Raw genomic sequence first — 144,179 nt, forward strand, 5'->3', positions numbered from 1 at the left:
ATAGGGGATCGACACACAACAAAGACCAGGACCAGGAGTCGAACGTGCCAGTTACTTAGTTTACAGTAGCTGGTGCTTAAGTGTGTAGTATCCCATCTCGGTTGATCAGTGACACATTCATTCAAAAACTTTTTTTGTTCAATTGGCCTTGTTCCTGTTTGTTAAGCTTTAATTAGTAGGGTTTGGTTCAAGCAGTACTTGTGTTAAAGCTCTAGTAAATAATTCTTAATTTTTTTATATATATAATAACAGCCTTGTAGAAGGGCAGAGATTTTTCCATCCAAGGTTTTTCTGAGTGAAGCTCGTACTTCTAAACTATCAGAGAACTAAAATCTTTGCTCGACTTGGTAAGTTATTTATTGTAAGTTCACTACTAAAACCTAAAGGGTTTTGCGAAGCATGGGTAACATAGTAGAGCAGGTAGAGGGAGGAGAAGTTGATTGATTTCGAGTTTCGTGCTACATCTAGCTTGATACCAGTAAGTTGCATATTGTAGCTTTAACAAAGTTCAGTTAAAGTACATTAGTTAGCAAGCCAGTGTCCTATCCTGATGTTAGTTACTCAGTGAGGCTGTGTAAGCTAACAAGCAGCAGAATTGTTGTGGGTGAGCATTGTAATAAAGGTAAAAAAGCACTAATTGTATCAATGTTAATGTTCCATTCAGGATTTGTTTCATCACTATAATGCCACGGGCAGAGGTAAAGCAAGATGCAAACCTAAAAAAAAGCAAAAAAAAAAAAAAAAAAAAGCACACTTGTCCAATTCGGGTTGAAAAAAAAAATAGAAACTCCAGAGGCTAGTGTGCACAAAAGTTGTTCTGTTGCCTGTGAGTTTGGTGTCAGCCAGTCCCAGTCCCTGTGGCCCTCACCGTGCACTGTGGAAGCGTGACGGGAAACTGACTGCAGCTCAGGACATGGCCTCGTTTGTTCACGGTCCCCCCACCACCCTCTCTGAAAAGAGTTATGCTGTCTGTTTTGAATGGACAGCGTTTTTCTTTGTGTGCCCGATCAAAACAGAGGGCAAAGTTAGTCAGCAAGTTGCATAGCTTCTGCATTCTGATTCTTCAAGCCTCTTTTGTATGAAGTTTGGCACAATGTTTTACACTGTGTTCGACCTGAATGGCATGCTGGAGGTAGGAACATTTTCCAAATTACAAAAATAGAAAGGAGTGAAATGTCATTTGGCTATTAGATATTATTCATTTATGTTTCGGTGCTAGAAAAGAAAAAAAAGAAAAAACAAGCAAAATGGTCATATGGGGCTAAAATCTCGTCTATAATACACAAAATGACAGAGCAGTGTTGCTGAAATATTCATACGCTTTTATCTGATCTATTTCCTAACCACAAGGTATTTGCCTGTGAATCCCTGGCACTTTTGATATTACCTGAAGGCAAATGGTATATAGATTTAAACAAGTTATTTACAACAACAGCCAAGCTATTCCTCTGGAAACTAGGCTGCAGATCAAAGGATTGTTTTGATCTCTACTTAGCATATTTGTTTAACCTAGCCAGTGATTCTGAAAAGTGCACAAGCTTTTCGGTGATATGCAGAGCACCCTTTATCCGTCTTTTTCTTCTGTTAGCTCTGGATTTAAGTACTTTCTGTATTTAGGAGACAACTGGATTTGCCAGCTTTTGAAATTTAGTTGCCCACTGCTAGCAGTCTTGGCACTCAGAAATAGATAACTAGGTATGTACCACTGCTAATCCTGATCGGCCTTGTAATAGTATTTGCGGACTGTACAGCACTCAATTAGGGCATAATGTGCTATTTTTATTTCCTTTAAGTTGGATTAAATGTTAAAACGTGTGCGTGTGTGTTTAAATTCCTATCTGCGGTTCACTGTGTGGGTACTTTGCAAAGTATTGTTTTAAACTGTTTCAATCAGTAGCACTCTCTCCACACAGGATTGTGAAATGAACAACAATGTCCAAACACTCTCTAAAAAAAGATGCCAGGGCAATCAGGAAATTTTCTGGAATGCTTAAGAGAATGCATATGCACACAATGCCCTAATTCTCTCTTACTTTGGGTTTAGGAAAGATGAGCCCAGGTTTATTGAGAGCCAAAAAAGGGGGCAGATGGCTCACAAGAGGGATAAACCTGGGAAGTCATGCTGTAAATGTGTTTTACAGAAAACAATGAAAGGAGCAGACAAAGCGATTGTGGCAAAGTCCTTTGGAAAATGGCAAAGCGGCTCTCTAAGGCCCAGGACCATGGAGAAGCCGGATGAGCTGTCCGAGGAGAGTAAGGAGGAGAGCCTTTCCAACTGCCCCTGTGAAGCCCCCCAACCCGCCAAGAAACCAGTTGGTAAAAGTACCTTATTTTCTTATTTCAAGTCCATCTAGACGGCTGTTTCTCTCAGCGGCAATTTTAATTATTACTGCGGTGACTTGGTTTCTTTTTTTTTTTTATTTTTTATTTTTTCCATTTGACTCTCTGGCCCGCCATATCCAGCGAACAAACAAACCACATTGTTGGGCAGGAGAATTCCTTTTGAGGGAAAGTGTGTCTCCGATGATACAGTGTTGCCAGAAAAAGACAAAGCAAAAAAATAGCAAACACAAAAACAGTCACAGGTGCATGGGAAAAAGAGAGAACCGAGTGAATGGTCACTGCGGTCCCCAGGAGGTCTTTCAGTGTTAGCCAGTGCGGTGGGTGGACTTCTGACAAGGATGCTGGTTAGCAGCCAGGTGGAGTGTGTTACTGAGAATGCTCCTGTTTATTCTTTTCACATGCTAATGTGGCTCCTATGTGACTTTAATGCGGCAAAACTTTTTCTTCAAGTTAACATTTTTGTTGTTTCAATACCTGCTCTTGTATCACAGTAGTGGTGCCGATTCAAAGGCTCTGCACGCTTTTATATACACTTGGGATTGTGCCAGGAATAGAGATATATTAGCTATACTGAACATGAAGGCAGAAGTCACACCGGTGGAATATTTCAAGTGCTAACAGGTAAACTGCACATGCTGTTTCAATTCAGGAACTAGATGCACACGAAGAAAAATTGTCGATCACATTGTCTAAAGTTAAAGCAGATAAATAACATGACTATAAATACTTACAGAATAAAAGTCTGGTGGTTCAAAGCTTGTGTGGACGCAATAAAAAAGTTTCCAACTAAAGGGATGTATCCACACTATATGGCATCTGGCTCTAATTTTGTCTAGCGTATTATGTTGCGTGTTTTGTGGAATAGTTCCTCAAAATACATTTTCATCTTGACAGAAAATTAGCCTACTGATACACTGCAAAGCAAGACTACTTGTAGATTACATCCCAAGCTCTGAGCAAATGCACCCCTATGTGGACAAAGTAAGAACAGGGAGTTTTATGTGAAACAGTCCATGCAGTCCTTATCAGGCAGCTGTCTCGATTTGGTTCTCTGCTATATTACTTGCTAGTTTATTAATATTACAGAAAATGTCCTCGAAAGTACACGTCAAGCTTAATGTCTAATTCAGGACTACAAAAGACCAACGTTGGTCTGTACATACCTTGTAGTGTAAAATCTGTAAATAGCTTCAAAGGCATTGCATCTGCCATCTGCACTTCTAGGAACTCTTCTGCATAACCATTAAAACAAGCTGTCTCAGAGGACATCATTCGTATTTCAGCTTCAACCCTGAATTACTGTGTGTTCATTATAATTATAAGGGAGGAGTGTTGCCAGGCTAGCCTGCAGAATGCCAGGTGCACACTTCCATAATCTACCATTTTAAACAACTCAGAGCATTAACAACAGTATCTACATGCTATTCAGCTATTAGTTCACTTTGGCTTTCATGCTCCAACTCGTATCAGTCATTCGGGCATTTTGCATGCTACAACAGACATACAGGAAGCAAGTGCAATACTTTGTAGTGTTCCATTTTCCTAAGCCTGCTTAGGTTATGTGACTGAGCCATGCCGCTGTGTGAAATTTTATCCCGATACTGGCACTGTATCCTTGTGAGGGAGTCTTGTAAAATAGGTTTACTTAGCGCCTTTGCTGGCGTTTTCTGAAGATAGCAAATGCACAAACACTGTCCATGATCGGATTAAGCGTTCAACAAAATGATGTAACTCTTTGTCTTTCTTGTGTGGCATAGGTTTCTCCGCTTAAGTTCAGTGGTCATCCACAAGAGAATGGAAACATTTGAAAGCCAGTCACATCAGTATAATCCATATATTACAAATATAATAGATGACAGCCTTGGTTAATCAGTCTTTGTCACACAAATGGGACACGTGACTGCTTCGAGTGAATCACGCAACTACAAATTCTCGAGATTTCTTTCAGATACCGCCTCAAACCGCACCACAACAATTCCTAATTAACACGAGTCCTTATTTGTAAGGCATTTAATTTTTAATTTTTCCCTGATGTTCCTCTTTGGTGTTGTAGCACTGGATTTAAATTGCATGTGATAAGTGTGAAAGATTTTTTAAGCATCCATATAGAGTATAAAGTACGCTATGCCAAGTACAAAGCGAACATGAATATGCACCTGAGGACATATAGCTATACATCCAGAGTCACAAGGTGTGTCAAGACAAAATGTTAATTACACAATTTATGACAGAAATGTGTTGAAATATCTCCATGGATCTTGCTTATTTACATTTTAATTACTACTATTACTTATTCTTATTTTTTGGATGTGACCATTGCAAGCCCAATTCCTCCCCTACACTAGAAAGAAGCAAAATGACTGTTTTCCACTGGAGGTTTAGATGCTTGTTTATCACTTTTAAATACCATCATCTTTGCTGAAATCCCCTCTCAAAAGAACCTTTCACTTGCTGGAATAAATTCAAATTAAAATTTAAATCCCTCTTTGCATTTCTTCAGCCTTTTTTAAAATAGCTGCCTCCTTTTAGAAAGCTGTTTATGTAGTGATCTGTTCATAATCCAGTTTGTTTCTCAACAGCAAAAAACACAGAAATCGTATTATCACTATCTTGGAGAGATGATGCGAGAAATCAGGAAGTATAAATGTCTGGATCTATGAAAGTTTTCAAACTTGTAAAGCTGAAGCATATGGCAAAAGCCTTTCAATAAAGTAATCTGTAACAGTGCAATTTGACTTGCAAATGTGCAGAAATATAAAGTACATTGTGGCACAATAATTCAAAAACCTTTAACTAACCTTTAGCAAAGCTTATGTTGAGACATGCAAAACCGACACAACTTTTTGGCTTGTTTCAGATGACTTGTAGACGGCATTTTCCACATGCTGTGTAGATAGTTCGGCAGAAATAATATCATATGTTTTGCCATACAACAGGAAGATCAGCTCTTGACACCATAGCTGACAAGACATGCACATCTCTGCAAACAGCTCTTTTCTAATCTTAGGAGGTGCTTACCTTTGAATGTACTGAGAAAAAGCAACATCTAATCAGAAATGGAACAAATATAAACAAAAACGGCAGACATTAACATGCGGTGCCTTTTGATAACAGCCCATTTCAGATGTAAAATGACGCAGAAGAGGCCATAGGGAAATTTAATTTGCTCAAGCTAGATTGGATTTATTGTTTGGAAACAAATTATAATTGTGTCTCCAGAAAGTTAACCAAGATCTAAACAAAAGGAAATCAATGACCCACCCCCATTAATCACTCAAAGCCAGCTACTTGTGCTGAAGAAACTTACTTCATAATCAATTTCTTTGTTTTGCTCAAAGGGCATTTGCATTTTAGTTCATGTCAGCAAGCTTCCTGTATCTGGCGCAATCAAAAAATGCAAGCCATCCACATTAATGGAGTTTTTTTTCTCCTATTTATTCAAGTGCATATCTATGAATACTCAAGATGATTTTAGCTTGTTATGCAAACTGCCTTACAAATATTTTATAGACAGAGAAAAATTACCGCTGAGTGTCAAACTTAACTTTTCTGATGCTTCTCATACTGGCACTTTCGTGGTAGAAATATTTTTTAAGAATAATACACCATTTAGGATTTTGCTATTGACCACCCACAGGACTTCTGAGGCCCAGACAAAAATGCCTCCTGTTAGTTGTGTCTAGACATACTATTACGGCTACCAAGGTCATTATCAAAGCTTGCATTATACACACCTGTTACCATTGTTTAGGTGCTCGTTTTTGGCTGAAAACCCAAGCTCCTATCTGGACCTTTAGAGGCGTGTCTGCTCCATTGTGTGTCCGCTTGAGGAGAAAAGATGGGCAGGGACCTCCAGAGACACCCCAAATCTGGCCCTAACCTCTCAATGACACCACACAATGAGTCCACGACCCACTGACTATAAAAAAGCAAGGGATTGACTGACCAGTCAAGCATCGATTTCTTAGATGTAAACAATCGGATGCTCTCTTGTGAGGCCATGAAATGTTGTGACCACTAATGACTGATGTTTATCACGTGGATAATTTAGACCCACAGTCATACAGATGACGATCACATTTACCCTTGTTGATCGACCTTTTATCTAGATCCCCGTACATTATCGCGCACTGCACAAATCTTTAGGTGGGATTTTTAACATCCTCATTTGGTCGTATTGGTTACAATATGTTACTTTTAGACGACAAACTCAAATATAACCCAATATATATTTTAGCATTAGCATTAGTTTGAGGCAGAGATACAAAGCATCCTGTGTTTGCCCATAGAACATTTCTATTGTCATTGAAGTGTCTTCAAAGGACACTAATTAAACATATTGTGAGGTTGCCCACGGTCACTCACAGATTGGCCCAAAGGGGGATTGCTGGGAAGTAATCTAATAATTTCTTTAACGGAGACACAGTGACATGCAATGTAAATAATGATCCCCGTGAAAAATGTAGTGTATTTTCAATAGAATAAATCCTGTTTTCTGACATGAACATAAAGATAGTTCCTCATCCTGGAGCCATACCAACAACATGTACTTATGTTTGGTTTCTTGTATTTGCATATGCAAATATGTTTAAAAAAAAAAAAATAGAATTCAGTTCTTTTATGTGACTTTCTGTAATGAACAGGCAACATCAAATGGCTCCACAATGAGAGTTGAGTACCACCAAGAAGAAGTGTTTGTGTCATTTTAGACCAAGCTTAAAGCATTTATGGCTTTAAATTAACCACAGTTTAATATAGATTTTTACACATCCACCATATTCAATAGCACAGAGTGAATATGTATTGTTGTTTTGGTTTACAGGCTGCCATGCGTAATTAGTCGCGTCGCTTTGTTGAAATCATGGGGCGGGGTGTTGAGTGAGGGGGTTTGTTGAAGTTATACTGCTGACATTTTGATCCTGCAGTGCATTAGAAGAATTCAGTTAAACGTATTTGTGTAGGTTTCACAGGAGGAAGGTATAGTGCTCAAAACAACAGGGTGCTGTGACACTTCACTTTGCTTACATAATTTGCAGCAGAATGCAAAAAGCTTTTAGACACAGATGTGACCCATTGTAATACCTTTCTAAATGCAATCAAACACTTTCTACAAATATGAGCAGGACTTTTTAAATGTGAACCCTTGTTTGACATGTAATTTTGTCCAACCCACTCCTCTTTCATTTCTCCATCAGCTCTCTCCAGTTATGCCCACATTTTCAGTTGATGAAATAGCTTGACAAAACACTAGTTTATGTTCTGTGTCGGCTCTGAATGAGGTCCCTTTTTTTAGAGATTTGAACAGATGTTAGGGCCAAAAGAAAATGTTATGTTTTATAAGGGTGGTGTGGTGTAGTCTTCAATATGTTGCTCTCTCACAATTTGTCAAGATTGCTTTACGAGTTGATTCTTTTTATGTTTTTTATTTATTTATTTTTTCTAGCAATACTGATGTCTCATTCAGTACATGAAATAATCTTCCCTAGAACAAGCTTGTTGTGGCCTCCCAGCAACATTGTCTACATGAGCAAACAAAGAACATGTTATTTGATAAGATGCTTAGAAAGATTATTGTTTACTTTCATATGTTTGTATGATTATCAGGCACAAATAGTGAAAAGAGGGGAAAACAGAGTGAGTTTGATTTCTTTGTACGTCTCTTTCACCGTGTATCATGAATTGGCTCTTGAAGACAGTTAGAAATTATACTTTCAAATGAGGCATTAAACAAGGTGATGATCAACTGCCAAACCTTAAGTAATGATATTCTCCATCCTCAAGTCCCCAGCCTTGCATAACCAAGTGCACAAATCACAGGAAAAAAGGACTGAAAATACATTATTATTACATATTGTGTTCACACGTCGGTCCCTGGGGACCAGGGGAGGCATCACCGAGAGATGAGCGTGTTTGGGTGGCCCCTACCATCAGCTGGGGAAGGGCTTTGCTTGGATCTTAAGGGGGGGGCGTCCTCGTGGATATCACCTATTTTAAATCCTGAGCCACACCATCCTACCCCCCCCCCCCCCGTTTTGCCCCCCTCGCCCCAGGCTCCACCCAGAAGTGTGGTTGCCTTTGTCATTGTAATCTGGCCCTGTTTGCTAAACGCTTCCACTGTTTACTCTCTGCTGTGGGGGCTTGTATGAACAGGAGTCAGCAGGACGCAGGGTGACATCACTTTGGCTCAAGGGGGGGTGTTTGAAAAGCTGCATTTGTGATTTCTCGGGGCCCTTTTCTTTCTTTTCTTCTTCCCTGTCTCTATCCTGGCCTGTCGAATGCTTGAGCTAACTCAGGAGACTAACATGGCCTACAGGGAGGAATTACACCTAATTACTTGAATAACTGCTAGGCAGCAGCCTTCCGTAGTCACCAAAAATAATTTCCAGGTCTCTGCCTTTTACTGATAGCCAGACTTCTTGTGACAGAAAACCCTCAGACAAAGCTTTTACGTTTAAATGGTCCAGGAGAAATGACACGGACTGACAGGTACAAACATTAAAAAGAGGGGAAATGAAATTAACGGACGAGGATTTCATATCATCTATTTTTGTTGTTGCCGTAGCGATAAAGTCGCAGACATTGAAACTGGTCTGTTGAGCCATTGTTATCATCCCTGGCCATCTGCTGCTGAGGAGTGACATTCCCTCTCATTTGCATGATGAGTGATGTATGAGGAGCTTGGGAGGGCATATGCCCTGGTCTTATGAGAAAGCGAGTGAAAGTTTTTTAAACCACTGAATAAGGATCGATAAAAAAAAACCAAAGGCTGGATGGAGGAGTTTAAATATAAGGAACACATACCTGGGAGCGTATACAAATGTACATGTGTGTGTTCGCCCGCATGTATGTTGCATCTTCACTAAGCACACGCAAATCTGTGGCGCCTGTGCATGAGTCTATGTGTACGCGCGCATGAGTAGAGGCTAGTGCGTGTATCTGCTTCTTCTTGTGTGCCTGTTTGTGTGTTTTGCGGATGTGGGAGTTGAACGAGGAGGGGGGTTGGTGGCTGTTGATGTGCAAATGTGCATCATGTTGAAGGGCTGTGAATGGGGAGGTGTGACGTAAAAAGGGACCCGAACGCAGGTGCTTATCTCGAGGCTGTCAAAGGCACAGTATGTCATATTCCTGGGGACTACCTTTCAAAGCCACAGCACCAGCTCAGCTATCGAGAGACTGGGAGAAAATCAAACTTTTTGGATCACAGCACTAGGTTGGTGTCAAAGTTCTTTTCCTTTAATACTGTCAGTTTGGTCGGCGTTTATCATCGCTGATACTATGCATTGCATATGTGAACGACAAGCCTCTTAGCTCATGCGGTCAGAGGCTTGGATGTGAAATTCCAAATAGCAGCTAAAATGTTCACGTGTTCGAAACTTGCACTTGAGATGTTAGTCAGCTGTTAAAACTTGTGGTCTGTGGATTTTACATAATTACATGAAATAGATGTTCCCCTAGAAATAGTTTGGAGCGTGGATGTGGAAATATTGCTGAGATTGGTGGTGAATATTGTTTGCCTGATACAAATCAGTGTCCTTAAAATTTGTGCTGGGAAATGAGCGCAGCTTCTGTCCAGGTTTCAGACAGTTTCACAGGAGATTAAATGGCTCAAACTGTTTTTTAGATGCGTGACCTATTTTTGATCATCCAGATAGCATGAGATACTGTCTACCTAGATTAAACTCACCGCATTTGTGTGGAATATAAGCTTGTCTTAGAAGAACACATGTTCGTATTGTGTGCTGAGACAAAGCATTGTCAGGTTGCCTGTGGCTTTGACAGTGACAGCTGTACATACAAGACCACTGAGCCTAATGCACTTAAACATTGACTCTGTGTTCCAGTAACATATTTGAACAGATCAGTGATGTATTTTATTGCATCCTGTTGTGGCTTCTCTGTAATTTGCATTTTAAGTCTAGTAAAGTTTGAAAACTACATGCTAATGTTGATTCTGGTGTGACAGCAAAATCTGCAAATCAGCTTTTGGGTTCTTCTCTGTGAGCAAACTCCTAAATTTGTACATATTCAGCAAGGCCAAACATAAAACCCTGTGCTCAGTTTATGTAGTTATTTGCATTGTAACTGTAATAAAGTTTGAAAACTCTATGCTAATGTTAAATGCAGTGCGATACCAATACTTTCTGCTACGAACTTTTGTATTATACGTGGGCAAGTCTCAGCTTTGAACAAATTCTCAGGGGCAAAGCACTCAACTATCTCCAGAGAAACTATTGATTTAGGAGTATGGATGCCGGTTAGGAAAGTTTATCATTTACTAGCAGACTAAGGGCTCAAAATCTACTTCTGTGACCCAGCTTAATGTTGATCATTGTGAAACAAAAGTGTTCCTTTATTTTTTTTTTATATGTGAGCAGAGTTTAGGCCTAAATTAGTCAATGAACTCCTCCTGATATCGTCGCATCATTTCTGTCGTTTAAAATTTTGAACCTAATTCTTTAGATAGCTGGCAAATGAAAATCTAGCCTGAGGTCAAACCTATTTACACAAACATATACTACATTTTTCTTTTAGGGACATTATATTCTGATTGAGGTGTTAAATCATTTTTATTGAATTTTAGTTCAGTGGAATTGTGTAAAATTTTCAGTGGAAAAAATAAATTGAAACGCGGGTTGTCATTTGCCTATATCAACATCCATTTAATGTTAACTCCATCAGCGTAGTTTAGTCCGCCTGCATCTTTACTCAAATATGAAACAACAAAAACCTTCAGCAACATAGCATAAGGTAACGGTGCCGCAATGGGACCAAAATGCTTTGAAAAGTTTGGCAAGTTAAATAGACACAGTAACAGATGAGGACAAGAGACATTTGGGAGGTTACAAAAGTTGTATCTCTGCACCTCGTAATTATTAGAACAGTACAAGCTGAGGCAGGGAGTGTGTGGCAAAGTAAGAGGCATTATTCCTCTCTCTGCTCCACACCCTCCTCTTCAAAGCTCAGGGATGGTAGTTGCTACACAACACACTAATGTCACCTCTGTTCGCCTCAAGGAACTGTCCATGGTACCTGCTGCCCAGCAAGACTGGATTCACAAACTTATTTACTCAAATGTCATATACACTAAACACCTGTAATAGAGAATTTCATTTGTACCTATTTCTGTACACATTGAAACACCAATGAATCGAGTTTTGCGATCGTTAAATACGATTCTAATAACTCGTTTTATTTATGAGTCAACTGCCGTCGGATGCACAGAATGTAAAAACAAAATAGCACAAAGTATTATATAGTCTTATATAGTCAGTATAATACACACAGTTAGCTGTTTATGTGCTAATCAAACTTCAGTCAGTTAATCAAGGAAAATGCATTATGTGGATTTAATACAACAAGGTCTCAGAAATTATCCATTTGCTTTTAAACTTTTGAACAGTATTTAAAAAAAAACATGTTGTTTGTGTGTCCTACTGCAAAAAATAAAAAATAAATAAAGCAATAGTAGTAGCGATACCTTTCTAATTTATTTTTTGATTTCTCTCATCTTTTCTATTTTCAACAGTAATTCAGTTTCGCCCATAATTGTTGGTCTTGTGTAAATGTATAATCCATATAGTGTCAGGAGTTTATGAGAAAATTCTGTTGGAAATTACCCCTAAATTTACATGTGGTTCATAATAGATAAAATATCATAATAGATGATTAAATATTTAGAATTGTGGTTAACAGTGATTTTCATTCGAACAATTATGTAGGCTTCCATTTTTTTTAGGATCTATCATTATCAGTGGACACTTTTGTTTTCTCTTGTTTTCTTTTGTTTTTCATAAGTTTAATCGTGATTATAACATTTTGAAAGCCTTAATAATGTATTATATCATCTAGTGTGGTACTATTAAAAAAAAAAAATGCAAAAGTGTTCACAAGTTAAATCAGGTGGGATTTTCCAAAAAAAAGATAATAAAACACAATGGAAAATCCCTTTTAATGAATAGTTACATTAGCCTTGACAGGGCAAGATGATGAAATGTTTCCAATTAATATTACATGGGATTTTTTTCAGCCTTTCTTTTTCTAAATATATTTCCGAATTTACCTTGATTGTAATATACCTCATTGGCTGTGGTTTTGTTTGTTGGCCTAACTATAAAGGATCTGCTTATACCCTTGTGGGTTGGGAAGAATTAGGATTTATGAATTTATTTCCTCTGTTGTATTGTTTAAACAGCTTTGGTTTAGTTTTGATCCCTTCCTCTTGCCTTTGAGGCTGTTCCACGGTGTCAGCTGTTGACTGATAGTAAGAGAACTGCCTCACAGTGTGAATGAAAGAAAACTAGCGGTTGGTAAACACTGATAAGGGATAAATAGAAAGCGGTCAGGCAGAGATAGTTCTGTGGGAGCCCAGATTGTGTGCGGTCTGTTAAAATGAGATTCTGAGCCTGTCCTTTTTATTCTTCCTCCCCTCCCCTCCCCTCCCCTGTGCGGCGTTTGTCTGGAAAATCTCCAGTGACCCGGCTCGGCAGTCCCAGGCTGCAGTATTCTCTTTTTGTATTTGTTTTGTTTTCTAACAAGGGTCAAGTTGGCCAATAGACATGTCCCTGATGCTTATAGACAGCTGTCATGACTTCAAGTACTTACAATAGTTACATTTTACATCGATTCATGATTCTGCACAAACAAGCACTACAGTTGTTAAAAAAAAACTAAATCTTTTTTTGTTTTACGTGTACTTGCCATTTTATATTTACCTTTCCAGTCAGATTTTTTTATTTTTTATTTTTTATTTGAGTGGGAGCACTTCTGCACATCTATCCATCCATCCTTTTTTAATTTTACTCACTACATATATGCTTAACTTATGTACATGTCACAATGTTATATTAATTACAGTCACATAATCGCACAATTATACTCTCTTCAGTTTAGACCTTGAGGAATATAAATCTCATTTTAATTTCAATTCTTTTTAGGAGCAGCCTGTTCTTCCTATAACCATTGATTTCTTTCTGGGGGTGAATCTATCTTTTATGTGATTAAAAAGACCTTCAGAGGTCTTACCTTGAGGATCACCATGTGGTGTATTTACACAGAAAATAATTCAGCCCATTGTAGCCCAGCAGCTAATGAGATTGGTTGTTAAGTGAATGACACAAAGGCTACAGGGGGAAAAAAAGCTCAGCGTTTCGGGTGAATATCACAGTGTCCCTGCACACACACACACACACACACACACACACACACACACACACACACACACACACACACACACACACACACACACAGACACACCAACCAAATACACTCTCTCAGCAACGAGACTCTGGACTACTCTGTACCCCACCTCGATATCCTTCTGCTCCGTCTCCTCCCCGATGTCACTATGAGATGCACAACAAAGGCTAACGGGGGCATGGTAAGTCGAGCTTGCGATTCTGCCCTGACGGACATGTTAACGTGAGTGCATTTAGATGTATGAGACAAGTGATTCTGTTTGCCTGTTTAAGGATGTGCTGTGCTGTGTAAGCCTCATGCTCAGATAAGCAGATTTATGGAAGGATCAATAGCAGTGATACTGTTTTATGTGACTCAGAATAAGCTCACTGCATTTCACGTGGCCATTCTTAACTTCTGAATTGCTGCTTCAACTTTTCTTTCTCTAAGCCACGTTTCTTACCTTGTACTCGAACTTCGTGTCAGCTTGTGTCAGAGATGGGAGTTTGATTCACAAAATTGTAAAGCCTTATTATTTCTCGTGTCTGTTCCTGTGTTTAATAATGGTGCACGTTACTCAGGAAGAGTTTATTGTTTATCCTTGAGTAAAGGCTTTTTTTTTTTTTTTTTAAAGAACTAAAATGCACAACAGCAGGATCTTGTTAAACACTCATACTCAGTTTGTATTGATTGCTGCACTGTCTGGTTCCTCGTGCAAAAGTAAATGAATGTCGTTTCGACGCAAGAGTGCACATTTTAAGAATTGTGTGGATCCCTTGTACCTTTCTTCTCCTGTTTTTGATCTCTGAATAGTAGCACTGGGGCATCACCAGTGAATTGCCATAATACAGAAATTTAAGGTCATTAGCTTATCACGCTCTACTGTCAGGCTAGAAAGTAGGTTAAAGTCCATTGCGTATATTAAACCCTGGACTTAAGTCAAATTTACATTTTGTTAAAGATTACTCTTTTTATTGATGCATATAATCATATTCATGGACCATCTGCTGATTTGGCAAGCATGGATCAAACTCACAAAACAGCCCTGCTAACCTTTTAAGTACAAAATAGTCTGGCTTAACTCTGCTAGCACAGAAGTGTATGCGTATGTGTGTGAGTGCGAGAGATTGTATGGATATTGGATAATACTCTAATTTAGATCCTCCAGGCTGTTCATGCCATATTTTATTTTATCATGATCACTTTGGTAGGGGACCAAGGCTTGTGTTTGAACAACTGAGCAAATAGTGTTTGTCTCACAATAAGCAAAGTAAAATCTTTGTATATGGAATCTGATTAAACTCTTGACCATAGTACACAGCTCTCAGTTTATATCTGTCACCATGGTTACATGGATTCCACAGTGCAGCGTTACACACTTCCACCTGGTTGGGGACCACTGTATGGGCCTCATCTTGTGTGCGTAATAAAACACACTTTCAGGCTCTTCTAATTGTTCTGATATCTGATTTAGTCCTGAACTGTCTCCCAGTGTGTGTTTCACAGAAACGGGAATTCACCATTGGGCATCCTTACTGCATGAAATACTTATGTTCAACTCATTCCAAACAAAGCTTACGCAGATTGAGAATTCATATGCCAGAGGTAAATCCGAGTTAACACGGATTTATACTGGCATGAGTTAAAGGACTAGAGTTTGTAATCCAGGTGGCCAAGGGATTTTACCATACAGTGGCAAAAATCACTTAAAACTCCCCCAACATCCTGAGCCACTGAGCTCAGTGAGCAGACAGATTGTTCAGAATTGATGACAGCACAACTATATTAGAGCTGGAATGCATGTATGTGTATCTGCATGTTTGTGTGCATGCACGTATGCTTGTGTTTGTGTGCGCATATGCGAACATGTTTGCTTCCTATATATACTCAATTAGTACTAAAGGGGCTATTTACAATAAGACCTTGGCAGATTGGCATTATTTTCCTCTAACAGGGCCGGGGAGGTGTGTTGGGAATACTGCCTTCTATCTGAATCGACATTTGTCGTATAAAAAAGACAGGGAGCTGCGGTTTAGTAGCCACTAACCTACAAGTGAAGTCATAAGTGTCGTTATAATATCCCAATAATTCATTATTTAGTAGATCTTAGCTTGATCGCCGTACCCAGTACACACTGGGTAAAACAAAGTGTGTCTCTGTATTTATGTGTGTGTGTGTGTGTGTGAACGTGCACACCCTTGTGTACATGTGTGTGGAGGACAGAGGAGCATAGATAGAGTGGAGTTGTTTAATGACAGGAACAGCTGACTCATTTAGAGAGAGCAGTGAAAGGTAATTAACCCTGGGAAAACTACAGCTGCCATGCGAGCTGTTCACTTCAGCGCAATCTGATTAGGAATCAGTGCTCGAGTCCCTGACTCCTTTCAGACACTGTGTATTCGAGGTAAACTTTTGCCTTTGCCCTGGAGAGCCTCAGAGCACTGGAGACCTGCCTTTTGTGAGGGGGGGCGGTGGGGGGATTAACTGGAACGGTTACTACGTTTCTCCAAATTGCAGACCACCTGGTAGCATTCATGAGACCTCCTCCATGAAGGGGCCCCCTTGGGCAGGAACAATGAACAGGATTACTCTACTCATTGTTACACTGGGGCTGGAACTTCTTTTCCCCAAAACACCTGTCCCTAAATTAGACAGGTTTGAAAAAAAAAAAAACGTGTTCATGACAGGATTCAAAGATTCAAACTAACCTGCGAGTGGTTCGGCCGACTGGAGACTTGCCAGTGGATGAATTGTCTGCCGCTCCATTTATTATGCTATTGATGCATAGTGTAGTGCAAGAAGATACAAATTTTATTTGTCTGAATGTTTTGGTGTTCTTAATTGGATTGAAATGCTCAAATAAAATAGCATATCATCGAGGCCCCTTTCATACGATAAGGGAACTAAAAGCACCAGAAATTTGGTCAAAAACAGAAATTGGCTCTTTGATGTCAGAAGAAACAATCTGGACTTGGTGCCTTTGTGTGGTCCAGCTCCAGATGAACTCAATTTAGAGGGAAGGCTTTGGAATGACTTTGGATAGCGATTACAAGATTCACAAATCACCTCGGCAAAGGTGTCACCATCTGACTCTTTTATGGGACTCTTGCTAACTCAGTCCAATAACAAGTTTCCCCTGTAGTTATGCCATCATAACAAATCATTGAAGCGATAGTGGCTAGCCAGGCTCCTAATTGTCTGTTAAGAATTCTGTGAGCTGTGTTCTTTTTTTTTTATTTATTTTTATTGAAGCATCTCTGTCTTGGAGAAGTGATAAGATGCCAATACGCTCCTCTATAAAAGTACTCTTTGGCAAAAGGCACAAACACTTTGCTTGGCCGTCAGGGTAGCTGTGAGGCTGTTATATCTGAAATCGCAGTTGACTTCAAGATTTTCGACTGTGTCTGCATGAATCCAGAAGCTTCTATCAGACGAAGGAATGCTCACAAATTGCTGGCAGAATATTTTCTTCCAGAGACAGTATATTTTTTTTTTCTTTTATTAGAAAGGGCACATTCATACACAGCACCCAGAGAAGGCCTGTACTTTACGTTGTGCAAAATAAACTCATATTGACACTTAAAGCTGTCAAATGAGTTAATTTATAAAAGACTGTCTCATGTCTCTGGATTTTAATTGTGACAAATAATATATTACACATACACATTTTCCAGTGGTGCTTCCTGCCATTTTTAGTATGAATGTAACCATTAACTGAACATTGTAAAATTAAAAAAAATGTAAAACATTTAGCAATAAGGTTGGTGTCCTTCACATCGCATCCTTAAATATATGCAAGCTATTATTCTATTGTCCAGCTCATGTCTCCCTGTCCAACTCACAGAAAAGTTGTTTTTTTTTTATTTAAATACCGTAGAAAAAGGAGTTGATTTAAATCTCTAAACACGGCTTTATTTACTCACCATGGATCCATTTGCATCTCAGAGCAAATGGCCAAAGCAGTCATCTGATTTCTATGTGCAATTGAACCTGCTTTCCACAGAGTAGGTGTGAGCAGCACTTCCCAAGCAGGTATATAATTGCTGGCTCACCTTTTGCTTCAGCAGATTTTCTGACAAACCTCAAACACCCTATGGTGTAAATATACATTTTGATCAGTTCGGTTTTCCTCTGACATTCTTTACAAGGAAGTACGAAAGTAACAGGGGCTATCTCTTGCCGCTTGCTCTTTATTATACATAAACAGAAAACACTTAGCATGTAAAATTAATGTGAAAATTATTCCCGGGGTAAACTATAAACACAGAAGTTACCCTGCACATTTACCCTTTTTTTCTCCTTCCCCTAGATCAGAGTGTAATTGCCAGTAATCAGGTCTGTTTGCTGCTGATAAAACCACTCTGAATGCGAGGAACCCTCTTTGTGTGATGACTCAATTATGCCAAAAGTGGCTCATCAAACCTGGCCCATCAGCTGCTTTAATAAATAAGGAGGAAAACTTGCTGCAGGCGCATTATAATTCCATTCATTCCATAATTAAATCCATTCCAGTTTTAACCCTTCACTCAGTGTGCTTCTGGAAGAGGAAACAAAAACAAGGAGAGAGGGGAGGGGGGGGGGGGGGGGGTTGAGCACACACCAGACAGTGACCTTGCACAGAGCACCCATCCGTTCCCTATAATTCAAAATGATACTGTTGAAGAAAGGTTAAGAGAAAGAGGCTTGTAAAGAAAAGGATGGGAATCAGTTAAGACACAGCTCCTGGTTTTTATTTTTTATTTTTTACGTATGCATTGTTTCCACACACGGCCTCAGACAGTAATTATATTAAGAGTAATCTAATCATAACAGTTGGTTGGTTGAGTGTGTGGCACTGACATTTTGAAATCTTATTTTGTGTAATCTCATTTGCCTCTGTAATCTCGCCTGTACCCCCATCTAAAGGAAACGTAAATAATGTAATTAATTTTATGGTCTCCAGAATCTTACTTTGCTACTTTGGCCTGCTTTATTGGTTTCAAGATGAGGTATCAGAGAGAGTTTTTTACTCTATCACAATGATGTCTGTGTTAATTATACCAGAGCGTCCCAAGTGCACGGATAAGCTGAGAACAAGGGGACACAAAGACTCAAGGTCAGTGATGAATATCCACAGCAGCTGCACGGTATTAATAAGGCATTATATGAAAATAATAATAATAATAGCATCACTTACAACCAAATACAAGAGTGTGGTTAGAGTAATGTCAGGAGAGATTTTCTCTCCACCATCTCAGCCTGGATCCAGCCTTTCTGATAATGGTGCGGGGCAATGGTTATTCATGACCGCTGGACTGGGATGGTCTCTCTCTTTTTCTACACCCAGTCACAGCCCATTCTCTCTTCTGTGGTGGGAATGCTGGCAGATGGGGTTAGGGGGGAATGGGCTGGGCTCAAGGACAGCTAGCAGCCAGATTAACACATAGAAAATCTCATAGACCCTCAGCATCAGGCTGCCTCCTTTCCCCCCTGAGAAATCTGCCCCAGACACAGGGAAAGAGTCCTCAGAGAAGCATTATTTGTGTTGGACTTGGGGTGTGCGTATGTGTGTTCGGGTGGGGGGGAGGGGAGGGGAGGGGGTGCATAAATATGATTCAGCAGATGACGAACCAGCTCAAATAGTAATGATTCTTTTTTCATATGCTAATGAACTTGAGTGAATAACCCTCCGCCCCCCTCCCTCCCTCCCTCCCTCCCTCCCTCCCCTCTTCCTTTTTCCCCCAGTTTTGTTTTTCCGGGGAAATGCTCTGTGAGCTATAATTAAGAAGATGTTGTTTTTTTTGTTTTTGTTTTTTTTTCCCCAAAGCTAACAGAAATAAATAATTCCATAATAAGATCTGTGAAGTGAAGAGGCTTAATGTACTCATTGTGTTCATCCTTGTTTTCCCTCTTGGATGTTTTGTATTAATTAGAAGCAAGCAATTTGATCTCTGTCAAGCAATCAATTTGCATCGTGTTCCTTCTTCTATGTGAGGTATTTAAATGCTCTTTCCACCTTTTTTTTTTGACAGCATGTTTACAACCATCTCCCAAGAATATAAAATGCAGTCATAAAAAACTAAACGCACAAAACGAATTTATCGCACACTAAAAATAACAGATCATGAGCTAAACTTTTTTTTTTTTTTTTTTGTCTGTGTTTTTTCCTAAAGATAATGAATTACCTGATCAACTCCTGAGAGATAAGAAGTGTGAGAGCATCAACCAGGGTGGAGAGTGTGGATCTGGCATCTTATCCCATAGAGCATTCGGAAAACTACACTCAAAGGTAAATATTGTTATGCAGACCAGCTGAAATAGTTTTTAACTCGTGTCAGGGACAAAATGGTCTCTGGGGATGTGTGATTGCGTAACGCTGTTTCGGATAAGCAGCGTGCTAAGTGGCGGCGTGTCACTGCGCCTTTGACCACAGTGATCACAGACCCAGCTTGGTTTTACTTATGGAGAGCTGTGGGTGGTTGGCAGACAATCAACTCTTTCAAAGTTTGTTGCTGAGTTAGCTTTATCTAAAGTGGTGGTGGCGTTCAGGTGTCAGGTTGTCTCAGCTGGATTTGTACCTGAGAGAACTTTCTTTTATCCCTCTAAACAGAAAGTTTAGAGAGATATTTTTTCCGTACTTCATTGCAAGGCTGTTAGACCTAATGGTCTATTACAGCACTTAAACAAATACTAAAAACAGGAAACCATTTACTGTGATTGTTTACTTAAGTTCATTTTAAGTCAAAGTGAGTTGGGTTTCAAACTCCATTGAAATGAAATCTAAAACCGACGGCAGTGATGTAATGGGAACCTTTAAATATCATACTTCTTTTCATTGGTTTGATGTTTTCAAACATGAGCTGCTAGGATGCTACATTAATGTCTTTACAACATCCAGTGGAAATATTTTATGCAGGCTCCACAATAGCTGCGAATTTTTATAAATGGAAATAAAGTGTTTTGTTTTTCATGGATATACAAACACTGAGACACTGTATTATATATATGGAAGAAACTGGAAAAAGGAAAGTGGATCATTCCAGCCTTCTAGCACATTAGTCTTTTATAAAATTATATTTAATTGAGTAAATTATTATATAGACTAATATCATGGAATAGGGACATTAAGTTAAATAATTTTTGTAATGCTGTCGGTATTTCTAAGCTTTCTGTGCAAATAATTAATACATTGTTAATAACACACTGTAATGTAGCAGAATCAAGACATTTTGTAAGACAGTATTTGTCAACAATTATAATTAGATTTAAAATATTTTATCTTATTACAACTGATTTACGAAATTATTAATTAATTTGCTGAATTTAAAGCAGCCCACACATGTGGGCGTAAACGGGAGGACTTTTAGTCCCTGTCAAATGCATTTTTTTGGACAATATAGCATCTATATAATAATGATAACTGAAGCAAAAGACTCGCCATGAATGAATAATAAAACGGTGAAGTATATAAAGTTTTCAGCCTCTGTGATGAAAGCTCCCATCTGACCCTGAATGTTTGTTCTGCTTTTGTAAACAGTCAGCGTCACATATTTGTCCATGTTGTTGCTATGCCAGTGCTACCTGTTAGTGCACCGCAGCATCTTCCGTGTGTCTCTCTGTTAGAATAAGTATAGAGAAATTCTGCTCTGTCCAAATCTCTTTCGCCTGTTTTGTCATTATTATGTCAGACATAGACATGTGACACCCTTTAAAGGCTGCACAGATAAGAGGATTCAGTTTGCTTGTCGCACATATAATATATGAAACTGCATCCTATATACAGTGTACTGTAAAAAACTGCCGATTAACCGAGGAACTGCATCCATTTCACTTTAAAGTTCCTTTCTATTTTTTTTAACACCTCCAATTACACACATTCTTAATGGTTAACTGTAAATATGTGAATGCTATAAGAAAATGTGACAGGTGTAAGGATAACATACATTTTTTAAACATTTACACAAGATGTCTAAAATGTCAGAGAAAAAAAAACACCCAGGTAATATTCAGTGTGTGTGAGTCAGTGATGATATTTCACTACAGTGATAACATCAATTGAACTTTGATTAATGTCCACGTTACCATCCCAGTTTGCCGCGTGTAAGAGCCACATTTTGCCTTCAGAACAACAAATTCATACAAAATGTTGGAGCATGTCTGTATGGAAAAGTGTTACAAACTAATGAGGTACATTAGTTTTTACAGAATGTAATCTATAGTGTTTGGGAGTTGTTTGTCTCAATAGGCTGTAGTAATCAAAAGTAATGAACCTATTATGAGCAGGACCTCTGAGGGCCCGGCGTGGCATTAAGAGTGTGGCACATAAAAGGTTTATTAAAGGAAATTAAGGTCCATCACTGCCACACCTGCTCCCCTATTATAAATGTATGACAGGTCAGTGCCTTCAATCACAACAGCAAACGAGAGAGAGGAGTCATGTTTCCCATTACCAGGGAAAAGTAACAGCATATCCTATGACTCACAGATTTCACTGGCCTGTGACCACTATACGCCACCATCAGCCTGGAATAATTATGTTTAATAGGTTTTATTTGGGACTCACAAGCAACAGCCACCGAGAGTGGATGGATTTTAGCAACTATTTTTGTCTAAACACTAACAGTGAGGCCCAGTCCGTACTGTAATGTCATTATTTAATGTCATTACATTTACTCACCTTTGAAACTTTTTTTCTGCCAAACACTTCACGTGTTTGCATATTACTGGTGTTTCAGGAGATGTTTGCGATGTTGCTGTGTACACAAACTGGCTGTGGGTGACTGGGAACAATCGACAATAACCTCTAAAATGTTAAAGTCTTTCGTCTTTTTCGAACCAATGAAGTGAATACAAACGAATAAACTGTCATTCGAATCCGCTGTTTTCTTTATAGATGGATTCTGAAGGTGAGGAGCGAACCCTGAAAACATGCCACAGTAGCACAGGTGAGTACAGCTTTCAGCTTCAGTGTTGCTCTTAACAACGCGCACGGGCGCGCACGCGTATTCCACTTATCGCCATTGGTTCGGGGTATCAGTTCAACAATCCAACTTTATAACTGTCAATTTTATGTATTATCTTACTGGTCTGAAGAGCACTGCACTGCCATTTCATTATTCAGAGGGGAATAACTTCATTAAATTGGAACACTGGCTCAAATTAGTTAAGGACTGTGTATATATTGTGTGATTGAAAACCTCTAGACTGGATATGTCATTATGCAAGTGTTCAGGGCCTCTGAGGCCTGCCTGCTCACGCTGGAGCTATTACTACATCTGGGGAAATTCATGAAAAGTGTTATTATTGGTTGTGCTTCATAGGAGTAGGGGTATAACTTGTGAATGAGATTTACGCAGGCCTCTGGGAAAATTGATTTACCCTTTGAGATCATGTTGTCAATGCTGTCAAAGGATGAGCTACTGTTGGTCTCACGGAGAATGAGGAGACTGAATGAAAGGCTTTTCAGATCAATGAAAAGAGCACTTCTCCATCCTTATGCTGATTATCTGAAATGGCATTGTAAAAGAGGACAAAAAAAAAAAAACCTATGGTAAAAGGCTGGATGTGTGTCAGTGTTAATCCAAGGTGATATCCTCCTTAAAAGACTATCTACAAAACAAATATTTAACACCGCGTTGTAAAACTTCATCAGCAATGTCCCAAAAGTAGTATGTCGACCTTGAACCTTTGATGAAGAATACGTCAACAGATGCTGTGATACTTAGCGGACATGGAAACATGAGTTTTTTATCTGCTCTTTCTTGGCCTTTATTTCGCAGGACTCGCCGACTGCATCACCGAGACTCACAGGTAAAAATTCACGATGCCAAACAGCAAGATTTTCATTCCCAGGCAACAAATGGGGATTCATTGAGGGTTTTGACTTTATGTCATGCGAAGTCTCAAATTTTTATATTTGGAGTTTTCTAGGAGCAAACTGAGGCCTCTGTCGACCCTTTAGTGATTTTTATCTCCTCTTCCCTTCAGCCCATATGGGTCCGTGACGAGGAAGAGGAGCGCTCAGGACGGGGTGCAGGGCGCCCCTGTCAACAAGAGAAAGTCCCTGCTGATGAAACCCCGCCACTACAGCCCCAGCGAGGCATGTGAAGAGGAGAGCGAGGATCTGGCACCGTCACAGGACAAAGAAGAGCTGAGGAACATTGACACTCCAGCAGGTAAACAGATGTCCTGTTGTTTTGTCTGTTTTGATGAACAATTGACGCTGAATTTTAAAATCCCATCTGTTGCATTCATATTTCCCATCCTCTGCCATCAGCCAGCAGCCGCAGTCATTGTGCAGTGGAAGTGAAAGACTACACTGCTGGGTCCATATTAGTTGTGTCTCACGTCTACAAATTGAAGTTTTGACGGCTGATCTGCCATGATATTTTTGGCTTGTCTTTACCCTCTTTTGATAAGGCCAGATTTGCAGACCCCTCATCTGTCCTTTTTCAATAGCCAGTCCAATCCCATTGAATCCATAGAATAAAAACTGAATGGGGGAGTGCACCAGTTCCCTTTGATTTCAATAAAGTCCGCTCTTTTTCTCCTTGCATTTTTGTTGAAGTCGCCCATTGTTTAAAGCAAATGACAAAGTCGCCGTAACTTGGCGGATGGCTCCGGGGTTTGACTGTTTTAATTTTCCAAATATTTGACTCGACCACAGGAACATTTCCTTAACAACAGTTAAAAATTGTTTATTTTCACTTAAGCCAGTGTCCTTTTCAGGAATGAAAATGTTTCCTTTTTTTTTGTTCCTAATGAATTGAATTTTGTGCATTTTGGCAACAATGCTCGTGGTGTACATGTGCATTCTCGCCCACTATAATCTGCACTGATTTGGTATATTTTTAACGATGTAACTAAGCAACAAACGTAATTGTCCCTTTCAAAAGCTTTTGTTAGGCCCTCTAACACAGTCTAATACATAATTAGGCATAATGTCTACAGCTCATTATAGTACACATGTGTGTAGTTAAATGGACCAGGAGAGTAGCTCACTGAATTGTGTGGATTCATTGGAAATGGAATTTATTTGTTTCCTGGGTTCATATTACATTACAATTATCTAAGTAATTCACAGTGCATCATCATTTTTCCTTTTGTTATTGTGTATTCTAGATACTTTTTCAACATCTGATGTTGATCGACTGCCTGATATATTTTTTCGTTATTCGAACCTGATATTCAGTGGAGTTTTAAAACAAATCCAAATCCAGCCAGAATTTTAAAAAACTCTAAAATGAAAGACGGATATTGATAAACATATTCAGGGCATATTTTGCTGTTATGGTCCGATTTGGGGTTTTTTTTATTTTGTTTTTTTTTCCTGTGGAAAAAACAAAAATTGGAAAAGTGGACTGGAGGCAGTAAGAATTTTTTGCAGTGGGAAGCTGGTCATATCTGCATTTTAACAAAAAAGGGAGAAAAATAAGCCTCTCGTTTGGTCGAGCCACACTGCGTTCAACTCCAGCCAACTGCAGCCCTGCTGCAGAGTGCTGGTAATGGCTATTCTGGAGTACAAACTGTTCACCTGTTCCAACACACAAACCACCGGAGGGATCCAAGTTTTTTTCCTCCATCTCTTTCCTTTTTTTTTTTCACTGCACTTCTCTGTGTGTGTCTGTGTGCTTGTCTGACTGTATGCGGCTGTGTCAGGCCTGGGAGTCCATCTGGATGAAAAACAAAACCCTTGTTGCTCGCCTCATAAATGTAAACTGGCTTTAATTTTTCATTCAACAGGGTTCGTCTTTAGACACCTCTTTTCAAATATTTTTCACAGCAGGGAACAGTTAGTAACATGTTGTAATGTTGCCCGAGCAAAAATGCACATGAAAGCAGACGTGTCAAATTCCAGTGCAGACAATAAAGTACAAACTCACTCATTTACCTTTTGTGTATTAGTGCTTCATAATTTCTCTCATATATTAAAGCTCTTTTGATAAGGATTATGTGTTTGTGCTGCTCCCATTAATAAGTGGTAGCTGTGTGATAATGCCTGTATAGGATCTAATTCTCGCAATCCATCTCTATCTGTCTTATCAAGCCACTGAATCCTACTTTTGGTCCAGTCTCAGATGTCTAGCCACTAAAAAGGATATAAAGCTACAGTTCAGCCTACTCAAAGTAATAACCCCTGGCAGTCCAAAGAGCCTTAATCGAGCATAAGTTTTACTGGTTTTGCGGGATGAAGAGAGATTGTGTTGAATCCATCCAGATGATAGTGCTCCATTCTTAATCACTGACCTGACTTAAAATAATCAGTGGCGTTAATAAAGTGTTTCAGATGCATTTTGAGGGATAACCCTAACCCTCTTTGTCTCCTGTGCTGATCAGAGGCTCAGTGCCCGAGGCTACACACAGTCTTGTGGCTTTCTATACATGTGATCAGATTTTCTGAATGTCTTCTAAAAGATGGTGGGTCAGAGGTCGATGCAAATTACAAACTGAGAGCACTCTGCAAAATAAGCTGAAGATTACACCAAATAAGTGTACAAATTATGAGGAAACACTTCATTCTCAGGAAATACTCTAAATCGTGGTTATTGGTAAAATGGAACATATAAGTTATCACAACCACAACTGTTTAAAAAAAGCCAAATTGGTTCAGTTTGGGAGAAACATCATTGTCATATTGAATGTGCTATGCAAAATGTTTTTCTTTATAATAAATCATTTTATATTAAATCCTTTTCTGGTTCAGTGTTTTACACTGAAATAATAGGTGTGGTTAACGTGGCTGACTTGAACACTTTGAATGAAATATGTAAATTAAAAATGAAAATTATTCTCAGCTATTTTATCTCATGCTTACTAAGTAAATCGCTCACTTACAGTACATGGTAACTGTTGACTGCTGTGCATCGGTTTTAGTTTGCTTTTATCTAATACAAATTATTGTCATAATTTACATTGAGGTGTGTGGCCGGCTTCTCCAAAAACCACATTCTGCCACGTAGACAGCAGCAGCTCGCAGACATTTTCCTCTTTCGTGTTTTTTTTTGGTTTTGTTTACTCCATCTGTTTTTTTTTTTTAGGAATTCTCTTCCATTAACTTGTTCTTATCACTACAAACAACAACTACGTGTTTTAAAAACCGATTTTTGCAGATGACAACGTGTTGCTGCTTAGCTTGCATTTAAAAATACACACAACTAATTAAAAAAACTGATGTTCACTGTCCAACGCACTGTAAATCCCTCTATAATCGTGTCCTAAATCTTTTTCTGGTTGCTTCTCTAGTTGGAAACACAGAGGTAGAATAAAATAATTGTGTTCTTCATCCTCAGATTTCATGTTTAACCATCAGAAAGAAGGGTCATATATGTAATCTAAAATATACTCGACAAAATTGGTAGGAAATCTTATTTCTATTTCAACATGTCTTATAAATCCTGTGGATGGTAACAAAAACATGTTTTTCTCAAGATATTATTCATAGAAAGTAACACAAAACCTAAAACCTTAAAAGGATTTGGAGAAGATTACCGGTGACATGCAGTTCTTATTCTGCAAGAGACCGAGGGGTCACAATATGGCTGGTCTTAAAAACACTTTACACGGAGAATAATACGTTTTTTCTTTTTGTTTTAGATGGAAACCTAAATATGATGATTGCAGTTTCCAACATAAATGGCTGCCATGATACAGCAGCGAAGTCCAGTGATTCTCTCGGATGGTCAGAAGTTACATCTGATGGCTCCCCACAGTGTGAGCCGGACACATCTGAACCCCTACTAGATGAAGATGATGAGGAGCTTCTTAATAATGAAGAAGAAAAAGACCAAAGTCAAGACAGAATGAGTGGCACATCGTCGCCACAAAGTCCATACGGACACATGAGGGAAGCTGAGTGGGAGCCTCTTTCTCTTTCTGTCAAGGTGAACGGCTTAGGCTGCAGCCCCTCCGTGGTCTCTGCCGACCTTTCAGGCAGGAACAGTCTCGTTAAAGAAGAGCCAGAACTAGGTGGTCTTCTCAGTAGGGCGAGTATTTTTCAGGCTGAGGCTTTACGATACAGGGCGCTCCCCCCAGAGGAGGACAGTGAGGGGGAGACAGAGGTGGAGAGGCCCCCTCGGTTAGATGGCTGGGCATTAGGCCTTCATGAGAGGGGCCTTGACATGAGCCGAGGGAGGGTGAACCTGAGCCTTCTGGAGCAGGCTATAGCTCTGCAGACAGAGCAAAGACAGGTCCTGCACCATGCCTACAGGGAGATGGACCGATTCCTCATGGAGCAGATGTCCAATGAGAGGAGGCACCACAGGATGATGGAAATTGACAGCAGAACCAACTATCATGGAGGAAAAGGTACTTGTCAAGGGGAAAAAAAGCAACCAATGTAAACTGAAGATGAAAAGCGATCAGTACGGGAACAAGTCATTTTCACAAATATACCTTCATCTAGAATAAATCAGATAATTCAGATGCTCAAAAAACATTAAAAGCAATAAAAGAAGCCAACCCAAGAGGGGGAATCAGAGGGAGGAAATCCTCTTACGTACAAAAAAACAGTTGGCAACAAGTGAAGTAATAAATAAACAAACTAAAATAAAGAAGAACAAAAAAAAAATTCCGATGAAATTGCTACTACTCAGAATATTGGATTTTGATAGGAATCAACTGGATATTTAACCATGACCATAAGTCTTAAATCCTCCTAAAATACCTCTCATGTTTCCCTCTAATTCTTCAAATGACTGTGGCTAAATGTGTAATCCTAGATGTAATCTTTGGATGGAGGGGCATTAAGAAGTGAATGCTCTGTGTTGAACTGCAGCCTTAACTAAAATGACAGATTAATAGATGCATTTTTGTTAAAAAAGTGTCTCTGTTTGCATGCTATTTTAATCTGTTCACCTACTGTCTATGTACATTATGTGAATAGTACAAGTCCTTTTTCTGCAAATGAAGACAGACAGGGCACCTTATGTTTAAGGAGCAGTACAGTGGTTGTAGATTTATTGCAAAACCTCTTTTTATTGGGTCTACAGATTCTCCGAGGACAGATAAAAAGGACGTGAAGTGTCCAACTCCTGGCTGCGATGGCACTGGTCACGTGACCGGCCTGTATCCGCATCACAGGAGTTTGTCCGGCTGTCCTCATAAAGTCCGAGTTCCTCCTGAGAGTAAGTGGCACGAGCAGTTACGTGTATGCATCGAGCAAAAAATGGGTAATGCATACTGCAACTTCCAGTTTTGGGATTTGCAATCAACCACAGTAATTGAAATCCTCTTAGCGTCCAAACACAAGAAAGAGCTGCTTACACATGTAGTTCAATTCAAAAATGTGCATGAAACTTTTCAAATAAACTTAAAGGATTTTTTTCCCCCCTTTTTTTCCTTTTTCCTAATGTGTGACTTTTGAATCCTTTCCACCACCAGCCCCCCCACACTGGCGATTGTTAAGTCATTTCAATATAACTCAACGTTCAACATTAAACAGTAATGTTACAAAAGGAACAGAAAAAGTAATTAACTTTTTCAAAAAAGCGCATGCTCTTAGACTGGAGGCAGTGTTTGCAAATCAAAGGGCCATGGCTAACGCAGTATTCAAAAATAAATAGACAACTCCAACAAACTAATTGGAGAATATGGACAGAAAAGAAGTTTCTAAGGATACAGAGCGGACCTTTAACGACGCGTTTGTTTTGAAGAATATAATCAGCTGTCTTGTTACGCTCCTCTTTGCACTAAGCTATTTACATTTCATCCACATTACAGCATTCCTCACAGTAAGAAAGCCTTTTGCTTTTTTTCCTGCTCACACGGTCTCTGTAGGATCTCCCCTCTGCTGGCTCCAATGTAACAAACAGTCATCATTTAATCTATAATCTCAGGATGTTTTATTTCCACAATGCTCATTATATGGATGTATATGCCACCTAACAGTCTTTCTGCTTGCTGCTGTCTCACATGGACATGTTTACAGTATCTGCTCTCTGTGTCCTCATCCCCTCCAGTCCTGGCCATGCATGAGAACGTCCTCAAGTGCCCTACACCTGGGTGCACAGGAAGAGGCCATGTCAACAGCAACCGTAGCACCCACCGGAGGTACATCGGCGGGAGAAAGCCATTAGAAAATCTGTACCCTGTTCATAGATGAGTTACAGTGTTGGGCTAATGTGTTTGATTTCCTCCCCAACCAGTCTCTCAGGCTGCCCCATCGCTGCGGCGGTGAAAGTCTCCAAACCTCAGGACGACGGTCTGAAATCCAGACAAACACCTGACCGCTCACCGAGGTATAATGCCAGATAACATTAGGGATTTGCACTGCTCTCAATGTGGTCACGTGTGCAGGAAAATAATTACAACTAGCACCCAGAAATCACATTCAGCTCTGTGGTGGACTGAAAGTTGTGAAAGCCTGACTGAGGTTATGCAAAAAAGTGATAATAACTTTTATTGCGGAGGAGAGTGTGGGATATTTTTATTCGCTGGTCCCAACAGGAAGCCGTCTATTTGGAGCTTTCCAAGCAGAAACAAGCAAAGCTTTCTGGTCCTGTGAGTTCCTCTCTATTAGAGATGATAAAAGAGCAGAACTCTTTGTTCCCTGTGGATATATCATGGGCAGGATGCCCACTCCTACTATATTAATTAGTCTGGCAACCTGGCCGTGGATCTACAACACACATCAGATCCCAGACTCTATGTGTACAAAAGCACTGGCATCCCTGAATGGTTTAGAACAATGTCTATACTTAACTGCTTAAAATGCACTTGTCAGGCATCTTATTTCACAGGTTTAACACAGTAATATATATATATTTATGTATATTTATATATTTATCTATTTGTCTCCCTGTAGAGCCATTGGCTTGTTAAAGAAGTTTGAGATGAACCAGCTGAACTACAGGCTCTCTCATCCGGTAACAGCTTTACAAACGAGCCTCACAAAAGACATGGACAAGTACAGCAGAATCCGCTTTGATTACGCCAGCTTTGATGCGCAGGTCTTCGGGAAGCAGCCTCTGATAGGGACCAACCAGGACCAGGAAATTTCACATTTCCCTGATTGTGAGTTTCATATATTATATTTAAGCAGAAAAATGAAGACACTTGTATGATACGATGTCGGAATCTCGCTAAATGTGGCAAACGCCTTTGTGTTTTATGGATGGATGTATGAATAATGTTTACCTTCATTTATCAGTGGTTGGTGCTGACAGCGACTAAATTTAACTCACAATCTGCTTTTTTCATCTGTCTCAGTAACTAAACTTTAAACTAAAAATTTTAATTCAATCTTTTAGCACCTCAGCAGTATCCTGGCTTCCTTAGTGCACCAGGTGGCCGCCTGCCCACCTCTGGTCAGCACAGCCCACCGAGTCAATTCAAAAAAGAAGACAGTCTCCAAGGCGCGGCAGCGACCGCCGCCATCCTTAACCTCTCAACTCGCTACCGGAAGAACATGGAGGCTGTTGCTGGCCGGCCCTTGGCAACCTCCACAAAGGTAATCAAATTAGACCACTTGAAAAGGTATTTAATGTGGTCATTTTAAAGGAACTCTGATTTGTGTATAAAAAGAGAAGACATCAAAAGGCAGATTTTGGCAAAGGGAGATTGGCTCTGTGGTGGCAGAAAAACAAGGAGGTGTCCACTCCATAAAGCTTTAATGTAAACAAATGAAAATTTGTGTCCTTACATCAAAAGAAGAAGTACAATTAGCCTTCTTCCCCAGTTACAACTGCTCGTCTATGTTTTTGTGAAACATGTGGTATTGTATTTAGTTTTGACATCAGCTGGCATGTAAAAATCCTGAACTGTTGTCTGAAAATGCATCTTGCCCGCTGCAGATGGCAGAGGATATTTTGCTTAGTTATATGATCCAGCATAGGCTGTGTGTCTACACCAGATAGTCTTTAAAAGCATTTTAACGGATTAAGCCAATCAGCTAAAGGAGTTAACATCTGAAAAGTTTAATTCACACAAGATCCAAACTCCTCGGATCCAAAATTCTGCCGTCTTTATTTCCAACCCGGCATTGTGTTCAACTTTTTTCAAACTCACTTCATGATTAATATTGATCACATTCTGTGGGTTACATACGTGCTCACTGTACTGTAGATGATTCAAGGTTTCCACACCTACACAGCACAGATCCTTGTCTCCCAGCTTGTTGAGCTGAGAACGTGGCCCTGTACCAGGTACCAGCCCACTGAATGAATAAAACAGTGTTAGCAAGTTAATCATCTGTTCTCATTTACAGCTTAGTTGTCTTGGAGAAACGAACAAAATAAAGAACAGCTTTCAAGTCGGAAAAAAGGGGCCATATTTAGAGTGTTATATGTGGTTGGATGCCTTAACTTATCTGCATATGTATGTTACACGTTGAAATATCACACACACACACACACACTTTTAAAGCGAAAACAAGCTGATTTTACTTCTTTAACAGTATTCGTGGCTGAAAATGGTATAATTCATTAAGCAATAAGAGCCTAAAAAAATTTAAACCTAAACAAAATCACAAAAAAAAAAAAAAAAATCGAATCTGTAAAGTCTTGCGCATCCTTTAGTTTTACCCTGGTGTTATTTTAATTTGGTACACATATCATCCAATAGCTTGATAATTAAAGTGGACAGCCACAACCAATGTTCGTGAAAATTATCCCCTTTAATTAATTTGAAAGGCTTCTCCTTTGTTACCAAAAAAAAAAAAAAAATAATAATGATGTATAGGCTTTAATGAAACATATGCGCTAAATAATTAGTTCCATTCAGGGCAAAGGATTTTAGTATTTAATGACGTAAAACTTTTAATACCACAAAACTGCCATAAGTCATCATGCTATTGCATTTCAGTGCAAAAACGACAAACACATCTGTCAGTGGGGAAACTTATGCCACATTAAGCTTTTCAATTTTTGCTATTATAACGATGACCTAAAACCAACCAGTAGCCCCCACCAACCGCACGCACACTTCCCCACCCCACCCCACCCCACCCCACCCCAGCTGCCATCTTGGTTGTGTGTCCTAGAAAACAGATGACACAGCTGTCACTAAAAAAAAAAAACTACACACCAGTGATTATTTTTTTGTGTTCAGCAGAATTAATGCTGCCTTAGTTTGGTACTTTGTCTAGTGTGAGATAACCACCGTAAGTTTTATTTAAACACATTGTTTGTTTGCTTCGCATTTCGATTCATTTTTCAGTTTTCCATATCTCTCTCATATTAATGAGATATTTCATTGTTTCATTAACAATCATTTTAGTGTAATTAGAAAATAGTTTCTATTTTTATTCATTTTTGCAATGATATTATTTTCCTTTAGGACATGCTTATAGAAGTGGATGAAAATGGAACCCTGGACTTAAGCATGAAGAAATGCAAAGAAAATGTAAAAGCTCAGACAAAGACACCTTCAGAAGACTTGCTGTCTCCTCCTGAGTCCACTGTGGCCAAAGGTGGGAGCGTTCTCATCAGCCCCGCCTTCTACCAGCCACTTTGTGAGAGAGACAGCTGGGAGAGCGCCATCCCTGTCAACTTCAGCAAAGCACATGTTTTACAGGACAAAGAGGTAGAAAAACTTTGTAAAACATTAAGAAAATAATCAAATGCAAATGTAAGATTGTGAAAAGGAAGTTCAGCGTCAAATTCCAGAGCTACAGAGCGTTGATAACAAAATAAAGACATTAGGAAAGAAGTCAGAGAATAACGTTAACATCTCTTTATGGATTTATTTTGTGGGAGACAAAAGTCTAAAAATATCCAGGGTCACAATTCAGATATCTCGAATGTTGTTTGCACCCAATTAGAACATTTACAGCAAATTCTGGAAAAGCTTCAGATCTGTGATATGTCAAACACATTTACACTCAGGAACGTGGTGTTAGTCTAGTCTCCATGTATCAGTGTTTACCCAGGGGCCTGATTTAATCTGGGCTTTACATGTTTTCTTGGTTACACAGGTGCTACTCTTTTGTAGTTTATATCAGGAGTTATCACATTTGAACTGCTTTTATGTCATTGGGGCAAAGAGGAAATCCAAACATCAAAGATATATATATATATATATATATATATATATATATATATATATATACTCATCATAAACAACATATGGAAAATATGACTTTTAATGAATGTACGGTTCTCTACAGTAACAGAATCCTTAAGCATAATATCTTTGCCTTGCACACCAACCCCGGGGCCTTGACTTTTACTATTACACAGGGCTTTTCATTAATTATTCACTTTTAGGCCATTGCAGACGGAGTTCAGGTCTGATATTCAGGACAATTAAGACCACGCTTTTATCTTTTCTTCTTCCGCAGGAGGATTATGATCAGGTCTCTTTGGACGAGCAGCACTATCAAGGAGATGGCAGCATGATGAGCTCGAAAACCAAGCTGCTATTGCGAGATTCAAAGAAAGAGCTTTTGAGGTACGTTCCTAAAGAGTTGAACATCTCCAGGCATCTTCAGTCAGCTGTGCATAATGGGAGCTTCCCTTTTAGTGGCAGATGGTCAGTACTTAGAATAAAGTGCCTCCAAACCTTTGTTTTGCTAGGACAGTTTGGTAGAAGTGAGTCAAAACGGACAAATGAAACTCGCTGTGTTACGTATGATTGTAACTGGTATGTCTGCAGGTTCATGTGGAGAAGAAATATGAAAGTGAGTTTCCTCCCTATATGTCCTGTACAAGCTTACAACTCTTGACTCTTGTAGTTAGAGTGCATGCTCTGTTGGGTTTCCTCTTGAGAATCACGCCATGAGAAAAGTAGGATCCACTAGTTCCCTCAGTCACAGCACCCCCTCCGATTCCCTCAGTGACATTCAGAGATAATATCAAACTGAATGTTGAGCATTCAAACAGTGAATTTCTACTAAACTTCCCGCTGTACTAACTCTTATTTTTTTCTTTTTCTTCGCATTATTGCCCTTAAAAAGGTTCTCAAGTCTAAAAGAAAGATTCGATTCAAGCTTGGCAAAGTCAGTTGGAAGTGGAGTAATCTGTGTATGAAATGTTTTTCGTGTTCCCCTGCAGCTGTCCCACTCCCGGCTGTGACGGCAGTGGCCATGTGACGGGAAATTATGCATCACATCGCAGGTACTGTCATTATTTACACAGCCATTAGCACCAGGCAGCAGATATATAGACAAGGGAAACAGTGCTGATTGTTTAATTGTGTTAATTATTACGGTTGAAAACTTGTCACATAGCTTGTACAGTTAGATTCAGTCATTTCTTTCACATGGGTGACAGGTAAAAGCTTTCTCATGAGGGGGAAGTGGTATTGTGTGTGTTTTTTTTTTAAATAATTTTGTATAAATATGCATTGAGACATTGTATTAAGATTATTTAATTCAGCTGTGATCAAAGGGTGCATTAAAATGACTGTTAGCTCTTTATCCTCTCTAGTGTGTCTGGATGTCCCCTGGCTGACAAAACACTCAAATCACTGATGGCAGCCAACTCTCAGGAACTAAAGTATGTGTTTTGAAAACTGTTATTGCTGCTAAAGGATTTTCACATTAAACTAGGCCTCAGCTTAGGGCATTCGTTCCTTTCTACTACACATTATGCACAATTTCTCTGTTCGCCACATCAAGTTGTTTTTTTTTTTGCAATTTGTGCTACTTTTCCACATATTAGCATGAATCCACTGCTCTGCTCACAGTCTTTTTGCTGTAAAAAACACCTGGTCTCTGTGTCTCTCAACCTGCAGGTGCCCAACACCTGGTTGTGATGGATCTGGACATGTGACTGGGAACTATGCTTCACACAGGAGGTAGCAGAGAAAAATCACTGCAACTGAGCATGAAATACATTTTTCAGATGCATGACATTCAGACAGATGGTGAAAGTCTCACTTAATTCTGCAAACATGCTGAATTTGTTGAGTTCTTGTTTTTATTGATTTTGTTGGCATCCTTTTTATTCATCATTTTAATATACAAATTATATATGTCTGCAGTTCTAGTACAACTTTGCAGCAAAGGATCTGTTTACGACATGCTAGCACAACTTCTAGAATAAAGTTTCTACCTATTAACTTGTTTGCAATTGATCAAATGTGCAACCGAAAACGGACATTGTACAAACAAATTAAAATTAAGTAGATAATGAATTTATTACTTTAAAATCAAGTTAACAGGGCTTTTTAATAACAGTCTGACGGAAAACTTTTAATCTTTATTTTATTCCTGTTTGTACATTGACTGTAGATTTTCTCAAGCGCCACAATCCTCATAGATGCCGAAAGATTTCCTTCATGTTAACCCATACTGTCTCCAATCATTTGTAGCTTGTCAGGATGTCCACGTGCCAGAAAGGGAGGTTTGAAGCTCACACCAAACAAGGATGACAAAGATGAGCAAGAGCTTAAGTAAGAGATTTTTTTTTTTTCCTCATCCTATTCTGTCTGTTTTTGTTTCTAAAATGAAACAAGAGTGAAAATGTGTCATGCTTTTGTGCCCGGGGCTTTATACCTGGAGGCCATTAAGTTAAACAAAGAAAATAATACTTCTCCTGACGTAACATTAGTGAATTATTTTCTAAGGATTAGCAGCATGTTTTGTGGGATTTTTTTTTTTCAGGCTTTTTGTGTTTTCCTATTTTCTGAATGGAATATCTTGCTTATCACTGTTCACTGAGTGCTTTCTTCATAATTATAGTATACTAAGAAAATGGGGAATTGCCCAATCTGGTGCCACTCCACTCATTTGCAGTGTAATCGTTGTCTGTGAAAGTGTTATTAGGAAAAAAACTAATGTAATTGATTTGCAGTCTAAATCCAAAGTCAGATATATGTTTGTTTACTTCTACATCTGGACACGGATTTTTTTTTTTTTTTTTTGCTTTTTAATTACTAATGTAAGGGCACGAGCTTAGGAATTAGACTGGAATAGATCTCATACACATTTAGAGAGAGGGAGACACAGGGGGAGGGTAGCAAATGTGCCTAGATTATTGTAAATAGTGGGCCATATGGCATAGCTCCATTGTCCCAGTGCCTTGCATCAAACTACCTACCTGTGGTAGATGTAAGTAATGGGACTGGTGTTGTTTTGTCCTCTAAGTGCTGCTGCGCTGAAACAGTAACAAAATGCTGAAACAGGCTTTTTGCAGCAGCACTCCACAGCATGTGTGCCATTTGTATCATCTCAGGTGACCTTTCACCTTTATCAATAAGGGAAAGGGTGAGCCACCTCCAAATTACATTCTTTCGCACAAGGGGATACATGACAATTATCCGTAATTCATGTCACTCCATTACTGACCTGCAGAAAAAAGGGCTGAAAATGCAACTGACAAACTCTTAGTGATATTCAGCTTTTCAAGCACAAATATCAGTCACCTCGAAATGTATGCGCCGAACAAAACATTCGCTCGAACTCAAGTTTCAGGGGATTAGGAACTTACGGTTAATGCGATCATTTGAGTTCATTTCTAGTTTTGGCGACTTTATTTTTAATCAGCATTTGGCTGGATTAATCAACTTAATGGTAAACATATCTTCCGGTCTGGTTATTGAAAGAGAGATTTTTTTTGTTTGTTTGTTTAATAATCTCAGAGGATGATGTCGTTTCAATATATTTTAACATTTTGTGCAGTTTGCGGCTCTTTTTCTTTGTTTTTGCAGTAAAATATATTTATTTGGTTTGTAGAAATGTAATTAAATGATTGTCACATTTCCCCAGTGTGAATCAGCAGCGTATGGATTTCTAACACGTATGAGTCTTTGCTTGTCTTTCTGCTAGGTGTCCCGTAATTGGATGTGATGGACAAGGCCATATATCTGGAAAATACACATCCCACCGCAGTGCAGGCAGTTGTCCACTTGCTGCCAAAAGACAGAAGGAGTCGTCCGTCAATGGGCTGCCCTTTGCTTGGAAGGCCAATAAACAGGAGCTACCCCATTGTCCTTTGCCTGGCTGCAATGGCCTCGGACATGCCAATAATGTGTTTGCCACTCACAGAAGGTGAGGTCGTCTGTCCTCCATTTTAAACAATACTGCTGGACAACATGTTGCGTTCTTACTGTGTTGATGCTTAAGTTGTGTGACACTTCAACAACTAAAACTGTGATTTATGACCTGCTGAACTAGCTTGTCGGGTTGTCCACTGAATGCACAGAGCATAAAGAAAAAGCACTCAGAAGAAGAGATGATGACTATAAAAGTGAAAGCCAGTAGCGGTAAGATATATATCTCCGTATTATTAATGTATTAAACTGCTCAAGGATTTTGTAGCTACATTTACAATTCCATGCAAAATACCAATATTTTTAGTTTAAATAGGTTAAATTGAATTCCCGTTAACTCAGGTGTTGAAAACAAAGAGGACATTCAACATTTGGATCATGAAATTAAGGAACTGAATGAATCCAACATGAAAATCGAAGCAGACATGATGCAACTCCAAACCCAGGTAAATATTTACTCTCACAAGTTTATTTTAAGGAGAGCAGCTCGAGCCCTTCGAAGGCTTAATTTGACGAAGCCTTTTTTTTGTTTGTTTTTTTTGTTTTGTACCCGAAAGCAGATCTCGTCTATGGAATGTAACCTGAAGACAATTGAAGAGGAGAACAAGATGATCGAACAGCACAACGACAGCCTCCTGAAAGAACTTGCCCGCCTAAGCCAAGCTCTCATTAACAGTCTAACAGACATTCAGCTGCCTCAAATGGTACAGTAAGCCTTGACCACAGACTCCACTACAACTCATTATATCTAACCTGTCCTGGACGAAATCTCATTTTCTATAAATTGTCATTTCTGCTGTGCTGTTTTCACTAATAGTCAAACATGTTTTTGTTGCAGGGACCCATCAGTGAGCATAATTTTGAAGCCTATGTGAACACATTAACTGATATGTACAACAACTCGGAGCATGAATACTCTCCGGAGTGCAAGGCCCTCTTGGATAATATCAAACAGGCTATTAAGGGCATCCATGTTTAAGCTGTAGAGCTACCAAGAGGTTTCTTTGACTTGGGATAATGGCACTAGATAGCTCTATTTTACTGAAGAGTGCTGGTTTGGATGCATGTATAAGACGAGGCTTTTGGAAATGTGTTTGGCATTTCCCGGTAAATACACTGCACTGAGAAAATTACCAGCCAGATTTGTAATGCTTTTACTGTTTCTGCATTCACTTGATATGTTTATCTTGGTGAGATTTTTACCCCTCTTGCACTTAATTATTTTGTATGGTTTTGCTTGATTTCAATCTGTACGTGTTCATGTCATTCTTATATTATCGCTATTTATTCTTATATCGGTTTATCAGTGTATTTATTTTGTTGATTTTTATTTATTTCTAAAATTGTAAATGCTTAATAATTGAGAAATCTGTTTGACTTTCTGCACATTGTAAATTACATAGAAGCACATTCCAATTTCATGGCATACTTTCGCCATCTAGTGTTGAAAATGTTATATTATTATGAGACCATAAGTTGGATCCCCTTTCAAAGTAAACACCCACCAAAAGGACTAAAGCATCAGTATTTTTAAGTATTGCTTCTGCTTTTCTTTATTGGAAACTGAATGTATGGCAAGAAAAAAAATGATCAAAAAAAAAAAAATGCAATGCAACTGTACTGTACCTTTTTCCACCAATAAGAGCTGAATGCAACCACGAGGCAACACTGAGTTAAAATGCATCATCAGTCAGTGAACTGGATGTCGGATTCTGCTTTGCATACGGTGCCACAAGAAGAGAGCAACGTAAATCCACTTTCTCAAGATGTCTTTTTTTTTTTTAAGTATAGATATAAAACTGCCTTCAGTGCACACACTTTGGAGTGTGCATATAGTATGTGCCTAAATGTATATGAATCCATAAAAATATACGAGTACTATGTTTTGTGGTAGGACAATATTATGTGGATGGTGTCTAATTTAATATACAGTTCAATTATTTTCATAGGAGGAAATGTTCCTGATGACTGTTTAAATACTGTTGTCTCAGTAGCTGTAATCTCAGAGTCAGGTTTTGAAATATCATGACTGAGATTGAAAAGTCTGGTGTCGATTTGAACTTTCTCTAGCATGGAGAGCGGGGGGATGGGGGGGGGGGGGGGGGGGGGGGGGGGAGATGGAGTGAATAAAAAAAAAAAGAAAAAAGAAGACGCCAACTCCTGTTTTATTTTACACTGCTTACAAGCCTTAACATTTCAACCAGTCTTACAGTTTGAGTATTCTCGCAATGCTTGGGGCAGATTCCAATAGTAGCTATTTCAAAACCGAGCTGACTACCACTACGACTCTGGTTTCAATTTCAATCATTTAATGCAAAAAGGAGAAGAAAAAAGAACAGAAATCATACACCCGTGATAGTTGTTGGCTAATCAGTTGTTTGTTTGCATCAATTGCACTTTTGTATTTGGATTATTTTGTATTTTGTGTTCACCATATTGCCCTTGGCTTCAACAAAATGCAGGAAAAAGGAAACTGCAGTAGTGTTTTTGTACTACATGTGTCTCAATTTTATATTAGGTCAGTGCCCGGGGATTATTTTACATAGTGATTCATTTGCCACCAATAGGTTTTTCAATTTCAAAGACAGAAAGCCTAGGACATGTTCGAAAAAACAAAAAAATGTAACAGCAAAAGAGCCAAATTACAGAAAAGTAGGACCCTATTTTATCCAAATACTCAATATGTTTTAAAGAACTTAAATCTTTTAAAAACTGAATCACATCCTTTAACCCTAACAATCCTTTATTTATAATTTATAATTTATAATTTATGTTTGACTCCTATACCACACATTGTTCACTCAGGAAGTTTTGTGAATAATATTTATTTTTTTCCCTGTTAGTATTTGATGTTTTGTAATGTGAAATGCTTTTTTGTGGAACGATATTAGTAAGATATGAAATTGTATTGTATTTTCTTTTCTTTTACATTAAAATGTAATGCTTTTTTCAGTTGGAGTAGTTTGTAAATTGAAACTTCCTATTACTTTTACTATTTCATAATAAACAGATATGCGCTGTGTTGTACAGTTTGTGTATGGTAGAAATAAACTTTTCAAACGGTTGTGTGATTTCTGAGTCGAATGTGGACCCAGTTACCTCTAAGTATCAACTATCTTTATCAACAGCGCCACCTGGTGGCCGATATTAAACACCACAGCTAAACCAACAGGGAGTCGTCCAACTGTTGAACAGTTGTTGGTGTTGCAAACCAACAACTGTAAGATATAATGTGATTATTGAGGGATATAATTACAACTCCAGAGATTTTTTGTTTCTGCAAAAAATTGTTCATTCAATTTAGGTCTGCACCTAACAGAGTTAATCTGCCAGTTATTTTTTAGTTCAAAAAAATATTAAATTGTCGATTGAACGACTGAATGCATTTATAATCGACATTAAATGTTAAAAAGAGCACAAATTCAACCTAAAGTGTAAATGGAATTGAATTGAACCATCTCCAATGAATTGAAAAAAAAAATGAAAAATTACTTTAATATCAGAAGCCTAAACCATTAAAGAGGCATCTATTTAAAATAAACATTTTATATCATCAGCAGCAATGTGGTTAACCCCAACTTATAATGATTTACAGCCTCAACAATTGCTGTTGTAAAAATGATTATGGATGAAGTTTATTCAAGGAAGTTCCACCTTCTCAAACTGAATATCTACGTTTTTTAATAACTTTAAAGGGAATACGTTTGTGTCATTGACAATTTAAACAAAGCAAGTAATTTGTCACTTTGGATTTTTCTTTTATTTTTCATTCATTTTTTGGGGAATATTTTAAAAATGTAAACAAACATTCAACCCTAATAGAAATAATCACAAGTTCCAGCCCGGTCATGACTGTCATCGTGTAAGTGGTTCAGAGATAACGGTGACTTACACAAATTATTGTCTTAAATATTGGCAGACGCAGCGTATGAGAAACCAAACCACTAAAAGTTCAGCAGTGTTCAAAATGAAGGGCTTGGGGAAACTCAGTGCTACCACAAACAAATTTCCTGTTGTGCCGCAGATGCCTCTGTCTTCCTGTGATGTACAGGCTATGTGTGTTTTTGTGTGTGTGTGTGTGTGTGTTTACACTGCTGCAGATCTATACAATAGGTTTACAGCCACATACACACTCTTGAGATGTGACCTCAGCTAACCCAGCTAAAGTAAACTGTTTACGTGTATTTATTACAAGCAGCTAGAATATGAAATTATATAAAAAGCAACCCCAGGATCCTGTTTGTGTAAAATACAATGGAATTGTTTTTACAGTGATACGTGTGTTTATGAAGGCTACACTGACTCCTTTATGTTCTGTGACCAATACTTCTTAAATCTCGAAATGTGACTGTGGTTTTCTGCATCACATACCAATTATGGCGGTAAAAACAGGCCCTACTTGGAGTGGAGATGATGATCTTGTTGGATTCATTATACAGGCCTCTTGTGGCTGTGAGTGACATGACTAATGATCCTGGATGAGCAGGTATTCAATTACTAGAGAGACTTGATTGAACCCAAAGTAAACACTGTGAACTCTTGTATATTTTGTACTTTTAATAATTTGTGCTCACGTACGCAGGGCTCAAATTACAAAATTACAAACTAACATAACAAACACTGCTTGGCCACCATGCGTTTTTACTCCGACCAAAGTGAAATTAGCAGTTTCTGCCATTTCTGGATTTAAGAAGCTTCTCCACCATAAGCAACTCACAACCTAATGAATCTGTGTAAAAACTACTACCTTTGCTAAGAATTGAGAAAATATAGGTCAGTGTAACTGCAGCTCTAAAAACCCTCCATATCCTTACAGAAAAGGGGACAAATGTGGCTTGTATGCAACTTATAACACCATTAAAACAAGGCGAAACCCTGAATGCACTACAACAACAAACGGAAACTACCGTCAACAAAAAGCCTGTTTAGTGAAAGCTCACCAGCCCAGACCTGTGTGTGTCTGCTGACCACGGCTGCTTCCCTATTAAACCTGGTGATCAACCATTCCCACGTTTCGAGAACAGGCCAGAGACCAGCTGCAGGCTAAATTTAGGCCTTTCCTTTAGGGAACTGTGTGAGGTTACAAGGTGGGCAAAGCTTTTCCAAATCTGTTCAATTTTGTACTGCGTTGTTCAAAGCAGTAGTAATGATCTACATTGTTATAACCTTATTAGTCCAGAATCCTTTATTATTAAAAAGAATCTTTCCAATGGCTTAAAAGACAATGGCCAAAGTAGATTATTTCAAAAAAAAAAATACAAATAGGCTGGGTTATATTATTTGTATCACTCTTTTATATCTGTGATCATTAGTGCGATACACCCTTTAAATAATTACAAATTACTTTTTACTTCACCCGACTGGACTTTAAACACTTATATGCTCATGTGAGTGGCAGAAAAGCTTTGAATGACTTCCTCCACCTTGACTCAATCAATTATTAGCCTGTGGTGTAGGAAGTATACTTGCATTCTGTACCACTACAGTAATGAAAACATCTCCAATACAAGTAAATATCCTTTTTGGAACAATCTACTTAAGTAAGCTGAATTGTTTGTCAGGAATCGTAACCATATGAAAATTAGTTCTCTCCAAAGGGTCACAAGATGAGTGGAAGAAACACATTTCTGCTTTTTTTTTTCTTTAAGCTTGGCTGCTTTAGTAAGATTGTTTTTGGGCTTCGAACTGTTTTTTTTTTTTTTTTTAATCAAAAATGTAAATTTTTTTTTTTTACAAATCTTATTGTAAAATCAAGAGCCAAAAAGTAACTAAAGCTGTCACATAAATGTTAAGTAAAAGGTTTATCCAGCCATCAGTCCAATATCTATAAACGCTTATCCTATTTGGGTCGCTGGGGCACTGGAGCATTTCCCAGCTGTCATAGAACGAGAGGTGGGATCCACCCTGGACGGGTCGCTAGTCTAACTCAGGGCCACAGAGGGACATGCACAGACAGACAGGGACATGCACAGACAGTCAACCAATTACACTCACATTCACATCACCAAAAAAATAAATAAATAAATAAAATAAAACTGGGCAACTAAGTACATTTTTACACATAGATACAGTACTTTTATTTAGTATTTTATTTAGTATTACTTTAACTATTCATTCCACTACATTTATGAAAAAGCTTGATGCAATAGAAATTATGATGAATAAACACATAAGGCAGTAATATTGTGGACAAACCACCTGTCAGGACATAAAATAGTTACAATCTACTCCAGCGTCACCAGCTGCATATTTTCTGGTGTTTCCACAATAATACAGTAGAGTATATATATCATTCTGTAAGGGGCCATTCTGCATACTTCGATGTTTTCTAATTTAAATACTTTGTACTTCTATTTAAACTCCGATTTCAGTATTTCAAATGTTATATTATATTCAGAAGAAACATGTATAATAACTATTTATTAAGGCACACGCGGAACTGTGCAATCTGCAATAAACTAAAATACTTTTTTGTATAACTGATGAACCAGAGAAACGTGTACTTTAATACATAAAGTCAATTTGGGAGCATGTACATAATACTTCAAATTGCGTCATGAATCGGAAATGACAAATACGCTACTAACACTTTGACTTGAGTTTAAGGAACTTATTGAACTAACTGACTCGACAAAAAGTGCTTGTACACGGAACACTAACAAATATCAGAGCGACTGATGTAAAGTAACAGTACTTCCCTCTAGCGACGTCCAAACCACGTGACCTGTGTTTACATCCTCAGCTGTTTCTTTCTTCTTCCACTTGGACAACACGACTCGCCCTCACTACTTCACCTCTCCAAACAACAACTAGCTGGCTAACTGCGTTAACTAACCCCCCCTCCCCAATCTCCCCCCCCCCCTTCTCCTCCAGAGGAGTCGGTTACCGTCAAAGTGAGTGTCAGTGTCCGCCGCGCTGCGTCCAAAGAGAGACTTAATGCGACACGGCATTGTGAGTATTTATTACGTCTTTAACGCGCTTCCGTCTGTCTGCGAGGTACCCGATGTGTATTGTCCGCTAACTATCCTGGTGATAGTTGTGGTAGTTTAATGTACCGACGCACAGCAGCCTGGCGGCGTTTGCGTGTTTGCTCGCTGTGGAGCAGCGGGGTAAAGAGCCGAGCTTACCTAACCTGCTTTGTCTCTGTTGTGATGATGGCGCACTCAGGCCCACGGAAGCTAACGTTAGCAAAAGGTTAACTGCCAACTCTGATGGCGCTCTCCGACTCTACACGACAAGTCCGGCGCACGGCGGCTATTTTAACCCCATCACTTCACCTGTTAGCGGCTCCACCATTTGCAAACACCGCTGCACACTTTTGCGCATCGCGTCTTTCATTTCTGTTTGCTGCACCAGCGAGCTCCCGGAGACTTTCTGCCACAAATGTGACTACACCAGGCGGAAAAGCCTCCGATAAATAATTGTTATCTTTCATTTTTTCGGTAGGATTCACCTGCAGCAGCTACTCAAATATGTAGGGCTAATTTTCTTTCAGCTCTCTTCTCACCAAACCGGTTATAAACAAGTCGCTGCTAAAGATTGAGGTTCATCGCACTGCAGAGAGCTGGCGACTGACTGCGTAATGGTCGACAAGTGGGAACAAAAATTGGATGGATGCACAAAAAAACAAAACACGCTCAGTCTGTCTGGGTGTTTGTCAGCTTGTGTCGTTAACGTTCAGCTCGTCGTGTGTCTCTCACAGATGTGGACGAGCGAGATTAAGGCAACCGTCATAATTAATAACGCTCGAGAACATTTCATGAAAACGCTTGTGTTGTTTTTGTGCCATCGTCACACGCAGTCCGAAGAGGTGTTGGGGCCCGTGATTGGCTGACAGGCCGCCGTCTGTGTGGCAACGGTAGCACGTGACCAGGTCGGCTGCTCATTGGCCTCGTCAGGTGTCAGTTGTTGCAAATTTAGGAACATCTGGAAGCGCCGCTGCACGTGCCCCCGGGTGAGCAGAAAAACAAGGACAGCTGTGAGGTGTGGAGCAGCGTTCACACGTTGTTAGGGATATTGGTGGTAGCGTTTGGCTTTCGTGCCATTTAATTTACAATCTAAACCATTTGTGGTCAAATGTAATCAAAGCAAGCTCGACTCAAGTCTCTAACGTTATACATGATTAAAAGATTTAGATGTGTGATCGCCTGTAGAAACAGTGGCGGGATATAGTAACCTGAAATACTGGAGTATTTCCAATTTAGGATACTTTTATTCCACTACATTTAACTGATAACTGTTTCTCTGCCTGCACCGATAAATAATACATTTATTGACAAAATTTACAAAATACTCAGCAATAAATAAACTTATAACATAAGCTTCACCTTTTATGAGCATGGTCACATATTAAACCAAAAAAAAAATAACATCCTGAAAATAATTATTTCTATTTAATTGAGTAGTTTTACTTTTGATGCTTTGAGTAGATTTTTCTGATAGATTTGTACATTCACTTAAGTTGGATGTTTTAACTTGTAACAATATATTTTATGGTGACGCTGCTTTCAGTAAATATACAAGATCTGAGTACTTCTCCCATCTCTGTCTAAATTAATCAACAGTTGAGCAACACATGTCTAAAAAAATGTCAAACTGAAAATGAGATGACAGGAAATACTGATTGTTGGCTGATATTTACCTGACTTTTTGAAACGACACCTGTAACGTACTGACTTTTAATGCAGCCTCTTTAAATAATGAAGCTCCTGATTCAAAATTGGGATGCAAAGTGTTAAATAATAATTCATTTGTATTAGCACAAATCTATGTCATACTTGGATCGATGTAGATGAAAAATTACACATCTACGTCACAGCTCAGAAAATAATGCAAAAACAACCACAGTTTAGTTGTTTACTCAAACTCTTATGAAAAACAAGCATAATAACAGTTAAGAGGAATCCAATAATTATTCTTTCCTCATTTCAAAATTCAGTGATGCCTATTGTTATTTGTCTGTAAATCGTATGATAATAAAAAAAAGACTGTAGTTTAAAAAAAAAAACCATTACATTTTTTTGTCCTTTCGGCTTTATCCTGTGAGTTCAGGGTCACCAAGGCGGATCATTGTCCTCGTGTTGACTTGGCACAGTTTTTTTTGTTTTGTTTTGTTTTGTTTTTCTTCCTGACTATCTAGGAAATGTTATCTGTCTGCTTTGGCTGCCCAACCAGTGGTCAGAAGCTATAAATGTTTTTACTTTAGAGTCACATACAACACAGAAAAGCAACTCAGAAGCCGAAACTGTTATTACACACCCATCTATATGATAGCACATCCTAGGGGGGCTGCTGCCAACAATTATTAAATATTCCATTTTTTTGTTTTTTACAATAGTCTCTCTATAAAGACAGAAATTAGAACATTTCCATCATAATTTCCCAGAGCTTCATACTTACTTGTGACTGTGTCTGGAAAGGTTGGGTACATTAATAAGTGTATGGATAAGGATACCGATCATCAATTATATCTCATAACTTAGGCTTTGATGAGTTTGCATTGGAAATTTGCCTGGTCAGTTGTCGGAATGATGTTTTGGTTCAGCTACCACCGGACATGAGTAACACTGCGTGTACTGAGGTACAATCGCTCACTTTTGGTAATGAAGCCTAGCTGTAGACTATGTCCACCCAGGGTGTCAAATACTGACACCTGTGGTGTCTCATAGATGCACACAACATAGCATTTTGTGTCTGCATGTGACGTACATGGTTTGATCTCTGATTGGTTACACGTGCGAGGCTTAAACTCATAGAAGGGAAGATGTCCACACTGCTGCCACTGCTTTCCTGTGAGTCTGCGTCACAGGAGGAATCGACGGCACCACTCCACCTTTAATTGTTATAGTTATAGAGCTTATTGCTATTAAAACCATATTCATAAAAGTTACATACTGTAGCTTCACTCATGAAAATGGTTTATTGATTTTTACTTCCCCATTAGTTCTAGCTGTTGTTGAATTAACACCGAGCTTAAAGTCTGTGGCCTTAGGCACAGTAGTGATAGTTCTGTCATAGTGGAGGTTAATTCATCTTTCATCATCAACCATCATTTGAAGCACACTTGACAAATGTCTTGGTTGAGTTGCTTAAATATGAGACTCATATTTTATTTGTCATGTAAGATAGCAAACTGGTCATTTTTGGTGTTTTGGACCGATGTTGAGACCAAATTAGACAAAATCAAGCCTTAAGAAATTTTAACCAGTGTGTGTGTGTGTGTGTGTGACAAAGTACATATTTGACCTTTTTTAACACGTAACAACATGCAGGCGACGTCAGATAAAAGAGTCTTGGGGTGCTGCCTAGACAGGCCTTTGGTATTTGGTTACAGCACAAGACTCGATCTCTGTTACATGTGTTATCATCCTGCTTGGTTCAAGTCCCCAGCAGCAAGCAGACATGGCCTGAGATGGTACAGAGGCACTTTCCATACATACCAGGCTTCAACCTCAGACGACCTGTTTGTGTTTTATTTGTGAATTCCTATTCACAGAGAGCCAATTTATGGGACTAGCTCTGTAGCAACAAATGTTATTACCTTGCTGGTCCTTCTTGATCTGTCTTAAGGGAGTGGGTGAATAATGACCCCTTCAGGACTTATCATTGGTAAGACTGTATAGCAGAGCCTAAAAGCAATTTGCTTGAAGAATTCCTCTCTTGACCCATTTTCCCGGATTTTTTTTTCTTCTTCTAATGCAAGGAAATCAAAGGACTATGCATTACAGAGAGGACAGAGTGAAAAACCTCAAGATTAAAAAAAAATATATCTAGTGCTGTACAATCAGCGATGGTGAATGAATCCCAGATTCTTTTTGCCTGAGAGAAAGAGCCGATGGAAAATTACCTTAGGAGGGCTGCCACTACAAAGTCACCTCTGAATTGAATCTTTATTAGCTGAGTCAGGTGTGGAGATGCTGAGGAGGCAGAGATCTAATTCAAGACTCGTCTCCCTCAGCTGCATCCTCAGTCACGCTGTGCCAGTGTGGGGTATTTGTTATCAAAGCATCTATAAAATGTTAAAAAAAAAACAGCATCTGTCAGGAATTTCCTCTTTATTGCTACAATATGGCACTTTATAGAGAACGACACAGTAAAGCCAAACTGCCTTTAAAATGACCAGACACCAGTTCACTTAGCTTTTAAGAAAAACACACTGCTGCAACACCTCCCAACTGTCTTGGCCTTTGACCGCCCTGAAATGGAACATCTTACTTTCTGTGACTCCGCGTTACAGGTTATGCCCTGTTGTTAGCAGGTCAGCCAACGATTGATTTCACATTCTCAGTTTTGTTTTACAAGATAAAATTCCGAAAACAATGAACAGAAAAGCTAAGCATCTCAAGCCAACTTGACTTCCCCCCGTGTTCTAGTGTAGCTGATAAGACACAGATATTAAGACATGCGTGTTAGCTGGAGTTGAGCTTCCAGTAGCTGAAGTCCACTTGCTAATAAAATGCAATAAATGCAACTTCACAAAGGTGAAATGTTCTTAAGAAGAAACACACGTACCTAAGTTCTTTGTCTATCACAACTCAAATGACAGAAGTTGCAAAAATAATAATCTTGTAAGTAGAATTTAAGGGTCTGAATTAATTTCTAATTGAAATGAAGTGAAAGCTTCACCAGAGCATGATTTTAATGAGTTTGAGTTCTGTGAGAGGAGTTTAGCCAGGAAATTTATATCTGTGAGGGAAGACTAATTATTCGACAGCCCCCTTTCAGCATTAGCCTTTAAGAAAGCACAATAGCGTTAAAATGGCATCTAGGATAACAGATTTTTTTTATTTTATCCTAAACAATCAGAAATGCTGGAGTACAACTGTGCAAACAGAGGTTTAGTTGGGTGTAGGTTGTTTAAAAATGTTAAAATTTAAAATGTTTTGGTTTCAATCACTGCTTCCATAATGTTACGTGACATACATATGATGCGTCACCATAACTTGTCACATACACAACATTCTCATGGTTTCAAAAATAACAATCCAAAACTTGTTTTCCACTGTATTCGAACTCCATTCTCCTTGGAAAATGTTCTCCATAAAAGTTTGTTTCTAAATTGAAGTTGTTTTAGTTAAGTGTACTCAATAAACCGACCTTGTGTACAGTGGAATTATAAATGTGTCTAGTATCAGTGTTTTTCTTTTTTTCTAATATCATAAGTTGTATTGGGCCATTATGGGTAATGAGCATGTGTGACTTAGTAATTTTCTAAATGTTGCAACATCACAGTTATTACTACAGAATAAAATTACATATTCCATCATAGATGATTTATCCATTTTGCCCATTCTTGATGTCAGCTTTCAATTATTTAAACCCATATTTTACTCTCTGTACATAACAGGCTATGTAAAAACAACAATAAACAGTGTCAACCCTACTAAACTTACACTGATGGCCTCTCAAAAAGTCTGTGAATTTAATCTTATTGTAAAGTTGGAAGATATAGTTTACACTGCATGTAGAAAATGTAGTATATTGTAAACAAACTGGCAGAAATATCTGCTCCAACCTATTTCTTGTAACTGACATTACTGTACAATGTCTTTATTATGATGGACCTGTGCGATTAGGTGACCAACCATGTGCAATGCCAAGGTTCTTGAAGTTACATATCTGAATACATTTTGAAATTTGAGAGAGAATTTTATCTGTGCTTATCATCTTTGTTATAAAATGGCCAATTAAAACCCAAATTACAAAATAAGTGTAAACAATAGTTGGTTTCTTTGAGGAGTCACTGTGTGATATCCTAAATGCAATTTTGATTTTGTCTTATTGATGCTTATACAAAATGATCGAGTTTAACTGTTCAAGTACATTTTTATATTTACATAAATATATTGACTATAAATATATTTGTATTTACATGAATAATGTCAGTTGGCATTTAGCACATGCATTAAAAACATAAGCAGTTGAAGTGTTTTATACTGAAGTGACTTAGGAAGAACTGTACTTTAGCAAAGTATTTTATTGATTCTTTGGTTTCTTTCTCTTCCACTTGTGAATTTTTAATCATAAGACAATCCCAGTTGTATATTATTAACATATCTTTACTTATATCAGCCTTTTAAATCTGTGCTGCATGGGCAGATTCAACTGCACACTGTTCTCCCCATTTGACCAAGTGGGTTTGTGTGTTTCCTTCTCAGGTCACTTGCTGCCTGAACATGACCGTCTGAACTAGCGCTCAAGGAGTCAAAGCGGCAGGATCCTTCAGTCGACCGTCCGTCTTCATGCCGATCTGAGGAGGAATCGCTCATCCTGAGTTCGGCCCTTGTGTTTCTCTTCTCTTTTCACTATGGGGGGAGCCGTGAGCGCCGGGGAAGACAATGACGACCTCATTGATAATCTGAAGGAGGCTCAGTACATCCGCACAGAAAAGGTTGAACAAGCTTTTCGGGCCATAGACCGTGGGGACTACTATCTGGATGGCTATCGGGACAGTGCCTATAAAGACTTGGCATGGAAGCACGGCAACATACACCTGTCTGCTCCTTGTATATACTCCGAGGTGATGGAGGCCCTGAAATTGCAGGGAGGACTTTCTTTCCTCAATCTGGGCAGTGGAACTGGGTACCTGAGCACAATGGTGGGCCTTATCATAGGTAAGCAGAGTGCACCTTTTTTCCACGGCTGAATGTGTGGGAAGTGCTCAGATGTTCTGTATAATCTAGATAACACATTTCAATGTGAAAGTACAGTGTGTACCCACTGTACAAACCAGTAATACCAGGGCTGATTATTTTCTTTATTGTTTGGTTTATAGAACGTCACCTTACAACTTTACAATAGCACACTGGACATTTAACAATTACATAAAACAAGAAGGGAGAGAAGCGAGAGTCAGGGAATGCTTCATGTTTTTCTTACAAAAAAAGATTTTATCAATTATCTAAGTGGTGACAGATTTTCTGCCACTCAACTAATTGTTTCCGCTTTGGATGATGCCATAAGAGGCAGCACTTGGAAAAGCAGCACTCTTTAGCAATATTATTGCTCCTGTTATGTATTTTTTTTTTTTTTTTTTTTCCCTTTAAGGGCCATTTGGTGTGAACCATGGCGTTGAACTCCACAAGGACGTGGTTGAATATGCCAGAGAGAAGCTGGATGATTTCATAAAAAATAGTGACAGCTTTGATAAGTGAGTACATTCTTTTATTGAGGATATCACTTTTGTGAATGTTCTTTTCTTCTGAGAGTTAGATCAGATTATTAGATCTTTCACACAGTTTGTTAAAGGCTATAAACAGGAAAAGGTTAATTTGGAAATAGAGTCTGGAAACAGCCAAAACCAGTAGATGCCAATAAAATCATAACACAGTACTTATGAGTGTGATTGTGAGAGGACATTTCAAATACGTCTGCCGTTAAAAAGAACTGTCTTTTATTTCTCCAGAACATCAGGAGAAGGTCAGCAGGCTGAAACGATCGAAACAGAAGTTGATTTTTTTTTTTTTTTAAGTTCTGTGTTTCCTAGCTTTGTTCTGGAGATTATAGACATAACATCTTATTTGTTTATTCTAAAAAAAAAAAACCAAGAAAAAAAAAACAGTTGTTAACAAATATTGTTAACACATTTTACATGGGTCATATGTCAGACTGCTTGGCCAGGACATAGCAACCAGCAGAGACTCCATAAGGCTACTTGTAATTTTTTTTTTTACGCTACAGTTTTTACTAATTAGTAACATATATGACGTTAAATACTGAGGTTTATCAGGCTGGTTAACAGATATTTTTTGCCGTCAGACAGAGCTGAGCTGCGTAGCTCACGCACTGCTGGTTATAGCCGAAATTTTTTTTATCTAACCCTCAATAACAAAATTAAGTGTATTTACTGAAATGTCAAACTATTTCTTTAACAAGAAGCAGGTGAAGCAGTTTTACCTGCCACTTTCCACGATTTTGCCTTGAAAATTGAATATATTAAATCCCCTTAATTTGGCTTGTGCAATTTGAATAATTTTGTCACAGCCTACCAATGTGATGATGACAAGCCTGAAAGAAAGGAGAATGTGTTTTTTATGATTGTTTATTGTGGTTTTTTTTCTCAATACTTGTTAATTTTTGTCACAGGTTTGAGTTCTGTGAACCCGTCTTTGTGGTCGGGAACTGCCTCGAAATTGCAACAGACAGTCACCAATACGATCGCATTTACTGCGGCGCTGGAGTTCAGAAAGACCATGAAAATTACATGAAAGTGCTGCTCAAAATTGGAGGCATTCTGGTGATGCCTATAGAGGATCAGGTAAGTGCTGCACACCAACAAAATGATCCAGAATCAGCACGTCATGATTGCTATTCAAAACGCTGCCACATAAGGGAAAACAAGGTAAAATAGCTTTGACCTACAAGACTGACGATGACTTTCACATGCATTATTTAGCCACAACTGCCCCTGGATTTGAGCGGCCGTGTAAGGAGCACACACAGTATCTGTATCGATAAATGTTTGATGTTTGATGTTTGTGAGTATGGACGAGCTGTGGGGAAATTTGGGGTGTTAGTGAAGAAAATGGTTGTAGGAACCTCTTCCAGTAAGCAGATAGTCAGATTTTAAGAAATCTTCAGGCGTTTAAAGCAAAAAGCATCTGGAGTGAAGCAAATCTTGGCTGACATTATTAGATTACAGGAGATAACATTTATATCGATGTATAGTATATGTTAATATAGGCTACTGTGTACTGCATGTATGCATTTTAAGGCATATTTGTTGTAAACAGTTACTATAGTTACAGGCGCTGTGTCTGTGTCCCTCTGCTCTCCAGGGCTGGGAATGATTCACAAGGTGGATTCACTCATATTTTGGCCAAAATACTGTCTGTTGGGTTCAGGCTGAGAGGAGAAGCCAGTCGAATGACATCCATCCGTTCATTAGCTGTGTGTCATTAGCTGAGTCAATCCCAGTGTGTCACAGCAGATAAATTCTACTTTAGCCAACATGATGACTGACAGCAGTCTTGGAAATTTCTTATTTAGATAACGTTACATCTACATCAGCAGCACTAAAAGTTAAACTCTTATTTTTATCCACATCAACAATATTTCTTCATAGTCCTTGTATTTAGATGCAGTCTCTATCATAAAAAAAATAATATCTTTTGATGTAACTTTTTGAATAAATTCACACTGGATTACACAATAGAACACATAATTTTCATGCATACTTTTTCTTTTTATTGTGGTCTTTCATCAGCACCAAGTCAACACAAAGGTTTTTAAAATGAGTGGTTAGATATGATAGAACATTTTTCTGGAATATCAACAGTATTTTGATGAACTTTTAGCAGCAACTAAAAACAAACGTAAAAGACAGCAGACACAGCTTTGGCATCAGTTTTCATGTTGTACAGTGTGTTAGTATAACAAATGGCTTATAGTCACTGTTAACACACTGCATTATTATATTTATGCTGGTATCATTATATATCGTGTATGACCTTTATTTCACTACTAACTAGTTTAAACATCTAGTTCAGAGAGAAAAATGTCAATTTAAACACCAATGAAAACGAATCACCTTCCTAAAGACCTCACTCTTTGACATTGAGTGTTACATTATTGAATGAATACTCATTCTTGTGTGTAGGGTTCATTAAAGATAGCCATGAATAGACGATCATCTACTGTATCTGCTGGTATAATGGACTAAACCCAATGTAAATATAAAGACCTGTGTTGCAGCTCTATTGAAACCTCCTTCCCTTGTGTGTGCAGTAATATAACGATGGCTATGAATAGAAGAGACAACTGACTCTCGACTTGTATTAATGGACATGTTGTGTTTCAGCTGAAAACAACACGGATCATTAAAGCTGCCTCTGTCCCAAACATATATGCTTACATTATTACAGTGCACGAGTCCATAACCTCGTGTGGCTTAACTGGTTTTGAGAACATACTGTGCACTGGTAATTAGTTTGAAGACCTGAGATCTGTCATTTACAGAGGTCCACCTCTCACACTGCAAACTTCTCACACCAGCAGATGGTTTGATGAAGTGTCTAGTACGGGTCAGTGATACGACAGCAAACAGAACTTTATACTATAACTGCATCAACTGGAGCTACTTTGTTTGGTTTGAGGATACTTAATGTCTCAGCCCACTGTGTTAACATACAGAGCAGGAATGAGCTCATGCAAAATATGTATCTTAACAGCACGGATGCAAATGTTAAGAAATATAAGGGCGTGGTTTGTCTTTCTTTTGGTAGCCATAAATAAATCTACCAATGAACACCAGGAATTTGGAGTGAATAGTTAGAAGTGTTATACTTTGTGTTCATGCAGAGATAAATGCTCTACTGCATTGCTGGTATCTGTAGAGACTGATAGAAACATATAGAAAAATATAGAATAATCTCTATTTAAGATTGCGTGTGAGCTTCACCAAAAAGACACGATAAGAAATTGGAGGTGAAAGGTCCTCACAATTACGATATAAGTGCAGCAGCATGTGTGCAAACGGAGCTATAATGGAAAATCTAAATATATTCTCCAGAGAAACTGCCCTCAGCTCTTGCTAAAGTTATACAGCATTTCTAATTCATAAGTGTTCAGTGTTGAGTTCAGGTTTTGCCTCTTTATACAGCTGACCCAGATAACCAGGACTGGTCAGTGCACATGGGAGAGTAAAAACATCTTGGCAGTGTCCTTTGCCCCCTTGGTCCAGCAGAGCAGAGCTGATGGAGAGAAGCCTGACACTGTCCAGCTGCGTAAGTCTACCGGCTTCCACAGAACAAAAAAAGCTTTGAGTCTGTGTTATTTTGTGCCTAACCAGTCTTGAAGTGTAAAACAGGGAAGGTTTTTAAGTCAGAAAATGCAGTGCAAGTGATGTGATGAGACGTCTCCTAAAGAAACGTTTGCTTTGACATATAACGCTCGCCCTGCAGCTGCTTTTCAGAGCCAGTTATTTCTTTTCCTTGAAATAGCGAGATGCAGTTTCCCTCTGTAATGGTCTCCCTTGTTTATGCTGACCTAGTTGAAAGACTAGTGCAGCTGTATGGATTATTCTCATTTTTGTGGCGCTTCACCCTGAAGAACTGTCATCTCTCTTTGTCCTCAGCCCCTGTGACTGTCCGCAGCCTTCAGGACCTGTCTCGGATCTACATACGCCGCACTCTCAGAAACTTGGCCAATGAGGACAGTCAAGGCAGGGGGACGGTGCAAAGAGTCCCCCAGAAGCGCAAACGGAGGCGCTGCCGGCGGCGACGCATAAGCACCTATGTTTTTGTAGGCAACCAGCTGATCCCCCAAATGGTGGAGAGTGAGGAGGAGGAGCATGCTGAGGACGAACACAAGGAAGTGGAGGAGGAGGAGAGAGATGTCGGTGAAGAAATCATCAAGCAAGTGAACGTGTTGAGAGACCAAATAATAGCTTTACCACTGCCTGAGTCACTGAAAGCATATTTGCTGTATTACAGAGAGAAATGACTGATTCACTTGATATCCACTTTTAATGGGCGCAGCGCCTGCTGAAATGCTTTTCTTCACACTTTTCAGTACAAATGTAGCATTATTTCCATAAAATCTTGATGGTAAAACTGTATCAGAATAAGACGTCATAGATAATATTGGATAATAATGTTATGATTGTCACAAGTTGTTTCTTTCTTTTGATTTGTGTATATATATAAAAAAAAAAAAATGATGTAAAAAGTACAGTATTTCAAATGACCATAGTTTCGGAAAACGGTTTTGGAATTCAGATTTTATCACAATATGTCAGGATTTCTGCAGAAATATGCAGATTGAAAATTGTATTTAAAAAAAAAAAAAAAAAAATGAAGTTCTTACTATATTTGTTAAAAGATGACCACGATACAATTAAGACTTTTATTGCACCTTTTTTTAGAAGCTTTAACTGACTATCAGTGTCTGAGGATTCAGCAATGCTGACATGAGCTAAGGCCACATCCTCCCATTTTGAGCCCAGGAGTAAGACGCTCTAGTAAAGTCACGAATGGAGCACTTACATCATTACTCGTCTGGATTTTTCATTGTAGGTCAATGTGTTTTGTACGTTCTTATTACAATAGATCACTGAGAGACCAGATTGGTTCATGATGTTTTCTACAAGGCACCTTTTAATGTAACGTTTTCTACAAGGTGCGTACGTATGTACCTGTTTATCTTCTCACTTTGCATATGAGTAGCTGTCACCCTACTTGATATAAGGTGTTGTAGGCCCTCTTCATGGTTTTCGTTCCACTTTTTCTAGTAGTTAAATGAACCATATCAGAGGCTGAAATTTTTTTTTAAGGGAACTGGTGGGAGTTTTTAGTCATTAATGCATGAATATACTGTATAAGTCTTGGGTGTTCTGGTCTTGACTTTGAATCTTAGGATTGGTCACTGGAGGTGATGTCCCAAGTGATCAAGTTTGGAAATGTTTTGATGAAAGAAGAAAAAATATTTTAAGTCCATTGCAATTCTCGATGGCCTTGAGACAAATATCAAATTCTGTATAGTATTGTTTTGTGTTGGTTTTCTATGGAGAACAATGCAAAATCAGAATTGATGAAGATTCTGACGCCTTTTTGTAGAAATATCCAGCAAAGCACCTTAGTCTAAAGTCCCCTGGTGAGGGAAGTTGCCATTTTTTGGGCTAATTTGTATTGTGGACTGGATGTAAAGTAAATCCTCATCTTCGATGAATCGAAGTACAATTTGCTTGTAGAACTTAACTAAAGTGCCAGCATATCCCATCACATAAGATTTCTGTTGCTTTTCTGACCCAAACAATGGTATATTTCTACAGAAACATTCCGCAGTGACAAAAGAAAACAGCACATTTCTGATTAGACTGAGATCAGACTTTTCCTTCTCTTTACCCTCACAGACCGGGAAATCTTCTTAATCTTACTTTGAATGCATCATTTAGTATTCGGAAAGCTAAGTTGAATGTTGTTGATATTAATTCTACTTGATATAAAAGTGATATATATCTATTGTTATCATATGATTCTGCATACAGTTTTCATTTGGTTTGTTGTAGCGCCCTCTTGCTGTACTGTATCTTGACACTGGGAACTCTGTAGATCAAAACTCCACTGCTGTCTGTTAAATGGAAAAACTATATTAGTGCTATAGATCTTCATTTTGTTCTGGTGTAATGAAATCTATTTTGTTTGAAAGCAGGGCTTATTATTCCGTTAGTAGTTCGTGTGTGAAGAGGTAACATTTTATTTTTTATTTTTTGTGTTTTCAAGTAAGCAATAACAATAATTTATCAGCTTCTAATTACCCATCACAACCGAAGTCCCATTTGGTTTGCGTGGTAGCCACTTACAGGCACACAGCAGTTTATATACAATTATCTGAAGTGCAACTGCGAATTAGAGAGGACATTAAGTATCGAAAGCAGGGGACCTACAACCTCGACTCTCAGTTCAGTCCTTGCACCAAAGTCAGTGGGGCTGCTGTGATTCAAAGCAGACGACATTCAACTACAAAAATGGCCGCCAGTATAGTCACAACCAATTCGACGCTCCTGTATGAAGTTCGTTTGCTAAGAGCCTAAACGCTGTGCAGCAGGCCTAGGTTCAATTCTCATATTGTGTGCAGTTCATTTGGAAAATGTGTTGTTTCTTTGTAAATATTTGGCACAGAAATAAAGGTCATAATCACACCGTGCCTCTTCTAGTCATTATAACTGCTTATTTCTGTGTCTTGTTGTGTGTCAGTGTTTTATTTTCATGTGTCCCCATGGCAACCAGATATGAAGTAGAAAATGTAGTAAAAATGTCAGTGTGACATTACAAAAGCTTGGTAGTGCTACTTTTAGAGCACAGTGAGAGATGATGTGACAAATGTCACAGCCCGGATGCAAACCCACAGCTACAACACTCACTCATCATTCCCAATATGCCTTTTATTATCTTGGGCTAATTTGACTCATTATTAAATGCTGGGTTTGCTGTGTTTGCTGGGTTTGATGTCATAGAACAACCTGTTCTATGACAATAAATATTAGCTGTACAGAGAGGTTGTTTAAGAGTAATCAAAAAAGAAAATTCAACTATATGGGTTATATTTAAGTTCTGCGTAAACAGGCCTTTATCTGCACATAGAGCTTCGTTATTATATATTATACTTGATCAGTTTTTAGCTCCTGATTGTAAAGGTACAGGTAAATATTAGGAAATCCTTCAACTTCAAATTTCATGTCAGGAAATAATGACAATTACATGTCTATTATTATTAGTAATTTGGTGCAGTGTACAAAAACCAGAGACGAGGTTTCCATCTGCACATTAACAACAAGACGGTCGAGTACGTCTGTTACAAATTAATAGTATAATATCCAGTTAAGGGGCGAACTGGAAGGTAGAGCAGTCACCCACCAATCCCGAGTTGTTGGTTCGATTCCTGGCTCCTCCGCTCACGTGTCAAAGTGTCCTTGAGCAAGACCCTGAACTGAAGTGTCCTTAAGCAAGACCCTGAACTGAGCTCCCAGTAAGTGTTGGCCAGCAGCATAGTCATCGGTGTGTGTGAGTGTGTGTGTGTGATTGTGAGTGCAGATGGGTGAATGAGAAGCAGTGTAAAGCGCTTTGAGTTGACATACTGTTCTCTTAACGCTTAAGGAATCTGTTTAGGTTCCACGTACTGTATTTTCTGTGTAGGATGTTGGTTCAAGATGCATGTTTTAATGGCTGTGTAAAATAAGGTTTTGGAGCCTGCATTTATATAAAATATTTCACTTTTTCAAACACGAGTTTGTAAACCTACTGTTTGAAACTACTTAACGTAAAAAGATGCTTCAGACTTCCATAATTGTGGGGGACTGACCAAACTTATAGAATGGTCGAAACAGCAGAACATACATAATAACACATCATAACTTCTGGTCAGTAGCATGGGTCCAACTCCAGAAATTCTGGATTCAAGCACAACAACTTATCAGTATCTTTTATTAGATTAGGTTTCATGTCCCCACCCAAGGCTAAAATAACCATGATGACAACGTCAGGGATGTTGGTGAGACCATGAAGAATTCCAAAGTAGTATCTTAAAAAAACCAATCAAATAAAATGTCTTTTCTACTACTTTACTAAGTAAATACAGATGCTTGACTCTTGACATGTAAGTGACCTTTAAACTTTATTTTGGTGTATTTCACTACACATCAGTATATGTTAATCGTAATTTGATTGTGTTTCAAGATTGCCTAGTCAACTATAAATTAAGATGTATTGCTTGTATATGAAGGAAGGAGTTCTGTGACATTAGGACAAAGACACATTGGTTTGCTTGTTGAGAGTTGAGTGGATTTAGTTGATTCTGTTTGTGAAAATGCTGGTTATTTTAGCACAGAGACAAAAACATTATCAATGTTACATTTAGAAATTGGTACAAAATGTTAATCGTTGACTTAGATGTATTTTGTAACTCTCAGACTAAGCCATGCAGGATGTTTCCTTGTGCTTCCAGACTTTACGCTAAATTTAACTCCGTGAGGCAATAAGGTAATGTAATTTAAAAAATAAACATAAAATCTAAGAATTGGTGGTAACTTCAATTTTGAAGCATATTTTCCAACATGTTGAACTGCTATAAGTGTAAAGTATAATTTAAGTTTGAGTAAAGGCTTGTTCTGTACATACATTTGGTTTTTTTGTGCAAATGGCTACAATAGCACATAGTTTAAAAACCGAAATCATCCAATCAAAACACGTAAATTATAATATGATATAATATGATAATAAGTAAACTGAGCTTAATGTAAAGGATCAGTGAAAAATGAAGCCAGTCACAAGGGAGTCATGTTATAAAAGCTCTCATTTATTAATTTATTACACAGCATATGTATTTGTTAATAAAACATCTGCAAAAAATAAAACTCACTCTCTACATCCTGTCTTATAAGGGTTTCTGCGACCAAGATAATTTTAAAGCACAAAAGCATCACTCAGACTTTCTTTGCATAGACTGCACCACCATTAGTTCCCTCAGACACTCATGTCAGCTTAACAGGCTCAAACAGCACGAGCACTTTACTGACCCCATTTCATTTGCTATCCTCTAGAGTTTACTTACCCCTGGGCCTCTTGTGTTGGGACTCTACTTTGTAAATGGAAGGTAAGAGCATGATTAATTATGCTAATTGACCTAAACTCTTTTTGAATATAATACTTTATTTGTCTGTCACTCTGATGCAATTATAAACACTTATAAACGCAGAGTGAAGTTTAAAGGGGCATCTCAAACCTTTGGAGGCCGTGATGCTACATTTCTCTATTGTCCTCGCTGTATTTTTCTCATTTGTCCTTTTTCATATTTACACGACAAAGTCAAGAAAAGATTGTAGTCCAAAAATACATCGAAGGTTATTTCATAATCTAAATTGGTCCACACTGTAAAGTTAATGCGGCAGAGAACACGAGGTTGTGAGCTGTCTACCTACTCATCTCTGGTGCACATCAAATTAACAAATACCGTAATCCCCACAAGTAATCCCCTCACCATAATTCTTTGAGTTCATTTGAATGTCAGTGTTTATTTACATAATCGAGTTCAAACATCATGGAACGTGGTTCTTAATCATATTTAGAGTAACTTTTGTCAGATTATGCTTGTGTGGACGCTGATGTTGGTCATCAGAGGGTCATTTTTGTATCCATACTGTAAGAACTACACTTTCATAAAGCCTTTGTGTCCACTGGGGAAGTGACTACGCCCTGACCTCATACAGTATGTGGGTGCACAGCACATACAGAGAAAAACAATGAGGTTACTGAGTAAGTTTGTACACCCACCATCAAAAACCATCCAATTCTACTGCCAACAAACACGATCAGATCGATGTTATCGTTTAACTTCCATTTGGATTGATCACACTGCGTATCAGTGGCAAATCAGTTTTACTGTTAACTGAATTGTGAATGTAAACACACAAACATAAAAACACACAAAGCAACATCAACATCATCAACTCCAGTGACCATCAATATCCTAACAGGACTGTGCAGAGATGTATCGTCTAAAGTGGAAAAAAATGTTTTGCTTCAACTCCAAATCTTCAGTAGAATGACATAGAAAAGCAGAGTGTCTTGGGAAAAGAACTTTTCTTTGTCATTTATCAATTATAGGGTGTCCGAGAGTCAGGAGAAGGACAAATTTGCTTAAAAAAACTTTTCAAATGCACAGTTTGTGTCCATAGAGTCTTTCTGTGAATTGTTCAAAGTAGGGGTTTTGTCCACAATTATAGTAATGCGGTGCATCTTCAGTGATATTAATAAGTCTCTTATTCCACGCCTGTGTACACGTGAACTCCGGAATATCATGAATGTCCAAACTTAACCCAGCTCCCATATACACAGCTCTAGGCCATAGTCACGACATAGTCCAGCGTCATTTGAAAAAGTGACTGGAGAGAGCAGCGCCTGTCAAGTGGCATATTTTAGTTTTGGTGTCTGTGAATTACATGAGATACTGGAAAGAGAAGGAATTCCAGCAGTGGTCGCACTGCCATGGCTCTCCACAAACATTGGATCCAGGCAAGCGACTTTGGCAGCAAAAAAAGCGTGAATACAGTGAAGCACTGCGAAGAGGTTTGAGAACTCCAGCTCCTGAAAAGAACCAAAAATTATGAAGTATTTATTTCCCTGAACTTTATCACTCGGGCAATAAATAATGTTTTTTTTTCCACATGCTGCATTAAACATTTGTCCAGGTTGATTACCTTTGCTTCAATAGATTTGGACTCTTGATTTTGAAATAAAAACTTGATCTTGCTTTTTCCATCATCAGAAGACCCTTTTAGTTGGGAGAACTTGTATCTCCACAGAACTGCCTGAGGTATAGAAATGACAATGATCATACTAGTCTTAACAATATAACAGCAACACAACTATACATCTTTATTTCATGCAATCTAATTTGCAGTTTCTTTCTTGTGTCACTTTTGCATGAATATTTAAAGTTTAAATCCACATGGATCCAGTGAGAAATGGGGCACGTCAGCAGATCAACCGGATGTGGTTGTTTGTAGATATAAACTTGTTATTTTTGCCATATGGGAAATTTAACAAGCCGCAGCAATTTCACCTGAAATAGCAGCACTTCAGTGATTCAATTAGTGTTGAAGCGAATAAACAAAACCGCACAGTGAGCCAGGCGACAGTCAGTTTCCAGACTAACTCCTCAGGTCGACAGCTGGCCACGCTTTGCGCATGAATATGTATTTGTTCAGGACCTGCAAGGCTGTGCCGACTCTAATAACTACTGTAAAACCAATCTGATGAATTAACAGTGGTGATGAGTTTTATTGTGTGCACAATTACACTGCAATACTTTCAAGAAGAAAATATTACCCATTTTTCTCCAGCACATTTGTTCGACAGCTACTCTCCGATAGCACTTTCATGCTTATTTTGTTTAGTGAAAACCACCTACAGTATCTCCAAACTTGGTGAATTTGAATTTTGTCAGGAAACTGAAGGACTTGTCTTTTCCACTATCATTTTAAAGCTAATAAGATATAATGTTTAACATTAACACAAAAGCATTATTGTGATACTAATTTTGTTTTTGACTTATCAGAGTCTAAACAGGACAAGTGCCACATCTCCTACTTTGCATTTAAAAACCTGTATGTTCGCCTACTATTGATACATGTGATGTCACCACCAGCTCCTTCCTGTCAGTCACAAACACCTAGAACTGTATAATGTCCCGTATGGAGAAGTCTGTGCTACTTTATTTTCTCATAATGTATATGTGAATATGTGCTTGAGTTTCTATGTGTCAAAGTCATATTATCAATAATTCATAATATAGTTTCCTCTAGTTTCTACTGTTTTATTGTGTGGTATCTCCAAAGCACAATCAGACCAGTAAAGTTCCCCTGCATCAACAATTAATGCGTTCGCTGAACTGGATGCTATTAAATGCTATTATTCATATGAAGTGAATATTGTTCCAAAAACATTTGTATGCAAGGCACAGTGATCCTCCAACTATTGGATGTTTTGGTTTTTCTCTCTTTTTTATTTTTATAAAGTTTGCATATAACTATGTTATAAAATCATATTACCAGCACCCAGAGCACCCGTTTCAATTATTTGTTCATTACTTTTTAGTGTTTTGACTTTTCTGCTTTCTAACTAGATTTCACTCAGTATCAGGAAATGCTTTTTTCTTGTTTTTTAAATATTTTTCTTAATACATATATATGCGTATATACAGTGAATCTTAAATATACATGAGACCCAATCACATGTAACAATGTGTTGCACGTGGTTAATATACGAAGTAAGCACATTTGTGTTTTATTGTGTTTATGTAATTTGTTTTCTAACTTAGCTTTACCATGAGGTTTTGGTGTCTAACCCTGACTGTAGTTGTTTATTAAAGTAACATTAGCCTGAATTTTCTTACTTAACCCTTTTTTTTTTGATAATCAATGTCATGTGCTAAGGGGTATAAAATCAGCAGAATTTGACGTCTGAGGACGCGGCAATTTCTGACGCTGTGGAATAAGAACCTGTACATTACATTGTAGATTATAAAAACACTTTCCTACGAAGAACCAATTTCCAGACCCTTTAACTGTAAATGCCGACTGTCAGGTTCATGTTAACCTTGTTATATTCGCTTGCTGTTTCTCTGCTGGGTTTGTTTTTCTGGTAATATAATAAAGCTTAAAATTAAAGCAACAGCTGGCTCTAACCCTGTCCTGACTCCTGACAGATTAGCTCATTTGTTCCATGCACACCCATCATTCTATATATAAGAATGCTGCTGTTCACACTTTTTTATTTATTAGATGGAACCAAGTGCTTTATACAGTGCATCCATCAGGTCTCTCGGGTGCTGTAGTCTGTCTCTGCACTCAGACTTACTCACAGGTAGCTAATTTAAACCTTCAGAGCTTCATACTTTATGTTATAAATCATTGTGCAATTGACGTCTCGGTTCTGTCAGCAAGCTCCAATTGAGATTTATTTAAAAATGTAGTGCTTTAAACTGCTTTAATGGGCAAAAAACTAGAACTATGGAACATGTCACTTGGTCCTAAGACAGCAGATTACAACTCAGTTTGTTGTTATATTTGTGCTGCCTTTGTTTGAAACACATTTTTTAAATTGGTTTTGAAATTTGCCAGTAGCAGCTATTAATTATGGAGTAATTGCATGCAGTGCACTGTCTGCCATTGTAGTTTACATACTATGGACTGTATTTTTAGCATTTCTTTCTGTAAACAATAAGCTGGCAACGCTTTTATCATCCTTGGGGGACATTGCTGCATCTCATTGCAGTAACTGGGGCCAAAATCTTAGAGAACAATATGGCAGCGCTTGTGTCCTGTTCATCCACATAATGTGCACCAGTGGAGAAGTCTGCATGGCTCTCAGAGTTGGGGAAAGGCCAAGATGAACTCCAGGCAGGAGTGAGAGGTTTGGGCTGGGGGGAACCAGCCGTCAAAACAAATGTGCTCATATTCCCAAAATGCACACAGAGCAGAATAAGTTAACAGCACCAAAAAAAAAAAAAAAGGAAAAGAGAGAAAGAGAGAGAGAGATAGAAGCTGAGACATTGCGATATTTCACTGTTGTCTGAAATCACCCGGGAAAGGATCTGTTTTCCATAATTTTTTTGATGCTAAAGGACTGTTCCATACTCACCTTTGAAGCAGCATCAAAGCACACGAAGCCCATACTGAAGTCAACTGTAAGTCCCATAAGGTGACTCTCCATGATACAGGCGTAGGTTTTACACTGCAGAAAAGCAAAACGAGATGTTACCCGCAAGGACGCAACAGCCTCTCTGACGCTGCTGAAAGTGTCAAATGAGTATTTTCATTCTTAGTTCTAAAATGACTGAGAAAATACCGCATGTTAGAATGACATCATGACAATTCGCTGCATGTTGCCTACTGCTGAGGGGCAGACCTGTATTCTCTCCACCTCCAGGAAAGTGGCCATCTGAAAAGCCTTTTCCCAAATCAGCAGCTCACACTCCAGCTCCACGCTGAAGAACATGTCCTCCCCGCATTCTGTCTGGACACTGAAGCAGTGCTTCCTCTTGTCCAGAAGGTCATTTTCCTAAGATAGGACAGTACAACTGCCATGCTGATCAGATGGGCAGAGTGATGTGGAAATAAGACAAAGCAACAGCAGTGCATGTTTCCTGGAAGTGTCTTTCAATCTATAGTGATTATGGTTTATATTTAACCCCTAACAATGTTTTGCTATAATGTGTCTTTTTTATAGCTTTAAACAAGTACAATGAACCAGTACATACAATAGGTAACATGTGGTTAAATATGTGAATTCATATGAATAAAATGAACCATAATGAGTGACAAAATAAGGAATCGCACGCTGAAAATCCAAAGTGACCTGGGACCTACAGAGAATGAACAAAATAATGTGAACTCATAAAGGGTGTCGTTTCATAGAGCAGTAATTGCACCATAAGGTATTTCAAGAATAAAAGAGGAACTGAAAAAGTCAAGAAAGCTGGAAATAAGGTCAGGACACACACAATTAATGAGCATCGGACATCTGATGTCCACAGGATAACAGAGAATAGAGAGTTCTGATGTAGAGGTGTGTGTCTGTGTATGTGTGTCTGTGTGTGTGTGTGTGTGTGTGTGTGTGAGAGAGATGCATTTGTATCATCTTTTGTCATTTGCATGTGATTTAATCAAGATAATTATAGCAAATTGTCATGTGTAATCACACTGGTCTCTGGTGCATGAACCCTGCTGCCTTCAGAAGGAGAAACTTCAAAAAGTGTAGAGCAGCTGTGGACATGTCATGTCAGGATTAATCATGTTAATAAATCAACACAGACTACTCCAGCAGAGTTCTTGCTTTTTCCACATGAATGTTTAAATTTTGAAGCAGAGGCAAATGCATCTGTTGACTGGGGAGGGTTTAACTCAATAGTCGATATACATTTTAAGCCTTAAGCTGTTATTTCTGTGCAGTTGCTACAACAAAAGTTGCTCCGAGCAACAGCACCTAAAGCAAACTCTCTACCGTTGTGACATATACACTGTCCTTTGCACCAACACACACAGCCAGGCAAGGTCAGGACAGGAAACAGTTCTAATCAGCAGCCTCATTAGAGGATTCTGTCTCTCCTGTTCGCTCTGTCTCTCTCAGTAAAAAAAAAGAAAAGAAACTAAGCTAAGCTAATAAAGCCAAAAAGTCTAAGCACAATAATGTTAAAACAATATAGACTAAGCATCGTCTCACCTAGCTTCTTAAGTGCGTCCCCTTTGTCTGAACCTTAAGTGTGTCTGTGAGACTGAAGAACACATTTGAATAAATAAGTAAGTTCTTTAAGAGCATATGTCATATTCCGCTTTCTGATTTATATTCTCTCAGTGTGTTCACTGTGAAGTTTGCTTCTCTAAATGAAAGAAATGCAATCAAAGCAGCTGCCTTACCTTTAAAATCTTGCACATTATCTCATACACAGTAAAGCTTTTCTCTGCTCTGGTCCAGTCCCATGTTGTCACCTGGAAATGTCACAAATATATTGTTGACTTTTAGTGGTTTGTTTGCAGAATAGCGCATTTAGAAAGTTAAGGCTTTCTTGCAAACCAATATTGTTGTATGTTTACAGCTAGAGTTCTGTGTTCATCACACACACAAATACCTACAATGCAACATTCACTAATGTTTGTATCAGATATAAAAGCTTTACAGTCTCTAAAGGAAGGGAGTGTCTCTGCCTTCGGGCTGTGACAGATTCCACTCACCAACCTACATCTGTTAATCCACTCCCTGCACTTTTGCCTTTGTGTTATTGGTTTTGGGGAGGTCGTATTTTGAACTACTGCTTTTACCACATAGTCATCCATTCTTCAACCACGGATGAACCATGGATCCCGATTCAAAAACAGTGATTAGTGACTTGGGTCCTTAAAGGTTTTGGTGTTGTGTGGCACGTTCCCAGTTTCCCCATAGATGTCCCATTATAATACATGATAATGGTTTTAGCAGTGTAAGAGGTTCAAGCACTAAAGCTTCCCAATAGAAAGAGTGAAGACGGAACTTGTTTGCAGTTGGTGGTGTCCTGTCAACAGTTTTACAGACACCTCTTTTCTCATTAGTGGAGTGGAGAAATGCTTCTAGGGCCACAGGGAAATGTTTCTGCTGCAGTACTGTGAGCAACCACTGAGAAATATTTAGTGAACGGCTTTAAAACATCCACAGCTTTAACACGCGGAATAACTAGTTGCAGTTCCTTGGGTTGGAGAATCACTGTTTAGGGGAAGGGATAGCACAGTCATTATTAATGAATGAATTCAAAGCTGTCATCTTGCCACTGGAGGGGAATTATTTCTCACAGGTTACTGGTCGTCAGAGTTTTAAAATCTTGTCTCAATGTTGAACAAGCAGGTTCTTCTATCCGAGCAACCATCACATTAGCATATTCCATTTACATCGTCACATGCAAGTCGAGCAGGCAATTTCAGTTATCTATCAATCTTTTCCCATCTTCACAACCATCGACAGCTTATCCCCCTTGTCATAATCACTCCAGTCGCTGGCAGAGTGTAAACAGATAAATGATCATCATCAATCGGGAGGAAGATCAATGCAGCACATGATTATGATTGAACTGTTTCCTTATTTCCAGCAGGAAAGCATCCTCTCCGTGTACAACACATTAACATCAAGTGAAAAAATCCCACCGTAGAGAAGAACAACATCAGTTATGGGACAGGAAGTTAAAATAAAGACGGATCAATCTTACAGGAGGTGCTGAAAACTTGAAGAGTGAGGAGCCTCTCAAAGCGAGGAACTTTGGTGAATACATTCGGTCCTGAACTGAGTCCTGCTCCTTCTCGTCGACCCAGCCCATGTAGATAATCTATCAAAGGGTATGAAAATGAATAAATCAAGTTGAGGAGAATTTTATGTTATGTCAAACTCAAAAGATTGTTTAAAACCATGCGCACAACAGCTTTTACAGGGTCTTTATTAAGAGTAACTAGTAAGTACTAGTTTATCAAGGACTATACTTAAGCACAATGTTGAGATACTTTGTCATTTTACATAAATTTATACTTTTACTCCATTACATTAAGTGTGAAAATAATCTATTTTTTTATGTCTCAGTTGTGGTTTCTACAAAATCCCAAAAATGGGTCATTGTGTGAGTATTTCTGTTAGTATTTCTGTGAGTATTTCTACTTTTGTTACATTGAAGTTACAATATGCAACTAAAGCTCCTGTGAGGCTCCAAATCCACTCTGCTCCCTTTCTCTCACTGCTCCAATGTCTTCTTCTGACGACTACTATGTTTCGCGATGCTCTGCAGAACCCTTCCAGTATTAGTCACGTGACAATAAATAAGAATGCAGCATGAGTTACCAATCAAACAGAAAAAGCTGATCTTGTCTGAGAAGAGCCAACTAAAAAACTTTTTGCAAGCAAATATTTCTGTACAGCTGCTGGTGGTGCTCAGTGAGTGTGGGTCACAGGAGGCATTGACCTTTACCACAGTAAGATAAGTTTTGTTTCTAGGTTCATTTCTACAGATCATTTCTACAATGATTAGTAAATTACAGATTTGAAGACATATTCCATAGAAAGTTTTTATGTCCAAATTATTTAAATCTGAAAATAAAAACCCTTATTGCCCGTTCAACCTGACACATGACTTTCTACTGTAATACTGAATTTAATTAGTATCAGACATAATATTTAGAAACCAATAGCACTTTGTAATGTTTATATTCATGTCTAAGACAGACACTGCTTTCTATTTCTACTCAGTCCAGCTAAGTGTCTGAAGGAAAATCAAGTATTATTACATTTTAATGCTTGTGTTTTATGTAGTTGTCATTTTTGCCATGACAGAGTGTCTGTGACATTGAGGAATGAGAAGTAGGTCTCATGAAACCTTTATGTTTTCAACAAATCAGTAAGAGCTTCGCTAGTTTTCTATTTAAAGAGAGTTTAGGATAAATTCTCACCCCAAATAATGTTGGAAACTGCTGTTAACCCAGAGAGGAAAGCCACAGCAGGTTTAGTCAATGTGAAGATGCAGCCAGAGAGAAAGGCCATTGTCTCTGAATGTCATGATTAATTTTAAAATGGGACATGCAGATAGCAGAGCAGAGACTGGGGAGTCAGGTGTTAAGATCTTACTGTGGCTCAGTAAAATATCACTTTATTACTTCGTGTGAATTGTGATTTTTGTTAAAAGGCTTATTTTGTATTGACTGTTTATCATTTTATTAGCTGCAGGAAACTCTGCAAAATAGCAGTCAGGTAGAGGACAGCAGTTTTTTGTTTGCTTTACTTGGTCCATAAAGACACTGCAGGCTAGAACACTTTGGGGATCGGGTTAGGGTTAGTATTGAACTCTTAGTTAACACTTGGAAACCAGGATTATTGCTATTACTTGAGGTTTGCGACCAACTATTTAAGGGATTTCATTCATTAGACAAGTATTTTTTCAAATCAAAGTACTTCACTGGAAAAAAATACAAATCCAGTAATATTCATCAGTCCTGTATGTTGGATTGGAGCATCACCCACAATGGTTTCTTACACCCGTATATATTTAAATCTAAATGTAGGATCAGTCTGTGTATATTCATAATAATAATAATAATAAATATTCATTCAACACATTATAATGACATTTTAAGCACAGAAGAAAACATTTTTAAATATTAAATTTAAACATTTAAACTGTGAATCCTCCATAATTGATAAACAGACAAACTTCAATAACAATATAAAAACTGATCAAATCAAGTTTTTAGTATGAGATATAAATATGCTATAAAATGCGTAAATGCAATATCAATAATTTATTTTATTTCACTTAATTATTGATAAATACTTTTATTCTCAAAAACAACTATTTTCAAAAAAATAATTAACCATGAATGTTTAAGATATTCAGGAGCAATTTGGATTTGTTCATGTCACATTACATATATATTGTAAAGCAATTTTTTTTACTCTTAATCTGATTATGTACCATGGGACAAAAAGGAGAAAAAACACCTGTTCAAATCACATTTGCAATGTTTATCTGCTCACAACTCCCAGTGTTCACACAAGTCGCCGTGTGTTAAGTGGTGGGTCGGGGAGGTCAACTCAAGTGACAGATACATTTATAAGTGTTTCATGGCGTTTATTGTCCACTTCAACATGCAGGAAGAAAACATAAAGTGAAAAATAAGGTGAAGAGAAAACAGAAATAATTTTTAATTCTATCACTACGGATTAAAGACAAGATGATTACACCACACATAAAAAAAAAGGTTTTTCTGTTTGGACTTTTTCGATGGATGGGGAAGCTTCGGAACAAGAAGTCATGTCTGATGCTTTAACATTTCTTGAATGAACTGTCAGGTGAATTCACACATTAAAATCTTTTAAAAAGCCCAAACCAGAATGAGTGAGTAAGAAACGGCCATGTTTAGACTGCGAGACGACACTGAGTGTTACATGACTGAAGGCACTTAAGTTGTTTTCTGATGATCTCTCAGCAGATTGACTTTAATGATGCAAAATCTCTCCATGTGTTGCAATAGCTTGTAAGATAGAACTGAGTCCTTTCTCTGACTGATTTGGTTAAGATCTGCTTAGGGTTTTTAAGATAAAGGTAAAATACACAAATTAATGTCAGCTTAGCCAGAGAGAAAATCTAAACAAGCAGCAGGAGCTCGGCGGCAGAATGAACACAAGCACTTACCTGCTGGTTAACTGGAAAATTTCGGTTAATCTTCTTCACCTGTTAAATTTAACAAGAACACCAGTGACTCATTAAAAGATCTCCTGCTAACAATCAGCCGCCAATTACTGGCAGAATTTAAAAATATTTGCAGGCCCCTGTAGGGCTTCACAATCAGAGTACTGATGCTAACATGTTAACTACAGCACTGAAGGGATACCACACCCACTTTATTTATTCAATGCATGCAAATTACAAAATGAGATAGAGTCAGAGACCCGGGTCTGTTCTTAAAAAAAAAATCCATTGAAAAAAATCCATTCTTTCAGGGAAAAGAAGGGAAACGGCTGAGAGAGCAGTCAGGCTTTAAATGAACACATTGTGCTCAGATCACAGGTATCACTTGCTCCTAATCCACGCTATACCATCAATATAACTTCTGAGGAGCTGAACACCAAATTAAGCTGTCCGCACCAGCTCCGCGTCCTCCTATGGAGGAGAGAACAAGTCACAGCAGCTTGTTGTGAGATGCTGCTCAAGTTTGAGCCGAGGGAGAAAACAAGAGGTTTGTTTTTGGTTTTTTTGGTGTTATGTTTTTTCAGTGGAGGAACTGAAAGGAAAACTGTGAAGATGTGAGCTGGGTTCACAGCAGTGACAGTGGGTTTGTTCAGATGTAGCCGGGGGCTGTTGTGACCGATCACAGTAACTGCAGGTCTAACCCGCCTCTGACACAAATTAGAGAAGGCTGTGGGGGTTAGTTCTTTAAAATTTAAAGCAAATCCTTTCACTCTGTCCAAAAGTGACAACAAACACACACTCAAGTACAAATGTAGGCTCTGGTGCAATAGTTCTATTTCAAAAAATGTGAACTTTCTTTACCATTTTTATGTGACAACTTTAATTACTGTACAACATTAATGCATCTCTCTAAATGTTTACGTAATCGAAAATGTATTCAGAGCTTTTTGTAGTGCTACTATGCTAATAGCAGTTTAGATTCTCACAAGTTAACTGCCAAAGTTGCACCTTTTTCTGCATAAAACTTCCATCTTTATATTGGACGCTTTCCCTTTATTGAATTAATGGAGTATTGAGACTAACAGTACACTGAAAATGCATCAAAAACTAATCTTTAACTAGCCAGTACACTTCAGTCTTGCCGTTATTCTCAGAGAGCACATTATTAAGACATAATTTCTCACATAATTTTATGTTAAACGAGTGAAGAATAAACAGAGCTGCACCCGTCTGCATCATCATCCTCATCACCATGCAATGCCAATGTCACACAGTTTAAAATGTTATGTCCTGTCACTAAAAGACATAAAAAGGGGAAAGTTATTTTCTCTCTTAATATTCATAATCAGCCTACTAAATATTTCTTTGTGAGGTCATTTGAATCAAAATGAACAAAAAAAAAAAATAACAACAGCAAACTAAAAACTGTGTAAATGTTTACATGGACTATTGTTTTAAGACAGATGACAAATTTGTGAACGTATCCTCTAACTCCATAATCTCTACCACTCTCACTGTGCTGCAGTGTTTAACGCTGCATCATTCATCACTTTCCATTGACTGTGAGCTCTGGGCTTTAGGGGTAAGACACTGACCATGAACCACATTAACTCTGGACCCTTTGTCACATCTCTAATAAAGTTATAATAAAGGAATTAAATCCACCTCTGCTTTATAAGAAGTAACCTTTTGTAATAATAACACAAATTAATCTTGTACAGTTTTATATTTATTGTTTATTTTATCATGGTTAAATTTGAGTTGTATCACAATGAATGTAACAATTTAAGAACCATGCTTCTTTTTTTTATTATTGCTTTGGTATTTAAACATTTTTGAGAAACATCTCCACAGAGTTGTAGAAGGGAAATTTGGAGACAGTTCTCTAAGTTTACAGCAAGAATATCATGTTGCCAGGTGAACTCTGGCCATTACTAAAACAAAATGAAAATGACACTAAGCTTAGTTAAAATGATACATAACTTCATCTGGAAGTGGAAAATGTTAATTTTATCCACAGATGGTTGATTAAGTGCATATTCCTGCAAGTAAAGCATGACTTTTGGTGAGTCTTTCAAAAATCTCACCTACAGTTCAACAAATGAAGCGACTACCTGAGCTCCAGAAATACTTGTGGCACGTACCACACATGGACACCGAGTCAAAGTTCGCCAACAGGGACAGACAGACGCTTAACAGTAGAGCTGCTAAATCTCACTCAAGTACAGACTCAGAAATTGCCACAGAATTAAATCAGCACCTTTGAGCTTGAGTCTCAGCAGAAACTGTTCATCCTGAGATCGGTTGGAAAAAAGCTGGGAATTTGAAAAGCATAGCTGCAATTCCGAAATTACTTGTATTCAAGGCCAAGGCATAAAGACACATAAACTGATGTAGGGAGTATTACACCTAAACAAAGAAGTAATGAGTCATTAGATATGAGTCATACTTTAACCTGATTTCTTCATCTAATTTGATTCAAAATCACATTTGGCAAAAGCCAAAGAAACCTTTCAGCCTACAATATGTGCAGCTCTGCTGTGTAGCTGACAAGTGGGAGTCATTAGGGCCAATGGAGCAAATGCTTCCCTTCATAATGTTCTCATATTTCCTTCAATGATGCCTTGAAATACCCTGCTAAACAAATTCAGAAGCATTTTCATGAACAGGGGATGGCCTCCCCAGTCAGGCTCGAACATCACTGAACCTTTATTGGAGTTTGTGAAGCACAGAGTGGATTCACTCCTCCATAATCGCTCAGAGAACTGGAGGCGTTTTTTTTTTTTTGACTGCATTATTTGACTGCAAATGGCTCAGGTTCAAGTGTCTGACAGTGAACCAAAAAAGACTGACGCTTTATCGAAGCAAAGGGTGAGCCTACTCTTTACTAGACCCATTATTATCATATGTTTTCAGATGTTGGTGCTATTTATGTCCGCTGCTTGTACGTCTCATTTGCAAGAATTCTGGTTTAATAAGAGCAGCTCATTCTGTTTCATTCCTTAAAAAGGTCAATCTATGAATATTTATTATGACTGTTGAAAGCAGGTGAACATTTGATGATACAAATGCCCCGAGTATATTCTCTAGTTTTACAGTTTCTCGTGTTTTAAAGGTCTTTCTGGGAGTCATCCGTGGCCTCATCAATCAGTCAATAAATGCCTTTAATTGTCCCTAAAGAGCAATTGGATGCAAAGAAATAGAAAGACAAAACATATCAACACATCATATAATTACAAATTAATAAAAAGTGAAAATGAGCAGAGATATGTGTAATGAAAAGTTACGAGTAAAAATATAAAATGATGTATATGAAACAAAAATTAATTGAAGAACATTTTCCCCCACGACTCCTAAATGGGGAATTCTAGCTAATCTGTTTGCAAAGACCCTTCTTCAAATATTCAGTTTTACACCTATGTATATGCAACCCACCCCCTCCCATCATCACTTTGTTCCGAAGGGCGATTGGGGAGTGTTGACCTAACTTCCCTATTCTGACTTATTTCACCACCATCAGTATGTAGCCCCAAGGTTTTTCCTATCAGCTACAGCGACTGGCCTACGTGTTCCAATGAACCTGTGGTGACTCAATAAATGCTATTTGGTGCATTATTGATCTCTCCTTACTGAATTATACTGTAAATGCACTGGGTAGACTGTCACTAATCTGTTATTAATCTCAAGCGCATCATCAGAACCCTTTAATATAAGACTATATACAGTAGCTCTCATCCATTTTTTCCCTTTTTATTACTTAAACATAGTTGAAGACACAAGTGGACCCTGTTAACCTGAAACTACAGTGAACATTGTGTTTATGCAACAGAGAACAGGAAACTTCAGAACACTGACTCTGAGACTGATGATCTATCCTTTAAAATGAAATCCACTCACACTCAATCAAAACACAGAAACCTATTATTAATTTACATCACCGATGTTTCAGCCACTCCCAAATCATACCCAGTAATATTTCCATTTAGACATCTGTTCTCTGTTCAGCAGGTCCTACATTGGTTTGGGTTACTAGCGCACACAGTAACACACCTCAGTGAATGCCAAGGCCAAAGTGAGAAATTCTCTCTCCATTGTTGAGGCTATTCTGGCAGTGAGTCACCGGTGTTATGTTTAGTACATCCCTCACTTTGTCCACTCCAATTAACCAGGGCTCCATTATTCCCCAGAGAATCACACACACACACACACACACACACAGGCATCACTCTAACACACACACACACAGTCACACCAATGGACAGATGCTAATTACAAATTTGGGGGTTTTGCTGCTGCTTGCTTTATGTCGACTGCGTCATACTGACAGCCGACCATAACCGTCTAGAAATGTAACTTACACCGTACTTCAGTGCACGGAAATGGGAAAAAAAATGATCTAAATATGCTGATAAATGTGTCAAAATAAGACGCATTTTGTCTGCGCCACCACACATGATGGAGCTTGTTAGCGGTATTTGTATTTGACTCCCCTGCTGAGCACCATCACTCATCTGGAAACACAGAAGCGCATTTCGTTTTCAGCTGTGGTCGAGGAGGAAAAATATGTTCACTATGAATGAAAGAATAGTGCATCATTATTTTTTAGTTTCCTGCTGCCTCTCAGTATCATTATTATATGATATATAGTGATGAATTATCAATAATACAGGTATAGGGTTTAGCTGGAGGGAGTGAGTGCGGTACAGTGCGAATGCTGCTATTTTGACCCCGGGCTGTTAGAAATAAGTGTGTACTTTTCTCATAGTGTAAAAAAGACATTAATATGTGTCTACTTAATGTTGTGACATTTGCACGAGGACTGTTAGACGAGCCGCAAATTGAATGTCTGTTGCATTAAAACTCAACGCAATATCTTATTGCTTTACACAGGGGACGGCGAGAGGCGGCAAAGCTAACAAGTATTATTGTTTCATACTCACATTGTGCTTGGTGAGACTGGAAATGTTGCTTGCTATTGCCTGAAGCCACTCCAAGCAATCTTCAGCTGTGGGAAACTGAATGACTCCGCTGCAAACTCCATCCACAGCTATAACCTGGAAAGCATTTTTCCTGGAAGAATTTAGAAAATAAAACGACCCAGGGAAGATTAGCTCATTAGCAACAAATTACAAACGGATCATACGTAGTTGCAGTGATTTCTAACTTTCCCAAAAACGATTAGTTTCCCTGTGTTTCAAAAGAGGAAGCTAAAAATGTGCAATGAATAGTAACACTGCATGCAATATTTAATTTCTACAACATGTTTTCATTTTCATCTTGGCCAAGTGGCACTGTATTATAAGACACCATAGACTATTATTCCTTTTCATTCCAGCAAAACTCAGGTGGGGGCTCTTTGAAAACGTTTCCTTTCCTATGAGATTTGAATGTGGCTGCCGAAAATTGCTACTTTTAGGAGCTACTTCATAAACATGGCATCCTTAAAGAAAGAGTTGAACATTTTGGGAAAACATAATGATGTGCTTTCTTGCTGAGGGCTGGATCAAAACATCAATAACTCCTATAGCTGTGCATTGTGTATGGAGCTGGGGCCAGGAGACTGTTAGCTTAGCTAATACACCCACACATAGCCAGCAAACAGATGCTCTGTGCAGGATTTCAGCTATGCACCTAAAATCACGACTTATTTTCCATTTTCAATGCGATTAGGAAAAATCCATTGTGAGCAGTGGAGGAGATAATTGTATATGTGAACTTCAGACAAAGCCAGGTTAACTTCTCCTACTGCTTCTAGTCTTTATATGACAATCTCCGGGCTCTAGCTGTGCACGTCCAATTACAGCTATATGGAGCTTCGTATGTCACTTTCAGCAACAAACAAATGCTGAACTGTTCCTATCATGATAAAGCAAATACAGTACTAGCTCCATATGGCTTAAAGTCTAAAGTCCACCTTAATCTTAACTCTGTTTTAGGGTAAATCTAAAAATCCTTTAATAAGTCTAATGAAAAAACTTATGTCACTCTTATTCGGTGTTCATTTAATGGGCTAAAACATGCCAAACCACAAGCGTAGTCCATTAAGTGCCAATCCATAAAATTACTGTTGCTATCATCCAGAGTGCAGCAAACGGAAATTATATTTATTAACAGCTTAATGCTTTATTATATCAAGGATCATCTATTCAAAAGGTCTATCCCACAGTACAGAAAAGGGGGATACTAAATGCGTGCTGAACACATTTTCACAGATGGAGCAGGAGTCTTGGCCATGTGAAAACCTGGTAGCATTTAAAAGATAAGAGATCTCAGCTCTGCGGTTCTGTAGAGCCTAATAGGGAGACACTAGCTCTGCAAGCAAGAAAAGACATCACTGACCCTTCAGAATGAAGTCTCACAGCTCACCTACAGACATCAGAGCCTGGGATGTGCTGCGACAGCCGAGAGTGTAGTAGAGGAATAAGGCGCAGGTCCACCCATCTCTTCTCCCAGCGAAGCCCAGGGGACGTGGGCCAGGATGAGCAGGACAGCGTGTCCTGCACAAGTGTGAAAGACAATTTAGGAGAGCTTGTCGTTTCCCACCTTGCACATTTCAAACAGCGACATGTCAAGAGCCTGCCGCTGCTCTCATCTCAGGTGCACAGGCAGGCAGAGGAAGCCAAAGCTGATTCAGCCTCCTCAAAAGATAAAGACAGTGCTTCGTGGTTATCAGCAAGCAGTGACAGTTGCATGGAAACAATTTTCTGGTGATGGGGAGGCTGCTGCATGGTTACAGAATCAGTCAGTCAAATAAGAGTACCGTGTTGTTAGGGTGGTAGTTCAAGTGCAGGCCGCTATCACACAGAGGAGAGGAGGTCCCACTACTCTGGTCGCTGGGAATGCCTGAAAGTGCAGCAGCAACAGAAAAAAAACAATAAACCTTCCAAATGCAGAGTAACACCTCCATTTATTCCAAGGTTTCCGCCTGAGGTGAATCACAGCCATCAACTAAACCGTGTTACTTTGTTTTCTTTGTGGGCTCCTGCTATGTGCCAATTTGTATTCAGCCGAGTGGTTGGATGGCCAGTCAACCTGGGCTGTATACGTGCATATAAAAGGATTGTATAAAGCTTTCATCTCTAATGACAGGCTGAAGTTTCCCCATGCAAGAGCAATCAGTTGCACCACAATGAGCAATGTCAATTTTCTCAGTTTCTTTACAATCCTCCGTAAAGTAGGATTTTTATTTGGTGCTTGTCAAGTCCAAAACAAAAAAAGATTATCAGCCGAATTTCTTTATTTTTCTCAAAGTGGCTCTTCAGCCTTTAGTCTATTGTCACCAGGACAACCGGTCCTAGACAGAAAATAATACCCGCTATAAATATACCTAATTAATTATTTTCCACAGCTCTAATGGTGATTGTATACTTTAATTAAAGAGTGTGTGTAGAGGTTTCTTACATGTGCAGTCCTCACACAGGGGCAGTTTCAGAAAGGCTGGAGTCTTCTTTAGAAAAGAGACAGTAAGAGTCACTTCTTCACCTGCATTTCTCAAAACCTGGACCTGGAAGGTTACAAACACATGAGGGTATTTTTTTTTTTACTGCAGAAGCTGCAAACTGTGAGGTGTTCTGCTGATTCCCTACTGTGATGAAACATGGCATGACAATTTCTAGCTAAGAATGGAAATCCAAGATAAGGCATTATCTTATATATTGTTTTTTTTTTTTTTTTTGGTCCTTACAAATATTTCTTGCAGTTACATTTTAAAAAAGGGGGATGAAACAGACAAAATTGGATTTACATGTCAAAAAGATACAAATCGTAAAGTGAATGAGGATAAGCTGCTAACAGAGTTGTTGCAGTGTAAGAAGATATGAGATATGAGCTGACAGCTTACCACTTCCTCGTGGCGATAGCTTCGAACATTTATTCCATTTATCTAGAAACAACAGTAACATGGTTACCCTAAATAATACTGCTGGCTTCATATCATTGCAGTGCTATCTTCAAAATGATTAATGAAGCAAGCATAATAACTGTTATGGCATCTGCGCTGAAAACTGTAAACAACAGAGTCACATCCACAGTTGCCATGAACACTGACTGTCTTTGGCTGCCTGTGCATCACATGAGCTGACTGAGAAGAGATGTGAGAGATATTTTTTAGAAAGCTTTGAGATGCCTGATTTACATATAGGCGTACAAAATGATTCAGCACAGTTTTGTGAACATATGTAAGCTAAATTATTAAAGATGCACTTTGTGTTGTTTTGCTGAGCAGCATGCGATGTGTAAACAGACGTTTGTGTGCACGTTGCTATTTTACCTGAAGGATGCCATCTCCAATGAAAAGTAGCCCAGAGAGTTCAGCTGGAAAAAGAAGATTCCTTCAGTAACAACAAACTAGAGGAGCAGAATGGTATGAGTAGCAATTAATGACAATATACCTTTTTGTTCTTTTGATATTTTTGATATCACAACAGGGATTTTATGCTCTGCTCCACCCTGTGGAGACAAACTGAACGTAATTACACAGGTTTCACTAATGCAGAACAAAACAAAAATGCTTAACATCAATTTAGTTTTCAGTGAGTTCCTCTGCTAATGCTGTTCTTGGAGTTGAATAAGTTATGAAAACAACAATAATACATTTTGTTCATAAAGCACCTTTCATGAGCTACAAAACGCTTTATATATGAGAATCAAGATATAACGGACAGGCCAACAAATCAGAGTCTGACCACTCAAGTCCATAAAAATGTTATTAAAAAGGTGAAACTATTAAATAGATAAGATAAAATGTGGGAAAGTGAAACAATGATGACATTTGAAAGATGCAAGTCACAGATGACAGGGAGTGTTAGACCTCAGGGAGCCTGACTGAAAAACATTTAGTCTTGAGACGTGACTTAGGAAAAGCCAGAGGGGCCCTGGGAGACAGCCCAGAAAGTGCTTTAAACATAATCAGTAAAAGTTTACAATCAGTAAAAAACGGACAGGTACCCAGTGAAGACAGACCAAAAACACACCTGAGCTGCATTTGGAGAAACATCAGGCAAAATATGCTCCACCCTGAACCCAGTGAATTACAATGATGACGACGTGATGATGTAAAAGCATGTATGACTTTCTCAAGGTCAGTATGAGAGTGACAGAACTCGGTATTTAAAATTCTCCTCAGCTGGAGAAAGTGTGATTGGACAACAATCTTGGAAAAGGAGGAATCACTGTCCAAAAATACACTGAGCCTGGTTTGAGCCGGGCTGACAGGTTGATATTTGTAGGCAGGGAGCCAAGACTGCTCTGTTGAGGTGATATAGACTTTGGAGGGACAAATGCAATTATTTCGGATTTATTTCCCTGTAGCTGGAGGGCATTTTGACATATCCAACACTTGATTTGTTGATATTAACAGATGTAAAGTACATAAAGCATCTAAATACAGTAGCAACGTTAATCAATATTGTGTTTGTGGATTAAATATCTTGCATGTAAACGGAGAACAGCAGCAGGCCATGGGTACAGCCTTTAGGGACACCTCAGGTCAGAGAGGCCACTGAAGAAGAGGCCTTATCAACACCTACTGAAAACCTTTGGTTGGACAATACAATATAATACGTTATATAAATTAATTAATTACTTAATTAATATAAATAATAAGGAAACCACTAAAATGTATACTAAAAATGTTCATTTTAAAAAATGTGCTTTTTAGACACTGATGTTGACAGTGGTTAAACTAGTAGCACTGTTCAGAAATCGGAAGTCCTGAACCCCTTCAGGACTTGATGCTTTTGATTGTGTCCTTTAAATTGCATAAACAGCCTCCAGCTGGTTCAGCAAGGCGGGGGGACCATGATGCGTGGTCATCAGTGACATGACAGATCTGGGGGCTGATATAAATTATTTTGTTGATGAAAAAGGATAAATGCTGGTCACTAATGATTGGAGAGGCATTTATACGTGGACTGGCTTGTGGGTTGACTTGTTCAGACTTAATTTAAAGAAGATGGGGGTGTAAATTACCTTGATGCTGAGGCCAAACCCTCCAATCGTCTGCCTCCTGATTGTTACAGTCCTTTCCTGTACGAGATTCAGTTAGAACAAACAAAGGAGTTCAGACGCTGATGCTGAACCTGTGGGAGCTCTGACAACACAAAATAATGAGATGGAGTCCTATAGTTTAAACTGTGATGAGATCAAACCTCACAAATAATGTTTCTGTAAACTACATTTAAAATATCCATGTACATGGGCTGATTATTTCTTACTTTTCTTATGTGTCTAATAACAATAGGATGCACTGATAATATTACGTTTTTAGTGAAGTCGTACCACGATGTGGCCTTAATATGCTATCATTTAACAAATATGTCTTCTAAAAGAATATAAGCAACATGTAACTATAAAACAAGTATATTAATTATTAGGTAAATTGGCATAATTCTTGAAACATCCCTGTTGCCAAAATGGTAAATGTTCTACTTATTGGCAGTCAAAATGCTTATTCATCTGTTCACACACAATCACTATGCAGCTGGCCAACACTCACCGGGGGCAACTAAGTTGGGGTTCAGTGTCTTGCTCAAGGACACTTCAACATGTGACCGGAGGAGTTGGGGATTGAACCAACAACTGTGAGATTGTTGGACAACTGCTACACCTTCCTGCACCACAGTAACAACAGATACTGTAGACGACCGATACCACACTAATGTGAAGCTACGGTCAGAAGGCGATTAAAGCACGCAGCTTTGCATAAAATGCATAAAATCTTTTGCAACATCGATGATTAAATATATACTGTATGTTAAACACTGTGTTTTATGTTATGATCTGACTGCTTTAAGACTTTACTGTTTGTCTCCTTAGAACTTAGAATAAAGTTAATCATATTGTATTCTATTGTATTGTAAACCAATACAAAATTTTAAAAAGCCCTCAGCACATACAACTTATTTTTGGAACAAAATCAAAGACAAATAGGTTAAATGTTATATCCATATAAATGTGTTTTTGTTTGAGATGCCAAAACAATCACTTATTTTGCTTTGCCCAACCAGTTTCCTTTCACATTTTCATTTCCCTATTTTTATATTCTACATTCAATGGATCTTGAAATACACTGTCAAATTTAATTAACTGCATTATTGATAACATTTTCTTGGTTGTTTCTAACTTGACACACTTTTTCATGGACTGTGACAGTCTGTCACCAGTAAACATTATTTACATTATGTACTATATTTAGTGTTGTCAGTGTGAGGAAATTCAGAACTTTCTGTCAAATCCTAAAGTTACATTTAAATGTTTCAAATAAACTGTCCAGCGAAGCTAAAGCATCTTCACTAATTCACCCTGATGTACTAGGTTGCACTAGCTTTTCATTCATTAGAAATCGTGTTTCAGAAGACACAAGCTCTTCCGCCATTAGTTTTGGAAGATTTTTATCCAGTAAAATCTTATTGGATGAATAATGCCATTTTATAAAAGGTCATGGACTCAGGGCCTCAGCAGATTCGGTTTGTATAATGGGAAGCTACGTTTATTAATGTAAAGAACAGGTTGTCAGTGTGGCCCAAAACTCACACACACCATAATCCAGTCAGTGAATCATTATAGGACAGCCATTCTATTTTTTTTGTTTTAGATTCATAGAGTATTTTTCTGCTGTGCAGCACACTTTACTGACTGCACCGTACAAGCCTTGTGAAATGTGGAATGTCATCTGAGTAATTATGGGATGGGACACTTACACTTGAATAAAAAGGCTCTCCCGACACACAGATGACATCTTGTTCTTGAATGGTCAGAATATCTTTGGCCAAGTGTAGTCGAACATTAAATGGCTCCTCATTACCTTCTTGCATCAAATAAATCCCAGTCTTTGTCTGCAAACAGTCAGAAAGATAAAATCATTCATCATCCCCCCCTGACTAAATTAACTGGCCATGAAATGAAATGTCATTGAGAATACTCATTCCAGGATGAACATGGAAATTAGGATACAGAGTCCGTTATGTTCCCTTTTACTAGAAATAACAATATTCATTGCTATGAGTAATACACACATATTTAGACAAAAAATACTAATTATTTATGGTAATGAATGAGTAGACTCTCTATGAAGCAGCTTTTTATGAGTCCCGACAACATTTTGTGACCTCATATTGTTTTGTATGCTCTACTGCAATAGTGTATCCTCTCATTCATTCTAACTGTAAGGCTGATGAAGACAAATTAGGAAGCTGTAAAATTAAGTGGCTGGAATCCAGCTTACCCTGAATCTCCTCTGCTTTATACAAGCAATATGAGAACTGTATGTGTTTTCAATGATCCATTTGAAACATGCTAATCCGCATAAATTTGCATTCTGCATATCCTTCCTCCTCCCTGGCTAATTGCGATGCCTGTCCTGTCTTGTCCTTGACTTAAAAAGGTCTAAACTAAAGAAGCACCTTCACCTGACAAGACTGCTAATAGAAAAAAGCCACCAGTGTCAGCATCCTTGTCACCCGGGATACACCTCTCATCATTTAACAAGCCGCTCGCTCGTGTGACTGCTATTCTTAGAGAGAGTATCTCCACTGCCGGTCAAACTTGAATCAAAGTCAGTTTACTGAGCATATTATCTTTCACCCATAATGAGGAATGTGAAGAAATGAGCCTCTGCCTGCAGCTGCAGCATGAGAAATGAAAAGAGGGAGGCATTAATTCACATTATTTGAGCAAAGTGTGTGCAAGAGTCATTACCCAAGCAAATTGAGGGCAGTAGTGCCATAACTGTGGCTGCATCAGACAGTGTTGCACATGCTTGAGCTTTGTTTGACCTGTTGGAGCTACTCGCGTTGTACATAATTAGCCTTATCTCGTATGTTTCACTATTACTCTCCTCTCAAAACACCCCTCCATTATTATCTAAATCATCATCTCCAATCTGATAGCTTGCATGGCTAGAGTATATTGCAGACAGCAGAAGCTACTGAACCAGACCATCTCTTTATAACCCCGGGGGTGTAATAGTGAGGGGAATAAAATCCCCAGCTTCAGTGAAGGGAGGGCTGTAAAAAAAATTATGATAAAGACTAGAACTATGGTTGTTTTTATCTGCAAGTTCAAATGCTACATGATTAGCATAATAAGTAAATTACTACTGTTGGTTGAATACATTAACAGACTATTTATAAAACAACATAAGAACCTCTTTTTTTGCGCAGGGATTGCGCAAAAAAAAAAAACAACTCTAAGATTCTTGGAGTCTACAATATTTCTCAAGTAATAACTGTAGAATTATGATTAGTTTACTGTAGTGCTTTGATCAAATATTACTGACACAAATAAACTCTAAGCAGCATGAGAAAAGTTAACAACTCTTTTACATCACTCCCTGTATTAAGATCAGCCAATCAGCTTAAAAGCTCTGATCTTGACTTGTCATATTTAATGCCAGGACTAACTATGTTGTCGATATATGCACCGTACCCATATTACAGTACTTCTACAGACAGGGGTAGTACTTGTTGAGAAGAAGTTCACCATGAGTCCACAAATAGAATGGTTACACTGATGTTTTCTTTGGGTGCTTTTATTGTTAAATGACATAATACGATAATCCTTTCTCAGCCTAAGGGCCGGAGTTGGTGATTTAAAAGGGGAAGGAACTGGGGCTGCATATGCAATACAAACTGTGCATCAACATTGCTTGTATCTCACAGAACACAAGAGCTTTACTGCATCTGATTTGGCCACAATTTAGATCTATGTAAAAATCTAAAGAGAAAAACAAATCATGAGTCACTTACTGTAAGAGCAACTTGCTAGATCTGTTTCATAGTGGTTCACTGTTTGTATGCAGCGTAGCTGCCTGATATTATACTTAGATTTCTGCCAAATGAAGCAGCATTGTTTTTAGTTTGAGAAAAAGACAGAGAGTGAATCAGATATAGCTTAATTATCACATCAAACCTGTCTCCTAAGAATTTGGTTTTACTAAACAGCAAACACAGTTATGTTTTTTTGGTGAAGATAATCAGTGGATGATAATGTTCTGATGTGACTCTTTTTTTAAAATATCAACAGTCTTTTTTTTGTAGTGGAAAGCAAGTTGCAAGGGTGGTGGTCACATAAAGGTATAAAGACTCTGACCACAGAATCATATGTGTGCTTAGGTTTAAGGTTAATGTTGGTTTTTATTTTGTTTAAATGCAAATATTCATGTTAATTTGTTCTCTATTAAGGACAATAATCTTTCCCTATCCCTAACTAAGCCCAATGCTTTTATTAACACTGTAGCTGGACAAACTGAATGTTGCAATGCAAGACTGAATATTAAAAATACATTTTCATTCCATTGACAAGTTCACCACCAACATATTTGTCATTTATGTCATCATATTGTCATTTAGTAACAGGAAATGCAATGCAGTTGCAATAACATTTGAAAAAAATGTACAGGTATTTGTATTTATAGTTTGCTTGTACAGAATAGAAATACAATATTTAGGAGATATGGTCTCTTCATGTTACTGAGGATGTCACCATAGACATTTCAAGATGTCATCCGCAGTAATTTGCACTGAAAAGAGACTTGTTGATTCAGCTACTTGTATATTTGTGCTAGTGGATGTGTTAAATGAGTAAAATGTATTGTATGCGGCTCTTATTTATGTGCTATGCTGCTGTTGTAACCACATGCTTTCAGATGTACCAAGATGCTTAATGTCATTTCAGGTGCTCGAAAATGTCAAGGCAGTTTGTATAATAACAGTCAATTCCCTGTCAAAATGTTACATTGATTGAATGCCACCAACCTCTTCATTTGAAGTTTTGAAATCCATGTGCTACTATACAGTTAGGGATACTGCAACAGAGGAAAAAAATAGATTGAGTTAGACCGGGGAGGAAAACGCTTAATGACTTGACCGACTTGCTGCAGCAAAACTGCATGGCCGATTTAAACCAGCATTGTTAGCGGGATGCCTATTTTCATTATAGTCCTGACTGTCTCATATAGACAATAGAGAGAAATGGATTTTTCGCCGAAATTACCCTCCTCTAAGCCTAACTGTGCAACAAAAACCCTGGGAGAAAGCTGGAGACCATTAAGCATTAATGGATAATTTATTAGCAAAGGTGAGAACCCAGGTATTCTAATAAATGTTTTAGTATCGATTCCTGTGCTCCCAGAACATTTCTGATGCCTTGTCAGAGACAGCAGAAAACCGAACCACGGCAGGAGAAAACATGGTGATAAAAGCCCAATAAACTGAGTGGTGTTGTGGTTTTAAAACTATGTACCAATAAAGACTTTTTCAAATGACCTAACCTGTTTTTTAGGCAGATACACAGAGAGTCTCAAACAATGTTGTGTGACTGTCATTTACATAAACCAGTTGCACTCAGAGTTAATCAGACATGACTGCCACTTGACTCGACAATACAAGTACAGAACTAAATTGGCTCACGCTGGAATAACAGAACCTATGTCGCAGAGGGAGTCGGAGACATACCTCAGCAGAAAGGCCCCCAGCTCTTTGTATGGTGAGATCTAGCCATTGAGCAGTGGGTTGATCTCTGGGCCTCCCCGAATCATGGCTGTCAGACTTCGGTGGTGGGAGAGCTGTCACCTCTCCTGGATGGCTGTAGGTGTTGGAGGATTATTCCCAGTGGAGCTGGTGCTGAAAAGCAGAATGAGGCTACGGTGTGGAGAGGTTTCACTCCTGGCGGTCCCTGATCGGTGGCTGTGCTGCAGTAATAGGAGGAGGATGTGCCTAAGGAATCATCCTGATACCAAACCCACTTGTAGGAGAGGAGCTGCAGTGAAACGATAGGAGCTGAAACCCCCCCAAAAAGACTAAAGCTCTAAAACAGAGCTGAATATTGTTGATTACACGCTTCTGACTACAGCTGAAAAGATGAAATCTACATTTGCCAGAAAACACAGACAAGTGTCAATATAGCTGCTGCATGTATGTGGGATCTTGAATCAGAAGCAATTCACGGCTTTATCTCCCAAATAAGCACCCAATACAAAAAAAGGGGATTGAAAAGCAAACTCCAAACTGAGACTCCCATCTCTTTGCCTGTGATGGAGGATCCTCTCAAACACCTAATTTCTTAAAACCTGTAGATTCATATGAACAAATTCCAAAATGTAATTAACTCATATTATTTAAATTTTGGGGGATTTCTGTATGCCAAGCACAAATGACTCTTTTAAAGTGTTTATTAAGTTCCAACAGCGCGCCCTCAAGAAATCCTCCTCGTTAGTATGCATTGTTGGCTCAAAGCCACCTTTTTGTTGTTGCTGTGATCATTGTTCTGCAGGATTAAACAAAAATGAACAGTACAGGCATTTCAAGCTACATGTCACACACAAGTCATTGGCTCGTGATCAAACACTAAGTTTAGCTTTAAAGAAACTTGCAAATGTATATGTCTAATTAAAATAACAATGCGGTATTGTTAGAGGTTTGACCCCCAGAGAAACACAATGACTCAGTGTAATCTCATGTGTGTGATATAATATCATTACTAAACTTCCTTATGTAAAAACAAAAGTTATGTATTGTAGCTTTATGTAATTTCCTGAGGCAGCTTTTTAATGATCAACCTGAATTACTTGTTATTTTTAGCTTGCTTTCATAGAATATGTGCTACTATGTGTATTTTACTGTAGTAAATGTGTTTAACTCCTAAACTGTTACCTTTGGGTAAAGTTTTTTTTATTTGCATTTAATGCTTGGATGAAAATATTTATTTATGCAGCAGTAAGGGTAGTTTAACTCTTTAAAATGTTGACATACTTTATTTAGCTTATTATGGTAAAGTCTCATGTTCAGCTTTTGTTGAAAATGTTTCAGAGAGGCCTAATGCAAACGTATTTGCAGGTTATGCAGTGCTTGGATTGTGATGCACAATATTAAACGATGTTCATAGAGAAATAGAAAATGACAGTAGTACTGCTAGTTTGATGAAGAGCTGTAACAATATGTCAATCATCTGCAAATGCTTTAATAATCTTTTTGTCATTTCTTTAGAGTACAAAACAAAAAACAAATTAGATTTTCGTATACTCAAAAATGTTTTTGCATACTGGTTTTCTTTATCACATAGTATATGAAAGCAAATAAAATATATTTGTGATTCTAATAAACAAAAACTATTTGACATTGTCACTTTGGGCTCTGGCATTTTTCACTATTTCAATCTATTTCGTTGATCGAACTATTAATAAAAGCATTTAGCAGATTAATCTACTGTTTAATGAAAATTGTCTTTAGTTGCTCCCCCAGTTACATATGTTGTCAAATGTAGTTAAGGGAAATAGTGAAGACAATGTATATGTGGAGATCTTCACTCTAACCAACTAATTTGTTTATCAATGAGTGTAATTGTGTGTTTTGTCCCATCATTTTATTAGTCGACTGACATTCAGTTGGAAACGCAGTTCTCCAGTTGTGCTGTCTGTGTCAGAGACAAGTCAGCTCTGTTTAATGGATGTAAGAGGAATCATGACATCATTTGTGGAGCAGTTTTAAAAATGAATGTGTTCACGTGGTCAGCCGAAAAAATATGTCTGCAGCACTGAGATGAGCAGTTTGTCTTAGCAGGTGCCCTCCTCGACATCCTGTCAGACACATGAGCACTTCCCCTTTTTTTTTTCCTGTGAGGATTAAATAAGCAGAACCTTTTGTGTCTTTTAAGTCGAGTCAGCTTAACTCCTTTTACAACCAAGCCATCCGATATTTTCGGTCCCACCAATTTGCCGAGCAGTGTTTTTCAAAAGTGCTCCTGCCTCTGACACAATGGCAGGAAGCAGAGTAAGATTGCCTGGATGATGTGGAGATTGTAATGTGACATCTCCATCTCTTAGACCTGAGGACAGCTGTGGCCCATACACGATGATGAATGGCCATTTGTGTGCGCAGGTGGAGCGACTGTCTGCAAAGTGCTCCAGCAAATGCATTTTTATTGCTCAGTGGTGGCTGGTCAATACAGGGCGCCGGGGTGCCACCCCCATTAATTATCCATAAAAGAAAGGAGGCCTAAACATGTTAAAAATCTATTTTATATTGCAAAAAAGTATGCAGTAAACATTGTTTACTCTTACTGTGCATGTGATAGTCATGTCAACAATTATAAAAAAACTATTTTTAAAACAGCATTAAGTTGATTTTGAATGATTCTGCCAACTCACTGTGTGCAGGCTGTGAACTTTTGACTATCAAGTAACCCAAGCCTACAGTACGCACTGATTGGCAGCTTCAGGTTTTTCCACAGGGTGCAGGCAGTGGTGTCTGGAGCCAACGGACTTGGTTTTAATGTTCCCGACCTCCTGTGATTGGGCAGTTCTGCTCTGCCCTGTCTCTGTCTGTGTCCTACCCAGTGTAACTACGTCAGTCCGACTGTTGCTGCAGCTCAGCAGCTCCTTAATGTTACTGCAGGAGAAGGAGAGGTGAAGTGGAGCAACCGAAAACAAAGAAAAGGCAATTTTGTCCTCAGAAAAAACTTTTAGGATAAAAGAGCTGGGATTCAGTAGCTGGTGATGGAGGACGAGCTCCAGCTTGAGTTTCTCCAGCTCTTATTCTAAGAAACACACTTAGTTAACTTTAGCTGGATGCAGTGGACAGTAAGTAAAGCCTTTCAAAAGTTTCAGCACTACATAACCTAAAACAAATTTATGAAAAACGCGAACAGAATAAAAGTAGCCACAGCCATTTAGATAGTGTTAACTTTTCTCACTGACAGTTGAGCCCTATTTAAAATCATTCATCAAATATTAGCCTACATTTTAACACTATCAAAGACAAATGTCTGAGAAGAGATACAAGGTGATTTAACTCTGACTAAGAAATAATAACCTGTTTATGCCTACAAACTGTGGCATTGTTAGCTTTACCAGGGAACACTTCCCCTTTACAGACCACCCTGTTAGTGCTACTCTGCTGCAGAAGGACCACTTTGCTAAAGTTCTTTATCACCTGACCATGACCACAGAACCACCTAGGACAGACCGAATACATTGACCATAGTGTAAACGGATCAGAGACTAATAACTCAGACAATAAAGGGCAATAAAGGCATATTAAATTAATTAAGCAAATTTAAAACATTTTTAAATGGTTGGTGGCCATGTGATTCATATTCATTTACCTCAGTTATAAATGTTTAAACTTTTTACATTTGTTTCATAAGTTGTTGGGGGGTGTTGGTTTGACTGTGTCCTCGGTTTTAATATCATTGATCATAAACCCAGACTTAACTGAGATTTATTGATTTTTGGTTGCTTATCCCTTTAACAATGTTGAACCGTCCATTGTTGGTAAGTTCAGCAGTGATGTTTCAGTCGGTTTATCATCCTAAAATTGCCACCAGCCATCAGTGGCACTGCTCCAAAATTGTGATGGTTTTCACTTACTGTACGTTCACTTGTTCTGTGACCTGGAACATATGTTGCTTGAGAGTGCAGCTTATTAATTTGGCAACAGATGATAACAGATAATATGTTGTGCAAACATTATGGCACCCCAACATCAACTGAAAACATTTCGCAGGATATGCCCAATTCATGTTAGAAAACAGATTAAAATATCTATTGTGAGCTGCCAGCTGCCTCTGTTCTAAAACATTTACAGCCTCCTTTATTTAGTTTGTAATGATTTCCCGATTTTGTGCCTCCATTGTATAAAATACATTCAATAAAAAAAAAAAAAAACGTGGGAAATGGAGAAAATGCACATTTTTCCTTATGGTCACTTGGTTTCTGGATTACAGCTTTATTTCAATAGAATAATCAATCTTCTATCTATAAAAGACTGTAATACAAAAAAAAAATGCTGATCACACATACAGCTTAAGGTGACATCTTTAAAATGTTTTGTCTCTCTAATCAACGGTGGATTCAGAGGATGCTGCCCACAAACACAAAGATATACATAAAAGTGCGCTAAGTTGCTCCCAAAGTGTAGCAAATGCGGAAAAGTGCCGACTAATGTGCCCGCTCTGTAGAGCAAACTACAACTGGTGCATTTTAAAATGATGCAGCCTTTTAACAAATGATGCTCTGCTGATGTTAGGTGGCCTTTAGATTTGTTGCCCCTACCCCTAAACAGTCTGAATCGGTCACTGTGTCTAAAAACGTAAAACGTTTACAACTGACAAACTTGGACCAGTGACTTACTTATTTACTTTAAAAAAAAAAAAAGGTTACTATAGATCATTAGCTGTTAATCTTTTATTTTCTTAATTTACTGCCCAGTCGTTTAATTTATGAAATGTTAAAAACCTCTCTAAAGTATCCATGAAAGCCCAGGGTTGTATCTTCAGATGTATTATTTTGGTGAACTATAACAATTTGAAGTCTAGATTTACGACTGAAGAAAACTTCCCAAAAAAAACCAAGAAAATATTTACATATAAGAGGCATGAACCAGAAATGATTAGACAATTTTGATCGAACCTCTCCGTTTTCTTATCAAGTTCGCTGTTGATTATTTGCAGGATTAATTGAGACCCCCTGGTGGCATGTTCAAACACTTAGTTTTGTTTGATTTATAGTCCTAAACCTCAATATTTTCAATTGGCAGTGACATAAAATCCTAAAAAGCATCTAATCTTCAGACTGAACAAGTTTGTATTTCATTTTCTGGTAAATAGTCATTTGAGCTCAGTGTGATTTTAATGTAGAGAACAGTATTCAAACTTGTGTGATGCACAGGTTCCTCTTCATGTGAAACTTCTATATACATATGGAATAAAATTAACAATGCTTTTTTTTTTTACTCCATCCGTAAGCAGGAGTCAAGAGTCGGCTGTTTGAACAGTTCCATATTTACAGAGCACTGTATTCTGTATTCAACAAACAACGTTCTGTTTGCCACTAGAGGTGCTACTTCTTTTCTTTCAGATTTCGCTTGAGATCAATCATTCGGGTGAGATGGAAAGACTATCTCCTCGTGTTTTCAATTCTTTTAGAACATTTGTCAAAAAAAAAAGCCTTTCATTACCCGGTACGTCAATACCTGAGGCCCCGGAAACGGTGAACAACACTCTTCATGCCAGATGCTCATGAATGATAGGCAGAGGAGTAAATTAGTGATGGACACATTTATAGACTGAGCCACTGACCTTCCTGACTATGATGTATGTTTTTTGGCAACAGGGATCCACCAGATATCAGGGGAATGCCAACTTAAATCAGCAAGAATCATTTCACAAACTGGTTTCCTGTTATATCACTATCAACTAGTGCTGCAGTACTAATGGGTGCTGCATAGTCTAACATATGATATTAAGTTGTGTCACGTGTGGATAAATGAATTGTGCAAATTACCTTACATTAGAATCTTAATTAGCCTCACCTAACACACAGCTTTAAAAACACACTGAATTATAGAATTCACATTGCTATTATTACTTATACTATACATGCACAAATACAATCATTCTATACAAGTTAGGCCAGTTAGGCGTGAACAGCCTTGCAGGCGGTGACTTGAGGAATACAAATAGCACCATGCTGTGTGTAGAGTACATGAAAGGATTAAAAAGCTGAGCATATTGCTAAAGGTAAGGTTATACTGAAATATAGATACACGTGCCCACTTACTAAATATAAAGTGCAACTGCTTAGGCTAAGTTTTCTGAACATGAATGTAAACTGTGAGGCATGAAACCAACTGGCAAGTAAATTTGGTTCTGTAGGTCATAAACGTTATAAAGGAGTAAATCGTATGGGAGTTAGAAAATTACAAAGATCACGAGTTTATTTTCCTAGAACACTTGCATGATTCCCTCAAGGTTATTCCAAGCTGTAAAATATTGTATGACCTATTTGCTTGGTAACTGTCAATAAATATGACTACACATTCAGTAAGACTAATGGTGTGTTGACGGTTTAGCCTGTAAAAGAAATGAGAGAATTGTAAAAACACGCTCCGAGCTTTGGGAAGTTGGACATTTAAAATAGTGGAAGCTAAATGAGGGTCAATTTCCCAAAGAAAACAGTGAGTGTGGATGGCCATACAGCTTGTTCTGCCATCATAAGCAAAACTTGCAGAGTGGGTTAATTGTTGCTTGGGGCTATTTTATTACTCACAGGTTGAATGGATGGCAAATGTTCCAAGGAAACACAATATTGCAATTTACAGGGTACCAAGATTTGGTCCCATCAAGGTTCAGCTGCTACTGTATCGTACTGTCAAAGCAGCAGAGCTTGACAAATAGGCAGACTCTCCACATTCATCAAATGTGACCTAAAATTGTCCAACCTGGGCTCCTTACACAATGTAAGGTGTGAGGGGAACACTGCTCGCCCAGTGTTGGACGTATAGAATTTGTTTTTTTAGGCCATTGTCACCTATATGTTAAACAGTGGGCTGGTATCATAAGTTGTTATCTACAATCTAACCCCTTGTTGCTTTTCTGAAGCCGTTATCCTCACCTACATTTGCGCTTCAGTGTTAGTCTGTGTTGCAGTACTGAACCTCTAAATCAGATGAGCTGCTATATGAGGCGCATATAAATGAGAGTTGTGTCTTCTGTCTTCCCTGCCATGAGAGTTTGGTGTGCTTTCACTTCATTAGCCATCAGTCTCCACTATGCCAGACTAATGGTTTTCTTGTTGCATGACAGTGACTCTGTGGCACAGACCACTAATATATTTTCACTGCTCCCCTCAGTTTCTTCCACTTGGGCTGCTCATGCATCACACTGCAATAAAAGCATGCGGCTTCTCCTCTGTGCGTTCAACATCTGGAGCAGCTTTGTATGGATGGTCGACCAAAGCCGCACAGAGACATCCATACATTTTTCTCTGTGCTGCTGCTGGGCTTTGAGGCGAGACTATAATGAAGATGTCCAGGCATACAATGACATGCTGGAGGCTCTCTCAGCTGCCCTTTACACAGAACAATCACTGGAGGAAACTGTTAAAGGATTGCTGTACTCGGGTGCTGTCTTTGAATACACAAAACCTGCAAAAGTTCTGTCTTCATTTCCCTTTTGCTACCGCTGCCTTTTGACTTTTCTCTTTCACCGCTGTTATTTTTGGTGCACCACTTCCAACACAGCACTCCTTATTATGGTCAATATAGGTCACGGAATAAAGCCGCGTGGCATTAAGCAATGACACCGTTCTTCACACCAAGGAATTAAAGTGTAACCATTGAAGAGTGAACACAACTCAATTACATATCGAGCTACTAGTTGATGCTAGCGGACTGTAGCAGCACTTTGAATGTGCTAACATACATAATTGATGTCAGTGTGTACATTCACTGCTTCTAGTGATGCCTTAGGACAGCTTATCCCACTTGGATATTTGAAAACGTTTAACTAGTGCAGACTTTTAAATGACCCAGTGGGATTCAGTAGAGGAAGAAACAGTGGATTATTAATTACCAAAGCAGGGAAAATAAAAAACTGGAGGAGCTTTTTTCCTGTGTGCAGAGCAGACATTGTTTTTGACTCTGATTGATGCCAGCAGGATACTGACTGTGTTGGGTCGGTATCTAGCATGTGTTGCTTAAAATCCACCTCCATTGTGCCACTGCCAATACACTCCACCCCGGAGTGCCTGAATGACTACCGCCCTGCAACACTCACACTTATTGTTATGTAGTGCTTTTAGCGACTGGTCCTGGCACACCTGAAGGTTGGCCTGCCACCCACCCTCAACCCCTACCAATTTGCTTACCGCAGCAAGATGAGCAGAGGGGATGGCGTCTCCACAGCACTGTACTCATGACAGCACATATGCAAGAATGCTGTTTGTTTACTTTAGCTCAACATTTAACACAGTCCCTCTAAGTTGACCACTAAACTTGGAGATCTTGGCATCAGCACCTCCGTCTGCACCTGGATACTGGACTTTCTGACCAGCAGAGCTCAGCATGTGAGGTCAGGCCAAACCTGCTCTACCACCACCACCCTCAACACCAGTGTACCACAGGGCTGTTAGCCCAGTCCGATCCTCCACTCCCTCTTAACCCATGACTGCAGACCTCTGCATGGCTCCAACTCCATTGTCAAGTTCGCAGATGACACTATGGTGATTGGCCTCATCAGAGACAACACTGACAATGATGTTGTACCTCCTCCCAACAGCTGGCTGTGTGGTGTGCAGTCAATAACCTGCTCCTTAACTCCACCAAGACGTAAGGGCCTGATTGTGGACTTTAGGAGGGAGAATGGAGGCATGCATGATCCCATCCACATCAATCTGATGGCTGTTGAACGTGTCACTAGCTTCAGGTTCCTGTGGACCGACATCTCAGAGGACCTGTCCACGACCACCAACACCTCCAGTCTGATCAATGGACAAGAGTTCTTCTTATGGACACTGAAGAAGAACCACTTGTCTTTTACCGGTGTATGATAGAGTGCATCCTCAACAACAGGATCACAGTCTGGTATGGGAACTGCACTGCTGCTGAGTGCTGAGGGCCCTGCAGCGGGTGGTGAAAATGTCCCAACACATCACAGGGACTCCACTTTCAGCTATTGAGGACGTCAAGAGGAAATGCTGCCTCTGCCGAGCTCGCACTGTCCTCAAGGACTCCTCCAACCCTTCGCATCGACTGTTTAACCTCCCGCCCTCCAGGAGGTGCTTCAGGGGCTAAAACCACTAAACTCTACCTGTATATTATGCCCATAGTACTTCCATCTATATATTAGTCCATAGTACTTACACATGCACATTGTGTCCATCATAGTGACTATCTTGTACATACTGTAGACACTGTATATTTTGCACTGCTTTTTGCAATTCTGGTTAGACACTAAACTGCATTTCATCTCCTTGTACTTTTACATGTGTAATGACAATAAAGTTGAATCTAATTTAATCTAATGTCAAACTTTGTGGCAAGTGTCTTTTTCCCCCCCAATTATCAGCAGAGGCAGACTGTGACATAGTAAGATTCAGACAAGTTGTTTCTGGCTCTATCACACTTGACATATTGACCAGACATGACTGACATCATTTCACTCGGGCCGGATTTTCTGCCAGTGTAAGTCTGTCACTTGGCTAAACTGCTATTTGATTTAGGACACAAGCAGAAAGCGTGGAGGGGCTGCGTGTGCCAGGGCATAAAATTGTCAATGACATGTCAACGTCTCTTCCTCTATAGGATGTGAGACCTCAAGTACATCAAAAAGATTGCGCTTGACCTACAGTGTGACCACCGAATGGATCCGCTCAGCTCAGTATGCCTGAATGAGACTGTAAGTGCCTGCTGTGCTCAGAGTACCAACCTGAAATCACTGATGTGAAGTCTAATTTCTACATCTCAGTGGGCTTCTTAGATACAAAGTGCACTCAGTGCCTGTCACCTCACAGCCCATAATGAGAAAAAACAAGCTTGCCTCATAACCACCCCGACATACCAGTTTATAGATAGAGAAGCAACATAAATTTTGTGAAACAGTGGAGGATTCAGTAGCTTCCTACGAGGCTAATAAAACACAGTGGACCAGCAGCAGCAGCAGCAGCAGCTGCTGGCTGGGGCGAAATACTCTTCAGGTCTATTTCAAAAGAACATTAAAGCTTTTTTCCAGCAAGCAGCTGTGGACGACTGAGGGCCGAATAGTTGACTAACATTTGAGATGTGTGAAGGCTTATTTTGAGTGGGGGGGGGGGCATATATGTTGTCGATGATTATTGGCATGCAGCGCAAAGAGAGCGTACTTCAACGGAACAGAACTGTGGATAAAAACGAGGTCTGCTGCTGATGCACTGGCTGGATGAACTGCGGGTGCTGCCTGTGTATCTTGGGCAATGTAAAGGTTTCTGCAAGCTCACGTATTTTCTGCAAATCATACTATGCTGAAACGGTGTTTCATCACGAGGCCCGTCATAAGTAAAGTGTTCGCCTCAGCGCATCACACCAACGTGACTATTAGAGGACGCGAGGCTTTATAATCCACCGGATCATATAAGTGATTAATACATAAATCCTGGTGCGCCGGATGGAGGCGAGTAACGTCTCAAAAAGTACATTGTGAACGGATTAACGTTGCGATTCATTGGTGTTTGGCATAATAATTAACTACCTACGTCCGTCATGCACTGTATTCTCAGGCACTGTAAATGGAAAGGCGAAAAGGGTCTTGCGGGGCTTACCTGATTTTTCTAGTAACAGGTGGTGATTAGTCGTATCCCTTTTGGGCTCCAGTCCCTCATGTGACGGCTTTTCGTATTTCAATTTATGCAACGCCGCTAAAACAAATCTGCGAAATCACAATGTGTCCCTTGTTGCAGCGTCGCCCACACGGCATCCTGGTCCACTACACTGTAGCAATGTGCAAAAACCGACAGCAAAACACCCCGAGCTCGCACAGAAAACAAGATTTCTCCATATTTCCTGGGCAGCGGCGGTTTCAGGGATTCCTCTCCGTCGACATCTCTGGCAGAGAGTCCAGTTTCACAGCTCCGTGCCTGTCTCTCTCTCTCGCATCGTGCTGCCAAAATGAAGCTGGAAATCACATGCGGCTGGTTTAACGCGCGCGCCAATCCACTTCGTTTACCCAGGGCACCCGCACAACTCTGGATCCATAAATTTTACATGACGCTACTTATGACTGTTTTCAGGGGACGTCTGCTGTCCAACGTTACACTCAAGCTAAGCGCACACCGAATATCTCATCAAGCTTTTTTTTTTCTAATTTAGCTGCCAATTACATCCACGTGCACTGCAGTCCCCTCCGCGCGCGCGCGTCTCAATACTGGAGATTCATACTGAGGTTTTCTCAGTAAAGATGAGATCTGCGGCAAAAGGAAATGCATGTAAGTTGACCTGTGCATGCTTGACTTGCTACAACTTTCTGTGCTGAATGGCATTGGGAAAATGGCTTGGGTGGATTTTGTCAGCCCCGTGGCTCCGCTTGTATTGCCAGTAGACACACACTTTACACATTCTCGACACACACTGTACATCCCTCGGTAGTATTTGGACTCTTTCCCCGAGGCCCTTGCGTGAGCAGCTGCGCAGGCTGACCAGGTGCACCTCATTTTCCACGGTGTCACGCTGCCAGCTGAAAGATCCCGCTGTCTCCCCACACGATGCAAGTTGACTCCTCTGACGTTTGGTGCTGCCTGCCAACCTCTAAGCACCACGTGATGGGCAGCACTTATTCATAAACCGAGGAGCACACGGGCGTTTAGGTTTGAAACCCGATGCAGATCAGGTCTTTTATTTTGAAAAGCTCGTTCATTAAAGGTCAGAACCTGCAGCTCTTAGCGTGTGTTGGCTCTGCAGCCCACAGCTGTTCTCTGGGTTATCTCTGGTGTGATTTGGAGATAATAAATGGATGTACCCAGTGACTTCACACTTTACTATGCAACAGCAACATCTATACAGTAAGTGTCTTTGCCGCTGGGAGGCTTTTCATCCTTGTCTTTAGTGGCTTAGGTGTGATCCATTAGCAAATCCAATTCACACCCAGATTACAGCTTTTATAGCCTTCAGGCTTCAGGTTTTGTAAGAGCTCTGCATTTGACCTTATTGCACCTTTAGTCAATCTGATCTGCCTGCACCTGGTTCAGAGATGCTATGCTTGACCAGGATCAGTGACAATACTGACCCTGGTAAGTGGCTTGGGTTTCAGCCATGATGGGAATCACGTTAAATACAGCTTCATTATCAGCGTCCATGAACACTTTAATGTTTCTGCTATTATTATGGCCGCTGACTCAGTTTCTGTGCTTTGGAAATCCCTGGCCGTTATCTTACATAAAGGTGTTTCCACTGAGCCCGAGACAGTGAGATATACAGACTATAAATTTGTGGAAAAGAGAGCACTGGTATTGGTTTTCAATAGTGCTGGAGGTCAAAACGAGTATTGGAAGAGAAAAAGTCTACTGATCCCTACTAAGAACATATTTCCTCAGTGAGCTTCCTACAACGAGCAACTGGGTGCAACACAAACAAAACTAACAATGTTTGATTTGGGTTTTTCACAGGACAGTTTGTTGTGTTTGTATGTCTGACTGCATTTTCTTCTGTTTTGTAGTTCTGACAGTGATATGCCATCAATTGACCAGCCATCAATTTTTATTTTTTTTTGACTGTTTCCCTGTTTGATGTCTGTGTCCGCTGCATCCACACTTTATCTCTGACCCCATATACCTAACCATATCCTAAGACTGGACCCAACGAAATACTTAACAACTGCATCTTTAATAAAAAGACTAGGAAATCCAAAAAAAAAAAAAAACTACTGTGCAACACTTTACTGTGAAACAATAAATTGAATATCTCTACCACCTGCTATTCTTTGGTTATTAGGTTGCAGACATTCAGACAATCACCTGCCCCTTCAAATGGCATCTGTTCCCCATTTAGTGTACTTTAAGTGGCACTGTGGCTGCTTTGAAGTGCTTCAATCATCATCTAGAAATACTGGAATCCAAACCTGAGCGGTTGCTCGTGTTGCCAGGCCACTGTCAATCAAATCTGATCAAACCAAATCCACACTGTCCCGTCACAACAGATAACTTAAAATTATGTTTGATAGTTTCTTTATGTAATTGTGCAGATGAAAACATTAGATTTGAATTAAAATGTCACCTCCTGTATTTACTATATAATACAATAAGTGCACAGAAAAAAATTCAAATACAAAGACACACTTCCACCTACGTACTGTATACTCACACACATATTTGGATTAACAGTAAACAAAAGCCTGTGTAGGAGATGCAGGAAGCTAAAAGCTTACAGAAAGACAGCTCATACAAAATGAAGACAAGATAAACTGGATCACCTTAAATAAAAATTATGACGACAATTAGAAAACAAAGTTAAAAAAAAAATAAATTCATGACTGTTACATTTATTTGTAGTTGTTCATCGGTCCGCACTATAATTATAAAGGTGATTTGTTTTATTTGTCAAAAGGAGGTGATGAATGACAATGCTGTAGGTCGGGTTACACAAAACCCCACTTCGTTATTTAAATGAAGTCCTGAGACACAAAGGAACATAAAGATCCCTCCACTGTATAGCAGACTACACACCTGCATGTGTGTGTTGACTTATTCTTTTTCATGCACTTGACCAGAAAATCCTAAACATGCTCATGTGTTGAGTGAGCGCATTCTTGCTGGTGTTACACTATCCTGCTATGACACAACACCAAGCCAAGGATGCGAAGCTTCCTCTGTGTAAATTACCTTTCAAGTGCATGAACTACTGCCTCTGCTTTTCAGAATTAGTGATATGATTTGAGGCTGCACACCACGCGTTCCCTCCCCCTTCATCACTGTTAGTAGAACAGCAGCCTCATGGTCTGACTGCAGAGAACAGAAGTGAAGCATGAAAACTGCAAGAAGGCATTTTTCACCTGACCATGCATGCTCTGCTCCTCTTGGATATCATTTGGTTGGTGGGTAATATTGATTTACAAGCCTTGTTTTTTGTGCTGCACAGTGTTTTCTGTTGGACATCCAACAAAAAAAAAAAATGCCCTCACCTATCCTGCTTGCCATACAGAGCGCTAAATGTGTGACAGCAGCTGGGAGTTATTATGCACAGATAACCTTCCTGTCCCTTTATAATCCAAGCTGGCACAAAGGGAAACTATTCGTGATCTGCAATTATGTTTTCGAGATAAGATAAGCACTTCAGAATTAACTTAAGGCTTGCCCTAGACATAAGGAGCTTTTCATATCTGCTGACCTAGCCAATCAAACTGCTCCAGGAGCTACTTTTCAATATCACCATAGCTGAACCTTTGCCTTTGTCTTTCCTTTTTTTTTCTGCCTTGCTACTCGAAGGCAAACAGAGTTGAACACAAGGGGGCGTAGACTGCAAAGTTTGCCTCTCCTTGTCCAGATCAGCAGTAGCAGCAGGGACAAATTTGATTATAGTATCATGTCTGACCTTGAGCGGAAAGTACACTTAGACTTACATTTTGAGGAGGAATGCCTTAGTGCATTATTGGGAAAGCAAATGTGAGGTTTTCTCCCCTCACAAGAGCATTAGCAAAGCCATGGTACGGCTATGTGAACGGCAGTATGCAGTTTGGTCCAGCAGCTGATTTGAGCGCTGATCATGGAGTCGTACGTTTGTCTGTTCAATATATTTTGATGTACAGACATGAAAGTGTCAGTAGGTCACAATGTCAGTTCTGTCATTATAATCATCATTAGGAGAACTGGTAGGAGGACATGCAACCCATCCAGGATAATCAAGTCCTCAGAGGTTTATAGCACAACAATCATTGGAAACAGCACACACACTCTGTGCAGTGATTGCATTAGTGATGGAATTTTAAATACCCCTGTCTGTCTCTCTCCGTAGCTTTTCTCCTGACCCAGTTCTTCTCCCAGCATGCCGATATGACCTTCATGCACTTTCAGGAACATTTCAGAAAAGCTCTGGACAGTCTGTTCTGTTTGTTTAGAATAGGGAAAGCTGCTCTAACTGTCCCTCTCTATGGCTCCCTGTGCACTTGCATCCTTGAAACAGAAGTCTAGCTCAAGAACACCTGTGGAGTAAAAGACATTTAACTCAACCCCTAGGGGGGGTTATGCACTCCTATAGGCTTTAAAGCGCCGGGGAAAAAAAGCGAGATTTAATTGGTTTGAGCTCCCAGTATATGTAAATAGCAGTGGATGGCTCCTCCCATGCACCTGATAGGGAGTATTTACAGCTCTTTACAGCTACTCTCTGCACTGTTTCCAAGAGCGCAGCGCCGCACCATGACACTCCACTGGACTTAAGCGCTAAGGATTTCCGTCCTCACTCAGTAAACTGACGCTCACCGCTGTATTTTGCGAGAAAAAAAAGTTTGATACAGTCATCCACCTGTTTTCCAAGATGCCACGTTCTTTTCTTGTCAAGAAACACACAAACTCCGCAAAGAAGCCCAATTACAGTGAGCTGGAAAGCCCAACAGGTAAAGCTTTTCAAAGTAAAGGACCCGTCTAACTTTTGAAACTTTTAGAAGTTGTGTCTTGTACCTTGACTTATGTTGGCACGTCGCGTTTTTCTAAACTTTGCAGCTGTTGACATTTTCAATCTTATAGCGATCAGTGAACATCTGATCACTCGTTTCATTCTACTTTCTTTACTTCCAGTGTTCATCACGCCGCACATCTACAAGGGCCTTCCCCTGCCTCTCATCCCCCAGCCGGAGATCCTGAGTCCGGCAGCGTACAGCCCCATCACAGTGTGGACTACCAGCAACCTCCCGCTGTCTCCGCTCCCCAGTGACCTCTCCCCCATCTCTGGATACCCTTCGTCGCTCTCCGACACCTCCTCTAAAGACCACAGCGGCTCTGAAAGCCCGAGGAGCGATGAAGACGAGCAGATGCTGCCAAAGCTGACAGACCCTCACGGAGTGGACGGAGAGAAATTCCAATGTAGTTTGTGCAGCAAGTCCTACTCCACGTACTCTGGACTGCTTAAGCATAAACAGCTGCACTGCGACGCTCAAACGAGGAAATCCTTTAGTTGTAAATACTGCGAGAAGGAGTACGTTAGCCTCGGAGCTCTCAAAATGCACATCAGGACTCACACCTTGCCTTGCGTTTGCAAAATATGCGGGAAAGCTTTCTCCAGACCGTGGCTGCTCCAAGGACACATCAGGACGCACACCGGTGAGTGAATGGGGAGATGAGAGAAGGAGGGGGGCCTCCTGTGCGAGCAGTCATACATTCAGCCATCATTTAATTGCCCTTACAGCTACAGTGTTACTCTGTCACACAGCTTACAACAGCTTTGAAAAGAAGCTGAACAGGGTTTCTGGTGTGAAAAATAAGATGTTTCGACTCGCTGAATGTTTTTGCTTCCTTTTGATTTATTCTGGGGTGTGTTGAAAAGTAAAAAAAAAAAAAACAGCTGTTTTTTTGACAGATGTCATGTAACAATCAATCAGCAGCAGAGTGTTTTTCTTTCACACAGTGTTTTTTCAAGCAGCTAATAATGATAGGCCATGATGCCTGTGTGACTATACAGAGTACAATCACTGACAGTTTCTTCCTTCTCATCCCCCCCCCCCCCCCCCCCCACAGGTGAGAAGCCGTTCTCCTGCCCTCACTGCAACAGGGCTTTTGCGGACAGGTCCAATCTCAGGGCTCACCTACAGACCCATTCGGATGTGAAAAAATACCAATGCAAGAACTGCTCCAAAACTTTCTCCAGGATGTCTCTTCTGCACAAGCATGAGGAATCTGGTTGTTGTGTAGCACACTGAACTGGGATAAAGGACAAAAAAACCCTCTGTTGCTTCTCATTCTTCCAAGCACCAGGAGAACAGTCAGGGAATCGCATCCATGGGGGATTTGTTCCCAAATATGCAGACTTTTTTTTTTTTTTTTTTCCTCCCATGACCGGTCAATTTCATTTCACAGTGAGAAATAGCTTCTGTGCTCACACCCTCCTTGTTTCAAGCAGTGTTTCTGTGATTGCAATCAGCGTCGAGCTTTGTCAAACCTACCTGTGCTATTCATGCACTTTTCTGCATGTCTAGAATGTTTTATGTGACTTCACAATGTTATCGTCAGCGTTTGTACCAACGTACAAGCTTTTCTTTTAGACAAAACACACAAACGATACCAAAGGACGCAGTATGAATGACAGTATAAATATAACCAGAGGAATACTGAAGCCATTGTTACTTAGGGAACAAGTGCAAACTTAGTTTTTAGGGCGAAATTATAACTTTTGCACAGTCATTAGAAACAGTTTGCCAGCACTCGAACAGCAATACAGTTTTTCTCAAGTGCCTCAGTTTTACTTGGCAATAATATGTTATTTTTCAACAACAAATTCCTTTTATGTGTCTATATATTGAATGTAAGTGTGACTGAGATGATTGTATATTAACAGTGAAAACTGTGATGCTGAATGATTTTGATATTTTCATACTTTCATGACACTTTACAAAAATAAAGTTTCATGACATTTTGTAAAATTTCTGGCATCCTTCATGTTGCTTGTTCATCTGTGAAGCCCCCTTTTGGCTTTATTGTGTGAGCAGCAGGACCCAGCAGGATTTTTTTTTTTTTTTTTTTTTTTTGATTGTGGTAAGCTTCAAACAACAACTTGCACAAAAGTAAATGATATTTAATCCAGCTTGCACCATCACATGTTATGTGGATGTAAAAACGAGGAGAGAGGTGACTCAGCTCTGAATCAGGCCTGAACCTGTTCCCTGTGAACCTGTCCAGACATCAAACAATCATGAAATTTAACACATACTAGCTATATTGATCTGCACTCACTTGTTAGACACTTGCAGGGACTCTTTCTTTGACCAAGTGTGTGTAAAGTCTAAATAAAAGGGCATAGTTTTGTATAAAGATAATCCTAATGTTTAAACTCAGTTATCAAGTTACTAATTGAATGTAACTTGACAAAAACATGTTTTTTTAATCTTCCTGCTCCATCGCAACAATCACTGCAGGGGGCAAAGGGCACTCAGATATCCAGGTTTTAATATATTTTCACACAAAGCTCAAATTTGCATTTGCTTTGACAACCTCCTTGAATTCTGGGATGCTTGCCATCAAGGATTAAATAGACATCCTCGGGCTACATTTTGTTGTCTTTTACCATATGCTGTCTACTCGCAGCCGATAAAGATTGCAGCACAAAAACTGCAGTGCCCTCAGGGACACAGTCAAACTTGAGCCCTTTCTAACAAACCCCAGAGTGTGTTCCCACTTCCCCTTTTTGCCCAAAAGCTGCTGACCTGAAAGATGTGATCTGACAAACAGACACTTGTTTTTCTGGCTGCTAGGGCCTGAGCTCTCCTGTAGGTAGATTTTCCTCACTTGTGAGTCATCGTCAAGCTATTCCAGGTGCTCACCAACGCTCTTTGGTTGGAGCCAGGTGGCTGCAGGGCTCTTCAAAACTCACTGAAAAGCAGGTGCAACCACAAGGATACATGCCACAGGTCCACAAATGCTTTACAAATCTCAGCCATGACCTAATGTGGGAACGTTACAAGCAGCAGGTCCTATTATTCAGATCATTTGACTCATAAATAGAAAGTGCCATCAAGAGGGTGCTCTGCTGTCTGTTGGGGCAGTGAAGCTGTTTGCCCTCACTGTTTGAAGAATCTTTCATTCCATAGGCAACAACTTCCGCATGCTGCTGTCCGACAGGGAAAAAAAACATGAATTCATAATGTCTGTTCTTAATCTTGCAAGATTTCCCTGTTACAACAACAATTAACTGCATGACTGATTTCTCAGATAACAACAGTGTTATCCAACATGAATATTTTATTTGCTGTTGTGATACTAGGAGGAGAAGGGGAGATGAAGGAGCAGTAACTCATTTGTTTTACAGCATATTGCCATTAGAGGATGTGTGAAAGAATGTGAGATCAAATATTTGTTAGGTGTGCAGACTGTGAATAGTCACACTGTTTATCTGTTGTTGCCAAATGCAGGTAAAATGGAAATGTTGTGAAGATAATGTGAAATTTGACTTGTTCTGTCCCAAGAATATAGAGTATATTTGAAGCTAAAATGAAGTTGTTTGACATATTCAGTGCTTACTAAATAATTTTGCCCCCTTAATTGTTTATTCAATTCATTTAACCGTGATATATTGTGACAATGAGATGACGTTTGACTTTCCCTAAAGTTTGAAACCCGACTGAAGCCTGATTGAATCATTTGTCACAATCAGTGCAACTAAGGGATGCAACAAACAATTAGGTTTATTTTATTGATTAATACGCTTTTTACTTTCTCATTTAATGCCTTTACTTTTATTTAGAAAATGTCAGAAAATTGTGAAAAATGTTTCTAATAAGTTTCAAATTATTGGCCCATTACTCTAATATACAACGAAGAAATAATCAGACTCTCAAGTTTGATAAGATAGAACTGAAAAATATGTTTTGGTCATTTTTGCTTTACTAATTACTTAAACGATTAACTGAATTAACTGAACTAATTGATTAATTGACTAACTATGCAGCTTTTTTTTTACAAATAAAGCTTGATTTTATGATCCATCTTTTTGAAGCAGTCTAATTGTTATATTTGTTATATTTATTTATATTTATATTTATATCAGCTTATGTTTTTTTATTTTTAGATATTGTCAACGCATGACTACCCTTAATTTTGTCCCACACTTAACATCACATGTAATTATATGTTCCCACTCTGCACATATAAGTGCCAAAGGGCCACATAAAACTCTAGTGCACTCTCAGAGAACAGCGCGCTCGATGTAAAGCGGAGCATGACTCTCAGAAACCTGCTGACTTTATGGTGAATCAGGGAGTATAATTCCTTTATGACCATCAAGTGTAACAAATAAAGTTAAGGGCCTCCTCAGAGGTCCAGTTGTTCTAGCCGGGAAGTGAGCACCAGCCCTCCTCTCTAACCTGCCACATCTAAAAGGAGATTATTGTGTATTCCGCTTTACACCGAACTCCTGGAGGAATGTTTGCCTATTTATTGAGCTCCGGCATCTTGTTAAAAACTATTCTCTTTCATTTCTGTTGTCTCCTCAAGAGACAGGGTAGCTACTTAGAATGGCACTGTTTTTCAGCTGGAGGTGCCAATTCTCCAGATAACACTGTTTGACTCTAATTGTGCAGCATCCTTTGCATCGATGCCTTTTCTGTTGATAAATTGGATTCATGCAGATTGAGCAAAGTAATTTAATCACCAGGGAAGATGAATTCTTTTGAAGTTTTTCGGTGTCTCTTACTTCTATGTATTTATCTCCTTAAAGTAAAAAGTGTTAATGTAAAGAGACAAGAATAGTTTTAGACTTTAAAGAAATTCCTTTTAAGAAAAAGGATCTGGCTGCCTGTTTGATGTGTGGCAGGCTGCAGTCATGTACTAGAGGGGTGATGGCTGATCCTCCATGTAGGTCAGAAATTGCTTTTGTTCAGTTGTCATTACAAACACTGAAGTGAAGAGTCCAGCAGAGACAGACATGATGTCTTGTCTTAGTCAATAGCTCAGTATCTGTTTTTGTTATCTTCTTGTTGAGCAGAGCTCAGCTGTCAAAGGATCCTATGATCTAATTTACTTGAATGTATTTCCTCTTTGTGGTTGAACCCACTAACCCCCCTGACCACAGCTACAAAAGATCATCTGTGTATACGGTGCTTTTTTGGCCACTGATGATTGAGTTGATTTGATTTGACTAAAACATTTATAAAAAAGGGTGTCGCTGTTCATTAGACAAATCATAAACAATTAACACTTCCCTATTTAGCAGTATAACGCTAAGAACAACAACTACAATATTCCAGGGAGAAAACGAGGAGAGGCCTTGTGTTCACTATGTTACTTCCAATGAATCCAGAAAGCTTGTAATATATCTAATGCACTGTAATACTTTTGTATAAATAATTGATTATTATGGCGACATAGGAATTTAACTGTGCATCATTGACTGTTGTGTTTATATTAATGTTTGTCATTGTGATATGTTTGCAATATTTGTTACTTTTGGGATATGTATAATGAGTACAAGGAGCAAGCAGTGAGTTTTTTAACAAGTCAGCATTTTAAACCAACATGTCTAAATTAGGTCTTTGAATTATCTTCTTGCCTGAAGACCTTTTTCTTTTTCCTTAAGGCTATAGAAGCAGTGAGGAGTGAGTAAATGTCAAAAATAAAATAGATTAATAAACTACAGACGTGTATTATTTATATTTATATTTTGGGGGTAATTATCTCCTCCAAAAATCCTGTTGCTCTCTGGGTTTTTGTTTTACCCGAATAATTCCTATCTGTTCTTTTAAACTGCTATGATTAATATCAAACTAAATACAATAACAACGACTTTTAGACATTTAAATCTGAGATATAAGCTTAATCATATCAAAGCACAAGTACAAGCACACTTCAAATTAGGATAGACTAAAACAATTGCTTTACCTGGACCATATCTGTGTTTTTTCTTCAAAATTATTTGATTTACATTGAATTAGATTGATAAGATTGATTATCTGAAATAACAAAGATAATCAGCATATTAACAAATAGTTATTTCTTTGGACTTCATTTAGTTTTAGCTAAAGCCAATCTCATTAGCTTTAGGACACTTTCTTTAGCTGCTGACCACAGAAATTGTGTGGCATAATGATTTTATTGATATGGCAAAACTAATGTGAGCAAATAAAGTCTAGATTATAAGCAATTAAGTGTATATCTTAGTTACAATTTATTTCTTTACATGGAACTGAAGTTTGATCCAACAGGTCACCGTTTGTGTGTGTGTGTAGGTGTGTGTGAGGTGTGAATTTTGAAGGTGACCACATATCAGAGCATTGTTTGCAGTGGATGACACAGACTTCACATTACATTTTGATGTTATCTCCTTCAACATGCAGCTCTTTGGAATCAATTTCCTCTACATCCCTCATGAATAGAGCCAGTTCATCGGAAAACATTTATCTCTGGATGTGATCAAATGACTTATCAAATGATATTCTCTGAATAGTTGTCAGTTTCAGTTTCTCAAAGTGGTGCAGGAGACTGAATGTCTGATTTGAAGCTGCTTTCACACTAAGTGTTGAGAACCTGCTTTTAATTTGAATGATGACGACGACTGTCTTTAAAAAGTGGATGCAGCAAATTGCTCATTTTTAATCCTTTTAGACCTCAGAACTGCCTTTGAAACCATTAATCATCTCGTTTCAATTTGAACGCAACGAGCACTGGGTGGTGGTACCTGCCCCCCTGATTCATCCCTCTCCTTAAACAGAAAGTTTAATTTCCCCAGTGTAAACTCATCTTTCTCTTTAGTGAACATTATATCTGGAGTTTCTCAGGGCTCGGTCTTGGGTCCACCTTATTTATAAATGACTTACCCTGGGCCTGATAATTTGTGTATACAGTTTGAACCACACTAGTGCAGCAGGTTTGGGTATTGCAGTAATGAGCTGTTGGCCTGTCACTTTGGCCCAAACGAAATTATTTCAAAAAGCTGAATAAATTGACACAAAATTCTGTACCCGCATTTAAGGGTGAATGTTGTAGACTTTGGTGATCTACTGCTTTTTCTTTACAATGTAGTTGTGATTTGTTGTTTTGAGTGAAACGTCAAGATAACTGTTGGTTCTTTTCAATCATATCATATAATCTTTATCATTAGGGTTTATGCACTCGTAGATGTTTCCAGATTTATTTTGAGCACATAGAAGATTTATCCTTGATGATGATGTAAATGTAGATATGGAAAGTTTATAATTGACATTGGAAAAAGTAGTTGACAAAACAGTCTTGACCACAAGATTCATGTCATTCTGAAGAATTTTTTTGAATCTTCCTCAGCAGATCACATCTGCAAATAGATTAAATGACGAATGGCAAATTAAAAGTCTTCTGTCATCTGTATGACCAATCACAGTAAATATGTTTTTGTCACAAAAGGCTCAAAAAGTGATACATTTGAAAAGACTGGCTTAGTAATGTAGTGTTAATGGGCAAAAGTGAGCTTTCAAAAAATTTCATTTTAACATATGCATGTCTTAATTGGCATTAAAAACTTTTAGAAAAAACTTTTTTAAGTCAAAAAAATTATAAGACTTTTACACCAGTAATTCTGTATGACCTGGTCTCCTTCATCACTATGAATAGATAATATTGGAGGTATTTTTATTTTGTATTTATGACAAGAAGACGCTTTTGATCGTTATTTTCAGCTGCTGTGTTTTCAAAAACATGAAGTATTAATATTTTCCTCATTTAGAAAGACAACACAAAACTTGGTATGTCTCCTTCAGAGGATGTTTTGACAGCCGTCAGAAGTCACAAGCAAATTGATCCCACTGGAGCTTCACATATCCTGTGTGTGTTCAAATGAGAGGTAGGTTTTCCGTAATTGCTTATCAAAATGATTTTGAGACACCAACAGTTCCTTGGTCTTCCACCAAATTAGAATAAAAGTGTGAATAAAAGTTATCAGCATCTGATAATGATAGAAAAATAAGAGGGAAAAGACACAACTGGAGAAGAACAATGAGAAATTAGTAAACTAACGTATGGACACGTCAGAATCTCTGAATACGAGTTGGAAAATGTTTGCTTTAATTGCAGCACACATACTTGTTTGTCTCCCGGGATCTTTAAGGTAACTCCATCCTACTTGTGATTGCGACAGGCCGGGCAGAAGCCCCACATCCTAATGCTGGTTCCCCACGTTGAGAGGCGACAATGAACATTCCTGTGAGCAACAAATTAACAATCGGTCGGTCTAAGCCATTTGCATATTTACCATTTGTTAGTGTTCAATTGCAAATGTGGCTGCGTTCATTCACATCCAGATAAGAAGGAGAAATTACAAAACAGAAGGCATCAGATTTTAAAAGACAAACCATCAGGGAAATGAGATTTACTTTGTAATTGTACGGCTGTGTCCCAAGTTATTTATTCTAATTAATATCTTCCATGTGTTTACCTGTTGTGGGAACCATAGTGCATCTCAATGCCTTTTGTTTTCAATCTATTACATACACTGAATATAGAACATGTTCAGGCACTTTTCATTATGTCCAATGATGTGGTGTCTTGAGGTAAAAGCTATTACCCTCAATTGATTTCTCTCTCTGAATCTATAGTAATGACACAAGAAGAGACAGGTGAAGAATGGCAGATGGCTCGGAAACAGATCCACAGGACAATACAGAAACGTGAATTGTGCCTAAAAAGAGGTTGCAGGTAAATACAAGATGGACAGCTGCACATTCATGTTGCATTATTTAGATCACTGATTACCTCTGAGCTCTGTCAGCAGTGCCCAGTGGGGTGTGTGAGAGTGTGAGTATGAGATGATCCCTGAGAGGCCAGCAGACCGAGCCAGTGACCTAATTATGATGAATCAAAGCCGGGGAAAGCTGTCTGGCCACCAGCCGTTTCTAAGTGGTTTTACACTCCACAGCAACAGCACGAACAGCCTAAACAAAACAAGAAAACACAAGAGATGCTCTTGGCACGCAGAGGTGCTAGGTACACTAGTTAAAACTCCTTTAAGTAGTAGGAGCTGCATTTAAACAAGCGAGACAGGTTCTGTTGTTTCTGAAACCTTTTCAAAGAAATTGTTTGATATTTAACAATATTTATCAAGTTGGCTTATCATATAAATGACATATAAATGCTTCCACAGTGTACCTGAAAATGTCTAACTGTTCCAGTAGAAAAGGCAGCTTGGCTTAGTCTTGTGCAGTGTGAAGATGGTTTTACTCCTCCAAGGTAACAGGTGTATACTGTTTCATGGATTAAATACATTATTTTTTTGTGTTATTTTATTATCTGTATGCTTTTTTCTCGGGGTGAGTTCAATGAGAAGATCAACACCTTTCTCATTCCGTACTGTCAAGATGAAGGTACAGCCAGACACCAATCACCTTATCATTGTTAAGCACAGACTGTGAGAAACACTTACTCTTTCCAAAGGTATAAGCCAAGAAGCACATTTGTTTAAGCCATAAAAAACACATTTTATAAAACGAGTGGTTATTCAACTAGTGTATTTATTGGCCTGGGGTATATAAACTAAAAGAAAACATTTATCACATGTTAATTAGGGACTTGACTGACTCTGTTATCTTCAGGTGGATTTATTTGCTGCTTTAGACAGCTGCAGGTTAGCTCTTTCCTCCTGTCTCCAGTCTGTAAGCTGAGCCCAGCTAACCAGCTCCTGGACGTGCCCTTAACACATACAGCAGAACAATAATATCTGCTTTTTATCTCAATGCCTGCGACTAGTTTCCAAAATGTTGAACTACTCCTTCATTGCAAAAGCTAACTGGATCAAAATTGTGTGAATTTGTCATAAGAATATGCATAGCCCTGTTTAGTCAACGGTATTGACATCAAAGAGCAGCTGTTCAGGGACACACACATTACTGCGTGACCTGTCTTAACTTATGGGTAAATTGTGAAACCGAACACTCTGGGTGCTTGAGAAAGGCTGTGCTGTAGTTTGGCATGACATTGGGCCTCTGAGTGGTATTAGCTGCCATCCAGATCACATTTAATACTTCAATGTGTGGCACTGAAGATTTTCGGAGGGTGGAAGGGAATCAAAGATGGATATATTGGCCTTCAACCGTGACGCAGTCTGAAATTAGTCTACAATATCCACTGTGACACATTCTGCAAAGAGCCAGTGGCAGCTTCTCCACAGATAGTTAGAATTTTTCCCCCTCTGTCTACTTGTTATCTGATCATCAGGGAAAGGGTGAGTATGGAGAACAAACAAAAGGTGCTTGAATAAACTAGCTCCCGGCCACATTATTCAGATGCTGGGTATTGTACTCCGCTGACAAGCCTCGACAAGATGTGAACCTGCAGACAAGCTTCTCAGGGGATGGGTAGGACTCCTTTGCTCAACAAAGATTTTAGCAGATATACACAAGAAAAAGTTATGTAGATAATGTTTACTGCTGCATAATGCTCACCCAAGCCACAAATCATAACAAGTGCGCTACATACAATCACACAACTAAAATAATAGACAGAAAAGATGTTATGCAAAGTAATAGAGCGGTGCAGCCATGAATACATTGTGTAAAATGATTTTGTTGAAACTGCTCTAAATGTAGTTATTTGTTCAGCTTCGTGGTTCATTTGTTTTCTGTTGACTGGACTATGATCTAAGGGAACATGTTCCTAATATTTTGTAAATCCTAATAACACCCACGTCAAAGCAAAAACTAGAAACACCCTGTCATACAATCAGAAACACTTTTACCCCACAATTAATAAAGCAGTGTTATACGTGTATTTGTTATATCTTTATCACTTAGTGGATTTAGTGAGGATCTAATTTTATTTTATATATGTATATACTGAAAATGTATTTCAACTGAACTACTTGAAAAGTGTAGAGAGCCATTAAAATGTTAACGTGACATGTGTAACAACAACAATTGAAAAAAATCAGGGATAGATTGGGGGTCCATCCTAGGTCCACATACACAAACAGACAACCATTCACATTTAGCCCACCACATAGAAAGGCCACAACCACACAGTAAATAAGCAAATTGGTTTTGCATTACTATCCTATTTATGCTTTAAACCACACATTGCAATATTAATTTACAGGGGTGTCCATTTGTTCAAGGTGCATAACATTACACGTCACATTTTTCTCTGATCTTGTTTTGACCTTTGGCAAAAACATTATGACCCTTACTGATCCAACTGGACAAACATTTAGTCAGATTTTTGCCGTTGACATATTGGTTAGTCTTAAAGTACTGGTCATAAAATAGTTCTGGAAATTCAAGAAAATGTATAAATCTTCCTTTAGAATGAATGCATTGATTGTGGACACTCTGTGAACCCTCAGGCTACAACATTTCAAGGGTGTACACATAATGTGTGATAACTGGATCCCCTTAAGATTTCTTGTGATATTTATGAGCACTAAAGGATGGACCCCTGGCTGTTTTGACCTGTTGTCCTTTACTCCTGCCAAAATTTCGGCACTTATATACTGAAGAATTTCAAGGTATACAGTATGTGAATGGAATTTACTGAGCAGTTTCCCGTTGAGTTACTCATTTGGTCTGTGCACTTTATAACCCTGTTATCAGTGTGATGAGCCAAAAAGCCAACGCTTTGAACAGCATGAACCAGGGCCAAACTAAGAAAAAGTTTATGGCACAATATGGACATCTTTTATAGTTGTTTTCATTTAAAAGAACACAGCGTGGAGTCTGTGCTTTCATTGCCCAAGAAGCATCATTCGTAAAGATTTTATGGGTTACTTAAAAATGTATGGGTTATTTTTACGTTTGTGCATCTTCTGTAAAAACAGAAGAGGTGCTAGGATCCAAAATTACAATGGTGACACATTTTGATTGGATGCCATCTGCGTGTCTATAAACATATGGCAGAATTGCACCAGTCATTAAAAACACTTTCTGACTAGTGACTAGTTTTCAGCTTGAGATGTCTCCGTGATCACTGGAACAGAAAAGATACAAACCATGTTTTACAACTGGATCCAACAAAACCGTCCACAACCAAGTGAAATCTCCTCTGGGACTGCCAGTTTTTATTCTTATTGAACAGGACTTGCTCTTGTTAGTTTCCCGTTTTTCAAGAGGAATCGGCAACATTGCAGCAATGTGAGATTTTAAACATAACCCAGCAGGAAGCTGAGTACTTGTATGCAGTGATATTTTGCAATTACAAGACTTATAAACACTGCATCAATGTTACAATGAGAGGATCCCCTCTGAGAAACAGATTGTTTGTCTTTCCAAGCTAGTAGTCACAGTCCCCCCTGCCATAAATATCTTCTGTCATTGGTGCATTCCTCTGCCTTCACTGCAGCCTTTGAGTATTTTCCGAGATTGCCTGGTCTGCACTGATGCCTTCATTCCAATGGACTGATCACAAGAGACCTGATCCAGCTGTGTGTCATGAGCCGCAGACTGAACTACAGCTGATAAGAGAGAAGACACTGAGTGATGTGGGATGAGGTCTGACTTTAAAGGCAGCAAGCAACATTTGGATTGTATTATTGAGATAATGCTAATGATGTTCAGGTTAACACTAATCTAGGCCTCTTTGATTCAAGCTGCACTGAAGAACCATGTGCTACAGTTAACTGATGATAGCTTCAGTATGAGACATGCCACTTAGCACAGGAATGGATGTGAATTGAGAGCCCGTAGGGGCAGACACGTCATCATCCCACAACAGTAGTGTTAGTTGCCACAGGCAGCTGGAATGTTCCACTGGGATGATAGAAGGTGTGCCCAATCACACAACAACATCCCTCCAATTCTCTCAACACCACTCTTTCCCATAAACATGCCTCCTGGTTGAACCCCACTCCAAGAACTAATCCCCCGGTCTGAGCTAACCAGTCAGTCGAGACAAATGGTGAAGATCTGCCTCCTAGTGAAGATGCAGCAGGTGCCGTGCTGTCAAAAGCCACTTCACACCTCCTCTCTCTCACACACCACTGCCACTGTCCGCCCCTCCTCCCCGTCACGAGCCCCTGTCGCTCTCTCTGCGGGAGAGGACAGGGGGACTCTCCAGGGTCTGCTTTGTTATCAGCATGCTGCAGCTTTGAAGTGAGCTGGGCCAGAATCTGGACTGCGTTTACTCGAAGACATCTCCCTTGTTGTGTGTGTCAGCCTGAGGTGATTACGGCTCAGCGAGTAGCCCTGACCGTGATGACACGGTGGGGTAGGCGTGGAGAAGTAGGCACGGCCCTGAGTACATCAGCGTCTGGGGCTGCTCTTACTCATTAGGATGTGGTGTAGACAACAAGCTCCCATGAGGGCTCTGCTTGCACATGCACAATTTGTTTAAAGAAGCAACGTCCATGGCCAATAATGTCCTATGATTGCATTGTTATCGTGAGGTGCAGGACTGTTGTGCCATTTTCACTGTGGGGTGTCACATCAAAGACTTGTTAACCAAAGCCACACAATTTGAATACATTTTTTTTTCTAACATAATTCAAACGAACACTACGTTTTCGTTGTTATTTGCTATAGTAATGCATTTTATGTTTATTCTGGTTCAGGAGTTTGATAAAGAACCAGTGGGTTACAGTAGGACACAAAACCTATTTTTGTGTTCATTTTGCTCTTTGATTTTGAGGCGAAGTTTGCAAAACATTTTTGTTCAAGCCGTTATTTAGAAGATTAGTTTAACATTATGCTTCTTTGTTCGTTGGTCGGAGTTACATAAGAAAATTGATAGCCTTCTTTAATGGGGGTTTTATGAGTTTAATGGGAGTTTATTGATTTCCTTCCAAGATGCACCAAGGGGCCATTAGGGGCCGCTTTTCCCATATTTTCTTTTGGGGTACCCCGACATTTGCATGATTTGTCTCTCCTGACAGTGTGCCAGAACAATAGTCAGGATACAGTTAACTTAGCTTAATGTAAAGGATGGAAACAGAACCCTGCTAGCCTGACTCGATTTAGAAAAACACTTACAAAATGGGACCCATGAAGTCACATGTGGTAGTTTTATGGATGGTATGTGTGTATATAAGGATATGTGTATTTCTTGGCTGGAAGTTAAATAGCAAGGTTCTTTCTTAAGCTTTAAGAAAATTAATTTTTTTAAACGAGGGTGACAAAATTCAGTAACAGTATTTTTGTTCAGCAAGAGTGAAGTGAGGAGGGCGTTGAAGAGGATGAAGAGTGGAAAGGCAGTTGGTCCTGATGACATACCTGTGGAGGTATGGAGTCTAGGAGAGGTGGCAGTAGAGTTTCTGACTACTTTGTTTAACAAGATCTTGGAGAGTGAGAGGATGCTGAGGACTGGAGGAGAAGTGTACTGGTTTTAAGAAGAAGGGAGATGTGCAGAGCTGTGGCACCTACAGTAGAATAAAGCTGATGAGCCACACAATGAAGTTGTGGGAAAGAGTAGTGGAAGCTCGGCTAAGGGCAGAGGTGAACATTTGTGAGCAGCAATATGGTTTCCTGCCTAGAAAGAGAACAACAGATGCAGTATTTGCTTTGAGGATGCTGATGGAGAAGTACAGAGAGGGTCAGAGGGAGTTGCATTGTGTCTTTGTAGATTTAGAGAAAGCGTCTGACAGGGTGCAGAGAGAGGAGCTGTGGTATTGTATGAGGACGTCTGGAGCGGCAGAGAAGTATGTTAGAGTGGTGCAGAACATGTATGAGAGCTGTAAGACCGTGGTGAGGTGAGCTATAGGTGTGACAGAGGAGTTCAAGGTGGAGGTGGGTCTGCATCAAGGATCAGCTCTGAGCCCCTTCTTGTTTGCTCTGGTGATGGACAGGCTGACAGATGAGGTTAGACAGGAATCTTCATGGACTATGATGTTTGCAGATGACATTGTGATTTGTAGTGAGAGCAGGGAGCAGGTGGAGGAAAATCTAGAGAGGTGGAGGTCTGCTCTGGAAAACAGAGGAATGAAGCTTAGCTGCAGCAAGACAGAATACATGTGTGTGAATGAGAGGGACCCAGGTGGAACGTTGAGGTTACAGGGAGCAGAGGTGAAGAAGGTGCAGGACTTTAAGTACTTAGGGTCAACGGTTCAGAGCACGGAGAGTGTGGAAAAGAGGTGAAGAGGCGAGTGCAGGCAGGTTGGAAAGGGTGGAGAAAAGTGTCAGGTGTGTTGTGTGATAAAAGAGTATCAGCAAGAATGAAAGGAAAGATGTTAAAGACGGTGGTGAGACCAGAGATGTTGTTCGGCTTAGAGACAGTGGCACTGAAGAAAAGACAGGAGGGAGAGCTGGAAGTAGTGGAGCTTAAGATGTTGAGGTTCTCTTTGGAAGTTACGAGGATGGACAGGATCAGGAATGAGGACATCAGAGGGACCGTTCATGTTAGATGTTTTGGAGATAAAGTCAGAGATACCAGATTGAGGTGGTTTGGACATGTTCAGAGGAGAAACTGGGAATATATCGGTAGAAGGATGCTGAGGTTGGAGCTGCCAGGCAGGAGGTCTAGAGGAAGAACAAAGAGGAGATTTATGGATGTAGTGAGAGAGGACATGAAGTTAGTTGGTGTGAGAGAAGAGGATGCAGAGGACAGGGTTAGTTGGAGGAACATGATTTGTTATGGTGACCCCTGACAGGAAACAGCCCAAAGGAAAAGAAGATTTTTTTTTTCTCTCTGTTGACAAATCACATCACAATATCAAAGCCAACAATGCATCAGTTCCTTCTTCAGCACCTTCAAACCTTCTACTCTTGTCCAAGCCTATAGTCTTTAGTCTAACCTATAATGTAAATTTACGTCACACTGGGACTTTTAACTGGTGGGTACACTGTCCGCTATGGTGGTTCCTATAAGTTATCTGCATACTTTTTGGGGGGCTAAATTGGGTACGGTGGAAATCTTCTACTAACCTACTCTGGCAACAGCCCTGACAGCCATGACAACACTTTCAATTTACAAACAGAAAGGCAGACTCACACCATGGTGCATTTAAAAAACTAAAATTCCACATGCCATGAAGTTCCCAGCATCAATGCTAAGCACCAAAGCAGTTTTGTGGTAGTGGCCACCAGTAGTGATGCTGATCCATGTATGATCCTGTAACACACAACCACAATTTTCTAAGCATCAAAAACTGAACTTATTTTATCATCAGAATGTAATTATTTGGTCCAATATATTTTGGAAAGTGCACGAAAGCCATAGTTATTTTTTATTCCCATGCATGTGCGCACTGAGCCAACAGCTGCACGTCAAAGAGGTTGCTAGTTTGCATAAACTTATAGGCCCAAAGAAACGTGGAAGTATGAGAATGATCCAGGTGTTTTAAAAGGCTAGAATGTGGAAGAATTTTTTTTTTTCTTGACACTGAGCAACTTTGACAATAGTGAATTGGCGTCATGATTTGATCCAGCATACACTTCTAGTAGACTAATGTTTAAGGTGTGTACCACATAGTCAGAAAAAAAACAATTATTTTAAATAATGTATGTCATTTATAATCTCAATTCAATTCAAATCGTTTCAATTTTACATTAAGTGAAGAATTTGATGATGGTCACAAGCTTACAAAGCTTTGGTCCGACAATAATGTTGTTCTTCGTCTCAATGTTGTTACCGTGTGTGTCCCTGAAAGAGGTGGTCTCTGTTGATTCTTACTTAATAACACTCAAACAGGAGTAAAAAGGTTAATTTGTTTGGAAACTATTTTTAGCTGTGGATTAATACACTACAGCGTATGTTTGCCACAGCAGGCTGCTGTTCGTGGAATTCAATCAAAATAAACTTTAGTGGCTCATAGTAGATGGAAGACGATGCATTTCTATGTTTTTAATGACAAAAGAGATCTTTGGTACAGAGGAATAAGTTGGATCCATTGGCTACTCGGGCATTATTGGTTAATACGATGACCTAATTGTTGGTTTCGGTTTTTCTTGCTATTTGCTGATAATAGGAAAAATATAAGGTTGCTCAAATTCTTAGCGGTATATGTGTGTGTACATATACAGTAGGCCATTTCAGCCCACCATGAGAAATGTCCTCAGTCTGCAAACTAAAAAAAGGAAACTATATTTGCATTGCCAATTACATTTTAGCAGCTGTGCTTTTAACTGACAACTCAAACAAACCAAATCTACAGTCTTTCCAGAAACACTGCTCAATCTCACTTGGTGATACTGCAAAAACAATTTTCCTATCTTCACCCCGCTCAGAAAAACAACATGTTTTTGCCGCTCTCAGAATACCAATTAACTGCTTGAGCCTTCACACCAATGGAAATATAGGAAATTCTTTGAAACGTCATGCCGTCAGGTTTAAATGTCAAAATGCACGACACTGGGTTGGTTAAAGATCATGTCATGCAACCACAACAATGTGTCTTTAGCTTCGAACACATTCGTGATGTAAATGTTAGCATGAAGTCAAAGGTCAGACTCCACCTAATGCTACTGAAGCCCTGTGGAGTGGCAGCCTCACAGATCCCCAGTGCATGGACTCTGTAATCTGGAACTAAAATGACATTGGAGATTGGTGCATTGCAAAAGGGCAGGCATCCCCCTTTCAGGCCTGGTGTAGTTGTCAGAGAGGATGTGTAAGCTCTCTGTCAGAGTAATGCCGTGGAAATAAGTCTTGCATCATCTGTAATATCCTGTGAGGTATATTTTCTAATGGTGTGCATCATTTGAGGGTATTACAAAGTGACATGTTGTGAAATCCTGTGCTCTTTGTGCTGACTGGAGTTTTTTTTATTAATATTATTTTTGGAAAGGCACATCTAAAACAAAATGCAAGCACAATTAGGATATTGTCTTGTCTGTCTCTTTTTAAACTTCCTCCAGTCAGTTTGAACAGTTATACAGATTTTATAGATAGTCTCACTTGTAAATGAATAATTACCCGTCTGCTTTGAACAACACTAAAGCGCACAAAAAAAAAAAACTGTACAAATAAAATGTCTTTAATGAGTAAAAGCTTTCATTAAAAAAAAGAAAAGAAAACAATGACAGCATGAATTCCCACACAGAACAAGGTGACAAGTCACATATGGCGGAGAATTAATGTGACAGTGAAAGCTTTTTCATAGCAAGCACACACAGAGATTAGGGAGGATCTACAAAGTCTATCGCAATCTGATAAGGCTTGTGGTGTTTTCATTGGTGAGTGTCTGTGCTTTTATCTTCTACAACCACTGAACTCCTCTTATCATGTGCAGCAAAGTCTGGAATTCCAGCCTCCGATAACTGACTCGTAATCTTTGGTTAGAAGTTAAACTAAACACGCACTGTAAAACATTTCACAAACAAACTTCAAACCTTCCCTGTGTGTCACTAAGACCATTAAGTCTTCATTTGTAACAGAAATCCCAGCTAATGTAGCAACAGCTTGATTGACACGGATTAAACAGAGAACAAATAAGAAGTTACTATACACAAAGTACATATTTGTAGGCACACTGTGATGCAGTAGGTTCACTAATGGTCTGATCATTCTAAATAAATAGAGAAAAATATGTAAATACTGCGCAGTAATATTTACACAATGTGTATTACATATTGTTTGTGGGCTGTGTATTTGCTCTGTACACAGCAAACAAAAAGGGCTGTTATTTTGTATAAATTGATTTGCTGATTGTGTGTGACTCATTTTCTGTACAGTCTGTTTCTCGTTCACATCCACGTTTGCCCGACAAAGACCATGCATGTCAAAACATTTAGTGTAGACTAGGGATGTCATGAGAACCTATATCAAGTCAATACCATCATTTGAAACTTGCTTTCAATGGTACTAAAGGTGCCGAAGTACAGCAGTAGCTGTCGTGGGCACTGGGGAATGTTATTTGTGTGGCACTGACAAGGGTTTGCGAAATAACACTACAAGTCGAGCAGGATGTTAAATACAGAGGCATGAAGAAGGTAGCTATGGCTAAAAACCGGTGGTGTAGTAGAAGCAGCTGTGGTTATCTAACTGTTTACTGTTTGAGCTGGTGTTTGGTTACAATTTTTTTTTTTACAAAAGCCCCTTTCAGACATTATCCTGACTTTTTTTTAAGGAGTGGGTGTACGTGTGAACGAAAATGTCTGAGTAAAACGCTGCCAACATTAACCGGATTATTTCCTTCAACCCCCCTATTACATTGCTTATTACAATGTAATGCAATGCTACTTTTGGTCTGGGGTCTTAAATATATAGAGAGACTTTGTTTGGTAAATTCATTTATATTCACTAAATGTATTGATTACCTCAACTCATAATTTTCTATACTAAACCAAACACCGTTTAGTTATTGCTTTCCTTAGTATTGACTTATGGTTTTTTGAATTTCAAATATTAAGTAATTACATTTGACTTAATAAGTGAAATTTCATTCCATTACCTAAAATCTACTTAATAATTCGGACACGCTTAAAGTGTCACTTTGTTGGCAATTTAAAAAATGATAAATAAATAATGATCATTTTTTTACAGTGCGTGATACGGTCGGCAAGCACAGGTGCAGTAACAGGCCCCCACTGCAACTTGTGGGGAAAAAAAATTCCTAAAAATCATGTATGAATGATTTTCTGTTTGAGTCATAATTGACTGGTTAATACCAGTTCTAGCTTATTCAATATTAAACGCTGCTGCTGAAGATGGACACAAGTCCTCCGGCCCTTGCTGGCTACATGTCGGGCAAAATGTGGAACCCCAAGTTTCTCCTGGTGGGTCAGGTGAGCACCTTACATGGTGTGTGTGTGTGTGTGTGTGTGTGTGTGTGTGTGTGTGAACAGGTGCATGACATATTACAGTGTAAAGCACTTTGAATAAAAGGCCTATTTAAGCACACAGTTTACGATTTACTATTTATTTCAGGAAGCTGGGCACTATAGGAGAAATGCTATGCCTGTTTAAAAATATTGTTTCGTTTTAAATAACACATTTTTTAATACTTCAGTAGACCACTGGAAATTGAAATACATTAATCAATGGCTTATTTTTGCCATAGTATCAAAATTGGTATTGAGAAAAGTGGAATTTCATTGGAATTGGCATAGACTACCAAATATCCATAATTCTTGATGATATCCCTCTTGTGGACACCACAGCTTTTCAACACAACTCGTACTTAGTACAAAATGGTACTGGTGAGATTTAAAGTTGGTAAGTGTCATTTTTTTTATATGTAGCATGTGTGTATATGTTAATTGAAAATCCGTGTCTGAATATTACTTTTTTTTTTTTTAAATTAAATACAAAAAACATTTTGCCATTATGGTAACACAGTTATTGTGGCTTCTTACCAAGAGTTTGATTATTACCACCTCCAAAAAAGTTGCTTTTTTTGCAGAAAGAGAGTAGACTTTAATGCACTGTGCTTGCAATAGGCTCTGTCATTTGGAAGAGATGCAACAATAATCTTTATGATAGTCAGTAAACACAAGTACTTTTCACACTATGTTGATAGGTGATGTCGTGTCATTCCTGCATTTCCTTTCTGTGCACTGCTTTCATTTCATAAGAAAAACTAAGTAACAGCTTGTGAAAAAAAAAAAAGCTTTGCCATAATCCAAGTTGATTGGACTATTAAAACACAGGTTTGTTGGTTTATTTTTCACCTAGTGCTGCAATATAAATCCACCAAAAAGTTGCCTGGAGGAGCACATGTTGAGGATGAGGTAAAGCTCTTCTGCCTTGATGGCAAGAGAAAGCAGAGGCAATGGTTGACCTTGTCCTTCTTTGCTGTTGGTCTGTGGGTTTGGGCCAGGGACAGGAACTCCCTGTACAGACACTATGTCTGCAAATGCTGAAACTACTCCACAGTAGAACGCTTTGTTCACTGCCACCAAGGAAAACCTAGACAACAAAAACACACACATTCTGGAAAAATGAGCACTTGAGAGGGGTCGTTTTCTGCTCCAAACGCCTCGCTTGGATTTCAGCGGTAAATAATATTCCCTTCAGACAGAAAACATCATGCAGCTTCTCGCTAATGCCCTAAGATAATACATACAAGACATGTTATCGGACCATAAATCTACACTGGATTTACATGTATTGAAGCCAAATGATGTGTTGTGTTGTTTAAAAAAAAAAAAAAGACCAAATAACCACATCATGACCCAAGACTTTGTTTAACTGTGGGGGGTGACGGTGACTGGAGGGGAAGCTCATAACTCTCTCAAAATTAAACAGTTTGGAGGTCATGTTGTAATTCGTATCACTTTATGAAAACTTTAATGAAGGCTGGCCAATGAAAATAACTAATTTATGGTGTTATCGTTAGCTGGAAATCTGAAACACAGTCAATTTAAACACAAGATGTTTTGTAATCACATGCTCGTGAAAGATTAATGTTACAGCAACAGTTGGTCCGGTGCATACGAGGAGCTGCTTGGCATTCAGCATTTTTCATTCACTTCCAATCCAGCTGACCAAATATCACTGGCAAATAGTGTCACTTCAATCACGGTGCCCCGAAAACGGATAGGTTATCCAATTATGTGCATTGATGCATTTCCTGTGAAGCTGGAACATTGCTCATGACCTTTTCTTGATAGAAATGAAATTTTCTCCCCCTCAGGCTAAACAAAATCTCACAGCACTCCACCCTTTGAGTGAGTCATGCTGGGATAGTCAAACAAGCCTACACGATGATGAATCTTCAGACATTACTCCTGGAGAGGTGCTGTTTAGAGCTCAGCCACCATGCTCACTGAGGTGTCACCTAGCTCTCCCTGCATTGGCACATCTCAGGGTTTTAGAGAGGTGTCGGCCAGAGGGTGGAAAGTCCTTCGCCGACTCTTTGCTCAGTGTCTCAGAACAGGTTATCTCTCCCTGCAGCAAGCTGCCACGCGCCTGTTGCACCTGATTATCTCATCGGCACATTCCTGGTGAGAGGGCCCAACAAGCCAGGACAGAGCACCCAGACAGTGATACACTTGTTCCACAGCCACAGGTGTAGCTGAGTTCTCCCCCCTCCCACCCCCCACCTTTCTTTCGTACACTCCCAAATGTATTGAACGTCTCGGAGGAGCAAGAGTGCTCTTACGGCAAGGCAAGAGAAAAATAATCAGTGACAAACGACCTGGCTTATTTCACGGGGCCTTTTTTAATTCGGTCATCTTTTTTCCATCCATCATTCAATGTGGACTCCCAAGTAAAAATACAGTAAGGTAATACACCAAGTGATGAAAACACTAAGCACAACTCATTATAAGAGGAAATCTTTCAACTAGGCCAGGCATTACGGCTGTAATCCGTCTGGGAATTGCCTGCAGTGGTTTGACAGTAGACTGTAAAGCAGACGGGTGCACAAAATAAAAAGATCACCTAATAATACTGTGCAAGCTGATACCCACCCTAAAAACTACAACGTTTATCATATGTTTGAAGTTGACTTAATATCTTCTTATCTTCCTCTTCTTTTTGAAGGAATATATTCTGTTTTAAAAAATCACCAGTGAACCAGCTACAAAACGTTTCCTTTTCTTGACACCAATTTTTCAGCAACAAAGATATTAAAGTAAAACTATTCCAGTTCAGGCAGACAGGCATAACTACGATTATAATCTGAATACTACATTGTTTTTTGGATTTTGTCAATTCTGTTCAGTTGTCAATCGCTGAATAAGTTGCAAATTATTTTCTGTTTTAGTAAAGCAAATAAAATGTGAGAAAGCTGTATAAAATTTACAATTAGTTACCCAAAGTCAAAATTCAATGTAACAATGTTCAATTTCAGGTAAAAAATGTATTAACTTACTGTAATATTATGCAAGATTATGAAAACTAGTGCTCAGAACCAGTTTTGCTTCTAACATGGCTTCAACAATTGATCAGTTATCAAAATAATTGTTGATTAATCGCCCATCAATTGGTTAATGAATTGATGATTATTCTTTCAATAAAATTGATTTATTTCTTTGTAAGGTATCTCTGTTATTTTGTCCACCCCCTGTACATTTTATTATGAGAATATATTCTAATTGGTCTGTGACGAATTTAATTCCAACTTGTGGAGCATATTAATAATAATGCGTACTGTATCTCCCTGACATTAATAACTCCCCTTCATCAATTCAGACATACACTAGTACTCACCTTCTAAATTTATGCCTTTGTGGGTCTGTTCGGCTGCTGCTGTGGAGTGATCAGCCATTCAAGAGAAGGAGGAAACAGGAACTGAAGCATTTTGATGATGTAATTGCCAGCAGATGCAAAGGAAGATGGAGATAAAGAAGAAGGAATTCAAAATAATATCTGTTTGGGCATGCATCCGGGGGTTATCATGAGCATAGAGATATCGCGTTTTGACTTTGTCTTTCTGATTCACTATTGCTCAAGTGCTGTCATTTTGCAGTGGCCTGAGCTATTGTAATCTGACATTTCAGTGCATAAACAGTGGCAGTGATAATGTGGATGAATACTGTGCCGTCTCTGAGAGACACCTTTAATAAAACCCATCTATCCCCACCTGCACACAGGGCCAGCGCAAAAACAAACAGGAAATGCTGATACACAAGACACACGGTGAGCCGCTTGGTGTTACTCATTTTCAGCCACAACGTTAGCTGGGAAGAAGAATATGAAATTGTCCGGCAGGTTTAAAATGCTGTAATAATCCCGCAGGTAAAAGCTATTTTCTCGTGTGAACGTCACGATGAAGAAAGTGACCAAAGAGGGTCAAGCAGCCACTTTTTCCTGCCTTCCTTGTGGTCTGACAGTAATGCGGTGAGAACAACAAGGCAGGGCTGAGTAGGAGGATGCAAAGGGGGGAGAAGGACACAGGCTGGGACCTGCTCCGGCATTAAGTTATGCCTTTGTAAGTCAGAAGCACTTGCCTGTGGCAGGTGCAGGTAGCGGACGTGACGCTGCTGAGGCGTTTCTATTGAGATGTACCCAACCTGCCGAGTTTGTCAGGACAAGTTGGAAGACTCAGTCACCACCCTGCTCTGAAAAGCTAACCAGATCCGCATACTATGACTTGCACTTCTAAAGATGTGATGGAGGAACTGGAAAATCCCAGCGCTCGAACATAAAATTATAGGATTGTTGTGATGCTTGTCATGGAGGCTAATGTGGAAGATAATACATCATAACAGCAATTACAATCCCAGGGATTGTCTCTTTTATGTTCCACCCTAAAAAGGCACTAAAAGCATTTACAGACTTTAAATAAAGGAATATATCATTCACAGAGTGCTCAGTGGTTATATTTAAAATTCAAAATGTTAGTTTTTATGGGAATGGACTAATCCTAAGGCTAGAGATTAAAAGAGTACGTAATAACTGGGGATCGTATAAGGCTTTAGAACAGATGCTCTCGCTTTCCACTAAAACGTTCCTCAGAAACGTGGCCGTATTTCTTATTAAAACCATGGTTTTTGTTCATTAAGCCCTCGTCGCATTGATCCTTCTGCCCCAGTGTGCAAGGATAAACTGATTAAACTTCTGCTTCTCGTGTGTTTACACCACAGAGGCACCTGTAGCGGCCTCTATACAGTGCAGCGAATCACCGACAAATGTAAGCTTGCATGTCTGGCCATGTTAGGTGGGATTCCTGGCATCACAGTGCAACCGTAATCATTTACACTCAAGAGTCTGAGTGAGAAAGAGGCAAATGAAAAGATCTGGGTGAAAAATGTGCAGAAGACTCCTCTGAAGTAGACGTGACTCACCATGTGCTACACTCGTTCAAAACATTTTCTTGTTGTAGGAGTGGCAATAAAAGGGCCCAAGGCAATATTTTTTCATGTTCAAAGATGTTCCATGCAATGTATTTCTGACAAACTGCAGAGAAAGCTTCCTTGCTATGACAGTGTTTAGCTAGAACTTCAAAATTCATTTGCAGTTTGATCTGAGCTGTGAAATTTAAGATCCAGAGCCTGTTTCAGCCTGTACTGAAAAAAGGAAAAAAAATCCCCTAAGTGAGATGATATGAAAGATTTTTAGTCCTCATGCTGGTTTTGGTAAATCAAAGATCACATCAATGCCCACCAACACGGAGTCATAGGAATTTAAATATACCTCTTTAAGCTGTCTTCAAGCCTCCCGGCCTAGAGCATTTTACCAGTGGGTAATTTAGGTGTGAACAATGCACGCTGCTATTACAATTTTTTATGTTATTCTTAACAGCTAGCAGAGCAAATGTGATGATACGGATCTAAAATGCAGTGTTTAGCTGCAATTATTGCTGTGGACACCTGAAGGAGCATCAGTTTTTAACAATGAGGGCAGAGTAAGCAAAACAATCTGTCTTCCCTCCTCTGTTTACTTTGCTTGAATGAATAGCAGATCCACCAGCATGGCAGTGTCAGAATAGATTAGTGCCACGGTCCATCTCCCTGACTTCACAAAATAAAATCCTCTTAAAAGCAAAGGATGTCACTCAATCTCCTGAGACATGTACTTGCACGGTGGACTTAGGCGGTCTCACTACTGGGAAATATACCTGTACAAATAAAGGAAGTTTAAACTGAAAATGAGCTGCCAAAAGGGTATTTGCCAAGGTAACCCCCCACCCACACCCACACACACACACACACAACTGACCAATAACCCAAGATTTTAACATGAATGCATATATATATATATATATATATATATATAGAGAGAGAGAGAGAGAGAGAGAGAGCACAGTTTCCAGTAGCTCTTATATTAAAAGTATCTTCCAATTGCCTTTGGCTCTCTGTTAGTTTAAAATGAGAGCCCAGGGCTAGGAATAAAAGAAGGATGTTCCAAACCCATTCAGAGGTTTCAATCCTTGAAACTAAGACAACAACAGGAAGTTCCTTTGGAAGCCCAAGGTCAGAGGTTAAGAGTTCATCCCTCATAAAACAATTTAAGCAGTGAATTCACTGCTCTCTATACAAAACAAACATTTTTAGACTATACTTTATCCTGCAATTTGGTTATTTAAACATGTGTCTTGAATTAAAGAAAAAGTCCAGGTTATAATTGGAACATTTATTTTATATATACAAAGTTCAAAAAGTGCAAACTAAATTATGACTGAAATGCAAATATATTACTTTGATTTCTGATTTTCTGATTTCTATCTTTGTCTATCAAAATGTTAAAAAGGACAACTAAATAGCAGACTACCTGAGTTAAAACAACTTTTAAAGAATAAGTAGTCGTGGATTTGATGCTTAGTACTGACTCTATTGATTTTTAAATATTCTTATCATGTACAGCTCATAAAATAAATATAGCACATTTTTGAGCTACTAGCTAGTAGCAAATATACAGTATGCTGTAGATTACACTGCTAGCTGCTGTACACTACTCCAGGAGATAAAAATTCACTACAAGCTAACACATCCATCTAGCAGAAATAGTAAACAGCACAAACCAATAGCCACATTATGTATCACAATAACCTTTGTGTTTAAGTTATGTGTATAAAATAATAGATATACATTTATATTCACTGGCCGCTCCATTAGTTACACCTGTACAAGCTAATACAATCCAATACAGCAGCTCTACCATGAATGCTCTTTTTACCAGGTAAACACTTTTTTAAATCTTCTTTCTGTTTATTATTGACATCATAGTTGTACTGGAGACATGGTTCTAATGATTTGGCCTCCTGACTTGTTCACGTTTTCCAAATAGTATTAAAACGTACTGCTTTGGAAATATTTTTTTCCTTTTGCAGGATATCAGAAACAACACTCCAAGCAAACACACTGGACGTATTTCATGGTCTTGTGTCTTCACGACTATGAGTAAATGTGAGGTCATCCAATCTGCTGGTTGTCTCACCTCCTGATGCTAATGCAGCAGGAGCAGAGACAATACAGATTGCCCTCTAAGATATCTGGGGATGGTGACCTGTAAGGTGGATTACCTGCCCAGGAAGGAGACACAGTGTTGGCCTGTCAGCTTAATGTCTACAGCAGCATGCAGAGTCTGTCAGTGCGATCATGTCAGGATCACAAATGTAGATTCACATACAATTAAACACTGGGATTATATATATATATATATATATATACACATAGATGTACTCACATTTCTGGTACCGCTTTTATGATAAGGTGCCATAAAGGGTTTAGAATCTGCAATTAATGGCTTCAATAATTGTTAATAAATGATTTGCTAATGTTTTTTTACAAGCAGTAGTTTCGTGTCACTAAAAATCAATATTTTGGTGTTGCTATGTTGTGGTTGTCATTGACCCCAGTTTTGTCTAATTTTTGTTGGGGGCTTTAAAGTTTTCACAGGAGATGAAGACAAAATCGATACTTTTTTCTTCCCAAGCTTCTAAGAAAGATCAGCTGTCATTTGAGGCAAGGATGTAATAGCCTACATTTTCAGCAGAGCAGCATGTATCTCTCCTCAAAGTGATTGGAATCACTTTCTGTACTGCAACAGGAATCCTCACCCCTCTCCTTTTCATCTTAAAGTCCCATTGATCATTAAAGCTTCTGAGATACCGAGCACAGGTGTGATCATCATTCTAATGCATCTTCTGTGTGTGTGTGTGTGTGTGTGTGTGGGAGTGGGATAGGAGTGTTTTGTGTGGGGAGCACAGCTAACATTTCGATGAATACACTGGTGTGGTCTGAAAGTACAATGAATGAATGTTGACACAACATCAGTAGTCATCCATAATTTATATCAGCTCAAAACCCTTTGAATGTTGATTTTCATCATTCCATAATATCATGTTTGGAGACTTTTTGTGCTCAACCTTGGGCTAAATCCTGAAGGCTGAAGTGCACAATGCAATACCTTGCAGTATTTGTGTATACGTTTATGTGTGCATGTGTGTGCATGCATGTATGTGTGTTTGTGTCAACTCTGAAATAATGATACACTGACAGTGGGAGCGACAGCACCACCCCAAGCAAGGAGAAAAGCCCTACATTCCTGGGCTGCAAGCTGTGAATCTGAGCACAGATTGCAAGTTAAAACACGCAGCCAGGAGCCACTACTGTTTTAGTAAATACTTTCAGGCCTAGTGTTTAGAGATCATAGCTTTAGGACAAGGGTGGGATCGATTTCCCAAACAGAGATTGTGTGTTGTACTTGTTATTTAAGGGTGGAAATGAAAAATCAGCTTCACCTGCTAAACTAGGGGCTGGATATTATTCAAGGTTTACTGACATTTTAAAGTAATACTTTGCCATTTGGGGGGAAATGCACTAGACTGTATGCTGTCCTGTCAAAGGTTAGAGGAAAAAGATTGATACAACTCTCATGCCTGTGCAGCAAATGCAAAAAACTGCAGCAAGTAGCCCTTTAGCTTGGCCTGGCGTAAAGACCGGAGGAAGCTTGAAAAGCAAGGATGCAGAAACCTCCACCTCCAAAGTTTGCTCATCAGTAGGTCGGATTCGTTTGGTCTGTACAAACTCTTCCACTCTTCCAGTCTTTGTAATGCATGCATGGGACAGCCCGTTAAGTTTAAGTTTAAGTTTAAGTTTAGGTTTAAGAAGATATAAGAGAAAGAGCTTTGGACGGCAAAAGGGTGTTTCTCTTTGCTTACACTCTTTCTGCCTTGCTGAGCTGATCCTCTGTTAGCATTTTTACTGGAGAAACAAGAGAATAGCATTGATTTTCTCCTCCAAGTCTCAGCTCCAAAGCAATTTAGTGTATTTTTCCAGATTTCAAATGATTCCTTTGGTTAAAAACTAAAGAATGTTTGCCGTGCTTTTGTGGGTGTTCAACGAGTATTTGTAACATTAATGTGTACAGGCTGTATTCATAAAATGAAACCTGGAGGTCTAGATTCAATCTTGCTGTAATAGGATATTATGGATTTATCCAGTGTTTCATTCTAGCTGCATAGATCTGCATAGATCACCACCTGCCACTCAAATTTGAAACACCTGCTTCCTCCACAGTATCCATCGCCAGCTGGTGCACTGCACAAAACCCTAAAATAGCCATTAAAAATAACATTTAAGCCCAGAAGCAAAAGGATATTTTACCCACATCTGAGCATAAACCTTTAATCCCATAAATGTTTGGGAATATTTCACAGCTCCTGTATGTTCCCCACTTGTCTAATATTTATCCCCTCTCTTTTCCACTCTCATTCCAGCTTTCCAGGGGTTGCTTAAGCTATGAGAGGGAATTTCCTGAACTCCCATCCAACATAATCAAACAGAAACTCACTCCCTGAAACTGCCCAATAACCTTTTCCCCCCTTGGCTTTTTTTAATTGGAACATTAATCAAACAGACATGCTAGTGTGACCATGTAGCACTCAATATTTCCCAGGCAATAAAGAGGAGGCCTGGTGATTACAGTCAGACAGATTTTTGATGCATACATACAGGAAGGAGGATCCACTCCACCTACTCCACCTACAGGATCCCATTGGAAATAACAGAGTGCATCTCCACTGTACTGGTTAAGTCCAGGATGCTCTGCTGAATCCACTTGACACGACTCGATAGTGTCATCACTCTGCTTTGCAACATTTTGGATTGTAATTATGATCAGTTCTGCTGCATTTACTTCATCCGTGGTTCAATTGTTAATTTTCCTCATATTGCATCACATCCATTGAATGAGATTCGTTTTTCTTATTCCAGCCCAGCTTTGAAGTATTTACCTAGGTTGTGTATCACCTCTTATGTATTTTCTAGGGTGGAAAATGTTCTGAATTCTTTAACATTTAAAAAAAAAAAATCATATCATTTTATATATATATTGTTTTTTTTTGTTTTTTGTTTTTTTGTCCTTTCTGCTTATCCCGTGAGTTCAGTGTCGCCACAGCGGATCATTGTCAGCATGTTGATTTGGCACAGTTTTCTGACGCAACCCTCCCCATTTTCTACCGGGCTTGGACCGGCACTGCTGGGGAGGGAAATGGGCTGTTAGGGGTTCAGTGTCTTGCCCAGAGACACTCCAGGGATCGAACCACTGACCCTGTGATCCGTGGACGACTGCCTTTTACCAACTGAGCTACAGCCGCCCCATAGTGCATAACATTTTATATAGTCAACAAAAATAAAGTTACATTATTTATGACAGTATAAGAGTTTTGATTTGATTTTGTTTTGGTTGTCAATTTAAGTAAAAGTATAATGAAAGTGGAATAATAGTACAAAATAGAGCATTTACGCTTTATGCACAGTCTACAAACTGTACACACTCTAACATGCTATCACACACCAAATGGCACTGAACACTAAATGCAACAACTTTAAGACAAATTATATCATTGACTGAAAAGGTCTAAAGCTGCAGCCTGAGCTTCCTTTTCCCAATCTCACAACCCACTATCACACAACTATCATCTTTAATTTCAGTTTACACAAACTACACAGTTATGTATTGCAATACTACGTAAGCGACTCAACATACAGTATGTCTGAGCACAGAGCCCCGGACACACCTGGTGTATATTTACAATGATACATTGATACACCTATAGAATCTTTACATTGCATCAATACAAAAAGTAAAGGGATATTAGAATATATTCTTTGGTCTTATACATTGATAACATTTATTTTAAATAATCTTTCAAATTTTTTAAGTGATCAGTCAATGACTGTCATAGTCACAGTCTTCTTAAATTTTATTATATTAGGTAAATAATGAATGTACAAAACATTTAAAGACAGTCCGTTTGCTTTACTGCAGTGCTATTTTAGTGCAATTTTTACTTTAGGGATGTAAAAATGTCTTTAATAAAAGCACTTTCCACTGTACTTCCTGTACAGCATATTGAAGCAGTTATCAACGTAAGGTCTTTACGGTGTCATGCAAATAAGTCAAATTTGTATTTAAACCGGTATTTAATGGACAGTTGGAAGAGTAAATCATTTCAGCCTAAACAGTAAAAATTTGTAGAGGCTGTCAAACAAAGCTGCTGTGGCTCATTCGATTCAAATGACGCAAACCTACTGAGTGGAAGATTTCCAGGAAAATGTCACACCTGCTTCAGTCTTGAACTGACTGGATGTTTTTCAGCAAGTGTTTATGAACGGGTATTAATAAAACCTAATCATGATACATTGCCTGCTTGACGGATCCTGCTAAATGTCACAGATTTATTTTAAAAAGGCACAAAGTTTAATAACCAAAGAAAAACTAAATTGTAACAGTGTATACGCTAACTTTCTTGAATCGGACAATGTATGCAGAATTGCTGCAGCGAGGCCTTTTTAACTATTTTAGCCCCGGTTACATAAATGAATTAAAGTGATTCAACTAACAATTTCAAGAGCTAAATGAAAAACAGTTTGAGGTTAATCAAATGCTCAGGCTATTTACACAAAGGCACAATAAAAAGTTTGGCCTCTAAGGGTTGACTTTTGGGGCCTAGATGTTTATTATATTGCCTGTAACCAGCTATGTAGCCTCCAATTATAATTCAGACAGCCCTGCTGTGTGTGGGAGGGTAAGGTGGTTGTTACACATGATTAAATAAGGACCTGTTGCCACCAGCTGGTGCAGAGACGCAGTGCATCATCACCTGCAGGGGACACCTGAACTCAAACAGACAGGTGTGTTCATTCACCCTAATGAGTGTGTTTTGTTTATACACACACACAAGCACACACACACACACACACTAAAACGTGTTTGGTCAGATGCGTGTTAATGATAACAGGTGAAATTTGCTCTGAATACTAGACAATAACAAGTTTTTAATGAAAAGCAATCACCCTGTAATCTCTGCTGTCATGTGCTTAGAGACACGTGTCAGCTCACTGATATTTCACATGAAGCCTAAAACCCACATTCATGCATGTGCTTGGAAAATAACTGTCTGTATGAAGTCTATGAGTGCCACAAGCAATGGCTCTCAGTTGTTTGTAATAGTTTTTATCCAAAGAGGAAGAGGATTAGTCAGAAATAGTGATGGAGGAAGTATCTACATCCTATGACTAAGTGAAAAAAAAAAAAATGACAGTGTTAAATAATTTTTTACAAAAAAAAGTTTGTCCCTCAAAACATTATTTGAGTTGGCCTGGAAAGTCCAGCTACACCTTGGTGGCAGAACATTTACAAAGATACATTGTTTTTTTGTACCTGTTTCTAAAGTAGTCGGTTGATTTATCACTGCATTACATTCTCATTCATATCTTTCTGGCTACTGTCCCACAGTAACAGTTTCCTCCCACAGGGAAGGCGAGTGTCTCTGTATGTCGCTCTGTGTTGGCCCTAAGACAGACTGGCAACCTGTCCATGGTGGACCCCACCTACCACCCTTTAAAAGCTGGAATAGCCTCCAGACCTTTTACCTGACTGTATCATTTTATGTTTATGACTAAAGGGGGGCCTGGTGGATCAATGGGTAGAGCCAGGTAAAGGGTCCTTGGTGGCCCTGGCCCGCCCACCAAAGGCCACCTTGGTGCCGATCCGAACCCAGATAAAATAGGAGGGTTGCGGCAGAGGAAGGGCATCCGGCATGAAAACTCATGCCAAATCAACATGAGGAAAATGTTCCACCGTGGCGACCCCTGAGGGGACGAGCCCAAAGCCCATCTTTTGACTAACTGGAGTCAAAAATCTAATTTTTAAAAAAATATGAGCACAATCACGCCTAAGCCTTAGCCAAGTGATACATTCCAATTATGATTTTAAGGTGGGAATAGTACTGTAATAGTACTGAGTATAGAGTTAGGTGACAGCAGACGCATTTGAATTACACCTGACCGGAAGTGGTGTAACCAGCCAGAATAAATGAAAACACCTGTCTGTGCAGAGCATGTAATATTCAAGTAACAAGTAACTATAGCTATTAAAATGTAATGAAAGAAACTGTAAATATTTTTCACTAGAATGTGACCCCAAGCTGTCACCAGTGGCAAATCTCCAAAGATCAATGGCCAGCGAAACAATGGCACTGGAAGTGAATGTAACAAGTGGCTCTGAATCAAATTCCAGCTTGTACAGGAAGCTGTAGAAAACCAGGAAGGACACTGCCCTTGCTCTTCCTCTGCTACGTCAAAAATACACCAGCTCCAGGCACCAGAAGCTGCCCGTTCAGGATCCTGTTTTCACCCTTTTTCTGTTCCACATTTGTAGTTTCCAGAAAGGAGAAGCCTTGACGTGTAATCAGCATGCTGTCCTTGCTGCACATGTGACCAAACCAGGCTGCTGCTGTGCCACTGCCAAATCTTTAGCCGTGGAATGGTGTCTAATTTTAGAGACACGTATGACCAGGTGCCAGTAATTGATCAACAAATTACACTAAAGACACTTTAGATATTCCGGGATCTAGAGGGCTGTAGTATGAGGAAGTGCTTCTGGCTGTACTACAATGATTCACTAAGCTATTACTAACTTTGGAATCCATGTCACGTTATCAGAATTACCGTGATTCATAAGTCACTTGACTTGATGTTTCAGAGTTTAGACTCGAACACATAAGAAGCTTATAAAATGTTTCCCAAAAAGCTTTTCATTGGCACCTTTGTGACATTTAAAGCATTTTGAGATTGAAAGAACTTTTGTTGTGTTTCTCAGAACTGCTGCAAGAAGTTCCCCCTTTTTGTGTGTCCACATTGAAAGAACAAAGAATGATAACTTATATAACTCATATATCTTTTGATCTTGTTTATACTGTATTTAAGACATGTGGACATTTCCTTTATATTAAGTGTGTATGTAAATTAGTCCTGATGTTTTTGGCACCTAGAGATTAATTCTCCCAGAGGAGACAATGGTCTAAGCCGCCCACAGCCCTGCTCCTGTGAGGACCAGCCTGTCAGTGTCCACCATCACGCCAGCAGAGATCAGTCGGATCTCAGTTACCCATGTGGTCATTTACTGCTGGCTCCTTTTCATAGCATTTCCAAATATGTTACATTTCATTTTGGAAGATAAAAGCTGGTGTCAAAACAAACAAAAGTCTGGAGACAAATCCATATACATAAATGCATAAAAAAATGCAATTAAGCAGCTAACGTCTCCACAACATTCCTACTGGCAGTACAATAAGAACTATAAGAAACAGTTGTTACCCAAAAGCATTTTTCCCCCCTAAACTTCTTAGGTACCGTAGATAAACACTTCAAGTTCAAAGGAGTAAAATTATGCAGTATTATTGTGCATACAATAAATATAAACCCAAGCTTCTCCATGAATTATCTCATGACCGCTTAAGTTTATCTTGTGAACCTTTGGAGGGGCCCAACCCATTGATTAGGAACCACTGGACTAAAATATGTAACTTTACACTCTAGCTCCACCTTAAATATAGACGTTGCCCCATGTGACTGTCAGGTATCAGTCACGTGAGGCATTTTCATTTTCAGATACTTTTTTTTTTTGGGGGGGGAATTTTACTTTAAGAATCATATTACTTCGTGTGCCAGTGGGAGCAGAGAAGCAGCTAAGCCAACAACATAAGTAATGAAACAGGAATGTGAAAGTAGCATGTAATGTAGTATCTGCATTCAATCTCCATCTTCCTCCTTGTTAAACTATAGCTGCTGAGCTGCACTCCTGCTACGCACAGGGGCTGCACTTCCAGCTGGAAATGTTCTATTGGGCTTTGGGCCCATTTCCTATAATCTTCGCTTATTAAAAGCAGCCCCTCCTGCTTTATTCACATGCTTTGTGCAACATAATACCATCAAATCCTTGTAAAAGACTAAATGTGCGAGACGGACAGAGAAAAGAAGTGAGACCAAGAGGGTAAAAATGATAGAGCGAGAAAGAGAAATGGGCACAGCAATTATTCACCATCATTATTATCATCTTGATTCACTATCCTCCTAATTACTGGCTCTCCAAAAGCAAGAGAGGGGACAATACGTTGGACTCAATTGTCCACATACAGGATTCTCCTTTCCTGGGTTTTGTTTAAATAGTAAAATGTATGTTGGTAATAATTTGGAAAGTATTGGTAATTAGTGACCCAGAAAGCACTGGCCAAAGTGAATTGTGTAAGTTTTTATTATTTGATGTATGGCTTTGATATTTTCCAGTGATGAATGTTTGCTCAATCGAGCTTTTGGGGCTTTTTGTGTTGGTGTGAACACTAAATGAGAAATGAACAAGACCTTTCTAACAGGGAAAAAAATTCAAATGAATTCATCTTCCCAGCTATTTTATTAATATTGACCCTGGATCACTGCACAGACAACAATTTACAACAAGAAAACTGTTTTAACGTTTGTTGTTTTAGAATTTTTTTGTCCTGGAAATGAATAGTAATAAATGTTATAATTTGACTGTTTTTAATCACATTTTTGTTTAAATTCACGCCCGAGTTACTCAGTTATAAGTGTTGAAATGTTGCATGTTGAGACAGTGTTTGTGCTGATTTATTGATTTAGTAAAAGCTGGAAGGATGCAAGTAAATCAAACAGCTAGTTTTTGACAATGCCACCGAGCAACCTCCATCCACACTCTCTTTCACAAGGACTAGTCACCAAATTGCCAAGACACTAGACACTCTCAAGTCTCCAAATCAGAGGGAAGAAAGACATGAGGTGCATTATTTTTGTTTTTATTTTTTTCATATTGGAAAATACTCAAGTCAAAACCTAAAGTAACGTTAACGTTCTGGGTTTGTCAGCTAGGAAAATGTATATATTCACCCATGTTGTGTGTTAAACATAAAAGTCATGCAACAAATTGACCCTTGTTTCTTAAAGTGGTGTGGTGGGCTTTAGCTTTTGGGAGAAGATAAGGACAGGTCAGTGAGATGAGAGACATGAGGTGATATGGTGCTTGTTTTCTGAGAATTGCGTCCAGTGTTGCTTTTATAGGATCTGGGAAAGTTTTACAGATTTAAAATCTCAACATTCATGATAGTGTAAAAAAATAACCTTGTTCGTAGTTTCCAGGTTTCCGGATAACTTCATCATGAGGGTCAATGGAGAAAATGCTTTTTGGGCCACATGGGGGTTTATCATTGCAAGAGCACAAGTGGTACCACAATGTACTGAAGAGCCAATAGGCTGCAACCAGCTCTCTAAATTCACCATTTCATGTAGAACCCTTTTTGTCCTAGGGGCTAACATCGCCTGCACTTTTAAGTAAAATGTTTTATTTAGTCTCCCTTTCCTTTGGTTCACAGACCCGAGGTCCCCAGACTTGAGTCCTGCCGTTGAACCTTCTTGCCAAATAGGGTTTCCTTTGATTCCCTCCAGCCCTCAGTAAAACACATGCACAGTTAAGTGTGTGTTAATAGACTGGAGATTTTATAAAGGTTATTTGTGGAAGCTAATCTAAAAACATGATCTAACTTGTGATCTAACTGATTTTTTTTCTTCATTTCCCCTTATTGTTTTTTTTTTTTTTTAAGCCATCTCTAAATTTAGTTTTTACGTTGGCAGTTTTCATGAGCATGATTCAACATGTGGACAGAGGTTATAGGAGCCAGTTTCCTCAAATAAAAGTGAGGAGCAAGTCATTCCAGGAACAATGCGAAAAGATCAATATATTGTGTTTGTTTGCGCAAGTGGGCGGTTTTTGCGTGTCCTTCTGTCTCTGTGAACAAAAAAAAAGGGTCATAAATATAAAAATAGAGACCCCAGATGAAAGGCTACATAATCTTGAAAGCGTAAGTGTGTGTGTGTGTGTGATAATGGTGTGAAACTACTGAGTTTGCATTTTCTCTAAAAAGGGTTTGGCGTCCCCACAGACGTCACTGGGATCCACGCTGGGTCCTTTCGCAGTAATCAGCCAGACTGTCTTGTTGTAATTGTTTCCAGATTTGTGTGGGAGGTCAGAGCCCCGGAGTGCTGATCCTTGCCAAGTTTATAAACAGAGCAGTGTTTCCAGATGGCCACTGGCTCCAGACTGGCTAGCAGGTTGATTGGGACCAGAATAATAACAGGTGGAGAACAGACAATGAATTCCTTGACACTTTTTTTTTTTTTTTTACCTCATGCGCACACACGGACGCACACAGATGCACTGACACACTGTAACACACTTTCAATATGGTGAACGGGAGAGACGGCGTCTCCGTGGTTTTAGCTCAGTAACAACCAGTTGTGAGTAATGCAGGCAGGATGTAGAGCACATTTACAGAGCTGAACGCAGCCTGTTTGCACAGAGGAGAATCGAAAATGAATACAAGTATAACAATGTCACATTTGGGCTGGACTTAAAGATTGAATATATTTTGACCTCATATTGTAATCAAGAAGTAACTGTATGTTAACTTTTAATATTAGGGTAGTTGGAGGCTTCTCCTTTATGTTAAGCAATATTTGGACATTTCAGTGTCTTTTTCCTGTTTTGACCTGGTCCCAGCTTTATGAAACTTTTCCTCCTTGTGAGGAACAATGCCAGCTGTGAATTGCAAAAGACAAGGTTACAAAATATGAGGTTCATTAAGGAAGCCAACTACTTTGCTATGTTGCTTTTGGACGCCATGTCACTTTGTGCAAACATGCAGAATCTGCAGGCATTTAATTATTTATGTTTTAACAATCTGTGGGGTTTTTTTCTCGTATTTGTATTTCATATGTATTCATGTCTGAAAGCCAAGTGAAATGTCAACTAAAATGTATGTATAATTCAAATCTCACCCTCTTTTTTTTTTTTCCTGTTTTAAGTTGTCACTTTTGGAAGTGTTGCTGTAGCAAACTGTGTCAAAGCTGAAGGTTCAGTGTTTTTCCAAGAATCAACACACACACACACACACACACAGGCACACAGACAAAGTTGCACTTTCAAAGTGGAGATTTCAGCAACTCCGGTGAAGACATTCCCACCACAATCACATCATTAGCTCCAACATGTCTCTTAATGCCGTTCTCAAATTTGTGTTTACAGAATCCAGCCCTTCCAAGGTCTTTGTAATAACTTGAGAGATTTAGGCTCTGGAGAGGGGAGAGGAGGTTTTGAGGACGTGTGTGTAGAGGGGGGGAGCTGCCTTTCATCGGTTTTGCTCTGCTACACTTGTTTGGGCCAAGGTTGGCCCCTGTTTTTCAGTAAGCATACTCCACTCCAGATGTGCGGCGGCTCCAGAGTGGCTGCCATGTACAGTAAATCGGCATCTGAGGGCTCGTCAATCTGTGGGGTAGAGCGCTGCGGTGTCGTCAGCCCCAGCCACTGGTATAAACGGAAATTTGTACTGCTGAGCTCCCACGAGGCCCTGGGGGAGGCGGTGGTGGTGTTACAGGGTAGACAAGAAAGGGGGCAGGGAAGAATATTTAGAAGTGAGAACTGAAACTGAAATTGATTAGGAACAAGGGACAGAGGCTGTTAACACGTGCAAACAGTGCAGCAGGTCTGAATGTCCTCGTCCAAAGGGATAATGAGCTCGGTTGGCTCAGCAGAAAAAGGAGAACAACACGGACATGAGAATTCATGATGATTTTAGCAGAGAAATTTATCTGCTGCTGAAAATGGAGACATGGGTGTGGAAGCGGGTCACAGTTGGGGTATTACTGCACGCTCTAAATCAAACCACATAGCTCCGAGTAGATAAAACAAATCAAGTTCATATATCAAGGCAATTCAGCGCGGCTTAAAACATAACTCAACTGCTGCTACTGGTTACAAGTAGTTAGTGCTGAGGAGCAAGAGTAGAGAAAAAATACAAATACAGAGAACTGCATGATATATGATATGTGCTACAATCGTACATCACAAGCTAATCTAAATACTTACACAATGATAAACTAAACTTTTGGTGAAGATGAAGAGCTTTTAGGAGAGGACACAGAGCAGACTGTGGAGTGTCGTCAGGGCAGACAGTCTTTCCCCCGCACATTCCTGCCTTTCCATTTTCCCATGCTCTGAGCTCAGGCCCTGACTCAGCGCCACTATCACCAGGACTAAGTCATAGGAAAGCTGCTGATGACTTACAGAGCGAAGCCCTCTCGCCCAGACTAATGTTTCAGCTCTGTCCGTGATGTGATTTCCTCCCGTCTGATGTTAATAAAGCTTAGCCATGTTTTGTCTCACTGAACAGTTGTTGCATGAGATATCAAGTGGGTGACTTTGTATTTTTACTGTCACCTGGTTGAAAGTTGTATTACAACTCACTGACTATTCAGTCCGTGCTCATTCCAGAGGCGTTAAAAAGCGTCACTGAAATCTGTGAATCAGTTAACGTTTTACTCAAACATTCATTATTAACATCTGTGCAACTTACAAATTTATTAGAGTTTATTGCAAACATAGTCGGGTTGTAATCACGTTTGCATTAAATGCTGTTGCATTGCATTAAAGGGAGACGTGTTTGCATTGCACGTTAAACTAAAATCTCACGGAAATATGTGACCTGTCAATCTCTGAGAGGGAACAAGAAGTCAGTTGATCACATCATCATGACAGTGGTCGACTGCACTGTATTAAGAAGACAGTGTAATGCCACAGCTAACAAGCTATTTGCATGACACTCACTGTAAAAAATGGGCTTTTTTCCATTTCATTTTGCTTCTCTTGGCTGCGTCTACACTCACCCCTTCTTCCTATCTTAGACTTTGTCACTGCAGTAAAGTGTCCGCACATTGTTTGTTTTGCTCCAGTTTCAAAACTGATTGAAGCACAAATAAATGACCTGGGGATGTGTCTGCTTGCATCTTTTTTCATCGTATGATTCCACCTTTACTGCACAGTCTTTCATTACTCACAATTGATATTGAACAGTGTCATGCAGATTGTGACTAAGATTTTATTAGACCCATCTCGCACACTCTCATATAAAGGGGTTGTTGTTATTGCATAGTATAAAGTGTGTATTAAGCTGGTATCTTAAATGTCGTGTATACAGCAAATGCAGGGAAACTTTTTTCCACAGCTGCAACTGGGCTTGTATTTAGTTTTTGGATTTAGTTTTGTATATGATAGTGACCCCAGTCCAGAAACATTTTGCTGAGATGGCTTCTTGTATTCAAACTAGTTCCATTCGGACTAACACTGATTTAAAATGATTGTGATGTTTTATCGATCTGCTTGATGTTTTCTGGATGCTTGCCTCCATCATAACCTTTCCTCTTCCAAAGACAGACCCATTGCCCGACCCCCTGTCCCTGGTTTCCTCTGGGATCCCCCACACTCAACCTCGGTCCACCCCCCCTGCCCTGTAATGAGACCAGGCGTCAGAGGCCTGATTATTTGCACTGACCCGGGTCTGTCTCCTCGTGGCGGCTGCCTCGGCACAGTTGCACTGGATCCCATTGACACGGTGCGAGGGAGAAGAAGGGGGGAAGAAAACAGGCCCTGGCTCCAGTCAGTCGGCCCTCCTCGGCAGGTTGATGAATGTCCAGGACTTCACGATCTTTGCCACCCAAACCAGTGGAGTCAGGCTACAATGAGTTACAGTCTCCATGTTAGAAATACCCTCCTGCTCGCCACCGCCACCACTGCCCCCCCCGGCCAGCCCACGAGCCCCACAGTTCGCCCAGAACCTGAGCTGGCCAGCCTCCCTCCCTCCACAAACACTGGAGGTCTATCCTTGACTGCTCCGTGCCGCAGTCCTGCCACCACCTCCCTCGGCCTTTTAACTCTCAGCACTGACTGTACCGATTCTACCCAGCACACACTCCCAGATCCAACCAAAACCTGGCACCGTTCACCCCGGCATACCATTGCATTACACTTCTGGTTGCTTACGGCAGGTTGCCGCAGCACGAATGCATTTGTGAGTCTGACACCAGATTGGGATTGAAAATATGTAATCAAGTTCAACGAGTAGTTTTCCTATATGATGTAAAAACATAGAAGGGGTAATATTCCTGACAGCCATGAACACTGACACTGGCTGAACAACAATAAATAATAAATGTGATTAAAAAAATGTTTTCTTCACTCCTTACATTACATCATCTCTACCAGCTACTGCATGTACCTTGTAAATGCAAAAGAGGTGAAAATGTGTGTTTAGGATGGCTGTAAAACTGAACCGCAATGGCAAGAGGAAAACAACAGCATTGTTAAGATCGGCCTCCTGCTGCTGCAGCTAATTGTGCACCAGTCACGGGCTATTCGCTGTCACAGCTAGCTGGAGGCCGGCATCAATTCTTGCTCAAGTGTTTCTCTCATCATTTGTACCCAAATAATAGAGACTGGGCTCATAGTAGTCGTGATTCTGCAGAGGCACGAAGTCGATCACAGACTCTTTCAACCACAGTAAGGTTTTGCGACACTGTTGCATGTGAGTCCAGTCTTCCCATTGTCTTAGTGTAACTGAAAGGTTACTGATAAGCTGGATTCAACAGAAAGAAATAATAACCAGGGGGAGGTACGTTGAAACCGTACCGAGCTGAGGACAAATATGCCATGCCATTAGAATTGCAATTATTCGCTATTACGGCAAAGCACAGTCATTATGTTACCCTACAATTGAGACTGGCAACACTTGTGGTAATTTGATGACGCACAATTCGTGGTACTTTTGGCTGCACAGAGCAACTCTAAGTGTTTCACACCATTTTTTCCATCTTCATCCAGAAATCCTGACTGACCCTCAAACTTTGCTGTGGCCTTGTTAAACAGTCATTTTTGTTCATATGAGCACAATATTAACACTCTAATCTAGAAAAGTATTGGATATTATAACAACATCTTGACTAGAGACATTATATCGAAATTTAATCATATGTGAACATCATGTGTGTTTTTGTGATAAACAATGTATATTTTGAAATGATCTCCCTCTCTAATAACAAAAAACACAAACTTATTATTTTTAGGATAAAATGGTAAACATTTCCTAAGCACACTTGACTTTGATTGGATTTAGGGTGCAATGAGCTCTTCATCTGTTCAGTTCAAACAGTCTTGGGCGATGCAATCTCATCTAGGGACAGTGTAAGCGGATACGTCTGTGGCAGAAACATCTAGATCCAAAACATTGCTTTTTAGTTTGAGTCATTTTCATAACACCATCGCTGTGTGAGGTGCATGACTCACATTGACCTGAACCTTCTGGATCAGCCTTCAAGTGGCTTGGAACTTCGGGTTTTGGTCAGGTTCAGGGATTTAAACAAAACAAATGGAGAACAGGAGAAAATGCCTGTTTTTTTATTTAAGTGATTTTCAATGACCTAAAATTACGCACACTGCACAATGTCAGTGCTGCATAAAATATTATCCTTTTTTTTTTTTTTGTAATGCTGAAAATTAAAATAATGCTTTTTTAAAAGTGCTGGCTTGTTCTTACATTGCACTTATTAAGCTCTGTGCACAAGGCCTTAAGTCAACTCTCATCTCATCGAGCATTACTAACTCATACTCAGCATACAGTACTTGTATATTTATTAGATTTATAACATAAGCATTTTGACATGAAGTTTGTTTAGAAGAATCAATAATTTTTCAATCAATAAAGATAGATATTTTTAGTGACATTTTATTTGAAGCTGTCACA

The 144,179-nt window shown here is 39.1% G+C and overlaps 4 protein-coding genes across 15 annotated transcripts; 3 read left to right on the forward strand and 1 right to left on the reverse strand.

Annotated features, from left to right (window-relative positions):
* Nucleotides 1-977: 977 nt before the first annotated feature.
* Nucleotides 978-39,521, forward strand: st18 (ST18 C2H2C-type zinc finger transcription factor). 4 transcript variants are annotated; one of them, XM_067475261.1, is made up of 23 exons: nucleotides 978-1,132; nucleotides 2,142-2,316; nucleotides 19,671-19,786; nucleotides 22,391-22,442; nucleotides 23,277-23,307; nucleotides 23,485-23,672; nucleotides 27,091-27,801; nucleotides 28,485-28,619; nucleotides 29,454-29,544; nucleotides 29,640-29,732; nucleotides 30,299-30,507; nucleotides 30,744-30,943; nucleotides 32,770-33,015; nucleotides 33,773-33,882; nucleotides 34,485-34,547; nucleotides 34,860-34,928; nucleotides 35,167-35,229; nucleotides 35,746-35,826; nucleotides 37,202-37,423; nucleotides 37,550-37,638; nucleotides 37,768-37,871; nucleotides 37,983-38,129; nucleotides 38,264-39,521. In XM_067475261.1, the coding sequence occupies exons 1-23, from the start codon at nucleotides 1,079-1,081 to the stop codon at nucleotides 38,402-38,404; spliced, it is 3,390 nt and encodes a 1,129-aa protein (XP_067331362.1). In that variant the 5' UTR covers nucleotides 978-1,078; the 3' UTR covers nucleotides 38,405-39,521. The 4 variants fall into 4 exon arrangements, with proteins under 4 accessions (XP_067331362.1, XP_067331363.1, XP_067331364.1 ...); XM_067475262.1 differs by having other exon boundaries at nucleotides 37,986-38,129; XM_067475263.1 differs by lacking the exons at nucleotides 978-1,132; nucleotides 2,142-2,316 and adding an exon at nucleotides 9,273-9,553.
* A 4,594-nt stretch (nucleotides 39,522-44,115) lies between these two features.
* On the forward strand, nucleotides 44,116-58,068 carry pcmtd1 (protein-L-isoaspartate (D-aspartate) O-methyltransferase domain containing 1). Its single transcript, XM_067529087.1, has 6 exons — nucleotides 44,116-44,376; nucleotides 50,583-51,038; nucleotides 51,472-51,574; nucleotides 52,510-52,681; nucleotides 55,025-55,148; nucleotides 55,499-58,068. Exons 2-6 carry the CDS (start codon nucleotides 50,732-50,734, stop codon nucleotides 55,864-55,866), a joined length of 1,074 nt encoding a protein of 357 aa, XP_067385188.1. The 5' UTR covers nucleotides 44,116-44,376; nucleotides 50,583-50,731; the 3' UTR covers nucleotides 55,867-58,068.
* A 2,127-nt stretch (nucleotides 58,069-60,195) lies between these two features.
* On the reverse strand, nucleotides 60,196-97,978 carry sntg1 (syntrophin, gamma 1). Of its 9 annotated transcripts, none has more exons than XM_067529081.1 (19): nucleotides 97,181-97,965; nucleotides 86,565-86,732; nucleotides 85,866-85,915; nucleotides 82,812-82,946; nucleotides 81,082-81,138; nucleotides 79,503-79,560; nucleotides 79,382-79,425; nucleotides 78,953-78,994; nucleotides 78,514-78,616; nucleotides 77,873-77,955; nucleotides 77,479-77,609; nucleotides 76,053-76,182; nucleotides 71,116-71,154; nucleotides 68,152-68,268; nucleotides 66,836-66,907; nucleotides 65,328-65,480; nucleotides 65,061-65,153; nucleotides 62,117-62,227; nucleotides 60,196-62,003 (listed from the first exon to the last, which is right to left on the reverse strand). In XM_067529081.1, exons 3-19 carry the CDS (start codon nucleotides 85,890-85,892, stop codon nucleotides 61,821-61,823), a joined length of 1,578 nt encoding a protein of 525 aa, XP_067385182.1. In that variant the 5' UTR covers nucleotides 85,893-85,915; nucleotides 86,565-86,732; nucleotides 97,181-97,965; the 3' UTR covers nucleotides 60,196-61,820. The 9 variants fall into 9 exon arrangements, 8 of the variants coding, with proteins under 8 accessions (XP_067385182.1, XP_067385181.1, XP_067385179.1 ...); XM_067529080.1 differs by having other exon boundaries at nucleotides 86,565-86,795; XM_067529078.1 differs by having other exon boundaries at nucleotides 86,565-86,800.
* Nucleotides 97,979-101,740: 3,762 nt separating this feature from the next.
* Nucleotides 101,741-103,977, forward strand: snai2 (snail family zinc finger 2). The gene is made up of 3 exons (XM_067529088.1): nucleotides 101,741-101,958; nucleotides 102,140-102,661; nucleotides 103,076-103,977. Exons 1-3 carry the CDS (start codon nucleotides 101,880-101,882, stop codon nucleotides 103,255-103,257), a joined length of 783 nt encoding a protein of 260 aa, XP_067385189.1. The 5' UTR covers nucleotides 101,741-101,879; the 3' UTR covers nucleotides 103,258-103,977.
* Nucleotides 103,978-144,179: the final 40,202 nt, after the last annotated feature.

This window comes from Channa argus, chromosome 14 (assembly GCF_033026475.1).
Source record: "Channa argus isolate prfri chromosome 14, Channa argus male v1.0, whole genome shotgun sequence".
Classification (NCBI taxonomy): domain Eukaryota; kingdom Metazoa; phylum Chordata; class Actinopteri; order Anabantiformes; family Channidae; genus Channa; species Channa argus.

Bases quoted from the DNA above. Each gene is read 5' to 3' on its own strand.
- pcmtd1 (XM_067529087.1), top strand. From the start codon at position 50,732: ATGGGGGGAGCCGTGAGCGCCGGGGAAGACAATGACGACCTCATTGAT. The intron at 51,039-51,471 runs GTAAGCAGAGTG...TTTCCCTTTAAG, and splicing joins AATGGTGGGCCTTATCATAG to GGCCATTTGGTGTGAACCAT. The intron at 51,575-52,509 runs GTGAGTACATTC...TTTTTGTCACAG, and splicing joins AATAGTGACAGCTTTGATAA to GTTTGAGTTCTGTGAACCCG.
- st18 (XM_067475261.1), top strand. From the start codon at position 1,079: ATGAAGTTTGGCACAATGTTTTACACTGTGTTCGACCTGAATGGCATG. The intron at 34,929-35,166 runs GTATGTGTTTTG...CTCAACCTGCAG, and splicing joins GCCAACTCTCAGGAACTAAA to GTGCCCAACACCTGGTTGTG. The intron at 35,230-35,745 runs GTAGCAGAGAAA...AATCATTTGTAG, and splicing joins AACTATGCTTCACACAGGAG to CTTGTCAGGATGTCCACGTG.
- sntg1 (XM_067529081.1), bottom strand. From the start codon at position 85,892: ATGGATTTCAAAACTTCAAATGAAGAG. The intron at 82,947-85,865 runs GTTGGTGGCATT...GACTGTTTGCAG, and splicing joins TCAAAACTTCAAATGAAGAG to ACAAAGACTGGGATTTATTT. The intron at 68,269-71,115 runs GTAAGTGCTTGT...ACCCTTTGATAG, and splicing joins ATTTTCCAGTTAACCAGCAG to ATTATCTACATGGGCTGGGT.
- snai2 (XM_067529088.1), top strand. From the start codon at position 101,880: ATGCCACGTTCTTTTCTTGTCAAGAAACACACAAACTCCGCAAAGAAG. The intron at 101,959-102,139 runs GTAAAGCTTTTC...CTTTACTTCCAG, and splicing joins TGAGCTGGAAAGCCCAACAG to TGTTCATCACGCCGCACATC. The intron at 102,662-103,075 runs GTGAGTGAATGG...CCCCCCCCACAG, and splicing joins ACACATCAGGACGCACACCG to GTGAGAAGCCGTTCTCCTGC.